A 144,179-nucleotide genomic window follows, 5' to 3' on the forward strand; every position below is an offset into this window, starting at 1 on the left:
ACCTCGACGCACAGCTTGGACTCTGGAACCAATCTCCTTGAGAGGGGCTGGACTCTCTACCACTCTGGAGTTGCCCGGTGAGGGCCGAGCAGGTGTGGGCATACTTATTGCCCCCACTGGAGCCTGTGCATTGGGGTTTACCCGGTGGGCGAGAGGGTGGCCTCCCTCCGCCCGGGTGGGGAAGGGTCCTGACTGTTGTTTGTGCGTGCGCGAACAGCAGTTTGGAGTATCCACCCTTTTGGAGTCTCTGGAGGGGTTGCTAGAGGGCATACCTTCTGGGGATTCCCTCGTTTTGCTGGGAGACTTCAATGCTCACGTGGGCAATGACAGTGAGACCTGGAAGGGCGTGATTGGGAGGAATGGCCCCGATCTGAACCCGAGCGGTGTTTTGTTATTGGACTTCTGTGCTCGTCACGGATTGTCCATAACGAACACCATGTTCAAGCATAAGGGTGTTCATATGTGCACTTGGCACCAGGACACCCTAGGCCTCAGGTCGATGATCGACTTTGTGGTCGTGTCGTCGGACTTGCGGCCATATGTCTTGGACACTCGGGTGAAGAGAGGGGCGGAGCTGTCAACTGATCACCACCTGGTGGTGAGTTGGCTTCGATGGTGGGGAAGATGCGGTCAGACCTGGTAGGCCCAAAGCGTGTTGTGAGGGTCTGCTGGGAACGGCTGGCAGAGTCCCCTGTCAGAAGTAGCTTCAACTCCCACCTCGGCAGAACTTCAACCACGCCCCGAGGGAGGTGGGGACATTGAGTCGAATGGGCCATGTTCCGTGCCTCTATTGTTGAGGCGGCTGACGGAGCTGTGGCCGCAAGGTGGTCGGTGCCTGTCGTGGCGGCAATCCCGAACCCGTTGGTGGACACCGCGTGAGGGATGCCGTCAAGCTGAAGAAGGAGTCCTATAGGACTTTTTGTCCTGTGGGTCTCTGGAGGCAGCTGATAGGTACCGGCAGGCCAAGCGAACGCGGCTTCGGTTGTTGCTGAGGCAAAACTTCGGGCATGGGAGGAGTTTGGAGGCCATGGAGAGCGACTTTGGACGGCGAGGAGATTCTGGTCCACCGTCCGGCGTCTCAGGAGGGAAGCAGTGCAGTGTCAACACCGTATATGGTGGGGATGGTGCGCTGCTGACCTCACTTCGACGTTGTGGGTGGTGGGAGGAGTACTTCAAGACCTCCTCAATCCCACTAACATGCCTTCCAATGAGGAAGCAGAGCCTGGGGACTCTGAGGTGGGCTCTCCCATCTCTGGGACTGAAGTCACCGAGGTGGTAAAAAAACTCCTTGGTGGCAGGGCCCGGGGTGGATGAGATACCGAGTTCCTTAAGGCTCTGGATGTTGTAGGACTGTCTTGGTTGACACGTCTCTGCAACATCGCATGGACATCGGGACAGTGCCTCTGGATTGGCAGACCGGGGTGGTGGTCCCCTCTTTAAAAGGGGACCGGAGGGTGTGTTCCAACTATAGAGGGATCACACTCCTCAGCCTCCCTGGAAAAGTCTATTCGGGGTTCTGGAGAGGAGGGTCCGTCGGATAGTGAACCTCGGATTCAGGAGGAACAGTGTGGTTTTAGTCCTGGTCGGAACAGTGGACCAGCTCTTCACCCTTAGCAGAGTCCTGGAGGGTGCATGGGAGTTTGCCCGACCGGTCTACATGTGTTTTGTGGACTTGGAAAAGGCATTCGACCGTGTCCCTCGGGAATCCTGTGGGGGTGCTCGGGAGTATGGGGTACGGACCCCTGATAAGAGCTGTTCGGTCTCTGTACAACCGGTGTCAGAGCTTGGTCCGCATTGCCGGCAGTAAGTCGAGCCCGTTTCCAGTGAGAGTTGGACTCCGCCAGGGCTGCCCTTTGTCACCGATTCTGTTCATAACTTTTATGGACAGAATTTCTAAGCGCAGCCAGGGTGTTGAAGGGGTCGGTTTGGTGGACTCAGGATTGGGTCACTGCTTTTGCAGATGATGTTGTCCTGTTTGCTTCATCAGGCCGTGATCTTCAGCTCTCTCTGGATCGGTTCGCAGCTGAGTGTGAAGCGGCTGGGATGAGAATCAGCACCTCCAAATCCGAGAGCATGGTCCTCAGCCGGAAAAGGGTGGAGTGCCCTCTCAGGGCTGGGGGAGAGATCCTGCCCCAAGTGGAGGAGTTCAAGTATCTTGGGGTCTTGTTCACGAGTGAGGGAAGAATGGAGCGTGAGATCGACAGGCGGATCGGTGCGGCATCCGCAGTGATGCGGGCTCTGCATCGGTCTGTCGTGGTGAAAAGGAGCTGAGCCGTAAGGCAAAGCTCTCAATTTACCAGTCGATCTACCTCCTACCCTCACCTATGGTCATGAGCTATGGGTAGTGACCGAAAGAACGAGATCGCGAATACAAGCGGCTGAAATGAGTTTCCTCCGCAGGGTGTCTGGGCTTTCCCTTAAAGATAGGGTGAGAAGCTCAGTCATCCGGGAGGGGCTCAGAGTAGAGCCGCTGCTCCTCCGCATCGAGAGGAGTCAGATGAGGTGGCTCGGGCATCTGATCAGGATGCCTCCTGGGACGCCTCCCTGGTGAGGTGTTCCGGGCACGTCCAAACGGGAGGAGGCCCCGGGGAAGACCCAGGACACGCTGGAGGGACTATGTCTCCCGGCTGGCCTGGGAACGCCTTTGGGATTCTCCGGAAGAGCTGGAAGAAGTGGCTGGGGAGAGGGAAGTCTGGGCCTCTCTGCTTAAGCTGCTGCCCCCGCGACCCGACCTCGGATAAGCGGAAGAGAATGGATGGATGGATGGATGGGTCAATATCGTAGGACCCTTGGAACCCTCAGCCCACGGACATAAATATATATTAGTCCTCATGGATTATGCAACCCGGTATCCAGAAGCTGTTCCATTATGCTCAGCTAATTCCAAAGCCATCACACGGGAACTGATAGGGGTCTCTATGCGAGCGGCATTCCTAAGGAAGTCCTCATGGACCAAGGAATGCCGTTTACCTCGGAGACGTTCAGGGAGATGGCCAAGTTACTTAAAATAAAGCATCTAAAAGACCGCGGTATATCATCCTCAAACCGATGGTCTAGTTGAGAGATTTAATGAGACTCTCAAACTGATGCTTCGCAAGGTGGTCATCGGGGACAGAAGGAGCTGGGATCAACTCCTCTCCCTCATGCTCTTTGCCTACAGGGAAGTCCCTCAAGCCTCGATGGGGTTCTCACCATTTGAATTATTATATGGATGACAACCCCAGGGTATATTGGACATTTTGAAAGAAGGCTGGGAAGGAGAGGCTCTTCCCTCAACTAATATTTTAGAGTATATTGCGCAGTTACGCGACAGATTTGGTAAAATTCGACCTATCCTATAAAGTCACATGGAGGAAGTGCAAGCAGCACAAGCCCACTATTATGACTGTCGCAAGATGCTCCAGGAGTTCCAACCAGGGGAATTGGGTCATGGTGTTGGTTACCACCTCCCATTCTAAACTACTTGCTCATTGGCAGGGGCCATACGAGGTTAAGGAGAGGAAAGGGCTTGTCGACTATTTGGTGAAATAACCCAATGTTCGGCTGAGCGAGCAGATATATCACGTGAATCTGCTGAAACCGTGGAAGGAAAGGGATCCAGATCCTTCCTCCAGCCAGCCCCACTCATTCTTTGCTCAGACCAACACCCTTAACCTTTTCGCTAACTTAAACACGCATGTGTGACAATATTAATAGACTTGGATCCATCTGGTGCTGCTTCATTGACAACGTGCATAGTGAAGTCAGATTACCGTATATACTCGCGTTTTAAGTTCTCCTGCAGATAACTCGTATCATTTTACCGTATAATTTCCTGTATTTTATAATGTCGGTCGTATAAGTCGAATGCGGAAAACTCGTGCTATTGGTCCAAGAGATTATGATATACTCGCGTCCAGCTGAGAGAGTAACCACGGAGCACACAGCCTTTTTAACTCTATGTATTGTGCCTATGCGACCACACGGTAATACCCAAACTATTCCGAAGCGATGTTTGCACTGTTTTGTGTTTTCTGTATGTCACTCCCTCATACACCTTCATCGTAAGAGCATCCCTTATCTGCGATCAGAAGAAAATATGAAGCTGGTTTTAAATGAAAAGTCATCGAAATGGCGAAAGAAATTAGTAACCACGCTGCATCTGAGAAACTGGTGCGAGATTGGACGAGGCAAGAAGATGTAAAAAAAAAAAAAAAAATTTGTGTCATAATTTTGAACGGGCATATAAGTCGGGATCTGATCTTATGATTGATTTTTCGGGTTTCAAGACCCGACTTATACGTGAGCATATACGGCAACCGGATTTTAATTAATGTATTTAGGTGAGGTGTTAAAAACAATGTAACTGCAGAAATGTTCAGCGCATTAACGGCCCTACTTTTTAAATTTGTTTTTTTGGTCATTTTATTTTTATGCCACGTGTTCGATTGCCACCACCTGCCTTAGTCTTAGTTCTTCCTGTGTGACCCTGCAGCGTCGCATTTTGCACGGTGAAGTTCTGTTTGCTCTTGTCTCCGCTGCTTATGTACACTCAGGCTTATTTACTGTCAACTGAAAAAATGATGGGCTTTATTTGTAATGTAGTTATGTATTCATGCCACCTCTCTGAAAATCTAGAGCCCCACTGCTAAATTTGTTAGGGTGCCAACCCCATTGTAGCGGAGTATTGTATCACCACAGTCCAAAAGGTATTACGTCCTAGTGAGCTGAATGACTTCCGGCCTGTTGCTCTGACGTCACATGTGATGAAGCGGCTGCTGCTTCACCACCTGAGGCCACAGGTCCACCATGCCCTCGACCATCTGCAGTTCACATACCAGGAGAAGGTGGGAGCGGAGGATGCCATCATCTATATGCTTCATCGATCCCTCTCTCACCTGGACAGAGGCAGTGGTGCTGTAAGAATTATGTTTCTGGCCTTCTCTAGCGCCTTCAACACCATCCAACCTCTGCTCCTTAGAGACAAGCTGACAGAGATGGGAGTAGATTCACACCTGGTGCCATGGATCGTGGACTATCTTACAGACAGACCTCAGTATGTGCGTCTCGGGAACTGCAGGTCTGACATTGTGGTCAGCAGCACAGGAGCGCCGCAGGGGACTGGACTTTCTCTGGTCCTGTTCAGCCAACATACATCAGACTTCCATTACAACTCGGAGTCCTGCCACGTGCAAAAGTTCGCTGACGACACTGCTATGGTGGGCTGTATCAGAAGTGGGCAGAAGGAGGACTATAGGAACCTAATCAAGGACTTTGTTAAATGGTGCAACTCAAACCACCTACACCTGAACACCAGCAAGACCAAGGAAATGGTGGTGGATTTTAGGAGGACCAGACCCCTCATGGACTCCGTGATCATCAGAGGTGACTGTGCAGAGAGTACAGACCTATAAATACCTGGGAGTGCAGCTGGATGATAAATTGGACTGGACTGCCAATACTGATGCTCTGTGCAAGAGAGGACAGAGCCGACTATACTTCATTAGAAGGCTGGCGTCCTTCAACATCTGCAATAAGATGCTGCAGATGTTCTATCAGACGGTTGTGACGAGCACCCTCTTCTACGCGGTGGTGTGCTGGGAAGACAGCATAAAGATGAAGGACGCCTCACACCTGGACAAACTGGTGAGGAAGGCAGGCTCTATTGTAGGCACAGAGTTGGACAGTTTGACATCCGTGGCAGAGCGACGGGCGCTGAGCAGACTCCTGTCAATCATGGAGAATCCACTGCATCCACTGAACAGGATCATCTCCAGACAGAGGAGCAGCTTCAGCCCCAGACTGCTGTCACCATCCTGCTCCACTGACAGACTGAGGAGACCCCACACTATGAGACTCTTTAATTCCACCCAGGGAGATAAACGCTAACATTATACAAAGTTATTGTCTGTTATACCTGCATTGTTATCACTCTTTAATTTAATATTGTTTTTTATCAGTATGCTGCTGCTGGAGTATGTGAGTTTCCCTTTGGGATTAATAAAGTATCTATCTATCTATCTATCTATCTATCTATCTATCTAATAATAATAATTATTTGTTTTTTAGTCTGTGCTGAGTGCGTCTTGTTTTCATCGTCACATTTGCTATGCTGTATGTTGTGTATAAGTAAATGTTGTCCCCGTAAGATAAAAGGGGAAGGATGATGAAGGGAGACCGCAACCTCGAGACGGAAATGACATGTTGTTTTCCATCAATTACATCCAGGAATGTCATTATTTAAACTAGAGGAGCATAAAGGACAGAGGAGCGAGGAGAGAGTAAGAGAGAGGGAGAACGTGAACGAAGAGCGTGATGGAAAGAGCCATTATTTACAGTCATTTCCACCCATCATCCCGTTTATTGTGCCATTCCATTACTTGCTTTTTTTAAGATCCTGATCAACATTTACAGCAACCTGTGCAGAGAAGCCCTGGGTTTTGGATTCACACCAACCATTCCTGAGGACACATACGGTGAGGTTGTTTTTGTATTGTCGGGAGGAAGCAAGGTATCACATCAGCCAGTCGTCAATATCCGCCGGACTTTTACAGCTTTGGGACTCACTTATCATATACATTTCATCTGCTGTTTATTATCAATCTGTGATCGTGTTTATCAAGTTCAAGTTGGGGAGCATGAACTGGTACAGCGTGTCGCCGCACCCACTACATGTCGAAACAGCTCGGGATCCCGGTTGGCAACCCCCCAGGCAGACATGCGGTCCAGTCGTACCCTCAGGAGATGACCCTCTATCTGCCGCAGCCAGGTGTTACGTGGGTGACGTCTTGGCTTGGTCCAGCCACTTGGGTCCCCAACAATGAGGATCTTATGAGCCGGATCACCCTCGGGGGAAACACGCCACATGGCCGTAGTGTCGTATCTGAGGCTCCCTCACCCACTACATGTCGAAACAGCTCGTGATCCCGGTTGGCAACCCCCCAGGCAGACATGCGGTCCAGTCGTACCCTCAGGAGATGACCCTCTATCTGCCGCAGCCAGGTGTTACGTGGGTGACGTCTTGGCTTGGTCCAGCCACTTGGGTCCCCAACAATGAGGATCTTATGAGCCGGATCACCCTCGGGGGAAACACGCCACATGGCCGTAGTGTCGTATCTGAGGCTCCCTCACAATGCAAGTAATGTGCCCCATTCGGGACTCCATGAACAACACAAAGTCACACCAATGATACCCAAGGATTTTCCGGAGAGACACACACAGTACCAAAGTAGTCCAGTCTTCTTCTCAGGTCACTGGACAGCGTCCATGTCTCACAAACAGGAAGCACCACAACTCTAAAGACTTGGACCTTCGTCCTTTTGGGGGCACCACACACCCCTTTCCAGCGACCTCATGACCACCCCCATGCTCTCTCAATCCGTCTACTGACTTCATAGGAAGAGTCACCAGAGTCACATGAATGTCACTGCCGAGGTCAGTAAACCTCTCAATGACGAGGTCGACACTGTCTCTCCGCAGACAGACACACTACTGATGGCCGTGCCCAACAGGTCATTAAAGGCCTGGCTGTTTGGTTTTTATCAGGACACTTGCAAGCCCAGACACTCAGACCCCTCACTCAGTCTCTCGAGAGCCCCGATCATTCACTCCATTGACTCCACGAAGATCACAGCATCGTCAGCAAAGTCAAGATCCGTTAAACTTTCTTCACCAACAGATGCCCCCAGCCGCTGGACCCCACGACCGTGCCCAACACCCAGTCCATACAAACATTGAACAGAGTAGGAGCAGAACACCCCCCTGTGTTTATGTGCTGTGATAATTCATTTACTGTTTAGGGGCAAGGGAGCGTTTTTGTAAATAGTATTATTGTTGAATATCTGTATGCTCATGTATTAAATATATATATATATATATATATATATATATATATATATATAGTCGCAGTAGGGGCAGTAGTGCTCCCTTGAACCCTCAGGTACCACGCCAAACACCTGGTAAAAGTGCCACAATAATTCATTTTATTATAATAATTACGTGCATTAAGCACCCTCCACTCCACACTATTCATAAATCAATACTCAATAACCAATCAATAATCACAATCCTCCACTCCCAGACGCGTTGCCCTTCTACCACCCAACTCAGCTCGCCGTCTGGGAGTTCCCTCAGTCCTTTTATATTCCCTGACCCGGAAGTGTTCCCAGTCCCCAGTCCATGTGATCTTGTATCACTTCCGGGTCAGGTAAAAAGTACTTTTCTTCATCCCGGAAGTCCGTCGCTCTTCCTATGACGAACTTCCGGGTCATAGTGTACAAATAAGTCTTTGGTCCTCCCTGCAGCTCCCTCTTGCAGCCCCTGTGGTATCCAGCATGGCTGAGGATAAAAACTACATAGTCCATGACTCCCTGCTGGTCTTAGGGGCACCTCCATACTGCAGGGAGGGCTCCATCTGGCGGCTTGGGGGACTTGGCCAGGATAAACTGCCGGGCACAGTCCACAATATATATATAAAAATATTCACGGGTGTTACTGGGATAGTGGTGGTTTGTGTGCATTTACATATTATGAAGTGTTCGTCTGTACTTGTGTGTATATACAGTACTAGCTGTACCCCTTGGCTTTGCCCACATAGTAATGAAGCAGGACAAACTTTAAAAATCAACAGACGCTGGCATTATATTTGATCGTGTTCAGTTTTGATGGGAAAGCACATGGCCATGATATCTCTGGCAATCAGCAGCTACCCTCTAAAACACATGGAACTCTGATCTCCATCTCTCAAAAACGTCAAACGTCACTCCTTAACAGTCTGTAGATGATAATGTCTGCTGAACAAACAGGTATCACTAGCTAAGCATTGGCAAGGTGCCCTCCAACACGTGGTGAGATGTTCGAACAGAGGCTGGTGAGGGAATGAGGAAGGCTGCTCTTGGCCCACAGCCTCTCTCTTGGATTTGCATAAATCAGTGGTTCTCAACCTGTAGGGTGGGACCCCCTAGGGGGGCGCGAAGTAACAAAAAAGGGGGACGCGAAGATGTGAAAAAAAGAAAACAAGAATCAAAAATATGAAAAAAACATCTGTTGGAACCAAAACAAATGAACTTAAACTACATTCTGATACTAGAACAATAAATACAGAGTTAGATAAATGTTGATAAAAGTTAAGTAGGTATAATAAAATATGCATCTACATTTTGTCACGCACGCGTGAGTAGGAGACCGCGGACGGACCTTAACACGCTTCGGAAGACATTCGCCGGCAGGGAGTGGCGGGGTACTAACTTTTCTCCTTTGCTTTCTTGCAGAAAAAAAGACGCTCCGCCACCATAAGCCTCATTTTCCCACAGCACGTTACTTCCGCCCTTCCTCCTCCATTGTTCCTGACGTCATCTATTCCGGCACCTGGAAGGAGCATCTATTGCAGGTCTCTGCTGTCCTCGCAACACTAGCTAAAGCCGGCCTCCACATTAACCCTTGTCTTTTTTTGGCTTGAAGGAGGCCAAGTATTTAGGCTACCTGGTGGGACAAGGACAGGTGAGACCACAATGTTCAAAAATCAAGGACATCTTGGAATGGCCCCGTCCAAATACCAAGAGACAGGTGCAGGCTTTCTTGGGGTTGGCGGGGTACTACCGCTGGTTCGTACCCTGTTTCTCCGAAAGGGCAGCACCCTTGACCGATTTAACAAAGAAGGGCACTCCCTTATACGTGGTATGGAACGACAAGGTGGAACACGCATTCAGTGACCTGAAAAAGGCCCTAACGTCGGCACCTGTATTAAGGACACCTGATTTTGGGCTCCCTTTTATTCTCCAGACCGACGCTTCGGACACAGGCCTGGGTGCCGTGTTGAGCCAAAGCGTCGAGGGTGTCGAACACTCTGTGATGTACTTAAGCCGGAAACTGCTGGACTGAGAGAGCAGGTATGCGGCAGTGGAGAGGGAAGCCTTGGCCATTAAGTGGGCAGTGACCCATCTCCGTTACTACCTGTTGGGTCGCGAATTCACTCTGGTGACTGATCACGCTGCGCTTCAGTGGATGACCCTACACAAGGAGTCGAATCCACAGGTCACCAGGTGGTTTCTGGACTTGCAACCGTATAAGTTCACTGTCACTTATCGTCGCGGCAACCTTCAAGCCAATGCCGATGCCCTCTCTCGTATCCATGACCTCTCGGTTAGGTCCGCCCGACCTGACGGTCTTGGGCTGATAGGGGGGTCGTGTCACGCACGTGCGAGTAGGAGACCGTGGACGGACCGTAACATGCTTCGGAAGACATTCGCCGGCAGGGAGTGGCGGGGTACTAACTTTTCTCCTTTGCTTTCTTGCAGAAAAAAAAGACGCTCCGCCACCATAAGCCTCATTTTCCCGCAGCACGTTACTTCCGCCCTTCCTCCTCCATTGTTCCTGACATCATCGATCCCATCTTCCCTCACGGTTCCTTCCCAGCATTCCTCCACTTCCAGCTCCTCCTTCATAAAATGGCCGCCAATGCCATTTTCGCCGTCGTGCATATGTGAACTTTTGTTTATGTATTTTTGACCAATTGATTATCTTTTGTTGTGGATAATTCTACAGTATACGGGGCTGGAAACCCCAAACCTTTATGCTGTCTCCTTATTCGTCTTTTACAATTTCAAAAAAATGTTAGGGGGGGGGCGCAATTAAAACTGTTATGAAAACTAGGGTCGCAAATACTTAAAGGTTGAGAAACACTGGCATAAATACATCGGTACCACAAGCAAACTCTGGTGCTTAGCGTGATGAGAGAAGTTGCAAAATCAACTGGAAAGTTCAAGCAAATTATAGATAACAACCAGATCTAAATCCATTAAGTAATTCTCTCGTGAAAAGCGGACAGACATACAGACAGAACACACTTGGACCACGAAATTTTTAAAACCATTTCCTGGCAAGCACCTGTGGGCCAAGGGTAACCTACATTCCAGATTTCAAGTCCAAAGTCCTCATGGTTCGGGAGATTTCGTGATGGGTGAGTCAGTGGTATTTGGCTTTTATATATATAGATTTATATATATATACAGTGGAACCTCAGGTCACGAACGTCTCTGAACACGTACGAATCGGGTTATGGCCAAAAGTTCGCCAAAGTTTTGCATCTGTTCACGACTACACACTCGGGTGATGAACAAGCCAGTTTCCCTTCCGGTTTGTACGCGCCGATGATTTCCGCACGTGTTCAGTCTCTCCATGTGTATTCCCTGCGAGCGAGCGAGAGAGCAAGAAGGCAGTTAAAGAATGCACCGGGCATGTTTTTAAAGAGACTGCAAGGTTAGTTTTCTCTGTTGTTCAAGATTTTACATTTAGTTTACTATTACAACTGTTTTACATTTAGTTTACTATTACACTGTGCATTCTGTGGTATAATTAACTATTTTTGTGCTTACAAATCTTTAAAAAAAAAATTATTTACATACAGTTTGTACCGTCCGGAATGGATTAATTGTATTTACATACAATCCTATGGGGGAAATGACTTTGGGTCACGACCAAATCGGGTTGCGACTACAGTTTTCCACTGTATGTAGATATATATACCATATTTACTCGTGTACCATGCACCCTTGTGTAAGACGCGCACCCTAATTTTGTACAACGCGTGTTGTGATTGTATAGGAAGCATTTAGAGAGAGAGAGAGAGAGAGAGAGAGAGAGAGAGAGAGAGAGCGTGTGAGTGCCCGAGCAAGCAAGCGAGCGAGAGAGAGAGAGCGCAAGCGAGCGAGAGAGAGAGAGAGAGAGAGAGAGCGTGTGAGTGCCCGAGCAAGCGAGCGAGCAAGAGAGAGAGAGAGAGCAAGTGAGCGAGAGAGAGAGAGAGAGCGCAAGAGCGAGCCCAAGCAGAAGTAAATATTACAGAATTACATTTCCTCGTGTATGACGCGCACCTGATTTTCTAATGCTAATTTTCAGGAAAAAATGTGTGCGTGGTATACATGTAAATACGATATATACAGCCTCTTGCCACAATATATATATTATTCCTAGAAAGTCAGAACTACTCTGGCCATTTCTCTCCTAGGAGGATTTGTGTTGCCGACGTGCTCACCTTGTTTGTGCATTAGCAGCTATGCGGCCTCGCTTCCGTATCCTCTGAGCTGGAGCCCTTACCTCTACCTCTCACTTCCGGGCTGGACAGACACACACACACGCGTAGACGTTTATATATATATAAGATATATATATATGGCTGTTCGAGTCGCAAAGACAGAATGACTCCCAAAAATAGTTGGGATGCCAGCTCAGCCAACTCTACTTAATTTCAAAAGCATCAGGAGTGCGGTGGCAGCGCTCATACATAAAGAATGCTGGCAGTCACCTCCAGGTCGCCCTCTGGTGGTCGTTCCGAGTGTCAACTGGATGATAATATGCATACAAGACCACGAGATTACCCCTCACCTGACCCAGAAGGGCGTGGGTTACGGCTGATTTCACCCTTACGGTATTTTTAGTCGACCAATGAGAAACATGTGTACCGAGTTTCATGAAAGTCGCTCCAGTCATTTGGAAGTGATGCTGGAGCATACACACATACACACATTGACTTTTATATATATAAATAATCACTTACAATATATCCGTAATTGTTTTTACATTTCTGTCTATTATTTGCTTGTTATTTAGTCGTATCGGAGGAAAAATGGGACAATCTGTAAGGAGTACGGCTTGTTATCATCTTGAGAGTCTTCAGGCTAGATAAAGCAAAAGTCTTGGTAGTGTAGTGGCCGGTGTGGGAAAATGGGGTCTGTCGTTACACTGTAATGAACAAAAAAACAAAAAAAGAACGAAGAGATTTTATTTCTACTTCAATGCCTGTGCCTGGTTTATTGCTGACATAACGTGATGTTCTTAATGTCTGAGTACATGCTTGTACCTGGTGGGCTTTATGAGGTCAGCGCTTTTGGATTCTGGCCCCCTGGGGCTCATCAGAGTCTTAATCCATCTTTGGTTGTTGCCCACCTATGTTTCTGCATTTGGACATGAAACGTTGTTTAGCAGTGGCCATTGATGTGAAGCCCAAAGTCATTCTGTACCTGAAACATCAAGACGTAACCCGATTGAGCTTATGCAGCACTGACCACCCTCACAGTTCAAAAGCCTTGCTTTGCCAGTGCCTGGCAAGTAAATTGATGCGAGCCCCCCAGAGGCATTCAGTGAATGGAACCAAAGCCAGATTTTCATGTATTGCCTTCCAAAACTGAGAGAATGTCACGGTTATTGAAGAACAATTCTAAAGTTGTAGAACCTGACCAATGTTTAATTAGTTACTAACGCAGGGGGTGAAAAAAATCTACAAGTCTACGGTGTGTCTTTCAGATGTAAAAGATGCAACAACAAGCAGCATAAAGGTTTGGGGTTTTCCGGCGCCGTATATTGTAGACGATCCACAATAGCAAAAAAAATGCAGGTCAAAAGACATAAACTAAACAGTTCATATGCGCGACGCCATATTGGCCGTCGGCGGCCATTTTATAAGGGAGGAGCCGGAAGTGGAGGAATGCTGGGAAGGAGGCGTGAGGGATGATGGGACTGCTGATGTCATCGAAGATGGCGGAGGAAGGGCGGAAGTAGACGTACTGCGGGAAAGAGTTATGGCGGAGCATCTTTGGTCCTGGAAAACAAAGGAGAAAGGTTAGTATCCCGCCACTCCCTGCCGGCGAACGTCCTCCGATGTGGTTTAAGATCCATCCGCGGTCTCCTACTCGTGCATGCGTGACACAGAGCAAACGTATTCTGAAGTGCAGAACAATTCTCGGAGAGTAGACTGACAGACGGGACGATCATCTAACAGTAAGAAGTCAACGGCAGCAGCTGAAGTGACTGTCCCGGCCCAAGCAGGGTGACCAAATGAGTGCACAGCCAAGGCAGGTGACGGGCATGACCTAGTTAGGGCCGGGTTATACTTCACGCTCAGAACGTTTACATGCATGTGTCATGGCTGCCACACGTTCCCAGCGTTCTTTTGAGCACATCATCAGAAATTAACTCAACGCATAAGTGAGTTGCAGAGCCAGCAAAAATGTGGGTGGCTTGCGTGTTCAGGTTTTAGTAGGTGACGTCAGCATCGCTGTTTACTATCAACATGTGACGCCAAGCTGCATTGCAGCTTCAACAGGATGAATGTCCGTGTTTCGACCTTTGATGAATCAAATCATCAAACTTAAATGATGACATGCCAAAGTATCTGTTGTGCTTTTCGTCATCCATTTCTTGCATAGGCAATACAAACATGACATATTCCCCATCGTAATGACACGGTGCATTTAAAGGTCTCACATACCATCTTCTGTATCGTTGTCTGCACCTTCGCAACGGCATCAGAATGCAAAGAATTGTTATCTTTAACATCTTTCTTCCCTCAACTCAGAACACAGCGAAACCGGGTGTTGTTTTGTCACCGTGATGATTTCTCGCACTGCCACCTGGTGGAATCCTCCAGATTTACATAAAGGATGCGTGCGAGTATTACAGCAGCATCCTCAAGCTCACATGTCACAAAGCATTAAGTTTATCCCTGGCCTTTAGATGCTTGTGTGTTGTGACATCGATTCGGATGGACGTGCAGAACTTGGCACTTCAGTGTCTGCGCACACATTGGTTGCATGTGACTTTTAGAGGCGAATTTATACTTCTGCATCGAGCCTACACCATACCCTGTGTAGATTACAGCGTACAACTACTGAGCTGCAGGACCAAACGTCACTGGAAGTCTACACCAGCAGTTTCATGGCGGATAGGGTTAGAGGTCAGTATGGATAGCATGTAGTAGAAGCGGTAAAGATTAGGGGCAATTTAAGGTTTGGGGTCACTGTTGTTAGTCTAATATCCTCTCAGAACTTGAATCTGAAGCTCTGGGGAGCTTTTACACTGTTTTAAGTTTTATTTGGAATTAACACCAACATGCGTCTTTCCAACAAAACCCCTTGATCAGTCCCTTCTGGATTGTGTCCTTCCCTTCTTCCTCAGCTTGTTTCTCATACCTCCCTTTTTGGTTGTCCCACCCAAATGTCAGTACCAAATGGTTCCGTCCATCCATCCATTATCCAATCCGCTATATCCTAACTACAGTGTCACGGGGGTCTGCTGGAGCCAATCCCAGCCAACACAGGGCACAAGGCAGGAAACAAACCCCGGGCTGGGCGCCAACCCACCACAGCAAATGGTTCCACTTAAACCTTATAAGAGTGGTGACGTCCATGAAACTGCTGATGTAGACTGGCGGATAGACGCTTCTCACGACTCCTCCAAAAAACGAGACTATGCATCACGTCGATACGAAGCCCACTCAGACCCCTTCAACTCTAACTGAGAAGGTTGGTGTCTACGTACTTCCTGAAATGCATTTGCATTCGTCTTCCGCTATTTTGAAGTAAATGAGAAAAAGTAATGATTATCAGAAAAAAAATTAAATTTCGGATCATAGCACTTCAAGAGCTTATGGAAACTTCATCCATCCATCCATCCATCCATTATCCAACCCGCTATATCCAAACACAGGGCCACGGGGATCTGCTGGAGCCAATCTCAGCCAACACAGGGCGCAAGGCAGGAAATAAACCCCAGGCAGGGCGCACACACACACACACACACACACACACACACACACACATCCACACCAAGCACACACTAGGGACAATTTAGAACCTAACCTGCATGTCTTTGGACTGTGGGAGGAAACCCACGCAGACACGGGCAGAACCCGGGAAGCGAACCTGGGTCTCCTAACTGTGAGGCAGCAGTGCTCCTATGGAAATTTTTATACCCCCAAATCACACTTGAGTAATATGTGGATGGTCTCAAATAAATTTCTTATACCCAGCAAAGTCAAAGAAGTTCATTTTGAAATCCTTTACTGTTATTATCCTTTGTCATATGTGGGTGCCTGGGGAAAAAACCTACATGAGTGTGTGGTGTTATGGGTCCACAGCTCGTTGAGAAAAGGCCATTCATTTTAAATAAATAATCACCGCACCCGAGGCGGCTTCGTGAGGGGGGCGTTGTTGTAGCGAGCCGCGGGGCAGTCGTCGATGTGGGCGTTTCTCACCGTGTGCACAGGTGAGGAACTGCCCACATTCGTGATTGCTCCCGTGGCTAATGCTGCAGCTGTGATGGCCCCTCACGATTTTAAAAGAAGCGCAAGTCGGTTGGGGGGAAAGAGAGGGAGAATCGATCGGAGAGAGAAAAGAAAGAAACGATCGGAGAGAAAAAGGAAAGGAAAAAAAATGGAGAGGAAAAGAAACGATCGGTAAAAAAAAGAGATGAGGAAAGAGGACGGAGGTAACAGGGAGCGAGGAAGCAGGCGGTGCGTGAGTGTGGTGAGCGCGCGATCGAGCGCTCGTGGGCAGCTGCGAGAAAGCTGGGTGTTAGGCCGACACCCATACGTTTGAGTTGAGGTTGCTCCCGCTGAGTGACCAGGTAGCGGGAGTGCCTAGAGGAAAGCGACGAGCCGCAGAAGGCCGTGGAAAGGCAGCGGAAGTCGGGAGGCTTGGTGGTGGAGTCCCCAATATGTGCGTCCTGGCTATTGGGGTAATCAAGTCTTAGGGACTGGGATGAGTGCCATACCGGAGCCAGGGATCGGGAGGTCTCCAGTCTCCTGAAAGTGTTGTAGGAGGGCAGCTGCAGAGAGCGTCTTGCCTGCTGCTAAGCCCGTACGGGATAAGCAGGTGAGACGCTAACAGAGACGCATACAGAAAAGAAGCACCAAGCTTATTTGTTGTTGTTTTTAAAGACAGCTTCCTGATCATTTTAACCTCTCGATTTTAAGGATTGTTTTTTTCTATTGAGTTTTAACCCCCACGTGTTTTTTTTATGGATTATTTATTTAATGAATATGAAGAACTGCACTATTTATTTGAACACTGTTTTTGTTTTGTTGACTGCTTTTAATAAAAGCACTATTGCACTTTTTGTATACCACCCCTTGCTCAATTGTTTATTTGCCTCCACTGACTAGCTCACACGGTAACATTATCGACGGTGTTGGGTTCATGTGCTTCCAATATCAAAGGGAGTGTGGAGCCTGAACCCACATCGTCACAGAGTGCAATTTACTGCCAAGACATGATGGGGCACCCCTCCTGCAAAAAGGAAGATTGACACCTCACCCACTGTGACATCACTTCCAGGGACCAGACCACGTAGACCCACCTCTTCCTCCCAGAATGCATCATAACAGGAAACAACACCATTTTCGACAGACTGAGTGATCTCAAGGACTTGTCAGTTTTGTGTATTAGTATGTATTGTGTTGCCCAGAGGGGACTGGACGGTCTCATGGCCTGGAATCCCTGCAGATTTTATTTTTTCTCCGGCCGTCTGGAGTTTTTTTTTGTTTTTTCTGTCCCCCCGGCCATCGGACCTTACTCTTATTCTATGTTAATTAATGTTGACTTGTTTTATTTTCTTACTGTGTCTCTTATTTTTCTATTCTTCATTGTGTAAAGCACTTCGAGCTACATTCTTTTGTATGAAGATGTGCTATATAAATAAATGTTGTTGTTGTTGTTGTATTACCACGCGCTTGCGTAACTTGAATATAGGGGGGCGCCCCAGACCCTTTACCTTGTGCTCTTGTCTCCTTTACACCTTGTAACAGATGGATAAGTAAATTCTGTAATGATGCGTCTCCTTCCTGTTCACTTTGCAAAGAAGAAGATGAAAGAAGAAGAATTTTTTTTTATTTTTTTCTCCGGCCGTCTGGAGTTTTTTTGTTTTTTCTGTCCCCCCTGGCCATTGAACCTTACTCTTATTGGATGTGAATGTTGATTTATTTTGTTTTATAATTATGTCTTTCATTTTTCTATTCTTTAATATGTAAAGCACTTTGAGCTACTGTTTGTATGAAAATGTGCTATAGAAATAAATGTTGTTGTATTACCACGCGCTTGCGTAACTTGAATATAGGGGGGCGCCCCAGACCCTTTACCTTGTGCTCTTGTCTCCTTTACACCTTGTAACAGGTGGATAAGTAAATTCTGTAATGATGCGTCTCCTTCCTGTTCACTTTGCAAAGAAGAAGATGAAAGTGCTAATCTTTTACTTTCTAGCTGTGCCCACTCAAAAGTATTTCGGTCAGAGTTTGCTGCTCTGTGGCTTATTGGTTTCTATAAACTTATATATACTCAGCAAAAAAAGAAACGTCCTCTGACTTTCAACTGTTTTTACTTTCAGTAAACTTAATGTGTAAATATTTGTATGAACACTAAAAGAGTCAACACCATAAGACATGAACTAAAAATGTTTCACAATGTGTCCCTGAATGAAGGGAGGCTCAAAATCAAAAGTACCAGTCAGTATGTGGTGTGGCCACCAGCTGCTTGAAGTACTGCAGTGCATCTCCTCCTCATGGACTGGACCAGATTTGTCAGTTCTTGCTGTGAGATGTTACCCCACTCTTCCACCAAGGCACCTGCAAGTTCCTGGACATTACTGGGGGGATTGGCCCTAGCCCTCACCCTGCGATCCAACAGGTCCCAGACGTGCTCAATTCCTTCGACGATAAACACGAATCCGTCCATCACCCCTGGTGAGACAAAACCGTGACTCATCAGTGAAGAGCACTTTTTGCCACTCCTGTCTGGTCCAGCGAAGGTGGGTTTGTGCCCATAGGCGGCGTTGTTGCTGGTGATGTCTGGTAAGGACCTGCCTTACAACAGGCCTACAAGCCCTCAGTCCAGCCTCTCTCAGCCTATTGCGGACAGTCTGAGCACTGATGGAGGGATTGTGTGTTCCTGGTGTGACTCGGGCAGTCGTTATGGCCATCCTGTACCTGTCACGCAGGTGTGATATTCGGATGTACCGATCCTGTGCAGGTGTTGTTACACTTGGTCTTCCGCTGCGAGGATGATCAGCTGTCCTTCCTGTCTCCCTGTAGTGCTGTCTTAGGCGTCTCACAGTGCGGACATGGCAATTTATTGCCCTAGCCACATCAGCAGTCCTCATGCCTCCCTGCAGCATGCCTAATGCACATTCACGCAGATAGATGAGCAGGGACCCTGGGCATCTTTCTTTGGGTGTTTTTCACAGTTGGTAGACAAGTCTCTTTAGTGTCCTGCGTTTTTAGAACTGTGACCTTAAATGCCTACTTTCTGTAAGCTGTTAAGGTCTTAACGACCATTCCACAGGTGCAAGTTAATTAAATGATTATGGTTAATTGAACACTCATGGAAAACATTGTTTAAACCCTTTACAATGAAGATCTGTAAAGTTATTTGGATTTTTAAAACATGATTGTTGAAATACACAGTCCTGAAAAAGGGACGTTTCTTTTTTTGCGGAGTATAGATTTGTGAAAAATATGCTGTTTTATTTCGGATACTCAAAGAAATGAGATTGATTTGGACAACACCATAAAACGTCTTTGTCTAAATCTTAAAATGCATAAAGCCAGAGCCATAAACACAAAACCAAACTTTAGATTGTTCTCTTATGATGCAGAATCCTTCTTTATGGCTATAAAAAAAGTAAAGCAAAGCTGTTAAAACATATTCTTTACTTCAGATCATTGTTAATAAGTTCATTATGTGAACTCCTACTAATCTATGTTATTATTATTATTTCTAACCCAAAGACCCCAGTTTGTCAGGTTAAACAAAACACACATCCTCTACCCTGATCCTGAATACCGGTGGCTCCGCGGGGCAGTGTGCTCAGCCCACTCCTCTACTCCCTCTTCACCGATGACTGTGTCCCTTTATGCGGCTCCAACTCCATTATAAAATGGGCAGACAACACCACGGTAACAGGACTGATCAATGACACTGACCAGTTAGCCAACAGAGAGGAGGATCAGCACCTGGCAACATGGTCTGCTGACAACAACCTCACCCTCAACATCAAGAACACCAAAGAGCTCATTGTGGAATACTAGAAAAACTAAAGGCAGCAGACACACTCCCATCCATATAAAGGGGGCTGAGGTGGAGTTTGTTTCCAGCTTCAAACTATTTGGTGTCCACATCTCCGAGGACCTTTCTGGGACAATAAACACTTCAAGTTATGTGTAAAAAAGAGCAGCAGTGACTTTACTTTCTGCAGATGCTAAAGAAAGCCTGTTGGAATTTTGCATATTTGGCTAGCTGCAATACTGTGTGGTATGGCAACTTCTCCATAGCTGACAGGAAGGCCTTGCAACAAACATGGTGTCTGTGAGGGGCTCGCTGCATCATCAAGGATGCCTCACACCCCAACCATGGACTGTTCATCCTTCTCCCATCAGGGAGGCGCTACAGGAGCCTTCGGTCCCGCACCAGCAGGCTCAGGTACAGTAAGACTCATAACACCATCACCATTCTGAACTCTCAACCCTTGTCACTCAATAGCTAACCTTTCCAAATATCAATAACTTCTGACTGTACTCTATGTGTATTTTCACCTGTTCTGTACATAAAACTATTTCACATATTTATTCATATCTTGTATCTGTACTTACTGATCAGTATTCATATCTATTTCCATGTATATCGTACTACCTGTAAATTCAAATATTATATCATTAGACATATATAAATGAAAAGACCTGTGTGTGTGTGTGTGTGTGTATGCAGCAGTCCGTGCTGTTCACTCTCATCCGCAGCCACTAGATGGCGCATGCACACACTTTTGCATTTGTTTCAGCCCTTGCATGCACCGCACTTCTCATTACGAAACACCTGTATGCTAGTCATGTGCAAAATGATTCTCTTTAATGATTCGATTAATTTCATTCAGTTCACTAAAATGATTTGAATCTCTGAATCACTGATTTGTTCACTTCAAAAACAACAATGAGCTAAATTCTAGTTTATAATCTAGAATAGTAGAATAACTGTGCAACAACTATAACCACCAAATAACACAAACAATATAAAAAGCAAGCAACAAAATAAGTAATTCACACATAATAATAATAAACATCCATCCATCCATCCATTTTCTAACCCGCTGAATCCGAATAGGGTCACGGGGGTCTGCTGGAGCCAATCCCAGCCAACACAGGGCAGGAACCAATCCTGGGCAGGGTGCCAACCCACCGCAGGACACACACACACACACCAAGCACACACTAGGGCCAATGTTTAATCGCCAATCCACCGAACCTGAATGTCTTTGGATCGCGGGAGGAAACCGGAGCGCCCGGAGGAAACCCACGCAGACACGGGGAGAACCACTACCACTGCGCCACCGTGCCGCCCATAATAATAAACATGTTAAATGCAATGCTTAAATGCCAATATATAATGACTATTGCCACAGAAGGGAAGAAACCACCTAAACTTGGCCATACAAAAATTGTAATTCTCAATAAAAACATATGGACAAAATTGAAAAAAAAAAAAAACGTATGCTGAAGTGTTGGGCATAAAAATTCAAAACAGAAAAAAAATGCAAAATACTTGCCATAATTCAGAGTCAGAAATATAAAGGAAATGTTGTGAGGCCTCCAAAAGACCCATAAAGCAGGGGAGCCCTGATGAGGCTCACCCAAGTCAGCCGGCCTCAAATATCATCTGTAGGCTTCAGCGTACACAGGGCCCAAAATGGGGAAGAAGGTGAAATAATAATAATAATGATAATAAACATGTTAAATGCAATGTTTAAATGCCAATATATAATTACTTTTGCCGCAGAAGGGAAGAAACCCAACTAAACGTGGACACACAAAAATTATAATTATCAAAGAAAACATATGAAAAAACTGAAAAAGGGTATGCTCAAATGTCGAGCATAAAAAAACGAAAAAAGGAAAAAAATGCTAAATACTTTTCTTAATTCAAAGTCAGAAATATAAAGGAAAGATTACAAGGCCTCCAAAAGATCCATAAAGCAGGGTATACCTGATGAGGCTCACCCAAGTCAGCCAGCCCCCAACTATCACCTGTAGGCTTCAGTGTACACAGGGCCCAAAATGAGGAAGAACGTGCAAAAATAAAAATAAAACTACTAATAATAATTATATTGATTCTTTATTGAATTTTTGATAAATAAAATTTCAACAATAAGCAGAATCAACAATTGTATAAATCAAACCTTAGAATTGTACACACATCACGATAAAACTGTGAGAAAATTGAAATTTGACTAGATAAAATTACTTTCAGTTTTGGATGAATCTCCCACAATTTCCTCCTTTTATTTCTCGTCCTTTCGGATGCCGTCTGCCATACACATCTGTCATCAGTGAGCTGAACCGAGTCTCTCGTCTGCAGTTCGTTCCTCCGTTCAGCACATGAACTGATTTTTTCGGTGAACGACTTCACTGTGCTGTACTGCAAGTCTCTTGTCTGCAGTTAGTGAACGAACAGAACTCTGGTCCATGTTCAGTGTGGGACACATGATGACACCAAACAGCACAACAACAACTTTTCTCCATTTAAATCATCTGAATGTCTGATTGCACGACTGGAGACGTGTGTGATACAAATTGAAGAGAACAACAAGTTTGAAGAAAAAAAAAAAAAAAATCACTTAAATCCAGTTATTTAGGATTTTTTTTTTCAAGGGGTCTCAACAAACATCCCCGGTCCGTTTTAAGAAGATGTTTGAAAGATAACTGACACTTGATCTCTTGTCACACTTGCTTTGCTTTACTCGATGACATCTCAAAGGCATGCAGGTCCACAGGGGGCAGTGGCGTTTCATGTCATCACTTATCAGGGGGCAGACAGCACTTTTTCATTGAGCTAGCAAGGAGACCAACATGTTGGCCCCCCTCTGTATATAAAGGTGAATGTCAAACCTTGAGTTTATGGATCCCACTACTGACACCAATGTGTGACCCCGAGCAAGTCACTTCACCTGCCTGTACTCCAATCAGAAAAACCAAAAGAAATGTAACTAATTGTTGTTGTGACCATGCAGGTCTGCTCCATGCTCCCCCTTCACGTTTGGGAGTCTTTCAAACTCAACACCATCGATAGTTATGACCAAATGAGCAGACTGATGGGGACAAATCACACATGGAGCAAAGGGATGGTGTAAAAAGTGTTCTGCGCTTTTATTAAAAAGAATCAAAACCAATCTAAAAACAGTGTCCACCGTGCTTCAAAAAACATCCATAAATAAATAATCCATAAAAATGAGTGGATAGTGTGGAATAAACACACAATAAATAAATCCAATAAAAGCAGAGGATAGAAATGCAGTCACGGGCTCCTTCAACAACATTTATTTCTATAGCACACTTTCATACAAAAAAAAAAGGTAGCTCAAAGTGCTTTACATAATGAAGAATAGAAAAATAAAAGACACAGTAAGATATTAATTAACATAGAATAAGAGTAAGGTCCGATGGCCATCTCATCTCATATCTAAGCCCACCTCCTTCTTTGCCATCCTGACTCAGCAGCCACGGTCTTCATCCCCCTGACCCCCATCTTGGCTGCCTCCTCACAGTGCAGCCAGGCCGTCTGAGGCGATCACTCCTCCCATCATCCTTCACGCACCCTCAGTTGTACTTCGGATCCCTGGGAAGGTCATCAGCCATGTTCACACCCCTCCAAGGCACTGCTCAGTGGGGCGAAGCAGCCTCTAGCAGCGCGGTCTTAACAGCATTATAGACCCCCTGGCAAAGCAGTGCACTGGCGCCCCTACCTACACAACCAGTCACAGGAATTAAAATGTAAATGGTCGATAAAATGAAACCTATATTTATTATATTGGTACTTCCAACAAAAATCAGTGTTTAAACATTAAAAAACATGCTGCACAGTAAAAATTAATCAACACAAGCGTCTGAACGATATAACATTAGCCTTGAAAAACACAAAAATGTCAACATATTCAATTGGTAAACCATACAGACGGAGATGACAGAGTGTGAAATTACTATGAATTATTTATTATTAATCAAGTGTTCAACACAAATATTTGCCACATTTCTTTGCAGAGAACGGAGTTGAAGTGACATTAACAGATACGCTTTGACGTTTTGTAGTGCGTGAAATCCTTACACATAAAGGTAAGGGAGGCTGCAGAGGTGACCGCGATACTAAATCAGAGGCGAATGCCAATGTCCACTTGTAACACAATTACAAATATGTATAGTTTAGTATAGTATTTTTTTATTTATTTATTGACAGCAAGTCACAACATACATAGATTAGCATGGGGCAACTGGCCAGCGTGCCCATGCGTTAAGACGGCCCAGGCCCCTATAGAGTATGGCAAGCCGTTTTAACATTTAATCCGTTTAATTTGAGATGTGCTTTTAAAACTTTGATATCATGAGTTTTAAATTTGATATCAGCACTTTGAAATTTGATATCTGACTTATAAAATTTGATATCACACTTTTAAAATTTGATATCAGTATTTTAAAATTTGATATTGTCCATCCATCCATTTTCCAACCTACTGAATCCGAACACAGGGTCGCGGAGGTCTGCTGGAGCCAATCCCAGCCAACACAGGGCACAAGGCAGGAACCAATCCCGGGCAGGGTGCCAACCCACCGCAGAACACACACAAAACACACTAGGGCCAATTTAGAATCGCCAGTCCACCTAACCTGCATGTCTTTGGACTTCGGGAGGAAATCCATGCAGACACGAGGAGAACGTGCAAACTCCACGCAGGGAGGACCCGGGAAGCGAACCCGGGTCTCCGAACTGTGAGGCAGCAGCGCTGCGCCACCAAATTTGATATTTTGCTTTTGAAAATTGATATCATGTTTTTGAAATTTGATGTCAAGTTTGAGGCTATTGATATCAAATTTCAGAAGCTCAATATCAAATTTTAAAAGTGCAATAACAAATTTCATAAAAACACAAATAGATTAAATGTTAAAGTGGCCCGTCATCCCTGTGACCCTCTAGTTAGGATATAGTGGGTTGGTTAAAGGATGGATGGCCTGCCATACTATAGAAGTCTTTTTTGAAATGAAGTTTCAAAAGTGTGATATCAAATTTTAAAAGCTCAATATCAAAGTTAAAAATCTTGATATCAAATTTCAAAAGCGTGATATCAAATTTAAAAGCAACGATATCACCATTGTAACTGCTGATATCATGTAAAACAGATTAAATGTTAAAATGGCCTGCCATAATAGAGCGCCACAGCCAACGCTCTTTCGCGGGGCCCCTGTTCATGCGGTTATTCCCCTCTAGGTGGTCAGATCGTCCTCTCCGAGACTGCTCTTCAGCCGTCTTTTAATCGCAGTTCCCTTTCTTTCTTCTTTCCTTCCCCTCTCGTACTCTCACTTCTCATCTTATACATGAGGACGTGGCACAGACGTCGGCGATTTGCAGCTCTTGGCATCAATTGCGGACACGGACGATTCCCCCTCATCTGTGCACTTAAATGAGGAAACGCCTGCGCCGAATCGCGCCCAGAAACCGCTCCAGCCACATGACCACGCCCCCTCCTTAAGTCGCGAGTGCCGCGATCATTTATTTTAAACGGCAATGAGCCGCAGACCTCACCTTACCACAATTGTATCTGAAATGTTGGAAGTCACCTTGAGTAAAGACTTCAGCCTTGTAATATTAATTTGCAGTTAAAGATAACGGCGTCACACTTCAGAAGTGGAGATAACGCAAGGAAGTAAAAATGATATTTCTTTTAAATAGTGCATCGTTTTTTTTTCTTCAGTGTCACACAGCGGAGCTTCTAAATTCAGCCCTCATTTCCCACACATCTTCAGGACTGTCTTGACCCTTCCAGGGTCCCAGCATGAAGCCCGTCCTGGAGGAGTGAGCAGCCTGACTCAGGGCACACACCGACAATACAGAGAGGTGCCAATCAGGCTGGCGGCCCGACTACAATCCGGGCAGGAAGTGTGCAGCGGCAGGTCTGCAATTCTTTTAGTTTCCTGCCATTTTCTCCAGACTGACAGGAACAAGGCGGACTTCTGGCCCGGTGACCTAGGAGGTCTGATTGGGTCCCAAAACCTGTGCTTTCAAAGATCTGCTCCACATGCAGGTGTCTAAACACATAAAGACGGTGCTAGGAGAATATTACTGACTGGCACGTGTTCACACTCCCTGGCAAAAGTGTACGTTTCTTAAATGATATGAAATAAAAACATTACTAATAAAAATACCAGCAAGAAGAGCATACATATAGTGGATTCATAAAGTATTCCGACTCCTTCACGTCCTGAACACTTAGTCGTCTTATAAAGTTAACTTAAAATGGATCAATTTGCCATTTCTTACCCATCAATCTACACCCACTAACCCAGGGGTGTTGAACTTTGGCCCTGGAGGGCCGCAGTGGCTGCAGGTTTTCATTCTAACCCAGTTTTCTCTGCTAATTTCCCTTCGTTTTAATAGCCCTGTTTTTTAAGGATTTGTTTCTTCATTAAATGGCAGCCAAACAAAATGAGACATGAAACGAGCTGACAGATGACCTGCTAAACTGGGATTTCAAACTCCAACCAATCTCTCAATGAGAAGCCAATTCTTGTTGTTAATCAAAGCCGTTGTTTAATTCCACAGCCCGTTGCTGCTCTCGTTCAGCCACAGCAGACTTTTCCAAAACGGTTGATTTTTCTGTTTTTTTCTAAGAACACCGTCAAAATGTTTTGGTGAGCTGAGAGATCAACCTCACCGAGACCTTCACCTTTCTTTATTTTCAGATATTGTGTGACGGGCACTGTGGTGATCTTGTTAGGGTCGTAGTTTAATCATTAAACAGGATTGAAAGAGATAATAACTTTTTAATAGACCGTACTTAGAGGCATTACTTTTACTACTGGTTCTTTAGTCCACCTCCAATCTATATAATGAATCCACTTCCACACACACCCATCCGTAGGCATCACTAATCGTATTGTAAGTATTCCTTAATACACAGGTGTCAAACTCCAGGCCTGGAGGGCCGTAATGGGTGCAGGTTTTCTTTCTAACCCTTTTCCTAATCAGAGACCAGTTTTCACTGCTAATTAACTTCTTTTCCCTCTATTTTAATAGCCCTGTCTTAATGGATTAAGTCTTTTGAATTGATTCTTTGCTTCATTAAATGACAGCCAAACAGAAATAAGACATGAAACGAGCCAACAGATGACCAGCTAAATTGGGGCTTCAAACTCCAACCAGTTCCTTAATGAGAAGCCGATTCCTGTTGTTAATTAAACCCGTTATTCAATTCCATGGCTTGTTGCTGCTCTCTTTTTGCCACAGCAGACATTTCCAAAACTGTTGACATTCTGTTTTTTTTTTTTTCCAAGAACTCCTAAAATGTTTTGGTAACCTAAGGGATCAACCTTACTGAGACCTTCATCTTTATTTTCAGATTTTGTTCGATGAGTACAGGTGAGCTGGTCATGTCCTGCTTGTTTTATGTCTCATCACTGTTCTGCTGCTAATTAAGGAAAAAAACAACTAAGGGGCCTGAGTCAAGCTTATTAAAGCTAAGGCTAAAGAAGTTAATTAGCATCAAAAACTGGTCACTAATTAAGAAGATGGTTAGAATGAAAACCTGCAGCCACTGCGGCCCTCCAGGACTGGAGTTTGACACCACTGCCTTAATAGACCTTATGAATAAACTATCATTACAGGCACAGGTGAGCTGGTCATGTGGCAGCTCGTTGTCTCATTATTGTCTGGCTGCTAATTAAGGAAAAAGAGACAACTAAGGGGTCTGAGACAAGTTCATTTTTAAAACTAAGGCAAAAGAAGTGAATTAGCAACAAAAAACTGGTCACTAATTAAGAAGATGGTTAGAATGAAAACCTGCAGCCACTGCGGCCCTCCAGGACCGGAGTTCGACACCCGTGCACTAACCCATAATGACAAAGTGAAAACGTGTTGGCAAATAAAGTTGGAAAATGTATTAAAAATCAAAAGCTGAAATCTCTCTTTCATAACAATATTCTGATCCCTAATTGAGTACTTTAGGTTGACTTTATTATCCCAAAGGGAAATTTGTTTGCAACAGAAAAGTAACCAAAAAACAAAACAACAGAAGACATTATTACAGAGAGCCACTAGAGACAACAAAGACAACAATACAGTTGACAAGCCGTGTTTTTGCATAAACGCAAACTCAAGATAAGTACAAAGAACAACAATTACTATCAACAGTACACAAAATAATAATACAGAATTTAACATTGAGCAGCAGCCCTACAAGTGACAGAATTTCAAATGCTTACAGCTCTAGGAATACACGAAGTTCTTAAACTTGTTGCTCTTTAGCTTTGGAAACCGAAATCTGCAGGTTGATGGCAAGGGGTTGGAATTTCGAGCAAAGTGGATGGCGTCTCTCTGACAAATGTAGTGTGCCTGGCCGGGACAGCTCCACACTGGGAGGACCAGGGAAGCAAGTGTATCCAGAGCGTTATCTCCCCTGGGTTGCAGTGCTGCCTCGGACTCCCGCAGGGCTCCATAGGAGTTGGAGTTTGGTGTAGCCGTGTTGAGATCCATGGGCATTGCCAGGGGGTGCTGTAGCTGGTGCTGAGCCCTATTGGGCAGTTCTTCCACCACACCCAGAAGTGCTGCCGGACATTAGGTCATAAAGCACCTGGAGTACTTCTGGGTGCGTTATAAAAGGAACCAGCAGCCACTACTGAAGGAGCCAGAGTCGAGAGGAGGAGGAAGATGAAGCTTGATCAGAGGAGTGGATGAGAAAGAAAAGGAAGGGAAGGAAGAGTTGTGCAACATGAGGTAAAAAGAAGAAATAAAACCCATGTGTGTCATGAACTTGTGTCCCATTCTTGTCTGTGTCGGGTTGAGGAGGCAGTGCCAACCTGGTGGTCCACAAGTTCAAGACAAACCAACAGATAAAAGCAAATGTGACAATTGATTCAAGACATCCATGGCAGAGCGACGGGGGCTAAGCAGGCTCCTGTCAATCATGGAGAATCCACTGCATCCACTGAACAGGATCATCTCCAGACAGAGGAGCAGCTTCAGCGACAGACTGCGGTCACCATCCTGCTCCACTGACAGACTGAGGAGACCCCACACTATGTGACTCTTCAGTTCCACCGGGGTAAACGCGTTAACATCATACAAAGTTATTGTCTGTCTGGTATACCTTCATTGTTATCACTCTTTAAGTTAATATTGTTTTTTATCAGTATGCTGCTGCTGGAGTATGGGAATCTATCTATTATATAGCATCTCTATCTATCTATCTATCTATCTATCTATCTATCTATCTATCTATCTATCTATCTATCTATCTATCTATCTATCTATCTATTATATAGTGCCTTTCCCTACATATCTATCTATCTATCTATCTATCTATCTATCTATCTATCTATCTATCTATCTATCTATCTATCTACTGTATATGTCTACTAGCATGGCACCCCTGGATTACTGCACTTGATCCCATTCTTCCTGGCAGGTCCTCTCCCGCTACAGGAGATTACAGTTGAATTCTCAAGTTTCCATACACTGAGGTTGAATTCTTTCAAACTCGCTTTATAAGCCCTTCACAGATTTTATACTAACAAGTGATAAATTTGGCATTTCATTTAAGACATCTACTTTGTGAGGGCAAAAGTGATTTTCTCCAACAATGTTCACCGACCTTTGAATATTTCACTTTTTAAAGTTGGAATTTTAGTGCAATTCCTGGAGGGACAGTATGATTGATAAGGAGAAGGGCAATAGTGAGAATAGTGGAAAGAATAGAGGGATAAAGCTGATGTTGCAAACAATGAAAATTTGGGGTAAGGGTTCATAGAGAGAAGGTTTAGGGAAGAGACCACCATAACTGAAGAGCAGTTTGGTTTTATGCCAGGAAGAAGAATAGCTGATGCAGTCTTTGCAATAATAAAGCTGATATGGAAGCATAAAGAAAAACAGAAAGGATTGCATACGGTGGTCAGTGATTTGGACAAGGTGCCATGTCAGGAGGTCTGGAGGTGCATGAGAGAGAAAGGACGGTCACAGAAATATGTGAGGATTGTCCAGGATATGTATGAAGGGGTAAGGACTTGGCTTAAAAGCAGGGTTGGGGTGACAGACAAGATCCCAGTTAGAGGAGGTCTGCACCAGGGGTCTTCTTGAAGTCCTTACCTCTTTGATCTGATTATGGATATTTTGAGTCATGGCATAAAAGACCAATCCCCCCAGTGTAGCTTTGATGATATTGTGTTATATAACACCAAAAGAGAGGAAGAATGGAGAAGGGCTTTGCAAGATAGAGGATTGAAGATAAATAAGAAGACAGAATATCTAAGGTTTAATGATGATCAGGATTCAGAGGTTAGCCTGCAGGAACAGCTACAGAAAAGAGTGGAGATGTTTAAATATTGAAGATCAGTGGTGGACAAAGATGGAAAATTAGATGCAGAGATAAACCTCAGAGTGCTGTGCAGATGGAACAATTGGAAGAATGTATCAGGAGTATTGTGTGACCTAAAAATTAAGGTGAAGGTAAAATGTGAGGTTTTTAAAACCAGCAATGGAGTTGAGACATGGGCAGTGAAGGGAGAAGGCAGGATAATTGAGAATGTGGAGATGGAGGTGTGGAGTTACAAAGAAGGACAGAATAAGATATAATAATTCTAATTCTTTATTTATTAGTCATATACATAGTTATACAGGACACCACGCAGTGAAATGCATCTTTTTGCATACCCCTTGGGGTCAGAGCGCAGGGTCAGCCATTGTGCAGCGCCCCTGGAGCAATTCAAGATTAAGGACCTTGCTCAAGGGCCCAGCAGAGTAGCATCTCTTTTGGCAGTAATGGGGATTTATCCCGACAACCTTCGGGATGCCAGCGCAGATCCTTAGCCTCGGAGCCACCAGTCCACCCATGAGACCATCAGAAGTTCAACAAAAGTGGCAGAGATATCTAAGAAAGTACACGAACGCCAATCCAAGTGATATGGACATGTGATGAGGAGTGACAAGGAATATGTGGGCAAAAGAGTGATGGGAGTAGAAGTCCAGGGGAAGCGAAAGCAAGGGCAGGCCAAAGCAGAGGTGAATGGGTAAAGTAAGGGAAGTACTAACTGGTGAAGAGGTGCAGGACGGAGCTTTATGGAGAACACATCGATTGAACACAGAAGATGAAAAGATGAAGAGGAAGAAGAAGAATTTTGCGATGCTTGGTAACTATGGGCACAGGCCTCCTCTCTGGAGGAGAAGACAGTTGTCCAGGATTTTAGTTATCTGCAGGTCTTTCTTGTCACCTCTCTGTAAGGTATTTGTCACCTGGTGCCTCCATATGTACGTTTGTCGGTAGCCGGCCTCTAGTTTTCATTGTGGACCCTGATGTGGACCCTGTGATAAACACATCTTCTTGGGGGAATGCTGTGATTATTCAGGCATTGTTTTCAGTTTGAAGATAAAATTTGTGCAGCAAGACGCCGTTGACTTGGCCCATGTGCTTAAAGCTAAAGCCAGCTTGACGGCCAACATGGTGACATTTCTTCCTCACTAAAGATATGTGTTGCTTATGCAGCCATTTCGATGAGCAACACACAGCATGTCACTCCATCTGGAACCTTAGTCATCAGTAGGAAACTAAAAAGTGATAAACAGAGGAATAAAGTGAGGTGGGCTTTTGCCTCCATGTAGCACTTTGGACTTTTCTACTGTAAACATTTTTAAGCAGTTTCTGGACACAGCTGGATGGCCTTGATCTTGAAGATGACCTGACCCTCCTCTCTCCCACCTAACAAACAGATTCAGGACAAATCAACTCAGCATGCCTGAGACTGAACGTCAATAGAGGGAAGAACAAGTTCCGCATTGGACGCCCTATAAGGCTGAAAGGCGAAGTGCTTGAAGAGGAGAAAGGCTTCACCTCCCTTGACAAGCAGGAATGGACAGACGTTGATGATAGGGCCAGGGGCGGCAAGGTACGGGCAGCTTTCCTCCAAGTGAAGAATGTCTGGGGATCCTGGGACCTATCCATTGCCATCAAGATCAGACTCTTCAATTCCAACGTGACGTCAGTCCTACTCTATGGAGCCGGGATATGGAGGACCAGTGCAACCACTTCCAAAAAGGATCAGACATTCATTAACAACTGGCTTAGAAGGATCCCCCAGATTTGCTGGCCTGATACCATCAGTCACCAAAAAAACTGTGAAACAACCAGTGAAGGAAGAGATTCTCCAGCAATTCTCCTTTAGGACCTGAACAGCCTGAAGTGTCATCAGTAAAGCCACTAAATGGAATTCCCAGGGAAAGAAGAGAAGATGCTGGTGAGGAAACACCTGGCACTGGGACCTGGAAGCAGATGCCACACCTGGGGACAATTGAAGAGACTGACCCAAGACAGAGATGTCTAGAGAGCTCTTTGTCAGCGGGTTGTGACCGAATTGGGTCAACAGGCATAAGTGAGTAAAGTGTGTACAGTTAGCTGCAGTCATTGACTTCTAATGAAAAAAAGTGTCTGGACCTTCAGGCACCAACTTTGAGTCCTCTGGTTTAAAGGAAGCAAACTAAAAAGATGTTTTGTTAAATGTGTTTGCGTGTCTGCTGGACAAAATGGCAAGTATAAAACGAATGTGGCAGATGTTCAGGTTGAATGGCAAATGTCTCACTTGTGTGTCAAATGGCCAACTTAAATGAAAAATCATTAGCAGTGAATGGCCCAAATCCTGTTTAAATGTTAAATACCATGAGTACATCTTAAATGCGGTGCTTAAACACAAATATTGAATGACTATTGCCACAGAGGGGAGGAAAAGCACCTAAACCTGTCTACACAATTATTTCCCACACAATTAATTATCAAAGAAATCATATGGAAAAATTTAATAAAGGAGATGCTCAAACTTTGGGCATGAAAAAAAATTCCAAAATAGAAAAACTTGAAAAATTCAAAAACAGAAACATGAAGAAAAGGGTGTGAGGCCTGCCAAAGACCCATAAAGTAGGGCAACACTGAAGAGACTCACCCAAGTCAGCCAGCCCCAACTATCACCTGTAGGCTTCAGCCAATGCAAAGGTGAAAAAAATAAATAAAGAAACAACAACAACAACAACAACAACAACAACAACAACAACAAAATAATAATAATAATAATAATAATAATAATAATAATAATAATAATAATAATAATAATAAACATGTTAAATGCCAATATATAATGACTATTGCCATAGATAATAATAATAATAATAACAATAAACATGTTAAATGCCAATATATAATGACTATTGCCATAGATAATAATAATAATAATAACAATAATAATAATAATAATAATAAACATGTTAAATGCAATGTTTAAATGCCAATATATAATGACTATTGCCATAGATAACAACAATAATAATAGTAATAATAATAGAGTTCCAAAATATATTTCAGAAATACCTCACAAGGGAGAGATTATTATATCTCATCTGGAGTTCCACCCTGACTGGGGCTCAAATTTGTTTTTTTATGTCTATTTTGTTCATTCTTATACAGTATCTTTTATTTATGTTGATTATGTACATCATTCTTTGCTTTTGATTTTGTGTGCATATTGTAGGAGAAGAATGGGCATTCTGACCTGATTGGGGGATGTTTCATTACCCGGGCAGGAGGCCAGCGCGAAGATGTAAGCAGATTGGCCTGCAGGGCAAGGAAATAAATCTGTACCCGGCTGGTATGTTTTAATGGACAGACTGAGAAGACCCAAGGTTCAGGATTGGTTCCATCCCCCATACACTAGGTGGCAGTTGTCCTTGTATGGTAACCCAATTGGGACACCCACAGGGGTGCTTGGGACTTGTGACCCTGTCAGCGTCCCTAAGGATCAATAGAGAGCGCTGTCAGGGGAGGACCTTCCCTAATTTTTCAATGGCCCAGAAATGCTTCCTCAAGGGCACAGCGTGACATCAGAAGCCACCACCAGGTCCGACATAAAAGGAGTCCGCTGACTCACATTGTGGAGTCAGAGTCGGGAGGCAGCAGGCAAAGCTTAGTGGAGGTAGAGAAGGAGGAAGAATGGCTTGATTTGTGTATAATTGTTGGATTTATTGTACTTGTACAGCTGATCCTGAAGAGGTGTTTGTGAAAACGTGCTCTGGGAAGTACAAAAATTCTTTATTTTATTCCTAAAACGTGTGCTGCATTGCTGTGTCTTGGGTTTGGGGCTCAGTGGAGCCCCCTTGTGGTCACAGTATGTTAGCTGCCTGGGTTATAGGTGGTCGCTCAAGAGGTGGCCAGTGACCGCCAGGAACTGCACTGAGCCATGTAAATATGGAGGGTCTACCACAGTTCCTAGCGGTTCATTTTCTTATGTTTATTGTGAATTCTGTTAATTATTGAATCTCTAAAATTTTAACCTTCCCTTTGGAATCTGTTTTGGAACCTGTCTGAACTGGATTGCCTTTGTGTTTCAGGGAATTCCATTTTGCCTTTGTGCTCCACAGAGCTTCATTGTAATTGGGATACTTTTTGCAAAGGAATCAGGGTCGTCTTAATGTATGGGCACAACGGGCACTTGTCGGGGGCCCATAATGTTTCTGATGCCTGTATATGTTTCTGTTTTGCTATCAAAACAGGGGCCCCAGCACACTACTTTGCTCGGGGCCTATGATGCTGGTAAAACTTGCCCTGCAGAGAATAAACCTTTTTATATTATAAAGATTTGTTGCTTGTTCTTATTACTAGCCAGGGCTTGATTGTGATATCCCCCTCTAGTGGGCATTATTGGCAGTGCTTTGGAACTCTTTAGTGCTTATGAATTTTTGTTCATGACACCTTCATTATGTTTCATGTGTTTTGTAGGTGGTCCCTCAAGAAGCAGGGCCACCTTCCAGTCACCTCCAGGAACTGCCCTCTGCCCACCACCTTATAAATCCAGCTGGTCTTCCACAGTTTCTGGTGGTTCATTTCGAATGCATTTTGGAATGGTGAGGTCTTGTGCTTTATGTGACTTCAAAGTGCTTTGTGGCTACTGGATTTTTTACATTTCACTCTGTATTTTGACTTATTACCTTTGCTATTACTGAAGAATAATTTTTTTTTAAAGATTCTACAAGGCTCTTTTTATATCTAGCCTGGGTTTTTGATGAGATTTCTCCCTCTAGTGGCCATTATTGGAAGTACTTTTGGGACTCCCATCCACAAATGAGATACCATCAATGTCTGGGTTACAGAGACAAGTCCCACAAAGGTTTGCAGCAGTAGCAGCAGTCACTGGGCAGGTGTCATGTATGAGTTTAAATTATATGTATTTCATAATTGTTTACTGTTTTTGTTTAGAGTCATTATTTTTCATGTCTTTACATTCTTTTTATTAGCTTCACATGTCATTATGAAATGGTGTACTGTCTGTTTAACTCTGAATATGGTCCATGCTCCTTGTGGGTGGAACTCCAAGAGGCGGGGCCGCACCTGTCAATCTCAGTTTGAGACCCGCCCCACTGTCCTATAAAGGTTGTGGAAACAGGCAGTTCACTGGGAGCCACTGTCTTTGTTTAAGGAACTATTTTATTATTGGATTTTTCTGCTGTGTTTAAGGGATATGGATTACTGGACTGTGTTTGGGGACTTTCCTTGCTTTAGGACTGCCTCTTAGGTAACTCCTTTGTGTCTCTTTTGCTCATTGTAGTTTTTTTATAAAGATTCTTTGCTGGCCCATCTTTGCACAAGCTGGGGTTTACGGTTACCCTCCTCTTGTGGGTCTTTTGATTTACATTGTGGGACATTTAAGTTCATTATTAAGGCTCGTAATATTTTACTCTACTTTTGCCTTTGTATTATTAATATGTAGCCTTTGTCAGAATGCCTCAGATCTCCCAGACTTACCACTGTTTATAAGGTATTATAGTATATAACTTCTCCCCACCTTCCATCCTACATCTATAACCTCAGGCAATTAGGTGTAGTAAAAGACAAGCAGGCGTTAAGTTACAATTTAAACAATGTATTATTGATAATATTTATAAATAGGGCAGCACATTGGTGCAGTAGGTAGCGCTCCTGCCTCGCAGTTAGGAGACCCAGGTTCGCTTCCCAGGTCCTCCCTGCATGGAGTTTGCATGGTCTTCCCGTGTCTTCATGGGTTTCCTCCCACAGTCCAAAGACATGCAGGTTAGGTGCACTGGCGATTCTAAATTGTCCCTAGTGCGTGCTTGGTGTGTGTGTGTGTGTGTGTGTGCCCTGCCCGGGGTTTGTTTCCTGCCTTGTGCCCTGTGTTGGCTGCGATTGGCTCCAGCGGACCCCTGTGGCCCTGTTGTTAGGATATAGAGGGTTGGATAATGGATGGATGGATGGATATTCATAAATAATAACAATATTCAAAGTACATTTGAATATTGGCAACCATACAACCTGATTAAATGGTGATGTGTAGTTTCAGGCGGCACACAGACTTGTTAGTTACTTAAAAATCTCTCTACTTAAGGCATCATTTGTAATCAGCTTTCTTCAGAACAGGCCGCATGCCTGTTTCAATATGGGGAGAGTGAGGTTAAGCAAGGACATTTATAGATTCTCTGTCCAACCCCTAGAGCCAATAGGTTGTCATGGTACTTAACTCTTTTAGGGCTAATTTTTTTTTTGTTTCTTATCTCCCAGGGCTGAATATTTTTCCAAAAACTAACATTTTTTAAAAAAGAACACAAAGCAATTGTTTAACATATCAAATCAACAAAAAATATTTACTTTTGACAAATGTTACTGTCTTGCATGTTGTATGAGCCTGCATACTCTATGATTTCACATACATATCACATACATTTTACACAGCAAAGTCTGATGTCGCTCAAAGCAGCCAATTTCAGTCATTGCCACATTGCACTGCTCACAATACGTGTTGCTTTGGTGCCTACTTGTCAATTGTCTGTTGCTGCACTTTCTCACACATATTGTTAGTGTGTACTGTAGAGAGACAAGTCACCCTTTTGCCATTGTGCCATTCCACTGCCACCAAGTTTTCTGCCCGCTTGAAAACCGTATTGTCACCTCTTTTCATCTTCTGAAACTTTCTGAACTTTATGCATGGCATTATAGCCTGGCTCACCCCATGGGATTTGCTTCTGTTTATTACAGAAGTGAATAAAACTTTGCAGCAGCACGTACCTATCACCATGCTGCATAACCTGTCCAAAGCCACCAGGGGACAAAGCACGTTTGGACCAATGCTCCCTGAAGTTATATCACCAGTTCTGTCCCATCTCTATTTGCAAAACCACAGCACGCTTCATCTCGTCTTTTGTTGTGGGTTTACACTTTGAAAAACGAGAATGCGATGCAAACGCAGCCCGCGATTCAAAACACTTCTCTGCCTACCTGTTTGTCTCGTCTGACGGTAGCTGAAAAGCAGCATCAGGAGAGAGCAGCCTGAAGTACAGCAGCTGGTGATCTGTCGTGTCCAACAGCGAGCCATGCCGTCTTGTGAAGTCCAGCAGCCAGATCGGCTCTCAACAGATCAATGTCTGTGTATTTATCCCACGCGAACCTTGCCGTAGATGCATCGGCTGCGCGAAGCGCTCAACTGGCAGCAGATCCGCTGCCGCGGCATCGACTGGTGTTTGATCAGCTGATGCCGGCTTCTCACTCTCTTGCTCGATCTCCTGATCACCGTCAATAAAATCCGATTCTGAAAAATCAGAGTCCGACTCCGCGATAATGCGCAAAATGTTGTCTGCCGAGTGTTTTCTTTTCTGCACTCACTTCACTCCCTTGTCACATGTCGATGCCATCTTGCCATTGTTTACATTTCCCAACTCACACACACGCTAGAATTAGTGGCCGAGTCAACGAGTCTAGCATTCCTCCAAGCACAGAGGGAATGCCTGTGACGTGATAGTGAGATTTGTCGCCATTAACAGCTGATTATCGCCCTCTATCCCAGGATGTCGACTTCAGTTGACATTCGCCCTCAATCCCTCCTGTTGACAAAAGTCGACATCCGCCCTAAAAGACTTAAAGGCTTCTAATACAAGCCAATTCCAAACAGCCATACTTCAGACCAATGGGGGAACAGAAAACATTTTAACGCCTGCCATCCCCCAAAACCATATGTTAAGGTAGAGTTTGGCAGTTAGGCAGCCTGGCTTTCCTATGGGGGCTGAAAGACTTTAGCAGAGAAACACTTGCCAAACTGGTGGCACTTCCCCCAAATCCTGTCATAAAATTCGAAGAGACTCAGTCCTGGTGGAGGGAAGGGGTTCTTAAACCACTGCTGTTATTATCAATAATGTGACACATTTGCTTTGCCTAAGTTACAAATAAAGACATACAAAATATTTATTAAGTTATATGCAAAATCTCACATCACAACAAGGCTAAAATCCCTTTTTGGCCCGAGGCAAGCAAGTAAGGTGGGATAAAGCCCACTGGGGTGAGATTCTTTCTAGGCAGGTTAAAGAGACCTGGCTTGGTTTTACTCAGGAAGAAACTCTAATTCATAACTAATTAAAAATGCAAACCAGAAGAATATAAATAACCAAATAGGATGAGCCTAAAAAGGCCCAAAACATATATACAACGGGAAATCCTAGAACTGAACAAGAAAAAACAAAAACAGAAATAAGAAAAGCAAAACTCAGAAGTGAGTCCTCTAACATACAGTGATCCACTGTTAGGTCTCTTCACCAGACACAAGACAGGTGTCATGTGTGAGATTAAGTTATTTGTATTTTATGTTTGTTTACTGTTTTTGTTTATTATTTTATTATTATATTTATCCTAAATCCAAAGAGGACTGTTTCATTTATGTTAGGTAGAATGTCCAGAGGGGACTGGGCGGTCTCATGGTCTGGAATCCCTACAGATTTTATTTTTTCTCCAGCCGTCTGGAGTTTTTTTGTTTTTTCTGTCCCCCCTGGCCATTGAACCTTACTCTTATTCGATGTTAATTAATGTTGATTTATTTTGTTTTATAATTGTGTCTTTCATTTTTTTATTCTTTAATATGTAAAGCACTTTGAGCTACTGTTTGTATGAAAATGTGCTATAGAAATAAATGTTGTTGTTGTTGTTGTATTAGTTTCATGTGTGATTTTGCATTGGTGTACAGTCTCTTTAACTGTCAGTATGTTCCATGATCCTTGTGTGTGGAACTCCAAGAGGTGGGACCACACCTGTCAATCTCACATTCAGTGATCCATTGTTAGGTCTCCTCTGACTGACCTAAGTAGCCAGCGGAGGGGCGGAGCCAGTCACAGTGATGTCACAGTGGGCCCGCCTCTTGGGACTGCAAACACAGAACATGTAGAATGGGCACCACTTGGAAGAAACAGTACATGATAAACACACTTATGGGAATGTAGCAATAAGGTTATTGTATGCCATTGTAATCTGTGAAGATTATTTCAAATGCATTATTTTATAGCTCATAAACTAACAAAGACGGAAAGTGCCAGAGGAGATAGACAGAGGCATGTGAAGGACACACAGGCCGGCTGTTTTAAAAGAGCTGATGTCTGTTTGACCAATATGGTTAAAACTACAGTCTATCACAAACGATGAGAACAGGTAAAGGTATTATTTAGGCACAGTGCAAGAATAACCTAACCAGAGAGCCCATCCGGCAGTTCCCATTTATATATATATGTAAATGCCTGAGTGGTTTTAATGATGAGGATCCAGCACCAAGTCAGAAGCCATCTCCATGTCGCAGAACATTCCTACTGGATGAGCGTATAGTCTCAGCATTCCCCCACCTGAAGAACTGGTCCGGATATCTTCTTACTGTATGTAATACCCTACCGTGGCTGTCCGTTTGTCTGTCCAAGATTTTAAATCACCTGTAGCTTGCAAACCGTTTGACCTGAAATTTGGTACACATATAATACGTGACGCCCACTATCCACTTTTGGCGTGATGATTGACCTCCAAGTTTATTCCTCTTTTTATTTTTATTTTATTTTATTGTAGAATCAACTCTCGGCAGCGGGCAACAGGGCAGCCGTGCTGCGCATCTGTATGAGCACCGTTCTCATCCCTACCACCTTCGCTGTCACTTCCTCTACCTCTTCGTATCTTAAATCATTCTTGAAGGCAGATTGAAGACTTAAGTGCCACCTTAAGTGAAAAATTAACGAAAACGTACTAAGTAATTGCAACACAAATGCTGACTTAATCAGTTTTAATGAGAAAAGATGCCGACAAAAGAAGACAAGATGTGGGCCGCTAGGGTGGAGAAAAGAAGAGCTGCTCAGGAAGCAGCAAGCGCATCAACCTCTGAGCAAACGAATGCTAACAGCACAGAGAAAGAGGAGGAAAACTAGGAATGCTCAAGTCAAGTGTATTCACTGCAAGTTATCATGCAGTACGCTGTTACTGGTATACGTATAAATGAATTATACATTCTTTAATTATGGGAATGGAAGTTATCTTTTAAATCAAGTTAAATACATATATCTCTTTTTGTATAATATTTCTCTCATCTGATTATTTACGCCATGGTTACAAAGGGATAGGTATTGCCCGTAGTCTGTTCTGCATCAAGAAAGGACACATCCCTAGGGGAGAAAGAGCACTCCCTGCTGGATACAAGGATGTAAATGTAAAAAGATATAAATGTTAAAACTTGAGAAATATTAACTCGTACGTAAAAAATACAACAATAAATCAGAAAAAAAATGTAAGCCGTGGAAAATGTCCTGTCTGGAACATAAAGTGACTAAATTCCAAATAACAATCAAAATTACAAAATAACAAACTACAACTTTTAAACCTCATTAGTGTTAGTCCCGAGCATCACCTGGGCAACTGTGCAGACACGTCTCGGGTAAGTGTTAGACCTGAGGATTACTCGGGCTGTAAAAGTGTGAACAGCGTTAGTGCCAAGCATTGCTAGGGAGACGGTATAGGCGTGTCTTGCGTACACGTCAAGCTTGAGTGTTACCCGGGAAACGGTGCAGACATGTTTTGTCCTAACCTCATAATAGCGTCTCATAAGACACATTTTTCAGCAGCCCAGGTGTTTCCTGCTCTTGTCAGTGATACAAGCAGTGATGACGAAGTGAATCTGTCTTCAGGCAGTGGAACTGAAACAGACAGTGAAATCGAAAGTGATTCGGATGAATCAGAAAGTGACGCACATGTGCAGTGTGCTGTTCAATGATCAGTCTGGAAATCCACAAGGAATCGCATTACTATTGTCTCGACTGTGATGTTGGATTGTGTATTTCACCGACCTTCAAGATATATCACACAAATGACACATTTTGACAGTATATATGATATTAGCATCATTTTTATTATTATTATTATTCCATCCCTGAATGCCGTGTTAGTGTGGCTTCTCTCCTAAAACCCAGATCGTACCGAGTGTGCGTTACCCCGCTGGATGTAGTGAACATGGACAGATAGCTTTACTCAACAAGAAATTCAAAGGTTGACAATCAATATACTTTAATGTCGGTTTCTGGCAAGAAGTCATACAAAGTATCAAGATGTGATTACCATTGACAACTTGAAGGTAAAAAGACGATAATCTCTTTAACCTAAAATACAATATGGTGGATGTTTTATCATTATATTCCCCTCTACTTACCCTTTACAGTACCTAGGGGTAAGTGTACTCATCAGATTCGTTACCGGTGTAGTCTACTATTGCACTTTAAGATTATCACATGCATACATACATATATATACGCATACACACAGAAACTCAACAGTGCCCTATGAACAACACACACAGCTGGTTAATCACAAACACTTTAAACCACACAAGTGACTTATGAATAACACAGCCTGTCACTCTCTTAGCACTTCAAGAGACTTACTTATTATCAGCACGAACAACATACAATGTTTTAATGATATTTCAGACCTAAATATTACTTTCAGTCTACAAGAATACATTTAAACACTCAAAGGTTCAGCATCCTTGACTATAGACCATTTATCAGCCAAGAATGCCTTACTTTACGTACTGTTCCCTACTATTGGGTGGAGCTCTTACCCTCAGCCTTAATAAACCTCACAGCATGAAGCGTATGGCAAACCTCCAACTGCACCAGGTGCTCAAAGAAATCTACCTTATTACTTCAATCACTCTAGACATTAAGACAAAGCATTGAAAGTTAAAAGCAGGATGGTATTTATTATCTGAATAATAATACCAGTATAACGAGGAATAATAGAAAATATGACTGATAGTAAAGTCTGGAAATATTTAGTCTTTAGAAAAAGCTTATGAAAAAGTAAAGATGAGAAGGATGAATGTCGCAGGCGGCTTGTGATTCAGTACTCGTAGTTGTTCATGAGATGCTTTTCTGACGATCAGATGGAAATGGCTGCACGTTGCCTATGCCCTCTTCTGACACTGCTCTGTTCTCTTCTCCTGACGCCTTCATCCCTTCTTCTTCCTCCCTCCTATGTTGCTCTTCAGACAAGACATAATTATTATAAAATTCTACTGGGGGGTTTTGCAAGATGTGATTGTTAGATATTCTGATTGGCTGCCTGTCAATATGATGAAAGAATTAACTGTCCATTTTCCCAAACAATTAAACATGTTTGATGTTGCCTGAGGTATCGGCATGTCTTCCTTTCCCAGGCTGTAAAATCATTTAACTACTTGTTGTCCCAGATGCCCAGGTTATAAACTAATCAATAGCCTTAGGCCCCAGCATGTCTTCCTCTTTCTGCCTGAACAGCTGTTTTAAAAGGGGTTGATTTTAACTGGGAAGAGGATATGCTTTGATTTGTCCTAAAGTTAGTTCATCTGTTGTTATTTTCAACAAAATATAACAAAAATACAGAACAAAATCTACACACAGTGGGAGGCAAAGCTAAGACTAAAGTAGCACCAGTAGCAAAAGGGGAGCTTGGGACATACTAATATGTATAGAATTTAAAGGGGGGGCGGGATAGGAACATACCAAAACTGGCTAATGCAGTGGTTCTCAACCTGTGGGGTGGGCCCCCCTAGGGAGGTGTAAAGTAACAAAAAGGAGATGCAAAGATGTGAAAAAAAGAAAACAAGAATCAAAAATATGAAATATACATCTATTGAAACCAAAACAAATGAACTTAAACTACATTCTGATACTAGAAAAATAGAGTTAGGTAAATGTCGATAAAAGTTAAGTAGGTATAATAAAATATGCATCAATGATATATCATTAATTAAAAAAGAACAAATTGGTATTAGTGGGCTCCTTTCAAAAAAACCTTAGGGGGGCACATTTAAAACTGTTATGAAAACTTAAAGGTTCAGAAACGCTGGGCTAATCACAATATTAATACAGGCTGCAGTACAATTATGATTTTTCGTTATTATTATTATTTGTATCATTATTATACTTTGTAAACTTTTAGTATTTTCAACGTTTTACAGTAGAAAAATCAGATTTAATAAATATGTAATTTTTCAAGGCAAAAAAAACAACACTTTTTACATTTTTTCGAGAAAAAATGTAATGTTAAAGAGGTTAATGGATTATTATAAAAATTATTATATAGTGCCTTTCATTTTAATCATCTATTAAATGGTGCCTTTCCTATCTCTCTCTCTCTCTCTGCCCTTTTTCTTCCTTCAGCCTTTAGTAATTTGGCATATTGCAGCCATAGGTTTGAAGCAGGGCTGTCTTAACGCATGGGCACGCTGAGCAGTTTCCCAGGGGCCCCATGCTGATCTATGTATGTTGTAACTTGTGGTTAATAAATAAATACTATACTAAACTATAATTATTTGTCATTGTGTTACAAGTGGACATTGGCATTCATCTCTGATTTAGTATCACGGTCACCTCTGCCACCTCCCGTGCCTGTCTGTGTACAGATCTCATGCACTACAAAATGTCAAAGCCTATCTGTTAACTTCACTTCAACTCAATTTTCTGCAAAGAAATTTCGCAAATATTTGTGTTGAACGCTTGATTAATAGTAAATAATTCATAGTCATTTCATACTGTGCCATGTATGGTTTACCAATTGAGTATCATTTATATGTTGAAATGTTTCTATTTTTCATGGCTCATGTTTTATCGTTCAAACGTTTGTGTTGATTAATCTTTGCTGTACAGCATGTTTTTTAATGTTTAAACACTAATTTTGTTGGAAGTACCAATACAATAAATATATGTTCCATTTTATCGACCATTAACATTTTTATTCCAGTGAGTGGTTGTGTATGTAGAGGCTCTCAGTGCACTGCTCAGCCCGGGGGGCCTATAAAGCTGTTAAGACCACCCTGGTTTGAAGTGTGTCACAATGATGTGTGCAGTTTATTCCAAATGCATTACTGTATGTTATCAGGCAATAAAGCTGAAATTGCACAAGGCAGCTGACAGGGTGAAACAACAGAGAGAGACACGTGAAGGACACACAGGTAGGCTATTTAAAAAAAAATGCTGATGTGTATTGTTTGCTGATCAATATATATGGCCAGGGCCACAGCCTGCAGAAGCCATGAGTGAAGAGAGCTGGTGCTGTGTTGGTCTGAGAGGAGCACAGCTCAGGTGGCAGTTTCCCAAACTTGGCAAGTTTTATAAAAAGTTTAATAAAAATGCAAAATATAGGAGGAGAAGGAGGAGGTTGGGAGCATCGAGCACATTGCTGCACCCAACACATGACAAACGACCTCAGGAACATTAGAACAATCAGACGAGAACAGGCCATTCAGCCCAACAAAACGCACCAGTCCAGTTCACATGATTCTTCTAAAATAACAGCAAGCTGAGTTTTGAAGGTCCCTAAACTCCTACTGTCCACCATGCTACTTGGTAGATTATTCCAAGTTTCTATGGTTCTCTGTGTAATGAAAAATTTCCCAATGATAGCGTGGAATTTCCCCTAAATAAGTTTGAAACTGTGTTCCCATGTTGTCAATGAACTCATTTTAAAATAACAGTCTCGATCCAGTGGACTAATTCCCTTCATAATTTTTAAACACTTCACTCAGGTCTCCTCTTCATCTCCTGTGAAGGCTCAGCTCTATTAATCTTTCCTTATCACTCACCCCTTCCAGCCCCTGAATCATCCTAGTCGCTCTTCTCTGGACCTTCTCTTGTGCTGTTATGTCCTTTTTGTAGTCTGGAGACCCAAAACTGCACACAGGACTCCAGATGAGGCCTCACCAGTGTGTTATGAAGATGGAGCAGAACCTCCCGTGACTTGTACTCCACACATCAAGGCGCTATACTCCTGACATTCTGTTAGCCTTCTTCATGGCTTCTGAACATTGTCTGGCATACAATATGACTCCTAAATCCTTTTCATAAGGTGGACCCTCGATTTTCCGACCGCCCATTGTGTATTCAAACCTCACATTTTTACTTCCTAAATATAATACTGACATTAAATCTCATTGTCCACAAATCTGCCCAAGATTGAATGCTGTCTAAGTCCTTCTGTGATGATATAACGAATTCCAAATTATCTGCTAATCCACCTATCTTGGTATCATCTGCAACCTTAACCAGCTTGCTACTTATATTCCTATCTAAATCATTTATATATAATAAAAATTGAAGGGGGCCCAGCACTGACCCCTGTGGAACACCACTCAGAACATCAGCCAGTTCTGATAAGGTTTCTCACTCCATCACCCTCTAATCCCAAATTAGGACCCGAGTGTAGCCATGCAACATGTGACACCTCAGCATATGTGGGTATTTATATTGGAAAAGAAACACCGAGAAACCAGAAGCCACCCCAATGCCGCCTTACATTCTGCCGGACTGGATGATGTACATTCATCAAGCATTCCCCACTGAAGAACTGGAGGATGATTGTACTATCCCATTGGCTTCTCTCTGGCCTGGATATGTATGTAGAAATGTTTATGCTACATTATAATTTGGAAGGGGAAACAGCATTTTAAGGCAAGTTAAATACATCTGTCTTTTTTTGTATCATATTTCTCTCATCTGATTATTTCCGCCACGGTTACTAGATGGATGTGTGTAAGGCTGGAGTCTGTGCTGCATTTAACAAAGAACACAATCCCAAGGCGCGTGCGCCCCCTTCTGGATACACATGTTATCATTTTTGTTTCCTCTGTATATTCATTTTTTTTTTATTTGACATTTTGATACATAGAAAATCATTTTTTCGATGTGCTGATGGAGTGGTGTCTCTGAAGCTAGGGATCTGTGCCAGTAATCGGGAGTTTGCCATTTTGAATCCCGTAAACGCCAGAAGTGATTCCACTCCACCGAGCAAGACACTTAAGACAAGGCAAGAGGATCCTCCGAACTGCAGGAAAAACTTGGGGGTTGGTAGTAGGACTGTCACTTTAGCCACCGTAAGAAAACCTCAGACTCTTCCATTCCATTCAACTAGTGTGGTGTGGAGGTGTCATGCCTCAAGTCCTTTTTTGGGATCCTGAGGTTGTTTGTCATGTAGTGGGTGCGGCAAAGTTCTGTATCAGTGCAGGCTCCTGTTTTTAAATTATTATTTTTCATATTTTTATGTAATTTGTTATGCTTATCTATGTTTTTGTAATTGTGTCCTGTAACTTTACATGTTCTAATCTCCTTGGTGTTTCTTGGGTGGAGCCACAGGAGGCGGGGCTACCCCAATGTCACCATTCCTTAGCCCTCCCTCTTTTTGGCAATTTACATCAGATGACAGGCCTCAGGAGGTCAGAGGTCATTGCCCTTTGCATGAAGTTTTTGTAGGTATTGCTAGTTTTGGTGGAGTCTCTTGTATTTGATTTCTTTCTACTCTTATTCTTGGATTTTGATATTGTGGCATACGGCCAGGGTCAATGACCGGCCAGGGCCGCCCCTTCGTTATATGCTCAGGGGGAGCAGCCATGAACAGTGCAATACCTCCCCCTTGACGCTAGATGGACGCCCCCCTGGGTTGGAGCAGTGCCTCGGTTTCATGCATGGCTCCATGGGAATTGGAGTTGGGTGCAGCCCTGTTGGGTCCTGCTGGCACTGCTGGGGGTGCTGTAGCTGGGACTCCTGAGCCCGTATGGGCAGCGTATTCGCCACACCCGGAAGTGCAGCCGGAACTTGGCGATCAACCACCTGGAGCACTTCCAGGTGGAGTATAAAAAGGCCCAGCTACCACCACTCAAGGAGCCAGAATCGGCAGGAGGAGGATGAGCCTGGGAGGCATGGTGGAGGAAGAAAAAGTATTTGCTTTATGTTACTTTGTGTGTTGTGCTTGGGACTGTGTTGTGGCTTGGGGATACGGAGAAGGCGTGCCCTCCAGCTGAAGAAAAATAAACAGTTTATTTATTTTATAAGTGTCTCCGTGTCCAGTCTGTGTTGGGTCAGGCACCTATATAGCACCCTTTCACAATATTGAATTGCGTTTTGTTTTAGATAGATACTGTAGATAGACATGCACCTCCAGACCTCCTGACATGGCACCTTGTCCAAATCACTGACCACCGTATGCAATCCTTTCTGTTTTTCTTTATGCTTCCATATTAGCTTTATTATTGCAAAGACTGCATCAGCTATTCTTCTTCCTGGCATAAAACCAAACTGCTCTTCATTTATGGTGGTCTCTTCCCTAAACCTTCTCTCTATGAACCCATACCCCAAATTTTCATTGTTTGCAACATCAGCTTTATCCCTCTATACTTTCCACTATTCTCACTATTGCCCTTCTCCTTATCAATCATACTGTCCCTCCAGGAATTGCACTAAAATTCCAACTTTAAAAAGTGAAATATTCTAAGGTCGGTAAACATTGTTGGAGAAAATCACTTTTGCCCTCACAAAGTAGATGTCTTAAATGAAATGCCAAATTTATCGCTTGTTAGTATAAAATCTGTGAAGGGCTTATAAAGCGAGTTTGAAAGAATTCAACCTCAGTGTATGGAAACTTGAGACTTCAACTGTAATCTCCTGTAGCAGGAGAGGACCTGCCAGGAAGAATGGGATCAAGTGCAGTAATCCAGGGGTGCCATGCTAGTAGACATAAACAGTAGATAGATAGATAGATAGGGAAAGGCACTATATAATAGATAGTTAGATAGATAGATAGATAGATAGATAGATAGATAGATAGATAGATAGATACTTTATTAATCCCAAGAGGAAATTCACATACTCCAGCAGCAGCATACTGATAATAAACAATATTAAAGAGTGATAACAATGCAGGTTTAACAGACAATAACTTTGTATGATGTTAACGTTTACCCCCCCCCGGTGGAACTGAAGAGTCACATAGTGTGGGGTCTCCTCAGTCTGTCAGTGGAGCAGGATGGTGACAGCAGTCTGTCGCTGAAGCTGCTCCTCTGTCTGGAGATGATCCTGTTCAGTTAATGCTGTGGATTCTCCATGATTGACAGGAGTCTGCTCAGCGCCCGTCGCTCTGCCACGGATGTCAAACTGTCCAGCTCTGTGCCTACAATAGAGCCTGCCTTCCTCACTATTTTGTCCAGGCGTGAGGCGTCCTTCTTCTTTATGCTGCCTCCCCAGCACACCACTGCGTAGAACAGAGTTTCTCAACCTTTAAGTATTTGCGACCCGAGTTTTCATAACAGTTTTAATCGCCCCCCCCTAATGTTTTTTTGAAAGAAGCCCATTAATTCCAATTTGTTCTTTTTTAATTAATGATATATCATAGATGCATATTTTATTATACCTACTTAACTTTAATCGACATTTATCTAACTCTATATTTATTTTTCTAGTATCAGAATGTAGTTAAAGTTAATTTGTTTTGGTTTCAACAGATGTATTTTCATATTTTTGATTCTTGTTTTCTTTTTTCACATCTTCGTGCCCCCTTTTTGTTACTTTGTACCCCCCCAGGGAGCCCACCCTCCAGTTTGAGAACCACTAGCATAGAAGAGGGCACTTTCCACAACCGTCTGGTAGAACATCTGCAGCATCTTATTGAAGATGTTGAAGGACGCCAGCCTTCTAATGAAGTATAGTCGGCTCTGTCCTCTGTTTTCGGTATTTAGTCACTTAGGATTGCCTTGTAGGCACCGTTTTTCTTTTTTTTTTATCTTTTGGGCAATTTTAATTTTGTTAAATAAATCCAGGAACTGTGGGAGACCCCATAGTTCTTGGTGGTGATTAGTAGGTGGCCCCACACACAAAACACATGGAGCATAACAGAGGCAATTTAAATATTGAAACAAAACCAAAAGTAAAGAAAGTGCACATAAACATAAATAAAGAACAATGAACATAAATAACATAAATCAATTTTTCAAAAAATGAACAAAAGGGACAAACAACATAACAGAGTCTTTATGTTACAGGGGGTGAGTGATGAAGAAAGATTAAAAGTTTAAGCAAAAGGAGATTAAGAGAAGACCTGATTGAAGTGTTTAAAATTATGAAGGGAATCACTCCAGTGGAGCGAGACAGTGACTTTAAAATGAGGTCTTCTGGGACACCATTGGGCACTTGTTCAGGGTAAATTTCACACAAACATTAGGAAGTTTTTCTTCACACAGAGAACCACAGACACTTGAAACTTTGTGGGATTTTCAAAACTCATCTTGATGTTATTATGGAAGAATTAAGTGGATAGGACTGGTGAGCTTTATTGAGCTGAATGGCCTGTTCTTCTCTGGTTCTTCCCTCTCTATACACGTTTCTGTACTTCTCTTCACCATCTCCCTCTCTTGGGCGCATTTCCATGAAGCCTGGTTCTGAGACTCTGTCGCTATTTTCGGGACACCTTTCTTACCTCCTGTCCAGTTTAACACTTCCCATCTTAGAATAATACTCTCTCAGGGCGCCTTCCTCAAGTCATGAGGTCGCTGTAATGGGGTGTGTGGTGCTCCTGATATCTCTGCAAAAGGATGAAGGTCCAAGTCTTTAGAGTCCTGGGGCCTCATGCGTAACGCCGTGCGTAGAATTCACACTATAACATGGCGTAAGGACAAAAGCAGAAATGTGCTTACGCACAAAAAAATCCAGATGCGTAAATCTGTGCAAACGCCAGCTTCCATGTTCTTCCACTCCATAAATCCCGGTCAGTGTGAAAAGTAACGCTCGTGCACACACCTACTGTCCCGCCCCAACTCCTCCCAGAATTATGCCTCTTTGAATATGCAAATCAATTTAAATAGCCCTTAAGCTCAGTGTTCTGTGAAAAGGCAATGACAAAAGCACGGGCGAAAAATAGAAGAATTTCAGCGAATGCCAAGTGGAGGCAAAGAAAAACGTACTATGTGTTGGTTTAAACAGTGGAATAAACAAACAAAAGGAAGTCGATCGAGTGACATAGAGTGTCGGAGAAACTCAAAAGCTCAAGTTCACAAAGTTGCACAGTGCCCGAAATAAAAAAGAAGTTGTCAGATATCAAAGTCGCAGTGAAAAGGCGAGTCGTAGCCCACCGTCTGAGTGTCATATGAAAGCTTATTATGGTACAGAGAAAAAAAAAGGCACACAGTGGGAAAAAAGCACGAAATGTCAACTTTAATCTTGAAATTTCCACTTTAATTATCCATCCATTTTCTAACCCACTGAATCCGAATACAGGGTCACGGGGGTCTGCTGGAGCCAATCCCAGCCAACACAGGAACCAATCCCGGGCAGGGTGCCAACCCACCGCAGGACACACACAAACACCAAGCACACACTAGGGCCAATTTAGAATTGCCAATCCACCTAACCTGCATGTCTTTGGATTGTGGGAGGAAACCGGAGTGCCCGGAGGAAACCCACGCAGACACGGGGAGAACATGCAAACTCCACGCAGGGAGGACCCGGGAAGCGAACCCAGGTCTTCTAACTGCGAGGCAGCAGCGCTACCACTGCGCCACCGTGCCGCCCCACTTTAATTACGTAGTTTATTTTGTCATTAAAGTAGAACATCATAAACTTCATCTTAAAATCGTTTAATTTACTAGTTTCTCAAATCCCATCATAACTAAAGTAGCACGTTAAATGCTTTGTTTTATATTTGATCTTCTATGTGCTCTGTGTGTGTGAATCACTACGTGCTTTTTAAATGGGCTTTCTCTTCCTCCAGCAGGACACAGAATCCATTACATTCGTGATATTACAGCTCTCTGAATAATTAAAATACTGAGATGTATATGTGATATCATTTTCATGATGATAGGAGTTGAAGCATGTTATTAAACATGAGAACACGGTGACGCAGTGATTGTTCACGTCTCACGCAAGATGCTTGCTGTGCCATGCGCGACCTTCGATGAAATACTTTATGGCAGCAGTACTGTCTCCTTCAAAAGTACTAACCTCCAATTCCTGTCCTTGCTTTTCTTTCTCCAAATACCCAATCGTCACACATTCAGCTCTGTAATAGACGTTAAGCCATCTGTAAGCTTAGAACGCCGATTCTTCTCAACTTTTAAGGAACATTGAAATATCTTCGTAGTACGTGTTTAATTATTCTATCCATCTGTCCTTCCAGTGTCACGTCAGTCCCAGCAAGAATACAGAGCGAGGCAGGAACAATACGTGAACAGAGCGGCAGTAGCTCGCTAGCGCTGCGACACCGTGTCCTCACATGTTTAATTATTAACAATATAGATTATTTAAATGAAGTTAAAGTTTTATCTGTATAATGTAATAAACATATTTTGCTGCATTTCATCTTAAAAATGATATCGTCATCATATGTAAATACGCGCTTTATAAAGTGGCTCAGGTTGTGTAATATTATAACTGTAGTGCAAGTTTACAGTGAGGTGATTGTACTTATAGGTACTAACAGTTCTACAAGAAGCACTTGATGGACTGATTGAGTGCCTTTAGAGTTCTTGGGATGAAACTGTTTCTGAACCACCTGGTCCGTACAGGAAAGACTCGAAGCGTTTGTCGTATGAGAGCAGCTCAATAGACAGCATGGCTGAGGCAGCGTGTGGTTGATGCTGTATACCGATAATTCTCTTTCTGATTAGCTGCTGCACAGCTGTGATTCACACTCAGATACAGTGATATAAATACTCTGAGTTGTGCAGTGAGAGTCATATGGAGAAAGATGATCCACTGTGTCGACCCCTAACAGGAGCAGCTGAAAGAAGAAGAAGGTGCAGTGAGAGTAACAACGCTAAAGCAGTTATGGTATTTAGAATAGTTTGGCCATTCTGCGGACCATTATATTGTTACTGGTTAATTACAATCAGTTGCCTTAAACTAATAAACAATTTGCGGTTAATTTCAGTGTATTTATAAAGCCGCGTCAGGGATGTGCTTCTAAAAAAAGAAAGGGTAACCACACAGGAACAGTAGCACTGCTTTCACGCTGGGAGCCACCAGTTTGCAAAACCGAGCGCAGAACTTGCGTACGCCAGGGTATGAGCTACTGTGGAAATATGCGTGGCTTTACGCCACGTTTTGGTTTTATACATCGCAATTTGAACATGGAAACGGGAGTACGCAACATTTTTGTGCATACACACTATTTATACATGAGGCCCCTGGTGCTTCCTGTTTCGCTATATGGATGCGAGACATGGACGCTATCCAGTGACATGAGGTGAAGACTGGACTCCTTCAGTACTGCATCTCTTCGGAGAATCCCTGGGTACTGCGGATTCGACTTTGTGTTGCTCATGGAGTCCCAAATGAGGCACATTACCTGTATTGCGAGGGAGCAACAATTATGGCTCTACAGCCATGGGGTGCGATCCCCCAAAGGTGGTTCAGGATCGTCATTGTTGAGGACCAGGCCAAGGGGACGGCCACGTAACACCTGGCTGTAGCAGTTAGATGGTCATTTCCGGGGTGGGGGGACTGGACTGCGTGTCTGCCTGGGGGGGTTGCCTGTTTCATCGTGTGGTGGGTGCAGCAACGTGCTGTACCAGTGCATGCTCCCCAATCTCTGACTGGTTATTATTCCTCCTTAGAAAATGCCAACTTATTTAATTTTTATGATTAAGAAATTGAGGCACTAGTAAAACTATTAGTTAATAAAAAACAAAGACAGGATTCTTAATATTGTATTATGCTTTAGAACTATTTTTAGATTTTTTTTTTCTATAATTTGCTTGAACGTTCCGGTTGATTCGCTGTGTTTCATACTTTGCTTGCGGTACCGATTTTTTTGCGCATATCCGAGAAACAATGCCGGGGGTGGGTGCTTGTGGGTGGGTGCTCTCCTCACTCACTCGCCAGCTTCGGGGAGTGTTCCTTAATTCCGCTTAGCTGGCGAACGAGAGAACAATTTAATTCAAGTTTGTTTGATATTTTCAATAAAGTGTTACTTAGGTCTTGATGAGTTTTAGCCCGGATATTCTCTTACGTGTATGCCACATTGAAAAGATAGATTGCAATTCAGATTGTGGATCGTGATATGATGTTTTGGAAACACCGCCCACCCCTAATTTGACTAATCAAGTTTTCAAATGTATGTAGGATTCATCAAAACTACGAGCGACGTGTTGGAGACCCCTGCACTGGAGGAATAAAGGCTGAACGCCACGGGTGTGTAATACACAATATTTTTCACAATGTGTGGATGATACGATAATAAAGCCATTTAATATGACCTGATTTAAACCAACTTCATTAAAATAGGGGGCCTGGGGGTCTAGGCCTATGTCAGCAGCATCGAGTAGAAGTCAAAAAGTAACCCTAGTGTTCAGGGGCCACTCATGTACAATGCAGTCGATTAAGTATACAGTACGATAAAATAAAGCAATTCCCGCTGCCATTATATGAAAGGTAAATAAACTTGTATAAATACAAAGCACCGCTGCGAAATGAAACTCCTGCAAAAAAAGAAAACTCAAGGTGACCTAGGACGAGTGGGCATTCAGATCCCTCATCGGAGGCTGCTATGCAGGTGAACGTCCAGCACAATGTGACTGTATGAAAGGACGCCCGCGGCGCGCTCGTTTTATTTCCGCTCACCCACTCGGAATTTTCGCGCCAAGTCGATAACTCATTCAAATTAGCAACCGCGCCAAACACCGCAGCGGGTCCCGCGGAAATCGGGCATATAGCACCTCCTAACACCCTTCCCGGCTTCCTATGTACTTTAAGAACTTGTGGAATATGACACCATTTAGGTCAAACCCACAGAAAGAAAAAAGCCAATTGAAATGGAATTCTACAGCGACCCTAGAAGAGAGACTTTTATTTTGACAAGATCTGCCTGACTAGATTACAGGAAGTAGATGCAAGCCGAGACCTTTGAGTGGCAGCCTTCAAGCCGCACCCCCACAATTGTTGGTGACAACGTAGCAGCGGAATCTCTCACTTAGCGCCACTCTCTAAGCCAGCTAATCGATCTCTGCTCAGCACTGAATTAGATAGCGGAACTTGCATCCTTTTCTGCTTATCCTGGTGGTGTATGCTCTACCGACTGTTCAGCTCGCTGTCCCGTAAAACCCCGGCGTCTCTGTTTCGCTGCATTTCCCACACCATGAAGCCGCAGGTGCTGTTCGTCCTCGGCGGCCCCGGGGCTGGGAAAGGTACCCAGTGCGAAAAGATTGTGGAGGTAAGAAGGGCGGATTGGGAACGCGATAATTTTAGCTTTAAAATAAAGTGATGGCCCCACGCGACCCGGAAAGCCGATGCAATGAACGTGGTGGATGTTTGAGGCGCGGTCTTTGTGTTAGGGCCCTGTACACAGAAAAAGAGCGATCTTCTAGGGCTCCGTGGGGATCTGACGTTTCCTCTGATGCCGGACTTAGCTGCTTTTATATGAAAACGGAAGTATTATGGAAAAATAATATACACTTTTTTTCACCATTGCACCAAAATATATACCTCTTTTCTATAGCACCACACTATCAGAAGTCCTTTAACACACGGTACATTTACTTAAAATTATATTTTTTTATATTTGTAACGTGGTCAACTGAAGAAACTTACAAGAGATCACACTGCAAATCCAAGCAGAATCTGAACCGATGACTCTGTGGTACAGTATGTAGTCTGGTTGCTTTAAATTAAAGTCATACTCTCTGTTAGTCCAGTCCCCCTCCACAACTAAAAAGGAGAAAATGTGTGGCAATCCGCAGAGGATATCAAAAGTTTTTTTTTTTTACATTTGGGAAATTTAAGATTTTGTTTATTTAACAGGAGACTCGCAACATTTCTGAGTGCTAACTCAATGGCGTGACTTCTAGGTCTTATTTGACCCGATTCTGACGCCCCTTTATACAGTGGTGTGAAAAACTATTTGCCCCCTTCCTGATTTCTTATTCTTTTGCCTGTTTGTCACACAAAATGTTTCTGATCATCAAACACATTTAACCATTAATCAAATATAACACAAGTAAACACAAAATGCAGTTTTTAAATGATGGTTTTATTATTTAGGGAGAAAAAATCCAAACCTACATGGCCCTGTGTGAAAAGTAATTGCCCCCTGAACCTAATAACTGGTTGGGCCACCCTTAGCAGCAATAACTGCAATCAAGCGTTTGCGATAACTTGCAATGAGTCTTTTACAGCGCTCTGGAGGAATTTTGGCCCACTCGTCTTTGCAGAATTGTTATAATTCAGCTTTATTTGAGGGTTTTCTAGAATGAACCGCCTTTTTAAGGTCATGCCATAGCATCTCAATTGGATTCAGGTCAGGACTTTGACTAGGCCACTCCAAAGTCTTCATTTTGTTTTTCTTCAGCCATTCAGAGGTGGATTTGCTGGTGTGTTTTGGGTCATTGTCCTGTTGCAGCACCCAAGATTGCTTCAGCTTGAGTTGACGAACAGATGGCTGGACATTCTCCTTCAGGATTTTTTGGTAGACAGTAGAATTCATGGTTCCATCTATCACAGCAAGCCTTCCAGGTCCTGAAGCAGCAAAACAACCCCAGACCATCACACTACCACCACCATATTTTACTGTTGGTATGATCTTCTTTTTCTGAAATGTGTTCCTTTTACGCCAGATGTAACAGGACATTTGCCTTCCAAAAAGTTCAACTTTTGTCTCATCAGTCCACAAGGTATTTTCCCAAAAGTCTTGGCAATCATTGAGATGTTTCTTAGCAAAATTGAGACGAGCCCTAATGTTCTTTTGCTTAACAGTGGTTTGCGTCTTGGAAATCTGCCATGCAGGCCGTTTTTGCCCAGTCTCTTTCTTATGGTGGAGTCGTGAACACTGACCTTAATTGAGGCATGTGAGGCCTGCAGTTCTGTAGACGTTGTCCTGGGGTCTTTTGTGACCTCTCGGATGAGTCGTCTCTGCGCTCTTGGGGTAATTTTGGTCGGCCGGCCACTCCTGGGAAGGTTCACCACTGTTCCATGTTTTTGCCATTTGTGGATAATGGCTCTCACTGTAGTTCGCTGGAGTCCCAAAGCTTTAGAAATGGCTTTATAACCTTTACCAGACTGATAGATCTCAATTACTTCTGTTCTCATTTGTTCCTGAATTTCTTTGGATCTTGGCATGATGTCGAGCTTTTGAGGTGCTTTTGGTCTACTTCTCTGTGTCAGGCAGCTCCTATTGAAGTGATTTCTTGATTGAAACAGGTGTGGCAGTAATCAGGAAATTGAACTCAGGTGTGATACACCACAGTTAGGTGATTTTTGAACAAGGGGGCAATTTCTTTTTCACACAGGGCCATGTAGGTTTGGATTTATTTTCTCCCTAAATAATAAAAACCACCATTTAAAAACTGCATTTTTTGTTTACTTGTGTTATATTTGACTAATGGTTAAATGTGTTTGATGATCAGAAACATTTTGTGTGACAAACATGCAAAAGAATAAGAAATCAGGAAGGGGGCAAATAGTTTTTCACACCACTGTAGGTACTCTGAATGGCAGATATTTGATTGACCATCTTAACCTGTGACTGTGTCTGTCTTTAATTTTCTCTTTTACAATTGACCGTGGATTCCAGATCCCCAGAGGTTTATTTTCTAAAAGGATGCTGCTCGCTGCTGCTGTCAACTGACAATAGTTCAACGAATTATTAATAGGACCGATATTGTTTGTTTCTGCTTATGTTGATCAGTTTCAGACTCCTTTGTTCTCCTGCGTGTTTTACTGTATTTAGTAATTTTGTAAAATTGATATTTGTAGACAGAAATAAACTGAGAAGACCTGCTCACTAGACAAAAATTGAATTGATTAGAAAAAAATAAAAATAGTTTGGAATAAACCATAAAAAACATTTTCAGGAAAATTACACTTTAGTTATACCTCAGAAAGGCACTCGATGGATGATTTTACAATATAATCTAATCACATTAACCTTTGGTGCCCTGGATGTCGTATTTGTCAGATGTCCCCCACACCATAGCTAAAAAACAGAAAATGCGGGGTGATCTACGGAGATCAGAATTTTTTACATTTTAGGGTCATGTGTATTTAATTGGAGATTAATTTTGATTTAACACTCTTGAGAATCTTTGAGTGCCTGCTCAAAGCTATGGCTTCTGGGTCTTGTTTGACCCAATTCTGATAGACCTTTTTAGGTGACCTGAATATCTGTTAATTCACTCCAAACCCTTTTTTATATTGATTAACCATCTTTACCTGAGACTGTGTCTGACTTTGTTTTTGACTCTCGCCTCATTTTCATAAAATATGTCCATGCACTTTAGTGATACTGCACAAAATCACACAACAAAACATTTTACAATGAAATGTAATTGAGTGTACTATACAATGTAATTTACCATAAAGTACACTCACTTGTAATTATTATGTGCACAAATTGACCAGAAGGTGTTTTGAAATGAACAACTTTAATAACATTTCATTCAGTGATTCTTAACCTTTTTGGAGTCACAAACAACCCCCTTTAAGAATCTGATGAAAGCTGATCTGCGCTAAGAATCATAGTTCACTTACAGGAACGATATATTCGCACTAATCCGAGACAGAGGCTGCAGGCCGAGGGGATGGGGGAAGCGTGATGTCTGGAGTGGGGAGTCAGTCTACTTCTGCGTTTTGGAGTGTTCCTTGCCTCCGCTTAGCTGGCGGTACATGTTTCTTTATTGATTTTTAAAGTTTGTCCTGTTTCACTACTACGTGGGGGATGGCCAGTAGTATCTTATACAAAGAATGATTGACCCTTTTGGGAAATGGGCAGTAAATCATTATTGTTATGCAAAAGTTTGAAGGTATCATTTTAGTAAAGAAGGTTTAGAACATACGTTCCTGCTATAGTAATGGTGCAGTTTTGAAAGGTAATGTTAGTTTGTAATGTGAGTTTAGTTAAAGGATAGAATCGCTTAAACATCAAATCTGAAAGGAAGACAGATTCACATTGGGTTATGACTGGCAATAAGAAAAAACATGTCTGCTTGGTTAACCCAATGTTCATAGTTAGGACTCTTTATGATTGCTCCCTAATTATATGCCTGCCTTAGTACTGCAAACTTCTGCAAATGATTATAAGTCAATGGCCAAGCCCTAAATCTAACCTTAACCTCATTTGAAGATGGAGAAGAAACCCTTTTAGTGGTTAGGATTAAAGAGCTGGGTTAAAGTTAGCTAAATGAAGTCATAATCTCCTTTAAAGGCAAATACCACCATAGTGGCTGTATGATTGAAAGGCATAATACAAATTACACATTTAAAGTCCTGTTTAGGACCTGGAATGTACAAGTAAAATGTTTCCAGGCTCGGTCTCAGCCACTGACTTCCTATGTGACTGTGATTCATTTACTTAATTTGTCAGTCTTCTTAATTTAGAAGAACTGAAGTCTATCAGTCAAGTATTTTTTAGTATATTTATGCAAGGTACTATTAAAAAATGCAGAGTAAGGGATTCCGTCTCCTCCACTGACTCACCCTGTGACTTATTCTGCCAGCATGCTAATCACAGAAACGAAGATTTATATCATGTTGGGGCATATTTGCGGCGGATAACAAAAGGATGCAAGATGTAAGCTCAGCGGGGCTTGTGATCAGAGAAGAATATTTTTTTGTACCATCTTGAATATTTGACAATAAGGAGGAATGCGATTTCGGGAACAACCAGTCAACTTTGTTAAATTCAAACCATGCTAGTTAAACTGGTGTGTTTCATTTTTTTGTTATGTTTATAAAAGCATCATGTAAAATGTCTCTCTGTTATTAAAGAAAATCTTCAGATGAGACTGTTTCCAAGAGATTTTTTCAAGTCCCACCCTCTCTCAACCATTTCCGGTTAACACTTCTCTCGCTTCTCATTCGTGTGAATGCTTTTGTCAGACACAGTTCCTGCACTCTCAGCTCATAAATTTTTACGTTTTTAAGTTTTTCCCAATAAAAGAAGACTTATTATGTCCAAATCCTATTGAAGAATTTCATCCCGAAGGGTTATCAACAGAAGAAATGAATACATGGGCAATCCTAGCACCGGAAAACGATGAAGTCAAACAAATTAATGCGAAAATTGTCGATCGGTTACACCAGGGGTCCTCAATCACGGTCCTGGAGAGCCGCAGTGGCTGCAGGTTTTTGCTCCAACCCAGTTGCTTAATAAAAAGCACTTATTGCTAAAGTAACACTTCTGCTTCACTTTAGTGATTTTGAGCCCTTATTGCTTCATTTTGTCTTAAACAGCCATTTTAATTGCTCCTTATTATCAATAACATAAAAATGACAAGAGAGAGCAGCATTTATCCATTTAGCTTCTTTACATGTACACCTGTGTGTATTTATCTGCACTATTGGGTTTAATTAAATACTTGGAAGAAAAATGAAGAGAAAAAAGTGAAGGACTGAGAATTACTCGTCCATTTTAGCCTTCAAATCATTTGCATGATAGAAAGGGAAAGAAAATCTAGGATATGAAAATGACCTGACATAGCAGAGTTAATTTAATTGCATAGCTTGTTAGTGCTTTATTGGCAAGAATTGCTTTCTAATTAAGGAACCAGGTCAGAACAAAAACCTGCTGCCACTGCGGCTCTCCAGGACTGGGATTGAGGACTCCTGGGTTACACGGCAAATTGGTTAAACGTGTATCAATAGCCTATAGTGGAACTTTGGGTCACGACTGTAATTCGTTCCAAAACTCTGGTCGCAACCCGATTTGGTCGTGACCCGAAGTAATTTCCCACATAGGATTGTATGTAAATACAATTAATCCGTTCCGGACCGTACAAACTGTATGTTAATATATTTTTTTTTAAAGATTTCTAAGCACAAAAATAGTTAATTATACCATAGAATGCACAGTGTAATAATAAACTAAATGCAAAAACATTGAATAACACTGAGAAAACCTTGAAAAGAGAAAACTAACATTGCAAGAGTTCACGCTTCAGCCTTGCGAACTGCTCGCTGTAAACACTCTTTCTTTAATGAGTTTTAAGCACAGGGAAAAAAATGAAAATGTGAAAAATCCTTAATTTATACATTTTGTGTTTTTTCACGTAAATTTGAATTGATTGTTGAAAAGTATTAAGGTGGCATGCGTATCCGGGACTTGGCTGCTGCATACCGTATGCCGAGAACGACGATATCTACGATTGTGAAAAACAAAGATGTTATTAAAGTAAAATAAGGTTAAATTTTCATTTATTTAATCTAATTGCTTTTGTATTTATGTATTTTAGTAAAAGCAGTGTTTATATTATTTTATACAACCCCATCAATGTATAATATGCCAATAACAATAGGATTGTTTTTCATGGAAACGGATCAATCATTTTCCCTTTATTTCTTATGGGAAAAATCTGTTTAGTATACGTTATGTTTGGTATAAGTCAAAGGATCTGGAAAGGATTAACGATGTATACCGAGGTACCACTGTGTGCATGTGTGTGTATATGTATATATATATATATATATATATATATATATATATATATATATATATATATATAGTGGTACCTCGCTATACGTCTGCTTTGGAATAAGTCCAACTTGGTATATGTCCTGTTTAGAGGCGAAATATTTTGCTTGGTATACGACCTTTGTTTGGAGTTCGACTCGTGTGCTAGAACAACACGTGTGGTATACCGGGTGCGCGCCTTCAAAAAAAAGGGCCAAGTTTTAACCTGTACAGTAATCCTCGCTATATCGCGCCGACTTTCGCAGCTTCACTCTATCGTGGATTTTATATGAAAGCATAACTAAATATATAACGCGGATTTTTCACTGCTTCGCGGGTTCTGTGGACAATGTGTCTTTTTACTTCCTGTACATGCTTCCTCAGTTGGTTTGCCCAGTTGATTTCATACAAGGGACGCTATTGGCGGATGACTGAGACTGAGTTAAGTTCTCCTGATTGAGAAGCTAACCAATCCGAGCACGCAGTTAAGTTCCTGCGTGCTGAATGCAGTGTTAACCAGGAAGTCTCGTCTCACTCATTCAGCATTAACGTGTTTCGCTGTGTAAACAGTTAACTTTTGTGCTCTTTTGTGTTTATCTTTGTGCATAGTCAAGCCCTTCATTATGGCTCCAAAACGATCTGCTGCTGCTTCAGGGGCCGTGCCTAAGTGCAAACGGAAGATGTTAATGATTGCCGAAAAGGTAAACGTTTTGGATTTGTTGAAGGCTACGATTCTTTTTATTTAAAAAGTAGGAAAGGAATATAAGATCTACGGCCGCAGTGTCCTTTTAACCAGGGTGCAAAACGAGTTGTAAGTGGATGTAATAAGGCAGTAGTCTGGATGGAATCTGCTTTAGGGATTTGGATTGAAGAAGAACAACGGCAGTGCTTCACAATCGCCTGAAGAGGCTCCTTTAGAAGAGCTGTAACGCTCTCCTTTGTTGTGCAGTAAAATTAAACTCATTGTTATCGGACAAGTCATTTTCATTTATTTCATCTAATTGCTTTTGTATTTATGTATTTTAGTATTAAGCAGTGTTTAAATTATTTTATACAACCCCATCAATGTATAATATGCCAATAACAATAGGATTTTTTTTTTCCATGGGAACGAATTAATTATTTTCCCATTATTTCTTATGGGAAAAATTTGTTTGGTATAAGTCCAAGGATCTGGAACGGATTAAGGATGTATACCAAGGTACCACTGTATGTATGTATATATATATATATATATATATATATTTATATATATATATATATATATATATATTTTATATATTATATATATAATCCAATGTCTGTCTGCTTTTCACAAGAGAGCTACTTAATGGATTTAGATCGTGTTTTTTTCTTGAACTTTCCGGTTGATTTTGCAACTTCAGTCATCGAGCTAAGTATCATAGTTCGCTTATGGTACCAGTTTATTTCCGTGAAACTGAGAGAGGCTGTGGAGGGTTGGAACCCTCCGTTTGAGTCACTCTACCTCTCGCCACGTGTTGGGAGTGCACCTCGCCTCCACGTAGATAGCGATACTTGTTTGTTCAGCAGACATTATCACCTACAGATTGTTAAGGAGTAACGTTTGACATCTTTGAGAGAGAGATCAGAGCTCCCTGTGTTTTAGAGGGTAGCTGCTGATTGCCAGAGATATCATGGTCACGTGCTCTTCTCCGCCCGCCAGGAACGCTCTCCCGTCAGAGCTGAACACCATCAGGTACAGTGGTGACGTTTGACGGCGAAGCATACCTCTGTTCCGCTTGGCCACAATTACATTTTTTAAAATTTTTTTAATTGATTTTTAACGTTTGTCTTGTTTGACCACTTACATGGGCTGGGCCGCAACGGTCAGCTAGTAGTAAATAAACACACAAGTGTCCACATGAAAATATTGTATCCATATATACATTGTTCATGGTTAATTTAACAATTTTAAAGTTCATTTAACACTGGACATTTTTGTAATTCATACATTTTTACTACACAGGATTTAATCTTTGACTGCTTCATAAATCGATACCGGAGAATACCCCGAAACATTTTGAAATCTAAGTTTTCTAATTTTCTAGTTAACTTTATTCCAGTACTTAATTGCAGCCATCAGATGAGGTGGCTCGGGCATCTGATCAGGATGCCTCCTGGACGCCTCCCTGGTGAGGTGTTCCGGGCACGTCCAACCGGGAGGAGGCCCCGGGGAAGACCCAGGACACGCTGGAGGGACTATGTCTCCCGGCTGGCCTGGGAAACGCCTTGGGATTCTCCCGGAAGAGCTGGAAGAAGTGGCCGGGGAGAGGGAAGTCTGGGCCTCCCTGCTTAAGCTGCTGCCCCCGCGACCCGACCTCGGATAAGCGGAAGAGGATGGATGGATGGATGGATTAATTGCAGCCCAAAAAGCCAGTCTCTTCAGAATTTGGCATAAGGCAGGAACTAGTTATAGATGGAGTGCCAGTCCTTCACAGGTCACGTCTTATCCGCACTTTCACACAGCCATTTCAGAGTCATTAATGAACTTAACATGTGCATGTGATAGGAAGCTGGAAAACCTGGAAACAATCCACATGTTACACAGGGAGAACGTGTAATGTCTATAGACATTTGGGCTGAATTTAAACCCTGCATTTTGGCGTACAAAGTCAGTCACTTTAACAACTGGTCATTGTCACCCTTTTATTTCTTATTCTTCTTCCTATTTTGGCAAGAGGGAATGAAGTATATTTTCGTTTGATAAAACACAATTTGTATCGGGTCATTGGCTGTTTGGAGTTTGCATGTTTGCCCCATATTTGTGTGCGTTAGGTTAGTCGTTGATTTTTAAATTCACCCTGTGCGAGTGTGGCATACTCAAGTGATTGACTGCGCCTCGGGATGGGCCCTGAACACAAATAAGCAGGTTTGAAAACGTTATGTATGTTAATTGTGACAGTCGTCTCTTGGTGTTTCTACATAATAAAAGACCTGAAACTGGTATGCGATGCAAGTTGCGTAATCTGCCTAGAGGTGCTAGCTAATTGGAGGGGTTAGGTGAGAGTATTCTTCAGCAAAAGAGTCGTTCCTTATGTTGTAGTCTGTAGTTTTAACGGCTGCATTTTTCAGGATACAAAAGTTAGTAAAACTGGAAAGGCCAGTTCTTAGAAAAGCCTTGTAAAGAATTGTTACATTCCAAAGATGTCCCCTAATGTCAAGAAAACTCTTGAAGACCCCGACACATATTAAGCTGGAATGTAATCATCAAGTCAATTTTATTTTTTTACAGTAGCATTTAAAGCAATGTATTATAAATAACATAAAGCTGTTGATAAGTATGGTATAGTGATTAAATTGACAGTTCAGTGTTAGAAGGTAATTAACATTGTCTTTGTAGTATTCCAGGAAGTATTTGTTTTACTAAGAGTAGGTCACCTCATTTTTCTAACCCCTTTAATCCAGAGCAGGGTTGCTGGAGCCTATCCCAGCTTGCAGTGGGCCCAAGGCTGGATCCATCCCTGGACAGGATGCCAGTCCATCACAGCCTGAACACACACACACAACAATTTAGCATCGCCGATTCACCTCACCTGCATGTCTTTGAGCAGTCGGAGGAAACCGAAGCACCAGGAGGAAAGCCACACAGACACGGGGAGCACATGCAAGGTCCACGTAGGGAGGACCCGCGACGGGAGCCTTGGTCACCTTACTGCGTACCACTGTGCCACCCCATGTAAAGCAGATATTAAGCAATAATTAGAAACCTGCCTGGTCACAGTTATAATTAATCACAAAAAGCAGAAATAAAGAAAAGTGAAGCATAACCTGCCTTGTTATCTGCATGGAAAATTTTCATTTTCCTTTGTGGAACATTAAGGATCAGGACAGCCAAGTGTGATGCATACAACTTGGATTTGCCCAACCGCTGAGGAAAACGTTATTTAGCTTGTATGTATATAGAATACGAGGGGGCTTTTCCGCCTGCTTGCTTTGCTCACCAACCCCCAGGCGGGCGCTATGCGCTAGCCACTTTGCGGTTCAGCCGCTCGCGTATGGGGATGCAGATGTTCAATTCAAACAGATTGTTATTTTCATGGGAATTGTTACATATGCACGCAATAGAACTAACTTATTTTACGTTACAGCAAGTAATTAACCATAGTAAAGAATTGCAAAACGTAATACATTGAAAGAAAATGGTTTCATGTTGTGTTAGAGGTATTCATTGCGTTATATGATTTTGTTCTGTTTGGCTTTGAAATTAACATGCAAATACTTTTTAAAGTTACACTTTTACTGTAAAACTTCAGCAAAAACTATTTTTTTTTAATTAAATGTTCGTCAATATTGCATTGAATTTTGATTCTGTGTTTGGACTTTCATCGTAACAACGCAACTGCCCGTGAGTGAATTTCATTTCTTCCTCTCTAATAAATAAAGCAACTTTTTTGAATATTTGTCTCTGTGATTTGTTAATTGTCTTTGCAAAATATATTCTAACGGGGAACTGTAAACTTTTTAATACGAAATGCATATCAAGATCTCCTTTGGTGTCTAATGTTATCCCCTGAAGATGTACTACATTACCTTTCTTGGATACATCCTTCTTTCAACAGTAATTCGGCCGGTGGACAACCAGACGGTGTTAACGCTTGTAGATATTCTTTGTGATATTGTTAGTTGATGTTTTCATCTACTGCACCATCACCACCAACTGTTTCAGCAGAGTCTATCGATACGTATTTAACCAATTTTCACCTTAATTTGTTTGACTTCATCGTTTCTCCGTGCTGGGATTGCCCGTGTACTCATTTCTTCTGTTGATAACCCTTTGGGATGAAAGTCTTCAATAAGATTTGGACATAATACGTCTTCTTTTATTGGGAACTTAAAGTGAGAAAAACATAAAAAATGTATAAGGGGTGAGAGAGCAGGAACTGTTTCTGACAAAAGTATTCACACAAATGAGAGGTGAGAGGACTGTGGGCATGGCTGAAAGTGGCTGAGAGAAGGGCGGACTTGGAAAAAATCTCATGGGATTTGAGAAAATCTCTTTTATAATATATATATATATATTATTTATTATTATTATTTATTTATTTTTTTCTTATTGGTCTTATGTAATATTCGAATTTTCTGAGATACTGAATTTTGAGTTTTCATTACCTGTAAGCCATTGTCAGAAAAATGAAATGAAACACTTTAAATATATCACTCTGTGTGTAATAAATCTATATAATATATGAGTTTCACTTTTTGAATTGAATAACGAAAATATATTAACTTTTCGATGATATTCTAATTTATTGAGGTGCTCCTGTATATGCTGAATGATTTGAGCCTTCTGAGGTAAAAGAGTGCAGAAGACACTTGGACATGCTAACATCTAAGCTAAGTTGCCGGCATTACGACTCCATTTTCTGTGTCATAGTCTTATTGATGTCCATCCATCCAACCTGCTGTATCCTAACTACAGGGTCACGGGGGTCTGCTGGAGCCAATCCCAGCCAACACAGGGCGCAAGGCAGGAAACAAATCCCGGGCAGGGCGCCAGACCAACGCAGGACACTCACTCACCCACACACCAGGCACACACTAGGGACAATTTAGGATCACCAAATGCACCTAACCTGCATGTCGTTGGACTGTGGGAGGAAACCAGAGCACCCGGAGGAAACCCACGCAGACACGAGGAGAACATACAAACTCCACGCAGGGAGGACCTGGGAAGCGAACCCGGGTCTCCTAACGGCGAGGCGGCAGCGCTACCCACTACAACACTGTGCCGCCCTTATTTATGTCTTGTATGCGTAAAGTAAGCTGCAGATTTATTTGCGTTGTAAAAAGCCTTGTAATATCCTACTCTGAATTACGAAGATGGAGTGTGTTTTCACCTGGTCTCGCATTGTTTGACTGGGTGCTGACTGCTTTTTAAATTTTTTTTTTTAAAGAACTGCTTGAACAGAAAGTCTCCAGGATCTCAAATTCTTCAGCTTTCAGGTATCAATGACCGATCCTGACGAAAAGGACAGTGAATGCTTCAGTAGGTGTTGCAAAGCACAGTATGCTTTTGTTTTTTTTTTTTTTTAAAAAACCCTGACAAGTGGCTGGAATTTGCTGTGTCATTTGACCAGCTATGCATTTTGTATAATCCTGGAGTCAGCTCTTGGATGAAGGACACACCCGCAGCAAAAGCAGGTTTTATAATTAAGAGAGATCTCCTTGCCTGTGTTGATCTTGGGTGTTGCCTGCCAAGTACTGTACACATTGCCTTCTTACAAGGAAGTTCTTCAGGACGTAGGGATTAAAAGTTAAAATAAGAGAGCAATCCAGTTCTGAAAAAGAGATATTTTGGGTTTGGATCATTTGGTTATTTATGAAGCAGAAGTATACATTTACATGCAATCTATATATATATGTATGTGTGTGTGTGTGTGTCTTTCCATTTAATATATGGGGAGGAGAGACCCAAAAATAGTGAGAATTAATTTTTTTTTAAATCCTATATTTCTCTGAACATTTCCAAAATTTAATCGCCCCTCAAAATACTCTCCCTGAGACACAATACACTTGTGTCCCACCAGTTTTTCCATTGTTCAAAACTGTTCTGAACCTCTTGCAGTGTTAGCCTTCAGCGCCTACGTCATTTGCTTCTTGACCTCCTCTACATCCTGAAAATGCTTTCCTTTAAGGTCCCTCTTCATTCTTGGAGATACAGTCGCTTATCCGACATAAACGGGCCGGCAGAACGTCAGATAAGCGAAAATGTTGGATAATGGCAGGTGTTAAGAAAAAGCCTATTATACGTCAAACTGTTATAATTTTACTCAATATGAACCTAATAATCATGTTTTACAAGAAAACAACAGAATAAATTAACTGAAAAAATGAACTTACAGTTACAGAATTATCTGAAATTAAATACAGTATATACTGTACTTAAAAAGTTCAGTCCTGTGATGATTTAAAGACATTTTTGATCGTAGTCTGCTTTCCTCACGAGTGCCGTTTCTTCGCTCTCAAGTCTCGCCATCTTTGCAGCATCATTATCTCGATTCCTGTAGCTTCTTCTTGTTGCTCAATGTAATTAATTGCAGTTTCAAGAGCCTTAACTCCGTCACTCATATAGTCAACATCCATACGAGCGTATACTGTTTACTACAGCATTGTGACTGCGTGTGTGTGTGTGTTTGTGCTGTGACGTGCGAGTCCCCGTCTTGCACCCATAAACACGAAGCTGAGTCTCAGTACTTTAGCAACATCAGCTTTATCAAGCTTGAAACAGCAACAGCGCGGTTATTTATTGTAGCGGGATCTGCCACTCTCCTATACACAGACACAGCAGTCAGGCAGGGTCGGGGGGAAAGTAATACTGTGCCCTGCGCATTTATAATGTTCCTTGTTCCTTGTATCACCCATCGACGGCAGGCGCTTATAGCATGTCCGTGATCTTTTCGGATTCACTTTTATTGCAAACTGCTACAGCGCTGGGAGACTGAGATTGCTTTGGGACGCTCTTCCACGTGTCGTCCCGTTGGGTGGAATTCCACAAGAGTTTAGAAACTCACTCACACCAGCCGTGATTTATTTCCAAAGGTAAAGTGCAGGTTAATTTGCTATAATCATTTTTATATGAATGGTTTTGGGTTGTGGAACGAATCATCTGAGTTTCCATTATTTCTTATTGGGAAATTCGCATGGATATACTGTATGAGTGCTTTGGACTGTGAGCACATTTCCAGAACGAATTATACTCGCAAACTGAGGTTCCACTGTAATTAGCTGCGGTAGAGTCGGGAGCAACAAAAAAATAGACTACGCTCACGCTCGCAACTTGCAGTTCTTGTTGGCAATTGTTGCGTTTGTTTTGTTTTTTTTTTTTGCTTTTTTTTTGCGTTTGGACGGTGGATAATATGGAATGTTGGATAAGTGAAGGTAGGATAAGCGAGACTCTACTGTAATAAAAAAAATTTGCAGGGCACAAGGTCCAGGGAGTTAGGGGGGATGGAAAACCGTTGTCATCCCATTTCTTATGAGAAACTGCCACACACTCAGTGCTGCATTGTCGTGATGCAGAAGCCAATCGCCTGATCGCCGCAATTCGGGGTGTTTTCTTCGCACTGCATCACGCCATCGCTTGAGCACTTAAAGGTTAAAAAAAGACCCTTGCCTGGGTCAAAGCTTCTTCTTTGAAAGCCTTTCGAAGCATTGTGACAGCCTCTGCTGCAGTTTTCCCCAAAAGGAAGCAGAACTTGATGCAAACACCTTGTTCTTTGAAGTCTGCTGTCATAAAATCAACGAAGACGGTAACAAGAGGCTCAGACCTTACAGACCTTTCCCCAAGGATGCCGCTTGCCCAAATGATGCAGAGGGCAGTCTGGTACACGCACCTAGCCAGAAAAACGTCCGAACTAACGCCTCTCCTGAAATAAATTCTCATTATTTTTGGGTCCCCCCCCCCGTATGTGTGGCTGTGTATACTGTGAGTGTATATAATAATCCCTGTCACTTTCTGTGCACTTTATTGGGTTGTAGATTTACTTTGAAAAGAATAAATTTGCCACTTGTGTCCATCAATCTACAGTCAGTAATGACAAAGTGAAAACATATTTTCAAAAAGGTTTGCAAATTTATTAAAAATCAAAAACTGAAATCTCCTATTTATAATAAGTATTTAGAGCCTTAATTCAGTACTTTGTAGAAACCCCTTTAGCAAGAATTCTAGCTTGGAGGCATCTTGGGTGAGTCTCTTTTGAGCTTTACACATCTGGATTTGGGCAGCTTATCTAATTCTTCCAGGTAGATCTTCTCAAGTTCCATTTCATTGGTTTACAGTGTCTGTAAACGGCCATCTTTGGGTATGGGGTTTGGCTGGGCCACCTGAGCACACTCAGAGGCTGGTCCCAAAGCTGCTCCTGTGTTCTACTCGGGGGAGCAGGTGTTCTTCAAGAACTGCTTTGTATTTGGCTGCATTCATCTTTCCATCACTTCTGACTTGTCTCCATGTCCCTGCTACTGAGAATTACCCCCATAGTGTGATATTGCCACTACCATGCTTCACTGGTGATGAGCAGTGCTTGGAGTTTCTGCACATGGAGTTCAGTTGTTGCCCAATCAGACCACAGAATCTTTTTCCTCATGCTCTCTAAGTCCTTTAAGTTCTGTCATAAGCCTTTTACTGAAGAGTGTCTTCTGTCGTCGTCAACAACAACGTTTATTTATATAGCACATTTTCATACAAATAATGGAGCTCAAAGTGCTATACATGATGAAGAAAGAGGAAAAAAAAGACAAAGTAAGAATTAAAATAAGAGAACACTAATTAACATGGAATAAAAGTAAGGTCCGATGGCCAGGGAGGACAGAAAAAACAAAAAAACTCCAGACGGCTGGAGAAAAAATAAAATCTGCAGGGGTACCAAGGCCATGAGGGCCGCTTTGCCGTAAATTCCTGATTGTTGGAGAATTGCTGAGATGGTCGTCATCCTGATAGCTTCTCGTATGTCAGCAGAGGACTTCTGAAACTGAAGTTAGAGTGACTGTTGGATTCATGGTCCTTCTTACCTGGTTACTGAGTGTGGACAGGCAACCAATTCTAGGAAGAGTCGTGGTGGTTCCAAACGTCTTCCATTTCATGATTCTGGAGGCCACTGTGTTCCTAGGAACACTCAAAGCTTTACAATAGTTTTACCTTCTTGCCCTGATTTGTGCATCACCACAATTAGATTGAGGAGGTCTATAGTACAAGTATACAATCAATGACAGATTGGACTGGTCTCGGGACACAAAGCTACTAGAGAAGAAAGGGCAGAGCAGGGGCTTTTTTTCTTAGGACGCTGCACTACTTTAAAGTGAGATGTGACATCCTTCACATCTTCTACAACTCTGTGATGGCCAGTGTGGTGTGGTGTGCTGGGCTGGTAACATCACGTCCAGGGAGGACCACTGAATTAACAAGCCAAATAAAAGGGCAGGTTCAGTTATGGGACATGCTCTCTGGACCCCCTGGAGGTCATAGCGAAGGACAGAATTAAAACTGGGTGCCATTATGAGCAAGGCTGAACATCTTCCCTCTGACACAATAACACCGAGAACTTTCAGCAGACATGCATCAAGAAACGTGACTGGGGATCCTTTATGCCAAAAGGCAATGTGTCTGTATAGCGTCTCGTGGGGACTGGGACAGCCGAGTCAGAAGTTTTTCCTATTTTTTTAATTTCCTTCCCTTTTAGACATTGTGGAGTGTGTGTAGACCATAGTGTCTGTGTGTGTGTATATATATATTAAGATCTATCTGCAGGAACCTCCTTGCACTTCCTGATTTTTTTTTTGTCCCGATATTTGTTGAGAATTGTGGGTCTCTGTTATACACAAATACACGCATGTCTTTCTGAGCGATCAAATCGGTTTGCCACATGAAATTAAAAAAAAAAAAAATCCAATTCTAGACACACCTCAAGAAGAATTAAAGCAAATCTCAATTTGGAAATGTGTGAATACTTCTAGGAATGTGAGATTGCAGTTTTTGACTTGTAATAAATTTGTAAACCTTTCTTAAAATAAATTTTCACTTTGTCATTATAGGTTACCAAGTATAGATTAATGGGCAAAAATGGAAAATTTATCGACTTAAAATTATATCTGCAACACAAAGTGTGTTTCACAGTGTTTATGTGTGCATATATACAGTACTAGCTGTACCTTGTGGCTTTGACCACATTATACTGCTCAAAAAAATTAAAGGAACACTTTTTAATCCGAGTATAGCGTCAAGTCAATGAAACTTCTGGGCTATTGAGATGGCCAGTTAAGTAGCACAGGGGGTTGTTAATCAGTTTCAGCTGCTGTGGTGTTAATGAAATTAACAACAGATGCACTAGAGGGGCAACAATGAGATGACCCCCAAAACAGGAATGACTTAACAGGTGGAGGCCACTGACATTTTCCCTCCTCATCTTTTCTGACTGTTTCTTCACTAGTTTTGCATTTGGCTACAGTCAGTGTCACTACTGGTAGCATGAGGCGATACCTGGACCCTACAGAGGTTGACCAGGTAGTCCAACTTCTCCAGGATGGCACATCAATACGTGTCATTGCCAGGAGGTTTGCTGTGTCTCCCAGCACAGTCTCAAGGGCTTAGAGGAGATTCCAGGAGACAGGCAGTTACTCTAGGAGAGTTGGACAGGACCATAGAAGGTCCATAACCCATCAGCAGAACCGCTATCTGCTCTTTTGGGCAAGGAGGAACAGGATGAGCACTGCCAGAGCCTACGAAATGATCTCCAACAGGCCAATGGTGTGAATTTCTCTGACAAAGCAATCAGAAAGTTTGGCCCTAGTGGGCCCTGTGCTCACTGCCCACCTGGCACTGTGGAGCTCGATTGGCATTTGCCATTGAATACCAGAATTGGCAGGTCCACCACTGGCACCCTGTGCTTTTCACAGATTAGAGGAGGTTCACCCTGAGCACATGTGACAGATGTGAAAGGGTCTGGAGAAGCCGTGGAGAACGTTATGCTGCCTGTAACATTGTTCAGCATGACTGGTTCGGTGATGGGTCAGTGATGGTCAAAGTTTTAGAAATGGCTTTATAACCATTACCAGACTGATAGATCTCAATTACTTCTGTTCTCATTTGTTCCTGAATTTCTTTGGATCTTGGCATGATGTCTAGCTTTTGAGGTGCTTTTGGTCTACTTCTCTGTGTCAGGCAGCTCCTATTGAAGTGATTTCTTGATTGAAACAGGTGTGGCAGTAATCAGGCCTGGGGTGGCTACGGAAATTGAACTAAGGTGTGATACACCACAGTTAGGTGATTTTTGAACAAGGGGGCAATTACTTTTTCACACAGGGCCATGTAGGTTTGGTTTTTTTTTCCCTAAATAATAAAACCATCATTTAAAAACTGCATTTTGTGTTTACTTGTGTTATATTTGACTAATGGTTAAATGTGTTTGATGATCAGAAACATTTTGTGTGACAAACATGCAAAAGAATAAGAAATCAGAAAGGGGGCAAATAGTTTTTCACACTGCTGTATAAGATGGGGCGAGATTATTTAAGGCTTTTAATCTGATCGCGTTCAGTTCTGACGGGAAAGCGTTCCCTGCGTAGGGAGAAAAGCACGTGGCCATGATATCTCTGGCAATCGGCAGCTACCCTCTAAAACACATGGAGCTCTGATCTCTCGCTCTTTCTCAAAAATGTCAAAAGTTACTCCTTAACAATCTGTCGATGATAATGTCTGCTGAACAAACGGGCATCGCTAGCTAAGCATCGGCAAGGTGCACTCCCAACATGTGGCGAGACGTAGACTAATGTGAATGAGGAAGGCCTCGCCCCCCTGCTCTCTGCTCACAGCCACTCTGTTGGATTTGCATAAATACATCGGTACCGCAAGCAAACCATGGTACTTAGCGCGATGGGAGAAGTCGCAAAGTCAACCGTAAAGTTCAAGCAAACTATAGAAAGCAACCAGATCTAAATCCGTTAAGTAATTCTCTTGTGAAAAGCGGACAGACGTACAAACAGAATGTGCTCGGACCACGAAATTTTTAAAACTGTTTTGTAGCGAGCACCTATGGGCCAAGGGTAACCTACATTCCAAATTTCAAGTCCCAAGTCCTCATGGTTCGGGAGATTTCGTGATGAGTGTGACCGTGGTATTTGGCTTTTTTGATAGATATAGTCTGTACAGGTTAACTTCCCTGATTCTACCATTTATAATGGCCTTCCAAACAAATAAGAAACCTGAATCTGGCCAGGAAGGGACGTCAGTGTAATTAGTTGTCTGGCAGGGATCTTCCTTTCTTTCTTGCCTTGGCCTCCTGGTCAGGCAATGAACTAGAGCCTAACCTGGCAAGGATCACAGCCGATTTGTGCGGTATATTACAATGTACATCATTCATCCTTCCATTTTTAGAAACTATTTCTTATATTATGCCATTATTGAGAGCGAGAGTCTATCTCTTCAACATTGGGAACAAGGCAGGAAACATACCCTGATGGCGTGCCAGATTTATTCACCCTGACTTGTTCATGCCTGACCAATTCTGATTAAGTATGAGAGAAAAAGTGTAATAAACGGGAAAGCCCACAGAGATGCAGATATATCTGTACATGTATATAAGATGTATGTTAATGTTTGTGTCAGGAATCAAACCCTGACCCAGGGAGGCATGAGGCAGAAGTGTTTTCTACTTTATTGCCCATCTGTTTGAGTGTGAAATTTGTGTGGGCGCAACAAGAATTGCACAGAAGGAAGAGGAGGAGTTTGGGAGCATGCATTGACGACAAGCCACCAGGATTGAGACCTGAGTGCAGCCATGCAATGCAGGACCTAATTTATTTTTTATACTTTCTTCTCCTGGCTCTTCTTTATCCATGGTTTTATACTACTTGTACTTTTGACAGGTCTGATAAGATTAGCCACTCCTTGCTTATCTCTTCCCTCCATATGGAAATGGTTCAAGTCTTTCTTTCCTGTTTGTTCTTCTTTCTTGCAGACAGTGCTGGCTCTAGTATATTTGCTACCCTTGGTGAGGCTGTAAATTGTGCTATTCTTTTTTTATTTGAGATAAATCCTAATTTCACAAGTTTTTCACATTATTATTATTATTATCATGCAATATTTATCATAATACAAATTGTGTGTAATGTACATTTTATTAGCTGTACATTTTACTAGCTTGGCATTTCTTGAATTACATGCTGCCAATCAGTCCAATCTCATCAGTCCAAAGCACTTTGTTCCAAAATGAATCTGGCTTGTCTAAATGAGCATTGGCATACAACAAGCGACTCTGCTTGTGGCGCGAGTGCAGAAAGGGCTTCTTTCTCATCACCCTGCCATACAGATGTTCTTTGTGCAAATTGTGCTGAATTGTAGAACGATGTACAGATACACCATCTGCAGTGAGATGTTCTTGCCGGTCTTTGGAGGTGATCTGTGGGTTGTCTGTCACCATTCTCACAATCCTGCCTCTACTTGTGCCACTCCTGTATTTTTCTTGGCCTGCCAGACCTGCTGGGTTTAACAGCAACTGTGCCTGTGGCCTTCCATTTCCTGATTCCATTCCTTACAATTGAAACCGACAGTTTAAACCTCTGAGATGGCTTTGTGTAGCCTTCCCCTAAACCAGGAGACTCAACAATCTTTGTTTTCAGATCTTTTGAGAGTTGCTTTGAGGATCCCATGCTGTCTGTCACTCTTCAGAGGAGAGTCGAAGGGAAGGAAGCACAACTTGCAATTGACCACCTTAAATACCTTTTACCACTCATGATTGGACACTCCTGTCTATGAAGTTCAAGGCTTAACAAGCTCATCATACCAAGTAATCAGCATTGAGCAGTGACAGGCATTCAAATCAGCAAAATGACAAGGGGGCCCACATTGTTGCACAGCCAGTTTTTCACATTTGATTTAATTTCAAACAACTAAATATGGCATCACTAAAAATCTTTGTTCGGAAAACACCACAGTACTCTAATGTTCCTAGGAAATGAAAGACATACCACGGTTATCTTTATTGTTGAAAGGGGAGTCAGTTATTATGCAAGCTGAGAGGGGGTCCCAAACTTTTTCATATGACTGTATTTATATAGTACATTTTATTACAAATTATGTAGCTCAAAGTGCTTTACAATATGAGGAAAGAAAAGTTTATAAAAAATGGAAATATAAAAATAAGATTAGGCAATGCTAAATAGCAAAGAATAAAATAAGGTCTGATGGCTGGGAGGACAGAAAAAAACAAACAAAAAAAAAAAAACCAGAGGGCTGGAGAAAAAAAAAAAAACAAAATCTACAGGGGTTCCGAGGCCACGAGACCACCCAGCCCCCCCAGGCATTCTACCTAACATTAATGATCAAAATCAGTCTTCATGGTTTTCAGGCTTCACGTAGAAGCATTAGACGATGATGGTCATGTGGATATGTGGCCTTCAGTCTATCAATGTCGGGACTGCATGGTGCCCTGATCAGGTGGTGCTGGCACAGTTCGCCACCACAGAGAACTGGAAAATGAACAGCAGAGAAGGAGGGGTTAGTATGGAGTGCGGAGCCATGATAAAAATGATACATCAATGCATATACAGAACTAGCCGTCCCCCGTGACTCCGCCTATGTAGTAGTGAAACAGGACAGTGAGGAGGGCTCTGCCTGGCTCCCTACTCCCAACGTCACGCTTCCTCCTCCCCACGTCTCGGATTAGCGTCAATATATCGCTCCTGCAAGCGAACTATGATTCTTAGCACGATGAGAGAAGTCGCAAAATCAACTGAAATGTTCAAGCAAATTATAGAAAAAAAAAAAACGATCTAAATCCGTTAAATTGTTCTCTTGTTCACTAGCTTAGCAGAAGTAAGGTGAACGCCCCGAGACTGGTGCGTCAGTAAGTAGGTCACCGCCCCCATCCAATTGGAATGCTGCATGTCTCTCGGATTCGAGTAAATAAATCGGTACTGCGAGCGAACTATGATACATAGCGCAATAAGAGAAGATGCAAAATCAACCGGAATTTTCAAGTAAATTATAGAAAAAAACCCGGATGTGAAAAGCAGACAGACAGACAGGTGTTGAATTTTATACATATAGAGATATCAGGGTTACACTAAAATGAAGCTATGAGAAAGCCATGTTAAAGTAATGGGTTTTTATCTGTTTTGTTTAAGTGCTCCACCGTATTAGCCTGGCGAGTTCCTATCAGTGAACTCGTATTACAGACTTTAGGTGCATAACCGCAGAAGTCCGCCTCAATACTTCTTTTAAGTCTCTTATCACACATTTATTTTATAAGATTTAGAACTCCCAATTAGGGCTGTTCGATATAACGATATATATCGGATGACAATATGAAAACGTCTATCGCTGCACATTACGCTATCGTTTGTTTCGTGGTGTCGCAAAATAAACTGTTTACGGCAATATTTTTTTCATTGTTTTGATGGCCACCACGTGGATGCAGACACACTAGCATGGCTGATGAAGACGAGGCAACACCAGGTAGCTCCACACAGAAGGACCTTGTTCCTAAACGAGGGGCTACCTCTGTAGTATGGAGATGGTTTGGATTTGAAGAGTCTGACACGGACCAGAAAACGGTACTGTGCAAATTATGCTGCAAACCGATCGCTACCACAGACTCCAACACGACAAACCTCTTCTACCACCTCCGCAAAAAGCACGTGAGCGAGCATGCAGAGAGTTTACAACTGGGAGGCAGGCCACGTAGGATATTACAGTTGTAAAGGTACTATTTAAACGAGCATGTTAAAAGCTTGGAAGATTAATTGCTACCAAAACAATTTGCTTAAGGCATAATTTTCCCTGCAGCGTTTGCTGTCAGTGTTAATCTTGTTAAAATTACGTTTATGCCACAACTGCATTAACACGGCAAATCTCCGTTAACGAGTTACCGCGGATCGCCCCGTGCTTGGGGCTGGACGGCATCAACACGTTAGCGCCGTCCAGTCCCACGCACGGGGCGATCAGCTGTAACTCATTAACGGAGATTTGCCACACTACGATGTGCAAATTAACATTTTACTAGAATGTAAACCTAAAAAATATTATATTTAATATATTTTTGTCGTAAGCCTTATTGCTGCTACAGTTTGAAGTACAATGTTTACATTTGGTTTTGACAGTTAATGTTAGACTTGTATTTATTTTGTTTAAAGGGTTTATTGGCCTTATATAGTTTAGTTGTTAGTGCTTTGATCCTTTTATATTTAATATATGTTGGGAGAGTTATTGCTGCTACAGTTCACATTTTGTTTATGTCAGGCATTTTATATAGCAGTATTTTATATTGGGCCTTTTAGTAATTTGTTTTTGAAAAGTGTTTAATATTTGATACATTAACATTTTATGTTTACATTCTAAGTCAAACATTTGCTCAAATGTTCTAAATAAAAGAACAGAAATAATTACAAGTTGAGTACTTCTCATTTTTGATTTTTTTAATTTAAATGAAAAAAAGGAGTGGTGATTATATAAACTATTCACTGAATACAAAGAAAATGTACTATATCGTGATATCGGGATATGAAATGAAATATCGGGATATAAGATTTTGGTCATATCGCACAGCCCTACGAGTCCCAATTGTTTCTATTTCTTTATCCAGCAGCCAAATGATGATAAGACAGACAGTACTGAGCTTTTGAACTGAAGTCAGGTCTCTTGACCAGTGAATGAGAGGAAGAAGCAGACACTCCACTCAAAAGCGTGATCCCATGTGAACGTGCTTCCTTTTGGAATAAATGCATTGCTCTGATATTTCCGGAACTATTTTATGTGAAGGTATTTCAGCAAAATATACATGCGTTTTGCACATTCTAAGCAAGTGAGGGACTGGCTGACTTGATGTCTGGGTTATGAAACACGAGTAACATGAGATTTTTTTTCCCTGGACATTTCTTTTACTGTTTTCTGTTATCTTGTGTTGGTCTCCACAGATGCCTGTTGTATCAGAAAACTTTTCCATCCCTGTCCTACATGAAAACATGAGATAAAAAGTCTTTCAGCTTTCACTACAAACCGCATGGGGAATGGAATATATAAAAAAAAAAAAAAAACTGCTTTTGGGAAGAGTTATCCTTTGTCACCTTGTATAAAAGCATCGGTCAGATAGTCAGATGGATAAAATAGAGACAGCTGGGAAAATAAGTATTGAATGCATCAATGTTTTTCTCAGTAAATATATTTCTAATGGGGCTATTGACATGAAATTTTCAGCAGATGTCAGTAACAACCCAAGTAATCGACACATACAAGGAAATCAAAACAAATAAGTCCAGAAATTAAGTTATGTGTATTAACTCTTTGAGGGCTGAATATTTTTTCCAAAAAAAACATAGTTTCTGAAAAGCAATGGTTTCACACAGAAATCGGCATAAAAACGTCTATTTCTGCATGCCGTGGCTGCCATTTTGCCAAGAATGTGCGGCAGTCTTGCTGCCAGGCTCTCGTTGCATGGCTGGGACACGGTCACAGTGCATTGCAGTCTGGTTTCTACCTTTTATCATTATTAAGTGGCGGTCCTTCCTGGCGAACATTGTCAGTACAACGATTAGCTGAAGACCAATCAGCTAAAGCTGGAACCTCACATTCGTTTTCAATTACATGTATCAAAATCTGAGTACAAGTTATAGTCCAGTTCAGAGATAATAGGCAAAACATCGTCCACAGAGTATTTTGCTTTATTCTTTTGCCAGATGTCAGTGCCATTTTTGCTGTTTGTGCCTTGCTACTCACGTGAGTGCAGGAAATCTCGGTCAAAACCAATGATGCTAACTTTCTTTCTAGCAACAAGACTCCAAGTAAAACATAACGGTTCGTTTTGTCACAGTTTACAGTCGATTACCATCGTCAACTCTTCCTTTTTGACGAAAGTCAACATCAGCCCTGAAAGAGTTAAAGTGAAATGACACAGGGAATAAGTATTGAACACTCTTACTGAAATTTATTCCATACTTCGTAGAAAAGCCTTTGTTGGTAATGACAGCTTCAAGACGCCTCCTGTATGGAGAAACAAGTCACATGCAGTGCTCAGGTGGGATTTTTGACCCATTCTTCCACACCAACTGTCTTCAAATCTTGAAGGTTCTGAGGGCCACTTCTATGAACTCTGATCTTCAGTTCTTTCCATAGATTTTCAATTGGATTCAAGTTGGGTGATTGACTGGGCCTTTCTAGCAGCTTCATTTTCTTTCTTTGACACCAACTGAGAGTTTCCACGGCTGTGTGTTTGTGACCCTTGTCTTGCTGAAATGTCCCCCCTCGTTTAATCCTCATCATCCTTGTAGATGGCCACATATTCTTATCAAGAATGTCCCCTCTACATTTCTCCATTCATCCTTCCTTCAATTATATGAAGACCATATGCTGAAAAACAGCCCACCCCATGATGTTCCCACCTCCAAACTTCACTGTTGGTATGGTGTTTTTGGGGTGATGTGCAGTGCCATTTCTCCTCCAAACATGGTGTGTGCAATGACAACCAAAGAGTTCAATTTTGGTCTCCTCTGACTGTATTCTCCCAGTATTTCATTGGCTTGACCAAATGTCATGCAGGAACTTGAAACGAGCTTCAACGTGTTTTATTCTTCGGCAGTGGAGTCTTGAGTGGTGTGCGGCAGTGGAGTCTTGAGTGGCGAGCGTGCATAGAGGCCATGGCGGTTGAGTGCATTACTTTACTTTGACTGCTAATTTCAGGTCTTTCTGAAGCTCTCTGCAAGTGGTCCTTGGATGACTCTTCTGATTATTCTTTTGACTCCTCTGTCAGTAATCTTACAAGGAGCCCCTAGTTGTGTCCAGTTTATAATAATAATAAGTTACATTTATTGAATGCCTTTCACAAACCCAAGGTCGCTTTCCATACAGAGTTAAAAAAAAAAAAGTACACAGATGACAAAAGTTCGTAGAAGAGGAAAGTTTTCAGTTGAGATTTAAAACTGCAGAAAGAGGAGCAACCTCGGAGAGATTGAGAAAGAGAGTTCCAGAGTTGAGGGGCTATAGCACTGAAGGACCTTCCTTCCAGGGTGGAGAGTCTTTTGCGTGGGACAGGTAGGAGATGACTGCTCAAGGACCTGAGAGCGCGACAGGGAGTGTGATGAGCTAGTAGCTGAGTGAGGTAGAGGGGGGGCATGGTGATGGAGGGCTTTGAAGGTGAGAAGCAGAATCTTGAATTTTGTCCTTGATGGCACCGGTAACCACTGAAGCTGGGAGAGAACAGGGGAGATGTGAGCAAAACAACAGTTTGTGTGGGTGAGGACTCTGGCGGCGGAGTTCTGAATGTCCTGTAGCTCCTGTGTAGATTTTGCAGGGAGGCCAATGAAGAGGGAATTGCAGTAATCAATACGAGACGTTATGAAACAATGAACCAGAGTTTTGAGCATCATTAAAGGACAGAAATGGACGGAGGCGGGCAACGTTACGGAGATGATAGAATGAAAGTTTGGAAAGAGACCTAATGTATAGCACGAAGTTAAGTGATGAATCAAACAAAACACCAAGATTTCTGACAGCGGCAGCAGGTTTGACATCAACAGAAATAGAGAAAATGGATACCTTAGAAAGTTGGGATTTTGGACCTACCAGCAACACTTCAGTTTTATTAAATGAGAGAACGTTATTTTCCATCCATAGCTTACGATCAGTGATGCAGTCAGTGAGTGTGCTGGGAGGTGAATCTGTAGGGGAGTCTGTACTAAGATATAACTGTTTATTGTCTGCATAACATTGGAAGTTAAGGCCATGTCTGCGAATAATCTGACTCAAAGGAAGGATATACAGTAGAAAGAGTAATGGCCCAAGGACTGAACCCTGAGGAACACCACGCGACACAGGTGAGGTGAAGGATTTATATCGGCCGAGTGTGACAAACTATTACCTATCAGAGAGATATGATGTGAGCCATTAACAGACTAAGCCACAGATGCCCACAGCAGAGAGACGTGACTGGAGGATTTCATGATTAACAGTGTCAAATGCTGCATTTAAGTCAAGAATTAGGAGAATATTAAGTGAACCATAGTCTTCAACCTGACAAGGTCATTGACTACACGGAGAAGAGCTGTCTCAGTGCTGTGCTGTGTACGAAAGCCAGACTGAAAAGGCTCATAGAGTGTATTGTCTAGAAGAAAAGCATGGAGTTGTGTAGCAATCACGTGTCCCCATCACCTTAGCCAAAAAAGGAAGATTAGAGATAGGCCTGTAACTGGAGAGAAAGGAAGGATCCAGGTCAGGATTTTTAAGGATTGGGGTAACTGCAGCAGGGGCAGAACCTGAAATGAAACATGCATTTACCAATGAGCCAACAGGAATACTAATTATGGATGAGCATGTCTTAAGTAGAGAAATGGGGGCAGGATCAAGCAGACAGGAGGAGGAATTAGACTTATTAATAAGTTCAGAGATGGCAAGAGAGTCAACAGGCGAGAAACAAGCGAGTCTTGATGATGGAGATGGCAGATCAGAATGAGTGAGTGAATGAGGTGTGGAGGGGAAACTGTGATAGATTTGATCAATTTTGGTGTTAAGGAAATGTAAGAAAGCCTGACACTGTTCAGCTGTATTGGGTCATGCTAGAGATGAGATATGGTGACATGATGTTCTTTCTACTTGTCGATTATGGCCCCAGCGGTGCTCACTGGAACATTCAGAAGTTTAGAAATACAGTACGTCTGTCACCAGTGCCATCAACAATAAGGTTGTGAAGGTCTTGAGAGAGCTCTGTGCTTTAGCCCATCACGAGATGTTTCTTGTATGACACCTTGGAAATGAGAAACCTTTTTATAGGCCATCAATTAGGGCTAAACCCGCTGATATTCATTTGCACTGATAGGGGGCTATCAGGATGACAGATGTCAGCTGCTTTCTAGGCCTTTCTGCACCTCCATTTCTTCATGTCTTCAATACTTATTCCCTGCGTCATTCCACATAACTTAATTTATGGACTTACTTGTTTTGATTTCTTTGTATGTGTGGATTACTTGAGTTGTTACCGACATCTGTTGTAAATTTCATGCCTATAGCCCCTTTCGAAATTTTTTTTTACTGAGAAAAACGTTGACACGTTCATTTTTTTTTGTCAAAAAACTCCTTGGTGGCAGGGCCCCGGAGGTGGATGAGATACGCCCGGAGTTCCTCAAGGCTCTGGATGTTGTAGGACTGTCCTGGTTGACACACCTCTGCAACATCACATGGACATCGGGGGCAGTGCCTCTGGATTAGCAGACCCGGGTGGTATTCCCCCTCTTTAAGAAGGGGGACTGAAGGATGTGTTCCAACTACAGAGGGCTCACACTCCTCAGCCTCCCTGGAAAAGTCTATTCGGGGGTCCTGGAGAGGAGGGTCCATCAGATAGTTGAACCTCGGATTCAGGAGGAACAGTGTGGTTTTCGTCCTGTCGCGGAACAGTGGACCAGCTATACACCCCTAGCAGAATCCTGGAGGGTGCATGAGAGTTTGCTCAACCAGTCTACATATGTTTTGTGGACTTGGAAAAGGTGTTTCGACGTGTCCCTCAGGGAGTCCTATGGGGGGTACTCCGAGAGTATGCGGTACCGGACCCCCTGATAAGGGCTGTTCGGTCCCTGTACAACCGGTGTCAGCTTGGTCCGCATTGCCGGCAGTAAGTCAAACCCATTTCCGGTGAGAGTTGGACTCCGCCAGGGCTGCCCTTTGTCACTGATTCTGTTCCTAACTTTTATGGACAGAATTTCTAGGTGGAGCCAGGGTGCTGAGGGGGTCTGGTTTGGTGGGCTCAGGATTGGGTCACTGCTTTTTGCAGATGATGTTGTCCTGTTTACTTCATCAGGCCGTGATCTTCAGCTCTCTCTGGATCGGTTCACAGCAAAGTGTGAAGTGGCTGGGATGGGAATCAGCACCTCCAAATCCGAGACCATGGTCCTCAGCCGGAAAAGGGTGGAGTGCCCTCTCGTGGTTGTGAGCGAGATCTTGCCTCAAGTGGAGGAGTTCAAGTATCTTGGGGTCTTGTTCATGAGTGAGGGAGAAATGGATCGACAGGCGGATCGGTGCGGCATCCGCAGTGATGCGGGCTCTGCATCGGTCTGTCGTGGTGAAAAAGCAGCTGAGCTGTAAGGCAAAGCTCTCAGTTTACCACTCGATCTACATTCCTACCCTCATCTATGGTCATGAGCTATGGTTAGTGACTGAAAGAACGAGATCGCGAATACAAGCGGCTGAAATGAGTTTCCTCTGCAGGGTGTCTGGGCTTTCCCTTAAAGATAAGGTGAGAAGCTCAGTCATCCGGGAGGAGCTCAGAGTAGAGCCGCTGCTCCTTCACATAGAGAGGAGTCTGATGAGGTGGCTCGGGCATCTGATCAGGGTGCCTCCTGGACGCCTCTCTGGTGAGGTGTTCCAGGCACGTCCAACCGGGAGGAGGCCCCGGGGAAGACCCAGGACACGCTGGAGGGACTTTGTCTCCCGGCTGGCCTGGGAACGCCTTGGGATTCTCCCGGAAGAGCTAGAAGAAGTGGCTGGGGAGAAGGAAGTCTGGGCATCTCTGCTCAAGCTGCTGCCCCCGTGACCCGACCTCGGATAAGCGGAAGAGGATGTATGGATGGATTTTAATTCTTTTCCCCGCTGTAGGCTTGATATTATTTTTTCTCTTTTAATGGAAGCTTCCAGAAGTTGATGGATTTTTGTTTTGCACAGGGATGAATTAAATAATCTTTGCTCAGAAAATGTTTTCTTTGTATTGCCTACAAGCTGTCCTTGAGTTTTTATAAAAGGATGACAGCACCATAATGATAAAAACTCCTGTCATCCTTTTTATACACACACTTCCTAAATTAATATTTTAAAAGATATCTTGCTAGTCTTGTTGTCTCTCTGACGCTTCTCCATTAGCTCTAGTAATGTTGTGAAGTTATGACTGCTGTGTAGGCGTCATCCTAATGAATTTCTTTCCACTTGTGAATCATAACTGTCATCATTTGGCGGAGATAAGAGAGTGTTCAGTGTATTCAGAAAGTATTCAGACACCTTCTCCTTTCTGTACGCATTATTGTGTTGTAGAATTTGTTTGAAATGGAGAAATTTGCCACGTTTGCCCGTCACTCTACTCTTGGTAAGTAACCCATGATGACAAAGTAAAAATGTGTATTCAGAATGGTCTGCAAATGTATTAAAAATCCAAAACTGAAGTATCCTGACCCTTTGCTTTAACAGTCCAGTTGGTGCTCAGATGTATCCTGTGTGCTTTGAAATGTGTCTAGAACTTGATTGGAGTCCAACTATGGCAAATTGATTGGACATCATTTAGAAAGTCACTATATATATATATATATATATATATATATATATATATATATATATATATATATATATATATATAATACTCGTATATAGAAGGTCCTACAAATTGCATTGCACGTCAGCACAAAAACCAAGCTACAGCTCTCTGTAGACCTCCATGATATAATTTTGGTGGGGCATAGAGCAAAACACAGGGATAATTCCATCTGTAAAACTTTGAATGATCTAAGGGGCACAGTGGCCTCATTAGTTGTCAGTTGGAAGACATCTGGAGCCGCCAGGACTCTTCCTAAAGTTGTCCATCTGGCCAAACTGAGTAACTGGGCAAGAAGCACTTTGGTCAATGTGGGATGTGATTCAGCACCCGATGGGAGAACCTGTTGTAGAGTCAATCATTTCAGCAACACGCCGTCAATGGGGCATTTATGGCCGAATGGCTGGACATAAGCCACTTTGAAATTAAAGGCATACGAGAGACCACTTGGTGTTTTCCAAAATGGCATTTAACGGACTGTGGTCTGATAAGACAAAAAATTTAACTCTTAGAGCAGGACCCTAAGCACTCTGTCTGGCGAAGACCAGGCACTGCTCACCCATGTCCTAATACCATCTCTTTGGTGAGTCATGGTGATCTCCTCTATGGGGGTACTCTGTGACAGAGAGGCTGGTCAGAAAGGATGAAAGGATAAATGCAGCTCATTACAGAGAGGAAAAACTCTTGATGCAGGCCTGCATGCTTTTCCACTGTAAATGAAGATAAATGTATTCTTTCTTTAGTGTATTTTTCTTTCTTCATCTTGGAATCACTGCCATACCAATGGGGAAGAATATAACGTTTCATATTATAATACTAGGGGGCTTTGCCCGCTGCTTGTTTTGCTCGCCAACAGCCAGCCTGCGTTACACGCCAGGCACTTTGCATGTCTCTGCCGCTCACGTTGTGAAGAGGGAGGCTGAACGTGCCCCAAGGAGACGTGGTCACTCCTCCGAAACCCCCTCTTAAACGGTGATACAATGGGAAACAGATGTATATATATATTTTTTTTAACCTCCTCTTTGCTCGATCAGCTGCTGGCTTGCTGCTGCTGCCATGCCACGTGATCTGCATCTCACACTGCACACATGTAAAAGCCTGTACAGCAGCTGTCCTTTTGCCGCTCTTCTCCCCCAGACATCCTCTGCTCCTGTTGGGGGTCCCGCTCCCGAGGCGCGCCCCTATGAAGAGGAAGATTTTCTATTCTTTTGATTGAGAGACGGGACTGTCCCCTCCGACTACACATGGAGCTCGATTCACTCTTGAAAGAGACTTATGTTTGTTTGAAGTGTCTGAATAACGTTTCTGTCTCTAAAATCTCCTGTGTATCTGTGCCACTCTGTGACCCAAGCGTGACAGCGTATGTGGATTTCACTTTTCACCGAACAAAAAATCTTTTAATTCCCCTCGGAAACGCCTCTTCATTGGGAAGAAACGCTACTTTTCTCTGATGGCAACGCAAATTAGACGATCTGCAAGTCTCCCAGTTAAAGTTTAAATCTGAGCATTATACGATGTATTTGATCTCTTTTCGCTGTTCCATTATTTCACAGAGTAATAATTTCTGTTTGTTTGCGCTAATGCGATTTTTACTATAATTTTTTCTCTAACCTGCTCTGCATATATATCGTGCCAATGTTTTTGAATTCTTTACGACGTTCTACTTTGTCATCTACACTTTGTCTTTTATCTCCAGCCCTGGGCGCGGTTGGCACAAAGACTCCTCTTGCGGGACGTGAAAGTGTCTCTCTGAGAAAATCACGTCTCGTCCCAAGATTTTTTTTATATAATAGAGAGATATACACTACTGGTCAAAAGTTTTAGAACACCTCAGTTTTTCTTCACATTTCATCAGCTGAAATGCAGTGAATGACCTAAATTGGTGAAAAGATAAGCATTAAACTGTGAGAGGTTTAAATTTAAAGTTTAAGATAGCAAAAGCTGTAAAAAACGGAAAAAGCAGATTATTACAAATGGGCCTTCTTCAGGGAACAACTAATAGGTTGCAACCTGCAAACGGTCTGCAGCAAAGTAAATTCATCCTTGCAAGGTGAAGCAGACAGATTGAAGAGGAGACTTTGTCCAGTCCACAGCCGGTATTTCAAGGCCCTGTTTTGTCCTCAAAGGAGTGGCTTTCTTATGGCCACTCGTTCTGTCAAACCTGCAGCACCAAATCTCCTCTTCACAGTAGAAGTTGACACTTGCTTTTGTCAACCTGCACTGTTAAGCTGTTGTGCTGTGAGGCGCCTGTGTTCACGCAAGCTGGTGACCCACAGAAACTGGTCTTCTGATTGGCTGGTGACTTTGGGTCTGACAGATCCCCTCCTGTCAGAGTTTCTTCCAGTTGCCTTTGGATTGTGTTGGATACCACTGGAATCGCTGACAGTTTACTTTGTTTTTGCAGTTTCTATAAATGAAAGGCCTATACTTCCATGGGTAATAACACTGTGTCTCATTTCATTTGTTAATTGCCATTTTCTTGCCATTATCACTGGAATATTGTCCAAGTCGTACTTCAGAGGGTGTAGTAACACAGTCTGTTCCAACTCTTCTTTAAGAAACAAAGAGGGTTTTTAAGTAATCAAAACAAGCTGGGACGCCTGTGCAAATTGCTTGCTTCATTTTACAAGGCTTCATGTACTTTAATTGCTGCTGAACATCTAAAGGTTGTAACCTATTACTTGTTCCCTGAAGAAGGCCCATCTCTTATTTATTTATATATATATATATATATATTCTCTTCTGGTTCATCCTGCTTCCTCTTCAAATCTGGTGAACACGCAGCCCACACGGCATTTCTCGATTCCTGTTCCTCCTTCGGACTACCACGTTCCCCACTCCCCTCTCATGACCCCATTGGTGTCACGTCACTGCCCCATATCTAGCCAGGCCGCTTGACCTTTCACTTAGGTCATGTGTGCGCCTGGAAGTCTTCCATAGCCTGCTACAGGAAGGTACTCTCTCGACCATTGGCATTGGTTCCGCTCCTTTCTATTTTTGTTTTACTGCGACGGTTGTTTCCTAAGCATTTTTTATAAAATGAAGGACAGTATCTTCTCTGTCGACGGGTTTTTGTACAACGTCATCTGCATTCCGTGATCTGGCAACTGCCTGTTCCTATCAGTGGTTTATGTCTTGACTCGAATGGTTGACGAAGGCAATACACTCTCACTACGACATAGGGCAGTAGATTTCGTTGCATCACATTGGGACAGATTTGGAGACGTCCCATGGACAAACGTTTGCAAAGATTTGCAGCCGCGGTCAGTTGTACATGGCTTTTTCTAGGGTTAGATCTTTCGACTCATTATCTGTCGTTTCCAGCAAAACACCTATTCACTACTGCATCTTTCAAGAAGTATTTCTTTCTTCTTGATTTATGAATTCCTTTCTCACCGTTTTTCGCTCCTATTGTTACACCGCGGGTGTTGGCTAGTTTGTCATATTCTAACCTTTTTTTTTTCCAGGTTTCGTTATCCTAAACTTTAAATATAAACCTCTGGTCATTCATCACATTTCAACTGATTAAATTTGAAGTGTTGTTCTATAAAACTTTTGACTGGTAGTCTATATAATCTAACTTTTAATTTATTAAACCTGCAATCTCTAATGAGTTTATTCCCAGAGAGTGTGCGCCCCCTGCTGGATGCAAATGTTGCTGTGGTTCACTATACAAAGAATAACCTCAGAACATTTGTGCTGTACTTACCCGTAACCACTTTTAAACCTGTGTTCTTATATAAAGTGTAAGCATACATTTCTTAGTTTTATGTTTTCCACAATATGAGTAATAAAAAAGACATTTTTTCATAAAAAGGGTTTTTTAGAGTCTTACAGTCAGTCAGTCATTATCCATCCCGCTATGTCCTAACACAGGGTCACGGTGTTCTGCTGGAGCCAATCCCTGCCAACACAGGACGCCAGGCAGGAACAAACCCCGGGCAGGGCACACACCCACACACTAGGGACAATTTTGGATTGTTGGAGGAGACCGGAGCACCCAGAGGAAACCAACACAGACACTGGGAGAACATGCACACTCCATGCAGGGAGGACCCGGAAATGAACCCAGGTCTCCTTATTGTGAGACAGCAGCGCTACCACTGCGCCGCCCCTAGAGTCTTACAGTGATTATAAAAAAAAAAAAAGTCTACAAAAGGGTTAAGTCTGTAGTACAAAAGTACAAAATAAATGAAAATGTAAAGGCCTCTAGTTCTATTATTAGTTTCTCTCCAGAGTGACTTATTTAGTCATGGTTTTCTGCATAATAAAATGTGTTAACATTTGTGAAAAATTCAGTCTCTGCCAGCCGCCATCTGTACCTCCCGTGCTCTTGTTGAACTCATTTTCAAGTGACGGCTGATGACATCCATCTTCACTGTGTAATATTACCTTACATACTTTTGTGTCTGGGCGGCATGGTGGCTCGGTGCTAGTGCTGGTGCCTCGCAGTAAGGAGACCAGGGTTTGTGTTACGGATCCTCCATGTGTGGAGTTTGCATGAGCTCTCTGTGTTTGTGTGGGTTTCCGCTGGCTTCTCCAGTTTCCTTCTGTTGTTCAAAGACATTCAGGTGAGGTGGACTGCCAATACTAAATTGGCCCAACAATGCACTGGGCTTTATGCTTATATCAGAGAAGTACTTAGATACTTTATTAATCCCAAGGGGAAATTCACATACTCCAGCAGCAGCATACTGATAAAAAAAACAATATTAAATTAAAGAGTGATAACAATGCAGGTATAACAGACAATATGAAGAGTCTCATAGTGTGGGGTTTCCTCAGTCTGTCAGTGGAGCAGGACGGTGACAGCAGTCTGTCACTGAAGCTGCTCCTCTGTCTGGAGATGATCCTGTTCAGTGGATTCTCCATGATTGACAGGAGTCTGCTCAGCGCCCATCGCTCTGCCACGGATGTTAAACTGTCCAGCTCCGTGCCTACAATAGAGCCTGCCTTCCTCACCAGTTTGTCCAGGCGTGAGGTGTCCGTTCTTCTTTATGCTGCCTCCCCAGCACACCACAGCGTAGAAGAGAGCACTCGCCATAACCATCTGATAGAACATCTGCAGCATCTTATTGCAGATGTTGAAGGACGCCAACCTTCTAATGAAGTATATTCGGCTCTGTCCTCTCTTGCACAGAGCATCAGTGTTGGCAGTCCAGTCCAATTTATCATCCAGCTGCACTCCCAGGTATTTATAAGTCTGCACTCTCAGCACAGTCACCTCTGATGATCATGGGGTCCATGAGGGGCCTGGGCCTCCTAAAATCCACCACCAGCTCCTTGGTTTTGCTAGTGTTCAGGTGTAGGTGGTTTGAGTCGCACCATTTAACAAAGTCCTTGATTAGGTTCCTATAGTCCTATTTGAATACACAATGGGCGGTCGGAAAATCGAGAGTACACCTTATGAGAAGGATTTAGGAGTCATAGTGGACTCCAAGCTATCAACTTCCAAACAGTGTTCAGAAGCCATTAAGAAGGCTAACAGAATGTCAGGTTATATAGCACGATCTGTGGAGTACAAGTCCAAGGAGGTTATGCTCAACCTTTATAATGCACTGGTGAGGCCTCATCTTGAGTACTGTGTGCAGTTTTGGTCTCCAGGCTACAAAAAGGACATAGCAGCACTAGAAAAGGTCCAGAGAAGAACGACTAGGCTGATTCCAGGTCTACAGGGGTTAAATTATGAGGAAAGTTTAAAAGAGCTGAGCCTTTACAGTTTAAGCAAAAGAAGATTAAGAGGTGACATGATTGAAGTGTTTAAAATTATGAAGGGAATTAGTACAGTGGATCGAGACTTGTATTTTAAAATGAGCTCATCAAGAACACAGGGACACAGTTGGAGACTTGTTAAGGGTAAATTTCGCACAAACATTAGGCATTTTTTCTTTACACAAAGAACGATAGACACTTGGAATAAGCTACCTAGTAGTGTGGTAGACAGCAAGACGTTAGGGACTTTCAAAACTCGACTTGATGTTTTCTTGGAGGAAACAAGTGGATAGGACTGGCGAGCTTTGTTGGGCTGAATAGCCTGTTCTCGTCTAGATTGTTCTAATTCTAATTCTAGTCCTCCCCACTCCTGATGCAGCCCACAATAGCAGTGTCGTCAGCGAACTTTTGCACATGGCATGACTCCGAGTTGTATTGGAAGTCTGTACATGTATGTTGGCTGATCAGGACCGGAGAAAGTCCAGTCCCCTGCAGCGCTCCTGTGCTGCTGACCACAATGTCAGACCTGCAGTTCCCGAGACACACATACTGAGGTCTGTCTGTAAGATAGGTCACGATCCATGGCACCAGGTGTGAATCTACTCCCATCTATGTCAACTTGTCCCTAAGGAGCAGAGGTTGGATGTTGTTGAAGGTGCTAGAGAAGTCCAGAAACATAATTCTAACAGCACCACTGCCTGTGCCCAAGTGAGAGAGGGATCGGTGTAGCATATAGATGATGGCATCCTCCGCTCCCACCTTCTCCTGGTATGCAAACTGCAGAGGGTCGGGGGTGGCGGACCTGTGGCCTCAGGTAGTGATGCAGCAGCCGCTCCATGGTCTTCAGATCGACAGGCCAGAAGTCATTCAGCTCACTAGGACGTGATATCTTTGGGACTGGGGTGATGCGAGATGTTTTCCAAAGCTTCGGGACTCTCCCCTGTTCTAGGCTCAGGTTGAAGGTGCGCTGTAGAGGACTCCCCAGCTCCAACACACAGGCCTTCAGCAGTCGTGGTGATACTTCATCTGAACCCACTACTTAATTATGACTATTGTTTGTGAAATGGAACGTTTCAACTTTATCCCCAACTCCAGGTACCCAAAATTGTCTCCGACTCCTCGACGCCAACTCCACACCCCTGTTAAAATGCATATACAGAATAAAAGGGTTACACTAAAATGAAGCTATGAAAAAGCCAGGTTAAAATGATGAGTTTTTAGCAGCTTTTTAAAGTGCTCCACCGTATTAGCCTGGCAAATTTCTATCGGTCAGCTATTCCAGATTTTAGATGCATAACAGCAGAAGGCCATCTCACCACTTCTTTTAAGTTTAGCTCTTGGAATTATAAGCAGACACTCATTGAAAAGATCTAAGGTTACGGTTTGGAGTGTAAGGTGAAAGGCATTCCGAGATATAGGATGGAGCAGATGATTTAAGGCTTTGTAAACCATCAGCAGTATTTTAAAGTCAACTACTTAATATATTTAAATAATAAAGTTATCTAATACCTGTATTGCTTGTGTGAAAAGGTAATTCACTTACTGAAATGGCTCAACAAAGTTCATTGAAAATTTGAACCAGCTTGCTGACTGCAACCAGCCATGCTGAATTTAAATGTCCACGTATATATTGACCCTTCCATTGAGACCAAAGTCTTCACCACAAGGTTTCTAGAAGAACACCAGGGGCCTCATGTATAACACCGTGCATAGAATTCACACTATAACATGGCATAAGCACAAATGCGGAAATATGCTTATGCACAAAAAAAATCCAGATGCATAATCCTGTGCGTTCGACGACTTCCACGTTGTTTCGCTACATAAATCCCGGTCAGCGTGAAAAGAAACGCATGTGCACACGCCTGCTGTCCCGCCCCAACTCCTCCCAGAATTACGCCTCTTTGAATATGCAAATCAATATAAATAGCCCTTAAGCTCAGCGTTTTGTGAAAAGGCAATGGCAAAAGCACGGGGGGGAAATAGAAGTTCAGCGAATACCGAGTGGAGGCAAAGAAAAAAGTACTATTTGGAATTTTCTAGGGGCGCCGCGAAAACTTTTGTAAAATATTTAAAATTGCTAGTGTTTTTGAACTTTTAGTTGATTAAAAAGATAATGTTTAAAAAAATATATTTTATGTTGGAAAAACATAACAGAACACTTACGGAAATGAAGTCTAAGAAACGCGAGAGACTTCAAATGATCGACAAAGAAATGCGCGTCTGTCTTTCGAAAATTAATCCTCGCATCAATCTCATATGTGCTGATAAACAATCTCAACATTCACATTGATTAAAGATTTATCCTTTGATTTCTTTATTAATAAAATGTATTAACTATTAAATTGTAAAATTAACTGTTTTTATTGCCGATTGTCCATAGATTGTGTCGTCACGACTTTATTTATAGGCAGTCCCTCAGGTGCGCGAAAGAAAATTTTTGGACTTAGTGCGCCACAACTCGAAAAAGGTTGCCTTTCACTGGTTTAAACAGTGGTATAAACAACAAAAGGAAGTTGATCGAGTGACATAGCGTGTCGGAGAAACTCGAAAGCTGAAGTTCACAAAGTTTCACAGTGCCCAAAATAAAAAAGAAGTTGTCTATGGCATTATTTCAGTGCCACTATTCTGAGCGCACGTAAAAAAATATTGCAAGTGCAAGTGTTGCATTTTGAGGAGAAATTTATTTTGAGCGTACAAAAGCTGAATTTGAGTGAACAAAATTCATTGCTGCGTGCAAAAAATGTATTTCAGTGTTTGCACTTATCCATATACACACACACAATAGCACCCCCTCTCGCTCAGTTTTTTCATTTGCGCTTGCTCGCAATGTGTTGCTTGCGCTCACAACATTCTCAGCTGCAAGCGCTCAACTCTCTGTACACCGTTATAAGTGTGCCACAAAACCAACCAATCACAGACTTGGTTTCAAAAATTCTGATTGGCTCTTACGGTCTCCAATCAGCTCGCTAGCTGCTGCATTCCGGAAACAGTCCGAAATGTAGCTAAATCCAGCTAAACTCAATTAAACCCCAATTTGCGGATAATATCTTTAATTATTTTATTTTAAAATATATTATTTGTTAAGACTATCGTTGGTGTAGTATAATGTAGTTGCATACTGTGGTGTAGTATTATTGGAGCCATTATTTGATTCTGCCTTCTCTTCTTTGGCTGCAGAGTAAATCAAAACTCCCTCTATCTGCAAGAAGCGAGGCTGAGTGGACAGTGTTTCCGGTGTCCGGAATGCAGCAGCTAGCGAGCTGATTGGAGACCGTAAGAGCCAATCAGAATTTTTGAAACCAAGTCTGTGATTGGTTGGTTTTGTGGCACACTTATAACGGTGTACAGAGAGTTGGCGCTTCGCAGCAGAGAATGTTGTGGCGCAAGCAACACATGCGAGCAAGCGCAAATGAAAAAACTGAGCGAGAGGGGTGCTATTGTGTGTGTGTATATGGATAAGCGCAAACACTGAAATACATTTTTTGCGCGCAGCAATGAATTTTGTTCACTCAAATTCAGCTTTTACGCTCAAAATAAATTTCTCTTCAAAATGCAACACTTGCACTTGCAATCTATTTTTACGTGCGCTCAATATTTTTTTACGTGTGCTCAGAATAGTGGCACTGAAATAACGCCATAGTTGTCAGATATCAAAGTTGCTGTGAAAAGGCGAGTCGTAGCCCACCATCCGAGTTTCATATGAAAGCTTATTAGGGTATTAAGAAAAAAAGAAATAGGGACACAGTGGGGAAAAAAGCACAAAATGTCAACTTTAATCTCGAATTTTCCACTTTAATCACGTAGTTTATTTTGTCATTAAAATAGAACATCATAAACTTCATCTTAAAATCGTTTAATTTACTAGTTTCTCAAATCCCATCTTAACTAAAGTAGCACGTTAAATGCTTTGTATTATATTTGATCTTCTATGTGCTCTGTGTGTGTGAATCACTACATGCTTTTTAAATGGGCTTTCTCTTCCTCCAGCAGGACACAGAATCCATTACATTCGTGATATTACAGCTCTCTGAATAATTAAAATACTGAGATGTATAATTGGTATAATTTTCATGATGATAGGAGTTAAAGCATGTTATTAAACATGGGAACACGGTGGCACAGTGATTGTTTGCGACCTTCAATTAAATAATTTATTGCAGCAGTACTGTCTCTTTCAAACGTACTAACCTCCAATTCCTGTCCTTCCTTTTCTTTCTCCAAATACCCAATCGCCACACAATCGGCTCTGTAATAGACGTTAAGCCATCTGTAAGCTTAGAACGGCCATTCTTCAAAACTTTTAAGGAACATTGAAATATCTTCGTAGTACAGCGTGATAAAATTCGGAATGTGATGTCGGAGTCTCTGTTTACTATCTACATGTGACAGAAAGCCGCTATGCAGATCCTACAGGATTGATGTGCGCTCTTCGATGTTTGATGAATGGTTCGATGTATGATTGGTGCTTTTATATTCAAGCGTCGCATATTCCAAATCATAATGACACGATACATTTTAAAAGTCTCACATACCAACGTTTGTGCCGTCTTTTTTTTTCTGGGGCTTCCTCCTGAACTGACAGCAGCGGCGAACGGCAACAGATCACCACACAACACATTAAATGTATGATATTCCAACTCTCTGCACATTTAGAATCCTTAGATTGATATCACTTTTGTGATGACATGCATTAAAGTATGTAGGTTACATTTTACAGATAAGTCGTTAATTTCATTTAAATAATGAATGCTGTTGTTAATTATATACATGGGGGTAACACGGTGGCGGAATGGGTAGCACTTCTGTCTTGCAGGGAGTCACGTCACTGGTATTCCCTGCCTGGAGTTTACATGTTTTCCAGCTAGGTATCCACAGTTTCCTTCCAAAGATATGCAGATTTGGTGACACTAAAATGACGCCAGTGTATATGAGTGCTTGTATTCACCTTGCAATGATCTGAGGTCCAGTCCAAGGATTGTTTCTGCCTCATGCTCAATGCTAGCTGGAATGGACATATCCCTGGATTGATGGATTTATTCATTAAACATCCTTTTCAGAGATATTGCGGTAAGGTGTCATCGGATTTTAATGGGTGTTCCAGGCAATTCACAACACAGAAGCCAAACCTCTCACCGTGATAATATCTTGCACTGCCACCTGGTGGATTCCTCCAGATTTACGTAAAGTACACGCGCAAGTATAAATAGTAAAACGCTTGGGTAGCAGGAGTGTTCACTTCGCGTGAAGTATAAACCTGGCCTAAAAATTCGTTATGTTTTCTATTGAGAGTTACCCGTGGAAGCATGTAAAGTGAACATGGGTCACAAATACACAAAAACAACTACACAAAGCTGGAAAGTGTCCAGTGCAGTGTAACACAATGTGCAATTTTGCTGTTGTAATAACAGCATAGGTAATCATAAATTAAAAACAGTCCTAATATAAATGTTCCCTGGAGAGATAAGGTAGTCTTTTGATAGCTGAATGTGAGCTTTAATGAACAGTTTGCTTATCTTCGCTCTGGCACACATAATTGAGAAGGTGGACTGCAGAGGAGTAAAAACTGTTCTTCAGCCAAGTGGTAGTAGCTTTTATACTGGCATTTTGTGCCTGCCTCACCACCCTTTGTAGTGATCTGTTCTCCGAGGCTGTGGTGTTCCCATACCAGACTGTGACCCCCTTCCCTCCTGTCCGTACACACTCAATAGTGGTGCGATTAGACGTTCATCAGTGCAGTATTTATTATTGCAACTAAAGGTACTGCAACCAGGTATTGAGACTTTAGGGGCAATAGCCTCTATGCACACTCTCTTTCAAAATGGACGAGCTATGGCGTTTTTCATCTGATCGCTTCAAGATGTGCCCAGACTTCTGGTAAACGGCATAAGTCACATTATTGAAACACTAGCGACTGGGAGCCCGATCGAATCGGCTACAAATTCTACGTTTGTGAAATCCATACTTTCTCTGTAAAGAATTATTTGTTTTTTTAAGTCCTTGAAATGATTTTGTTATCATGGCACTAATTTGTGCTTAAAATAGACCTTTGCGGCCGATGTAATGAAGAGCTTCCTGTTTAAACGGGGCTACGAGACATGAACTCAGCTCTTCGGCGCACCTCATTTGATTTTTTTACGGCAAACAAATTTTCAAGGGCGGCACGGTGGCACAGTGGTAGCGCTGCTGCCTCGCAGTTAGGAGACCCGGGTTCGCTTCCCGCGTCCTCCCTGAGTGGAGTTTGCATGTTCTCCCCGTGTCTGCGTGGGTTTCCTCCCACAGTCCAAAGACATGCCGGTTAGGTGGATTGGCGATTCAAAATTGGCCCTAGTGTGTGCTTGTGTGTGTCCTGCGGTGGGTTGGCATCCTGCCCAGGATTGGTTCCTGCCTTGTGCCCTGTGTTGGCTGGGATTGGCTCCAGCAGACCCCCGTGACCCTGTGTTCGGATTCAGCGGGTTGGAAAATGGATGGATGCACAAATTTTCAAAACAGACCGTATTTTACGACTCTAATCAGAGTCGGAGTAATAATTATGTTGGCGTGGTCATTTTACATCTGAGATCGGCTAAAATTTAAACAATGACTATAGTTAATACCCAGCCGTCATTACTCAGTTTGCCAATAGATGCCAGAAGGACAGATGCCAAAACCGAACTGCCCAAAGGTAGATTTCGACATACCAAGCAAATGGCGATACATTCTAAATTACGTACAGTTCCAAAGCTGTCAAAGGGTTTAAGTCAGTCGACGATGTTAGTCCTGGAAAATACGCCCCACCCAACCAACGTTCCTTAAACCAACCAAACTTACAGTTATCTGCTCGAACCAACACCGACTTACTATACTCGGCCGTCCAGCGGCGTCACTGAAGCATTCGAACATTCTTAGCCAATCATGCAATACTGCGTCCATGCTTGCCACGTTATGTTCTAACTACAGAGGCAGAGTCCCATTGCATGGTTCTAACTTGTATTGTGTCGAGGTATTGACGCGAACACCATACATATGGATAGTATCAAATTATATATAAGGATTATGCCAAATGTCAGGAACTAAAAAAAGAAGGATTTCAAACTACTGTATATGTTTCAAGCTGCATCCACAATTACGGAGATAAGATCTGGACGTATTAAAAACTTGTCTACTATGAACCTATATGGGACAAATATGTGATTACATTAGGCTTCTTTAAAAAAAAATAAATAAATAAAAACACAGTTTCAGTAATTAGTGATTCAACTTAATTCATGGACAGGTGAATATGTATGTCCGCTTAATACATAATAATATAAGTATGCTGGACATCTTACCTTGTAAAAAAGTAAATGTCTGTGTGAGCCAGCAAAACGGTGAATGCCAAACGGCTGCTTCATTGTAAGGGTCTCAATTTGTTTCCTTAGCTGGAGGATCTCCTGCCTGAGAGACATGTTTTCATCAAGCGCTAGCTCAGTGTCTGCTGGATCCACAGCCAAAGCGTACTCGTGGTCCTCGAGGATTTTATTGTCCTCCTCCTTACCTGGTGTGTCATCCTTCATTGGTTGCTTTCTCCTCTCCCAAAACTCTGGTCTTGATAGTGGAACGGAGAAATTGTTACCCTCAAACAACACAGGAACCACTCACTTCTTTAATAGTCGCCACCCTGTCTCAGACCCTGGCTGATGAAAATCCTTTTTTTTTTTTTTAAAAAAAGTGCTGGCTACCAACTCAGGTATGGGGACTAACCGTAAAGCTCTCTCCCTGGATAACAACGATCCATTTGAATATGAGGTTCCTGCATCGGAGGGAAATGTATGAAAATTTAGTACCTTGTAGTTCTTGCTGGAAACTGAATGTAAAGGTGCACAACAATGTTCAGCTGTAGAGCTATCTGTACGCTAAACTTGAAAACTTTTTTTTTCTCTGACGTTCTCACCACTAAACAAAATTGACATCTGCAGATCGGACAATGGAAGTGACTGAGATTTCACTGAAAGTATGTCGGCACTGCAGTGCCCATGTAGCCTATTACATGTTCATATGGCCATAAGGGGTGTTGGATAACGTTGTCTTTTGACTAAAGTTAAAATTATTCAATGGTGTATTGACAAAATGTCTGGAGTGAAACAATGAAGTTAATTATTTTCCATTTTTATTTCTCTGATCTAGAAATATGGCTACACCCATTTGTCTGCTGGTGACCTGCTGAGAGCAGAACGCGGGAGGCCTGGCTCGCAGTATGGAGAGATGATTGAGTCCTTCATTCGAGATGGGAAAATTGTACCAGTTAAGATTACTATCAGCCTACTGGAGAGGGTGAGAGGAAACGGGGGTGTTGAGTGGAGTCGTTAAACTATAGCAGTCTTGCTTGTTGCAGAGCTTCTTGTTTCTATTCTATGTTTGCTTTTAGCCCTTTTTCATTCTGTCCCTCCCAAAGTAAAGTTATATCTTTTTTTTTTTTTCTGATATTATAATTAATACCATAAAATTAATTATTAATAATAAATGAATGGACGATGGTTATGTTAATGCGTCCAGTGGAGACCTTGTGAATGCTAAGTCCATCGTGTATACACCTGTGACGTACGGGGCCCATGCCGGGCAACTTCTTGGTGTGGGTTGCTATTTGCTACAGTGCTCTTTTCCAGCTGGTGTTTCCGGACAGGACATCATCTGGTTGTTCCTAAACCCGTTCCTGTGTGAAATGTGAGATGAGGCCTTCCAGTAAGACCACGCTTGCCCACATTGTGGTCATTCAAATCTGACGGGGGCTTTTCATCAACACACTGAACATCTCTCCAATTTAAGGACATGTGGGACTGGATTGAATGGCATATCTTCTTTGCTCAGTTTATATCCTCTTTAATAAAACCCCTGTGTGCGTCAAGGTGTCGGGGTGTGTGTGTGTCTTCTGGTGAAGTGCGCATGCACTGTTGACGCACACACACTGGAAGCTGGGCACACAGTGAATGGCCTTGCCACGGCCGCACATGATAAGATATAAAGGACACCGTTGCTGGGCAGAGTGCCGATTGGGTAGTCGCTGCCGCGCACATAAAATCCGTTGCTGGGTAGACGCCACACATAAAATAATCAGCTGCACGCCCCCACAGATTAAAATACTTGCTGGGGAACTGCACAGTACTTGCTGGAGAGACGCCACAGGCACGATTATAAGCAGCACGCCACACATTACATCAGTTGCCGGGGACACTGCTGATGGCCCACTGTTGTGACAGAAAATTAAAGTCATATTACGGACATTAAAGCCAGTGTTATTGTCAGAGAAAATGACAGGCATTTTACAGAAATACAAACCAGTATTACTGCGAGAGAAAATTAAAGACACACAATACAGTGACGCATATTACAGTCACATACAAGCCAGTATTACTGTAGGAGAAAATATTATGGACGTATCTACTAACAACATGCCACCCAAAAATAGGACACGTCAAGTTGGACAAAAGACACAGATAATCAAATCCTATATAAGCAACATCTCCTGGAAGAACAGTCAGCTCAACAAGTAAACCGCAACAAAAGAAAGGCTGAAAGACAAAGAAAAATACGAGCAAATAGATTGATTGAAGAAAAAGAAAATGACTGTCAGAAAAACGCTAAAAGAGAAAGACTCAGAAGAGCAAACCTTAGAAAAAGTTGGCATTTACTTGCCAGAACCAGCATTCAGCCACTGTCAGTTATTTGTTGCATTATGAAGAGTTAGAAGTTTTCCAAATGTTGTTGTCAAGGTTGTAGAGATTCATGAACAAGGCAAACTGTTGTCAAACTTAGACAGAATATTTACAAGAAATGTTGTCTATAATGAGATTATACCCGAGTCTCAATTCTGTACTGTGACACCTTCTTTGTTCATTTTCCACTAGTGTCTCTTTAAATGTTATTTATGTTTGGAATTGTTTTATTGTGTTTCTCACAGCATCATTTGAAATGCTATTTTAGAAAATATCTAATCTATCTACTATTTTTAGGTGCAATATAAAATAAATTTAATTCACATGTAAAATGCATTGCAATGTTGTTGTACAGGCGAAGGCCTTTCATTTCCCTCAGCTGCTTCCCTCTCTACCTGTTAATCATTTTTCATCTTATTTCAGTACTAAATATCACACAGACTTCATGCCTTCTGTGCATAGGAACAGTTAACCTAAGGTTGTAATTTTAAGTAGTTGTGTCTTTTTCAGGAAGGCTTTCTATTTTTATTTTTGCAATAGAACAGAGCATCTGTAAGATGAAACCTCTAATCTGGCTGTCTCCTGCAGGCTATGGATGAAACAATGAAGGAGAACAGTGAGAAGAACAAGTTCCTCATTGATGGATTTCCTAGAAATGAGGACAACTTGGAAGGCTGGAAAACAAACATGGACGGCAAGGCCGAAGTGAAGTTTGTCCTGTTCTTTGACTGCAGCAATGAGGTATAAATGATCTTTTGACGTTGTGTATTGTCATTTGTCTTAAATTCATTTGTATAGGTAATCAGATAATGGGCTTGGTTGGGTTATACAGTGGTATTTTTGATACCACACAAAAAGACAAAGAGATCCAGGTTCAACATGTAGCAGTGTCTCAGTCTGCGTACATCACGTGTCTCCGTGAGTCTTCTCTAAAAGTTGTACACTCAACTCCAGAAACATTGGCACCCTTCCTGAAAATGAGCTTAAATTAATATATGAAAAGAAGCAGTGAGTGATATTTTCCGTCTTACACAAATGAATATGCCTTATGTTTTCATTGTCAGACAGGATTTTGAAATCTAAACAAAGTTTTCCTTTTGTAACATATATTTTCATAAAAACACAGATTCCAAAAATATTGGCACCTCCAAATTTAAGTATTTGGTACAACCTTCCCTCGTGAGAAGAGGAGCACTCAGCCTCTTTCTGTAGTGTTTAGCGAGGTTGGAGAATACTTGTGAAGGGATCTTGGACCACTCTTCCATGCAAAACATTTCCAACTCATTTAGGCTTTCTCTTGTGGCTTGCCCTCTTCGGTTGAAACAACAGATTTTCAGTTGGGTTCAAGTCTGGAGACTGAGAGGGCCATTTCAAAACCTTGATTTTATGTTGCTGCAATTATTTCTATATGGTTTATTGCAGGGATGCCCACACTTTTTCGTTATGCGAGCTACTTTTAAAATGACCAGGTCGAAATGATCTACCTACATTAAAAATTATATATATATATATATATATATATATATATATATAGCATTTTAATGTAGGTAGATCATATATATATATATATATATATATATATATATAATACACACACACGTATATATGTACAGTGGTGTGAAAAACTGTTTGCCCCCTTCCTGATTTCTTATTCTTTTGCATGTTTGTCACACACAATGTTTCTGATCATCAAACACATTTAACCATTAGTCAAATATAACACAAGTAAACACAAAATGCAGTTTTTAAATGATGGTTTTTATTATTTAGGGAGCAAAAAAAAACCCAAACCTACATGGCACTGTGTGAAAAAGTAATTGCCCCCTTGTTCAAAAATCACCTAACTGTGGTGTATCACACCTGAGTTCAATTTCCTGATTACTGCCACACCTGTTTCAATCAAGAAATCACTTCAATAGGAGCTGCCTGACACAGAGAAGTAGACCAAAAGCACCTCAAAAGCTAGACATCATGCCAAGATCCAAAGAAATTCAGGAACAAATGAGAACAGAAGTCATTGAGATCTATCAGTCTGGTAAAGGTTATAAAGCCATTTCTAAAGCTTTGGGACTCCAGCGAACCACAGTGAGAGCCATTATCCACAAATGGCAAAAACATGGAACAGTGGTGAACCTTCCCAGGAGTGGCCGGCCGACCAAAATTACCCCAAGTGCGCAGAGACGACTCATCCGAGAGGTCACAAAAGACCCCAGGACAACGTCTAAAGAACTGCAGGCCTCACTTGCCTCAATTAAGGTCAGTGTTCACGACTCCACCATAAGAAAGAGACTGGGCAAAAACGGCCTGCATGGCAGATTTCCAAGACGCAAACCACTGTTAAGCAAAAAGAACATTAGGGCTCGTCTCGTTTCCATTTGTTTGTGCTAATGCGATCTTTCCTATCCTTTTTTTGTGACTTTCAAATTTTGGTAATTCCATTATCTCTAACTTGCTGTGTATGTGTACCGCGCCAACATTTTTTAATTTTTTACGACGTTCTACTTTGTCAACTACTTCCGTCCTCGGGCCTGGTTAAATGTCTTTCTCATGGGATCTATAACGCTGCTCGTGTTGTGAAGGGGGGAGGGGCTGAACGCATGCTAAAGAGATGCGGTCAGATCAGCTGCTGGCTTGATGCTGCTGTTGGCGAGCTTTGTGTTCTGCTTGTCGCGCTGCTCGTCGATCATTTAAAAGCCTGTACAGCAGCAGTCCTTTTGTCTCACTGCCTTGTCCCACAGAATGTCAAAGTGTCTTCCGAGAAGATCATGTCTTGTCTCCCTCCCAAGATGTTTTTTTTATAATAGAGAGATGTGCTTACATATTGAAGTGTTTTTATTATTTAATGTATACTAGACACCTTTTACATGATCTTTTCCTACATTTAAATCTGTTTTAAATTGCTTATGCAGTCCTCATCAGGGATTTGTTTTTTTTTTATTTTTACTGTTTTAGTTTGCTATTTTGATCTGTACTGCTTTTCAGGCAAATGGCTTCTTAATGAATATCATTAAAGTGTTGGGAAAATCATTAAGGGTCAGGAATCTGTGATTCGCTGTTCTGTTGCTGACCGCTTGACTGATAATAGAGGAGGAAAAAGCGCAGATGTCTGAACAGCCAATTACAGATTTGGTATCTTGTTATTACATGTGGTTTAAAATAGATGAAATTAGAGTTGGTCGAAGTAGTAAACTAGTGCTGATCTGCGGTGGCTGCAACATAACCCAGATGGTATTATATCTGTAAACTGTAAATCAGTGGCATTGTGGTGTGGATCCAGCCTGTGCCTTGTTTTTTTGTTACCTTCTTTTTGCATCATACACAAAACTGTGCAAAAGAATAAAGCCCTACAGTCATGGCCGAAATTATCGGCACTCCTGGAATATTCCCAGAAAATGCACCATTTCTCCCAGAAAATTGTTGCAGTTACAAATGTCTTGGTATACACATGTTTATTTCCTTTATGTGCATTGGAACAACACAAAAAAACAGAGAAAAAAAGCCAAATCTAACTTCATGTCACAAAGAACTCCAAAAATGGGCCGGACAAAATTATTGGCACCTTTTCAAAATTGTGGGTAAATCGTTTTACTTCAAGCATATGATGCTCGTTTCAACTCACCTCTGCTGGCAATATAGCAATCACACCTGAAGCCAGTTAAAATGAAGAAAAGTTGACAGCCTTTGTGTTGTGTGTCTGAGTGTGCCACACTAAGCATGGAGAACAGAAAGAAGAGCAGAGAATTGTCTGAGGACTTGAGAACAAAAATTGTGGAAAATATCAACAATCTCAAGGCTACAAGTCCATCACCAGAGATCTTCATGTTCCTTTGTCCACTGTGCGCAACATAATCAAGAAGTTCACAACACATGGCACTGTAGCTAATCTCCCTGGACGTGGACGGAAGAGAAAAATTGATAAAAGACTGCAACAAAGGATAGTCCGAATGGTGGATAAACAGCCCCAATCAACTTCAAAACATATTCAAGCTGTTCTGCAGACTCAGGGTGCAACAGTGTCAGCTCGAACTATCCGTCGACATCTGAACGAAATGAAACGCTATGGCAGGAGAGCCAGGAGGACCCCACTGCTGACACAGAAACATAAAAAAGCCAGACTGGAGTTTGCCAAAATGTACTTGAGGAAGCCAAAATCCTTCTGGGAACGTCTTGTGGACAGATGAGACCAAGGTAGAGCTTTTTGGTAAAGCTCATCATTCTACTGTTTACAGAAAACGGAATGAGGCCTACGAAGAAAAGAACACAGTACCTCCAGTCAAACATGGTGGAGGTTCTAAGATGTTTTGCTGCCTCTGGCACTGGATGGCTTGACTGTGTGCAAGGCATCATGAAATCTGAAGACTACCAAAAGATATTAGGGTGCAATGTAAGGCCCAGTGTCAGAAAGCTGGGTCTGCGTCAGAGGTCAATGGGTGTTCCAGCAGTACAATGACCCCAAACATACCTCTAAAAGCACCCAGAAATGGTTGAAGACAAAGCGCTGGAGAGTTCTGAAGTGGCCAGCAATGAGTCCGGATCGAAATCCAATTAAACACTTATGGTGAGATCTCAAAATTGCTGTTGGAAGAAGGCATCCTTCAAATCTGAGAGACCTTGAGCAGTTTGCAAAAGAAGAGTGGTCGGAAATTGCAGTTGAGAGGTGTAAACAAGCTTGGTGATGGGTATAGAAAGGGCATGCAACCAAATATTAAGTTGAGGGTGCCAATAATTTTGTCCAGCCCGGTTTTTGAGTTTTGTGTGAAATGATACCAGATTTGGCTTTTTTTTTCTCTGTTTTTTTGTGTTGTTCCACTGTACATAAAGGAAATAAACGTGTATACCAAAACATTTGTAATTGCAGCAATTTTCTGGGAGAAATGGTGCATTTTCTGGGAAAATTCTAGGGTGTGCCGATAATTTCGGCCATGACTGTATGTCTCTGACTGACTGACAAGTAATGTTTGAATATTTCCAAACAGCTCTAGAGCTCTGAGACACAGAGAAATGCAACCTCACCAAAGAGTTCATTTACTGGTGAAAATATTGCCTAAAAATACAAGGACGTTTAGCATTCAATAGTCAGTCATTGTTTTTATAACTCTTGCATTGTTCTTTATCAGTTCACATTTGACTTGCTCCTTCACAATTGTTTAGCTGGGAGTTTAAATTTATCTTTCCAGTTCATGAGTACCTTATTAGTCTCTCTATTATAAAAAAAAAAAAATCTTGGAAGGAGACGAGACGTGATTTTCTCAGAGAGACACTTGTACATCCTGTGAGAATGTTGCCTTTGTACACATGCAGAGCAGGTTAGAGATAATGGAAGTACGAAAATTTGAAAGTCTCAGAAAAAATGATAGTAAAATTGCATTAGCGCAAACAAACGGAAATTATTACTCGGTGAAATAACGGAACAGCGAAAAGAGATTGAATATATTGTTCGGATTTAAACTTTAAGTCAGAGACTTGTAGATCGTCTAATTTGTGTTGCCAGCGAGGATTAAAAGATTCCAGAAATGTTGGCATGGTATGAAGTCCCGTGAGACGGAGACTTTTAACACGAGATTCTTTCAAGTCACGCCCTACTCGCAACTATTTTCAAACAAGACTACTGTCATCTAACCTCAGTCATGTAAATGCTTTTGGCAGCCACACTTCCTGCGCTCTCATACCTTATAAATTTTGTCAAGAGAATAATTTTATACGTTCTAGATCACACGGCAACGACTAAGCGAAGAAGAAAGAGCATGGACAAACCTTCGAAAAAGTTATTTTATTTATTAGAGAGAAAGAAATGATATTCACTCATAGGCGGTTATATGTTGCGTTGTTACGATGCAAATCCAAACACAGAATCAGAATTCAATGCGCTCTTGAAGAAAAGTTAATTCCAAATATTTTTTTTTTTTACTAGTTTTAAAGTAAAAGTGAAAATAATGCATATGTAACAATTCCCATGAAAATAACAATCTCTTTAAATTGTATATCCGGTTAACCAAACCCGGGTGTGGGCGGAGCCCCCTAGTATTTTAAAATAAATTTCTCTGTTCCTGTTTGTAACATCATGATAACTGTTATCTATTCCTGTACAAAAACAAATTGCCTTGCAGAGTGCAAACATTAATTATTACTAGTATTTATCAATATCTGTATCTATATGCGTGTGTGTCTCTGTGTGCGAACCTAACACCTAAAAAGGGGCCAAAGATTGGCTTTGGTGTACTAAAACATTTAAATTACAACTTTCAAGATTTTGTACTTTATAATTAGAGTAATCTAAATGAGAACAGGCCATTCAGCCCAACAAAGCTTGTCAGTCCTATCCACTTAATTCTTCAAAAATGTTATTTTAGTCAGGTTTTAAAGGTCCCTAAATTCCTACCATCTACCACACTACTTGGCGTCTCTTATTCCATGTGTCTGTGGTTCTCTGCGTAAAGTAAAAACTTACTAATGTTTTTATGTGAAATATACCCTTAACAAGTTTCCAACGGTGTCCCCCTTGTTCTTGATGAACTCATTTTATAGTCACCATCTCGATCCAGTGCACTAATTCCCTTCATCATCCTAAACTCTTCAATCAGGTCTCCTCTTCATCTTCTGTATATGTTCAGCTCTTTTAATCTTTCCTTATCACTCATCCCCTGTAGCCCCCGAATCAGCCTAGTTGCTCTTCTCTGGACTTTTTCCAGTGCTGCTTTGTCCTTTTTGTAGCCTGAAGACCAAAACAGCACCCAGGACTCCAGATGAGGCCTCACCAGTGAGTTATAAAGATTCAGAATAACTTCCTTGGACGTGTTATTTGTTTCTTGTTGACATTAATAAATTTGTTACACTAGAGAATAATGTTCTGTCACAGATTAATTCCTGTCTAGTCAACATTTTACATTATTTTACAAATCCAATCGGTGTATGTGTGAGGATGTGTGTGCGAGTGATGAAAGCATCTCTCGGAGAGCTGTTTTAAATTTTGTTTTTTGTTCTCAATGCAATGACAATAAAAGATATTCTATTCTATCCCTAAACCAGTCCATTTCATTACCCACAATCCAGATATGGGCTGTAGGATTCCATCATTACAGGATGTGTCTAATACAGGGTTTCTCAACGTCAGTCCTGGGGACCCCCTGTGGCTGCAGGTTTTTGTTCCAACCAGATTTCTAATCAGTCACAACACCTGATAGCACTGATCTCATTTAATTAGCTGTTTTTTTTTCTTTTATTCAACATTCAGAAAAGCATAGCAGCATGATTTTTTACATTTATAAGACATTTATAAATATTTCTGCTTTTGCTCTAGATTTAAATGCTTAACTCTCTTTTGTTGATTTCATTTTACTTTGCCCTTTCTCTGTGCAGTTTTTCCCCCTTCACTGTATCTTAATAATGACAACTTAAAACGAGCAGAGCAGACACCCAGGCAAACAACATTGAATAATCGAACGCTGCAGCTACTTTAGAGTCAGGCCCCCTAATTAGTAAATAATGGATTAATTAAACAATTAGAACACCTAGAAAAGTAGAATGAAAATCAAGATGAAAATACTGTTAAAAAGAAAAAAATACATTATTTCTATATAACTGCTTGGTACATTTTAATATATATATATATATATATATTTTTTAGCAAACTTAGTTTTCTAATTAATATATTGTTCCTTAAACACGGAACTTGGGAAATATCAGTTCACTTAACTCTTTTAGGGCTGATGTTGACTTTTATCACAATTCAGGGGTAGAGGATGGTAATCAACTGTAAATTGCGACAAAACTCGCCCTTTTTAGTTTGACTGTCTTGGCTTGAAGGAAGGCTTTGCTGATTTGACCTTGATTCCCTGCGCGTGCATGAGAAGTGAAGAGCAAATATCTGGAGATACTAAAGCATATGTGCAAAGCAAAATACTCCATGGACGTTTTACGTATTATCGCTGAATCGCACTCTGACTTTTCAGAGTCTGAGTTAGATACAAGTGATCTGGATATATATATATATCGAAAATGAAAGTGAGGTACCAGCATCAGCCTATTGGACACCAGCTGATCGTTGTGGTGAACATGTAGATGATACGCTTACAGCAGCGTTCACCTAGGAGGACCACTACTTGTGATGATGAGAGGTTCACACTGCGACTGCGAGGACAGAGAGGTAGCTGGCGCGCCCTGCATTCCTGCTGGCCATTAAGCTGCCCCTGTGCAGACACTGCTGAAGGGGATGCCAAACAGGTGCCAACAGCAGCCACAGCACATAGCAACAGACGTTTTATGTTGATTTATGTGTGAAACTAGTGCATTGTGTGCTTTTCAAAACACTTAGTTTTTTGGAAAAAATATTCAGCCCTCAAAGAGTTAATTAGCGTAGGAGTTCAATTAAAAACAGAAGCTGGTTGGAACAAAAACCTGCAGCAACAGGGGTTCCCCAGGACCGACGTTGAGAACCCCTGGTCTAATAGGTGACGCATGGCCAGTCCAAACTTTTGACATCAACAACGGTAGAGTTTGATGCCATTGTTGATTGAATTGCAATGTCAACTCAAAATGCGACAATGCTTGAAATAGCGCACACAAAAGGCAGTAGCCACAGGTCAGCTGAATCCTTCATGAACAAATAAACACAACCAATGTACACTTTGGGTGGGGGTCACTCCTAAATATGAAGCATCATCAGATACAGTATCCAAAGGAAAACCTTGCGTTCGTAAGTTTGGACTGTGAGAAACTTAGGAAGTGTTTCATATATGGGAGTGAAATTTTACACTGCATCACCATTGCCCAGAGTTCAAGTAAACAAGGCAGCATGGTGATTTTTTTTTTCCAACACAAAAAATAGAAGGTCAATGCCAATGTCTGCAAGATTACTGTGAACCCTCGTTTATCGCGGTTAATCCGTTCCAGACTCTACCGTGATAAATGAATTTTCGCAAAGTAGGATTCTTTATTTATAAATCAAATATTTTCGCAGTTAGAGTATAGAAAACCTGTTTACGACCTTCTAAATACGTTTTTTAACATTATTAGAGCCCGCTAGACATGAAACACCCTTTAGTCACCATTACACTCGTATTACTCAATATATTAGACAAAATAAGAGAAAATAAGATATATTAGACGTTACAAATATCATAATACTAGGCGCACTCGCCTTTTAAGGCAACCGACTTTTATCTTCAATTATTGTGCGCTCCATGTGTACATCAGGCATGTAAGTGTAGAGAATGAGAACATCAAAGTGTCCATTCATAACATCTTTTTTTTTTTTATCCCATCAAGTGCCTGTCCAAAGTCGTACAATGTCAGCCCGAATCTGTACCGCTAAAGACGGAGTTTCATGCACTAAATAAGCTATAGATGAGAATAAGCAAGCACCATCTCCCTGATATTTACTACGCGGTGAGGCATTTGTACTCCATCAACATTAATTATTTCCAGAGACATAATTTTTTCTATTTTTCCAGCGCATCGCGCACAAAAGCAAGGGAATGATGAGAGCACCAGAACTCTGTTCACATCGCGTCGCTTCGTACCTCAAGCCGCAAGTAGTAAGTCTGTAATAAGCGGAATACCACTACGCTTTGCACTCATGGGACGGAAGGACAATCCCGAACTCTTTTCTATAGTAGATTATTGTACTGTACATTTAATTGCACACAACCACTAACCTATGAAGGCATGACCTCAGTAGGAGAGTCTTCAGAGGTGGTGCAGTATCTTCAGCAGGTGCGTTGTTGTCTTCTTCCGCTAAAGAAGTACTAGGAGTAGGCAGTGGGTGTCTGGGTGCGTGGCTGAAGAACATCTTGATAGGCAGTTGCTGGCGCTGTCTTTTCACATGAGTGAGGAGGCTTTTGTAGGGTATTGCCATCTTTAATCATATACAAGAGTTTCACCTTCTTCTGGATAGTAAGCATCTTCCTCCGGCGCTTAGTTTTATTGTCAGAAGGCTTAGAAAAAGCAGCCGTTTAGGAGCCATCGTAGGGCTTAGATAAAAATTCTCAGAAAGCGCATGCGTAGTGACGTAAGCGTGTATGAGAAAAAAATCGCGATAGAGTGAAGTCGTGAAAGTCGAAGCGTGATATAGCGAGGGATCACTGTATATGCACTATTTTCTCATGTTCAGGATCTAGTCCATTAGATGCCTGAAAATACCTGCAAAACTGACCAGCAGTATGCTGAATAGCTTTTAATTTGCAGCAGTCTGTCAGGAGAGAGCCTTGAGGGAAGGCTATCACCCATCCAGTTTCTGCTACTGCGTGGGTTGCAATGGCTGCTCTGTGAAACTCTGATTTGAATAAAGTCCACACTCCCCATTCTCCTGATCCATCCATCCCTGTGTGAATGCCACCAGTTCTGAGCCTTGAAGTGCGACCCCTATGGGAGGCACTTTGCCATTGTCTGAGATGTCAAATCATCTGCAGAAGCATAAAAAAAAAATTAATTTGAGTGGTGTATAAAAGCTTTTTGAATGGGATAGCAAGTGCATTAGATAGATAGATCATCAATGTTCATTATTTTCAAAAATAAAACGTGTTTTGTTTTAATGATGTCTGGTGCAAAGGTTTTTGACCCACCCTTATTTATTACATATAACTACAGTAGAGTCTCGCTTATCCTACCTTTGCTTATCCAACATTCCGTATTATCCGACGTCCCACCACAGAAAAAAAACAAAACGCATTAATCGGCAACAAGAACTGCAAGTTGCGAGCGTGAGCGTAGACTATTTTTTGTTACTCCCAACTCTACCGCAGCTAATTATAGTGGAACCTCGGTTTGCGAGCATAATTTGTTCTGGAAATGTGCTCGCAGTCCAGAGCACTCATACAGTATATACATGCGAATTTCCCCATAAGAAATAATGGAAACTCAGATGATTCATTCCACAACCCCAAACTATTCATATAAAAATGATTAACACCAAAACTTCATAAAGCAAATTAACCTGCACTTTACCTTTGAAAAGAATCATGGCTGGTGTGAGTGAGTTTCTAAACTCTTGTGGGATTCCACCCAACGGGAATACATGCGGAAGAGCGTCCAAAAGCAATCGCAGTCTCCCAGCGCTGTAGCAGTTCGCCATTAAAGCGAATACGAAAAGATCACGGACATGCTATAAGCGCCTGCCGTCGATGGGTGATACAAGGAACATTATTAATGCGTAGGGCACACTATTACTTTCCCCCCGACCCTGCCTGACTGCTGTGTCTGTGTATAGGAGAGTGGCAGATCCCGCTACAATAAATAACTGCGCTGTTGCCGTTTCAAGCTTAATAAAGCTGGTGTTGTTAAAAGAACTGAGACTCAGCTTTGAGTTTTTCGGGTGCAAGACGGGGACTCGCACGTCACAGCACACACACACACACACGCAGTCACAATGCTGTAGTAAACAGTATATGCTCATACGGATGTTGATTATATGAGTGACGGAGTTAAGGCTCTTAATTACATGCAAACTGCAATTAATTACATTGAGCAACAAGAAGAAGCTACAGGAATCGACATAATGATGCTGCAGAGATGGCGAGACTTGACAGCGAAGAAACGGCACTCGTCAGGAAAGCAGACTGTGATCAAAAATGTCTTTAAATCTTTTTAAATGTCTTTAAAACTTTTTAAGTACAGTACATACTGTATTTAACTTCAGACAATTCTGTAACTAAGTTTGTTTTTTCAGTTAATTTATTCTGTTGTTTTGTTGTAAAATATGATTATTAGGTTCGTAATGAGTAAAATTTTAACATAGTTTGACGTTTAGTAGGCTTTTTCTTAACACCTGCCATTATCCAACATTTTCGCTTATCCAACGTTCTGCTGGCCCGTTTATGTCGGATAAGCGAGACTCTACTGTATATGATTTGTGTGTGTACTGTTCCCAACACAGCAGTAATTCATGATGCAAAGATTTACAGATTTTTTGTTTCTTCTACTCTGAAGGTTTGCATTAATCGATGCTTGGAAAGAGGAAAGAGCAGTGGCCGTAGTGATGACAACAAGGAGAGCCTTGAAAAAAGGTAATGTGATAAATAAATACTACAAATCTTGGAAACTCTTTCTTTCAAGTGTTTATAAAATTTGTTTTGTTTTTGTTACAGGATTAGAACCTATCTTGAGTCCACTAGGCCAATAATTGAGCAATATCAAAAGCAGGGCAAGGTTCACACCGTTGATGCCTCCAAGTCAGTAGATGAAGTAAGTTTTAATTTTGTGAAGATTTTTTTTTTTTTTAACGTTTCAGAATTTAAATACTTTTTGAATGGTGTTTACAGATCATTTCCAAACTCCAGCGACCAACGATCTGGTGCTTTAAGTCTTGATATACAAAATACTGTTGGGGGAAAATTAAGTATTTGATCCACTGCTGAATTTTTAAGTTTGCATACTTACAAAGAAACGAACAGTCTTTTAACTTTTAAGGTAGTTTAATTTTGGAGGAAAGAGACAAAATATCAACCAAAAATCCAGAAAAAACACATTACGTAAAAGTAATTAATCGATTTCCAGGTCATTGAGTGAAATAAGGATTTGATCCCCCTACAGCCCAGACAGAATTCTGGCTCCCTCAAATTGGCTGTGTGCCACATATTACAATCAATCAATAATAATAATAATACATTTTATTTAAAAAGTGCCTTTCTTAACACTTAATGTCACCTTACAATGAAATTAAAAAATAGCAATAAATTATAAAAACAAAAAGGATGATAAAATCAAATTGCAATATGGGTACAGAGGTAGTAACAAACATCAAAGATAACAGGCAGTGACAGGGTTAAATTCATAATTGGTATGCCAGTTTGAAAAGTTTTGAGGGCAGTTTTAAAATGTGTTATTGAGTCTTGTTGACAGATATGTGAGGGAAGAGAATTCCCGAGTTGAGGAGCACCATGAGAGAATGCTCGAGCTCCCGTAGGTTAGAGTTTGATGTGTGGTACAGAAAGTAGAGCTGCAGATGAGGATCAGAGTGAGCGAGAGGAGTGTCAGTCTGTAGGAGATCAGTGAGGTAGGGAGGAGTGAGGCTGCGGAGAGCTTTAAAGGTTAAGAGTGGTATTTCGTATTGTTTGGTTTTAAACAGGGAGGCAGTGAAGTTGAGAGAGAACAGGTGTAATATGTGGTTATTATTCTAGTAGCAGATTTTGAAATAAGTTGTAAGCAAAGAATACATTTTTGTGGGGTGCCAAATAGAAAAGCATTACAGTAATCTATATGTGAAGTAACTAAGGAATTAACCGATACTTCAGTATTGTGTTGTGCAAGAAAAGGGCGAAGTCTAGAAATATTTCAGAGATGGAAGAAGGCAGTCCAAGAAACATCACTTATATGGGAAGAAAAAGAGAGGATACTGGGAAGAGATGTTTCTGTTAATGTTGTTAATTAAAATGAAAGAACGGTTAACCTCAGCGAGTGTGGTTTTAGAACCAATGAGGAGCACCTCAGTTTTATTGCTATTTAATTGGAGAAAATTGTGAGTCATCCATGAGTTTATTCTCAATAAATCAATTACAGATACTCCTGATCTCAACTCGTTATGCATATAAAGTACACTTGTCCACAGAATCAATCTCTTCCATTCCAACCTCTCTACTACTTTGGGTGAGACCAAAGAGCCCGGATGTTCACTGGCAAACTTATGACAGGCCTGTACATGTCCCTTCTTTAGCAGGGGGACCTTGTGGGCGCTGCAAGATTTCAATCCATTATGGCGTAGTGTGTTACAAATGGTGTTCTGATATGTTAAAATATATATATATATATATATATATATATATATATATATATATATACACACACATACACATGTATTTATGTGTGTGTGTGTGCGTATATAATTAATATATATACCCCCGGACCAGCACTACATGCAAGCCACTTTGCGGCTCTGCTGTTCGCGTATGGGGATGCAGATGTACAATTTAAACAGATTGTTACATATGCATAATGGAACTAACTGTTTTACATTACAGCGACTAATTGACCATATTGCAAAATAGTAAAATGTAATAATTTGAAAGTAAATTGTTTCTTATTGCGATCGAGTTTTTCGTTGTTTTATACGATTTTGTTCTGTTTGGCCTTGAAATTAACATTCATATATTTTTTAAACTGACACTTTTACTATAAAACTTCAGTAAAAACAATTTTTTTAATTAAATTTTCGTCAATATCGCATTGAATTTTAATTCTGTGTTTGGACATTGTGAACGCAATGTATAACCGCCCATGAGAGAATTTTGTTTCTTTCCCTCTAATAAATAAACCGACTTTTTCGAATATTTGTCTCTGTGATTTGTTAATTGTCTTTGCAAAATCTATTCTAATGGGAAACGATTAACGTTTTAATACGAATGGCATATCAAGATCTCCTTTGTTGTCTAATGTTATCTGAGGAAGATGGTACTGCATTACCTTTCTTGGATACATCCTTCTTTCAACAGTAATTTGGGCGTTGGAAGACCGAACAGTGTTAATGGTTGTAGTTATTGTTCGGAATAATATAAGTTGATGTTTTCATCTTCCGCACGATCACCAGCACCGTTTCAGCATAGACTATTGATATTCATTTAACCAATTTGCATTGTAACCGATCGATAATTTTCGCATTAAATCATTTGACTTCGTTTCTCGGTGCTAGGATTGTTCGTGTACTCATTTCTTTTGTTGATATCTCTTCGGGATGAACTTCAGCAGTACGATTTGGATATTATACGTCTTCTTTATTTGGGAACTTAAAGTGAGGAAAATGTAAAAATTTATAAGAGCTGAGAGAGCAGCAAATGTGTCTGTCAAAAGCATTCACACCAATGAGAGGTGAGAGGACCGTGTGCGTGGTTGAATATGGTTGAGAGGAGGGCGTGACTTGAAACAATCTCATGTGAAAAGTCTCATCTTGCGGGATTTGAAAAAGTCTTTCAAAAAAGTCTCATCTCGTCGCAGGTTTTATATATATATATATATATTTATATATATATATATATATATATATATATATATATATATATATATATATATATATATATATATATATATATATATATATATATATATATATATATATATATATATATATATATATATATATATATTTATATATATATATATATATATTTATATATATATATATATATATTTATATATATATATATATATATTTTATATATATATATATATTTATATATATATATATATATATATATATATATATATATATATATATATTTAAATATATTTATTTATTCTGTAGAAAGCCAAATTTTCCCCAGGGAATGACCAAAGTTCTATCTGATTTCATAAATAAGTAGTTTGCAGAACAGTTACTGTAATGAAATGAACAATTTGTATGTATAAATGTAAATAATTTACTTTTGTATCTTCCAGGTCTTTGCAGAAGTACAGAAAATTTTTGACAAGGAAGGATAAAGCCTGGATATGAACTGTTGCCTTCAGACATAGTTAGCCATTCTTGAATATTTTTTCAGAGATTCCTACGCATTCTTTTAATTTTTTTTTTATTTTTACTTGAAAACATTTTGGTTTTAAAAAAAAAAACATAACAAAAGAAAATGCATAATTCAATTAAGAAGAAGAAAATAATGTTTACTTTTGGGTAGAGGATGAAGTTGGCTGAAAAAAATGAAAATTTTGTGATCCTGTAACATTTCGCGGGTGCAGAGTGTTAGAGATCCCCTCCAAAATTCACAGGTAGATTATTTCCTGGTGCATACGTGTGTTAGAGCTGTCAAAAGGGCTGGACCCTCCTCGAGATAGTCAGTCAGTGAGTTGTTGAAAGGTTTTATGCAGTCGGTGAGACAACACTAAATAATGCTGTTGGCCTGACCCAGAAGGACCAAACTACATAACATTCAGTCTCAGGATAAAAAAATTCAGTCATAGGTTTATCTGTACAATTTCTTGAGGACTGCAACATTCTGCTTTCAGTGTGATGTACTGAAACTTTACCTTATCATGTCTTTAATTTGGCTACTGCCTTGCCGTAGCGTCCATTATATGCAGCAATTCAGACGAAGAGCTAAAAAGCTTTTCTTTCATCATGCAACTCCCTTTATGTGCCAGTTATGTAGATTAGCTGGGATTTTCTTACTCTACCTGATATGTTCTCTATGAAAATATAATCAAGTTTACCTGCTCTTATGACAGATTACCATTTTAATGCAATGATTTGGGAAGATTGATACCAATTTTGTTTGTTTTTCTCTGTATTTTTATCTTTTGGACTTTTTTCAGATTAGTCAGCTTTCAGTGGGCTTTTATGCATCTCAGTCTCTCTAAAAGTTTCCATATGGCAGGGTGAAGTCCGGATTGCTTACTCTTTTATATATGCCAACATGTGTTTGGCACCTTTTTGGTCATTTTACATTTTGAGAGTTTATGATTTAAAGACTCCTGGTGTCTGCAATTCAAGTGATGCAGCGAGCAAAAGAGGAATAGCGGATATGCAGCCTTGGCAAATGGTAAAGTATATAGGACAAATGACGGACAGAAATGCAATAATGAGATCTTTTTAGGTCTGACTCTGTGGTTTATTTTTGCAGTCTCAAAATCTGAAATCATCAGTTGCCTTAATTTCTATTTAATAACGCTGAGGTAAAATAGATGATGTGCACCATCTTATTTTTTACTTCATTGGTTGCTCTTACAGTATGGATTTCAGATTTTTGTATATATATGTGTGTGTATATTATATATTCGTATAGTATACACACATACAGTACAAACATGCAATTATATACACATACCGTATGCTTATATATATATATATATATATATATACACTGAAGTGTTAGGTGTGTGTGTGTGTGTATGTATATAATATAGGCTGTACATCTCAGATTTTGACTTGAACATTACTTAATTCCTTCCCATTAGCCCCATTTTCAACAACAGAAAGGATGAATGAAAAATTGTCTCTTTATGGTAATTGTGATGTGTACAAAAGTGTCCTAGGAATTAATTATATTAAGAGAGCTGTTATTTTTTTTAATGCATATTTTAAATGTTTTATGTCAATTTTTTTTTTTCTTTTTTGCCAACAAGTTTTTTTTTTTTTGCTCTGAAATGTTAACTTTCATAAATATTAAGGTAGCCCAAGCTAAAGGTTGGTTCAGGTTTTAAACTTTACAGGAACTTATCAGGCTAATAAATCCTTCAGTTTTATTCACTTGTCAACTAGCACAGCACTCTTGTAGATTTCTTTGTCCAAATCCTTTAGTTTTATTTTTAACCTCCAGCTCATTTTCTGCTCTTTTAGCCTTCATTTCCCTCCCCTTTTGTGTAAACTGTGGTTTAATTTCTTGAATTGTTCAAATATTATCGTTGTTAAACTCACAGTGAAAGGACCATTACATGTTTAAATCAGGCGTTCTTTTAATCTACATAGGACAAAACAAATCATGATGTGCTGAAAAGGAAATATCTCACAAAATATACCATTCTTGAAACCTCTCTTTGTCTTGTTATTTTAAGGTATTAAATTCTATTTTGGAACTGTGTTCTTTTTTTATATATATAATGAAGACGTTTTTTTTTTTTTTTGAAGTGTGTGTGTGTATATATATATATATGTATATATATATATATATATATATATATATACATATATGTATATATGTGTGTGTGTGTGTGTGTGTGTGAGTGAGTGAGTGTATATGTGTTTTATGTGTGCATATATGTATATTGTAAAATGATCAGATTCAACACACCTGAAAAGGTTTGGGGCAGCCACCTGTCTATTATCCCTGGATGCAGGGTTCATTTTTGAACAAGAGATGTTTCTCTGTTGGACTCCAGAATTGAACTGCTGAAGGTTTGCAAGGATGGCGGCTTTGAGGGATCAAACCAAAAGTGACATTCTTCTGACATCAGTCTGTGCGCCGGAACCGGAAGTGACCCCATCAACACTGATTCAGATAGGCTTTCCCACAGCTGGCCTGCAGAGATAACAGAAGAAGGTTTAGTGCACCTCGCCACCCCCTGGCCTGGTGTGGAATTACCTTCGCCTTGTCCATACAACGGCCTCCTACTCGCACGTGCGTGACAATGTATATGTATGTTTGTGTGTCTATGTATAAATGTGTGTATATTTTTAGCTAGAAATCCATAAAGGGAGAAAATGGTTCACATATCTTAAAATTGTTTTTTATTCTTAAGCTTTTGTAAAGGTGGTTGGATAAACAAGGTGAGGTTTGGAGGATGTTGGTCATAGATATACACACGTACCAATTCAACCTGGGACACGTTGCAAGTAAGGTTCAAAGCTAATACTAAAAGTGCCAGAGAGCTGGGTGGATTATAGCTATCCAATGGAAAAACCATTAACTGACACTTGGACATGAACCCAGGCATATACAGGCTAAAAAAAAAAAACCATCCAAATGATAAAAAAAAAAGAACTTTACAACCAACATCCTCTGCTCCCCACCTTTATTAATCCTACCCTCCCTTACAAATTTTTTCTTGTGTTTTTGAAACCTGTATGTCTAATCATTTTCCTATGTTGTTAACACCTGGTAAGTTGTCAAAAGTTTAGGAATTAAAACTATTTTAAGATATGTGACTCATTTTCTCCCCTTGTGGATTTCTAGCTACAAATATGCAAACTGTATCACAGACCTTCACTTCTATATATACACAGTGTGTATTTCCCCTTGGGATTAATAAAGTATCTATCTCTCTCTCTCTCTCTCTCTCTCTCTCTCTCTCTATTCTCTTCACCTTTGGGTTTACTTCATGGTACCCTCAACACCCCCTTAACAATTTGCTTTTCTTTTTACCTCCTGCTTGGGAGCAGGGGCTGTGCGCTAAAACTGACCCCACCTTATTTGATCGACAGGTCAAAGAAAGCACCACAGAATGTGAATTTCATGGAAGTTTTTAAAATTCTTCTTCCAAAATGCAGATCACAAAGATGGCAAAAGTCACAGGTCTTTACAAATCAAGAGAAATTGTCACGTTTACCCTTAGCCTGTGTTGGCCGGTGGCTTGAAAATTTCACGGCGTTTTTTTTTTTTTGTTTGTTTTGTTTTTCGCTAAGACCTGTCAAAAAGTAAACCACTAGAGGGCGCTCGAGTATCGTTAAATGGCAAAATACATCGTGAAACAAGCAGCGTGCATTGCAGGAAACACACGGAGCTGGACATGAAGCGAGCCACACGGTGGCGCTGTGGTTAGAGCAGTCTGGATAGAGAGATAAAGAGATAGCATAGTGGATATCCTATAGTGCTGCCTTTCTTTATTTATCTAACTATTATAAAGAGCCTTCCATTTTTATCTATCCATCTATCTAGTATATTTTGCCTTTCACTTCTATCTCTGTATTATATAGCGCCTTTCAGGTCTATCTATCTATTATATACTGCCTTTCACATCTATCTATCTATTGTAAAGAGCCTTCCATTTTTATCTATCTAGTATATGCTGCCTTTCACATCTACAGTGGTGTGAAAAACTATTTGCCCCCTTCCTGATTTCTTATTCTTTTGCATGTTTGTCACTCAAAATGTTTCTGATCATCAAACACATTTAACCATTAGTCAAATATAACACAAGTAAACACAAAATGCAGTTTTTAAATGATGGTTTTTATTATTTAGGGAGAAAAAATCCAAACCTACATGGCCCTGTGTGAAAAAGTAATTGCCCCCTTGTTAAAAATAACCTAACTGTGGTGTATCACACCTGAGTTCAATTTCCGTAGCCACCCCCAGGCCTGATTACTGCCACACCTGTTTCAATCAAGAAATCACTTAAATAGGAGCTGCCTGACACAGAGAAGTAGACCAAAAGCACCTCAAAAGCTAGACATCATGCCAAGATCCAAAGAAATTCAGGAACAAATGAGAACAGAAGTAATTGAGATCTATCAGTCTGGTAAAGGTTATAAAGCCATTTCTAAAGCTTTGGGACTCCAGCGAACCACAGTGAGAGCCATTATCCACAAATGGCAAAAACATGGAACAGTGGTGAACCTTCCCAGGAGTGGCGGCCGACCAAAATTACCCCAAGAGCGCAGAGGCGACTCATCCGAGAGGTCACAAAAGACCCCAGGACAACGTCTAAAGAACTGCAGGCCTCACTTGCCTCAATTAAGGTCAGTGTTCACGACTCCACCATAAGAAAGAGACTGGCAAAACGGCCTGCATGGCAGATTTCCAAGACGCAAACCACTGTTAAGCAAAAGAACATTAGGGCTCGTCTCAATTTTGCTAAGAAACATCTCAATGATTGCCAAGACTTTTGGGAAAATACCTTGTGGACTGATGAGACAAAAGTTGAACTTTTGGAAGGCAAATGTCCCGTTACATCTGGCGTAAAAGGAACACAGCATTTCAGAAAAAGAACATCATACCAACAGTAAAATATGGTGGTGGTAGTGTGATGGTCTGGGGTTGTTTTGCTGCTTCAGGACCTGGAAGGCTTGCTGTGATAGATGGAACCATGAATTCTACTGTCTACCAAAAAATCCTGAAGGAGAATGTCTGGCCATCTGTTCGTCAACTCAAGCTGAAGCGATCTTGGGTGCTGCAACAGGACAATGACCCAAAACACACCAGCTAATCCACCTCTGAATGGCTGAAGAAAAACAAAATGAAGACTTTGGAGTGGCCTAGTCAAAGTCCTGACCTGAATCCAATTGAGATGCTATGGCATGACCTTAAAAAGGCGGTTCATGCTAGAAAACCCTCAAATAAAGCTGAATTACAACAATTCTGCAAAGATGAGTGGGCCAAAATTCCTCCAGAGCGCTGTAAAAGACTCATTGCAAGTTATCGCAAACGCTTGATTGCAGTTATTGCTGCTAAGGGTGGCCCAACCAGTTATTAGGTTCAGGGGGCAATTACTTTTTCACACAGGGCCATGTAGGTTTGGATTTTTTCTCCCTAAATAATAAAAACCATCATTTAAAAACTGCATTTTGTGTTTACTTGTGTTATATTTGACTAATGGTTAAATGTGTTTGATGATCAGAAACATTTTGTGTGACAAACATGCAAAAGAATAAGAAATCAGGAAGGGGGCAAATAGTTTTTCACACCACTGTATCTATTCTTTATTATATAGTGCCTTTCAGGTCTATCTATCTATTATATACTGCTTTTCACAGCTATTATAAAGAGCCTTCCATTTTTATCAATCTGTCTAGTATATTGTGCCTTTCACTTCTATCTCTGTATTATATAGCGCCTTTCAGGTATATCTATCTTTTATATAATGCCGTTCACATCTATCTATCTATTATAAAGAGCCTTCCATTTTTATGTCTATCTAGTAAATGTACTGTACAGATGAACACGTATGAACAGATGCTAATATATTTGTGGAGCACTGGGGGATCCCTGATTTTAGAAGGTCCCACGTGTTAAATTCAGGTTTTCTTGACATCTTAGTATCCTGCCTATTAAGTGCTAAGCAAAGGGTCTGAATATCCGAGTCAATTCGAGACTTCAGTTTTTTTGTTTTTTTTTATTTAAAAATGTTTTATTTTGTCCAAATGTTAAGTACCAGTTCATAGCCCAAAGAGCCCTCCCCACAATGAAATGGCTTTTTGTCAAGTGATGGTGTTACCAAGAACGTGCACACAACCCAGTAAAGTGTCATTACAGAAACACTATTTTAAGAAAGTACTTGTGATTTAATTTTAAACACTGAAAAGGACGGACATACAATCCTAAAACTTCATTTCCATTTTATTGCCTGTTATTTTTTGAAATTGCAGAACATTTCGGCTCATAAGCTTTTTATTAAAACCAACATCAGGTTGAAGCCCCATTAGGCAGGCAGCGTGCCACAGAGGTTAAGGCTTTGCACTTCACATCATGAGGTTGTGGGTTCAGATTCCACCACTGACACTGTGTGAGCCTGGGCAAGTCACCTGTGCTCCAACTGGAAAAACAAGAAATGTAACCGATTTTATCTCAAATGTTGTACGTCACTTTGGATAAAATCATCTGCCAAATAAATAAATGTAAATGTAGTTCGCGAGCTCCAGCGTGACAGACGGACACACCTTAGCGGCCTCTATTGACAGATTTTAGAGCGACGAGCCTCATTTGTCTCAAAGTTCACTTGCGCTTCTGCGCATGCGTGTCCCTGTGGTTCCTTAGTCTGGTCCAGTTTAGTCTAACAAAAGTCCAGCTGTTTGTTGTTTTTTTTTTGGTCCCCCGAGTGTTGTCAGTCCATTTCGGACCGAACAGGTTTGTAGGTTGCGCTTTTGCTCTTATTGCCATGGTGCATTGTTTTTTGACTCATCACGTTGTACTTAATTGCTTGGTGACAGAGAAGGTCAATCCGTTAAGCGACGCTGGCGGCCGCCTAGGGTGCCGTCATCGCATGGACACCGAAGGGACCTCTCCCCCTCACTACCATTACACCCCCAAAATACTGATACTGAGTGGCCGCAATATATCAAAGTAACGTAAAGTAAAAGCGCGCATGCTTTATACATCCTTTTTGGGGTGGCGCGCACTCCTTAAAGTCCGAGATATATTGTACACAAAGGCTCGCGCGCTCCGGAAACCTACGGGGAAACACCCACCGGGTCGTCGAAGTCTAATAATAACTACTACCCGCTAAGGACAAAAAGGGGGGCATCAGTCCACCCCAACTTGGGATCCCAAGGAGCTTCGTCCGGCGGAGTGCGATTGCGTTCACCATGAAAGGTGCTATATACACTTATTGGGATGCGTGATTGACTTGTTTGATCTAATTGTTTTAAAACTGTGGGACCGAGTGGAGAAAGTCTAGGTCATTAAATGTTACAACCATTACGCAACATTCTCCTTTCTCTGTGTTTTTATTCTTTGTGTATATTTGTATGAGCATGGTGCCTGGAGACCGTCGGCTTATGTAAAGAAAGCTGGCATCTTAAAGCCATAAACGATGTGAACTTTGTAAACGGTGCGTGCAGCTGATAACCGTGTCGGGTGTTGTTAATGCGCGAACTAAGATCTGGCAGGCTGTAAGTGCGAAACCGCAGTCACGTAGCCACTAGAGGGCGCCCGCACATCGGGAATTCAAAAGCGGCGTACGCTGTGACAACTCGAGGGTCACTGAAGTGGTAAAAAGGGAACAGCGCAGACTCCTTATTGTCACGTAGGCAGAGGCCAGTAAAATTCTTACCTGCGCATGTGATAATCGACATGACACCCTCTAGTAACTTACTTCATCTGAGCTCGTGACTTCACTTGATTCCGACCAGACTGATATAGTGCACGACCTCTGAGATTAAACAAGGCGAATTCACTAAACGTCACTGCCTTCTGGCTGCCCACGCGTTATCAGAAATCGGAGTATTCACCACCTTGGCATCAGTATAAAAAACGTAAATAATGTAAAGGTATACACTCAATGTCAAGGGTTGGTTTTTGCATTGTGCCCGAGCTCCTCCATGTCTGTGCGCTGCACGAAATGGGGTTGAAAATAAATGTATGGAGAGTTTTAGGAGTGTGCAAAATCACCTAATGGTGTTGTGTGCTCATCGTAGGCGTTTTGCTCTCTTGACACATTTCTGAAAACATTTTCTCAAAAGTTTGTTTTAAGGGTGGCACATTAATAAAGTGGTAACACTGCAATAAAGGGACCAGGGTTCAAGTCCCAGGTGCTTCCTGTATGGAGTGTGCATGTTCTCCCTGTGCTATCTAATCTATCTAATCTATCTAATCTATCTATCTATCTATCTATCTATCTATCTATCTATCTATCTATCTATCTATCTATCTATCTATCTATCTATCTATTATATACAGTAGTGCCTTTGTGCCATTCATGTTTGTGAGTGAATGAGAGATGATGAAGACCCCCGATGTGACCCAGTCCTCTCCCAACTAAGTAACCAAAGCAGTGGGATCAGGTTTACTGCCACTGATGGCTGCTGACTAATAATGGAGACACGATGTGACACGCTGGCCCCAATGCCCATCGCCGATAACAGCAGGTCACCACACTTATATTATGAGTCAAAGCGCCAATGATATTGAAAACCAAATCGACGCATATGTGGACATCACACAAACACAAGACAAATATGATACAAACTATAATAATCAGTGTCTGAACGCAATGAATTCATACTCCATAAGCTGCTGAAGAACCATTGTTAGCAATCTAGGAGATGGAGTGGCGTCAAAAATGAAAACAGAGTTTTTGTCCTATAGTCCACTCCTCTAGGATGTTCTTTTCAGCTCCTCTCCAGCAACACTGATTAAATAATCTCAAACCTGCAGAAAGCACAGCACTGGATTCCATCCCAGTAAGCTGGACTTCTTCTGGCACCGAAATGGTTCCTCCACTCCAACGCCGTCACTAAATCCTCTGATTTCAAAATTCCTCTTATTCTTGGAACGTCCTGTTTACTTTTGAATCTTTTCCTGCTCCTCTTCGTTGGCCAGTCCTCAATGTGTCCCACCCTAAAAGGTGCAGTTCTCACCTCAACTTTGGGGAGTCCAAACAATGAGACACACAATAACTGGAGATGACAAATGTCGCGGCATTCCTACACGTAGATGCCGGTAATCTCATTAAGGATACTGGATTTATCCCGCTGATGGAGTTGGGGAAAGTGAGGGCAGATGGACCATAAATAAGTGGTTTGAAGTGGGGTTGGCATCACAAAAGTTGCGGCAAATAATTGGAGTTTCATGGAAGGAGCCATAGAGGGTCAGAGTGGCACAGGATGGTAGCCAAGGAGAGAGATGATATCCCGTGAACTTTGCCATTTTTCAGAAATGCTGCTTGAGACCACAGTGAAAACATGCAGTTCTCTGGCACAGGTCAGCAGGTTTCTCTTAAGCTTCCACATACGGGACCTTTTGGCTTTTGAGAAGCAGAATCCCACAGGGAAACCTCAGGATGAGGATTCTGGCTTGCCGGATTCAGAGTTCTGGACTAGTCCACAATGTTTGAACCTCCAGAAGTTGAAGTCTGAAGACATCTGAAGCCACAACATGAAGAAACTGAGGCTTTGGAGGCAGAGTCCTGCTTTACCAGCCTATTCGGTCTGTGATTTGTTCGCCGATCAACAACAAACAATTTGAGTAAGGCGGGTGCTGTCATACACTTACACATGGGAGGCAGCTAGGAGGACCAAAAGAAGGTAATTCCACACCAGGCCAGGAGGTGGCGGGGTGCATTAAACCTTTCTCTTTAATCTCTGCAGACCAGACATGGGAAATGTTGCCTCATTCTTGTTCCAGTCCTGAAGACGTCACTTCTGGTTCCGCTAACAAAGACATCGCTTCCTTTCACAAAGACTCCTCTTCCGGTTCCGAAGACGTCACTTCCATTTCTGGTCAAGAAGACATCACTTCTGGTTCTGAAGACGTCACTTCCGGTCCCGCTAACGAAGTCGTCATTTCCGGTCAGAAAGACATCTCTTCCGGTTCCGAAGACGTCACTTCCGGTCACGAAGACGTCACTTCCGGTTCTGCTCATAGACCTAGAATTACTAGACGCCGAATGACAAGCAGCATCATATGTCAACGTCGCCGCCATATTGTGAGTGGCACTGCTGTGGAGTGCAGTAATGAATAATGTGCTGCTTGCGATTGTGCAAACCACTGTATGCTCTAAACCAGATTCCAGGGGATTACATTTCATAGGTAAGGCTGAACAATTGTGCTGGTTATATTTGGCCATTAGAAAATCCCGTTTTATAATCTTAAATTTAGCTATGCCAGGCTAAGCTAGCAAAGCTATGCATTCATGTGCTCAAGTGAGCCTCCAAACAACGCTTCGGCTAAACGTATTTAGTCACTAACTATGTAGATTGTTGTTAGCTGTTAACAGCTAAAAAGCTGTCCTGTGATGTGTGCCATGCTAGTTTGGTAACAGACGCTGTACCAGCATCATATGATCAAAGCTACCACTCGCTCACATTAAAAAACAAAGGAGGTTTGATGATTCCTTCTGAGGGTCCAGTCAAGGTGGTCAAAGTAGCTGAGCGTGTTATACGACAGTCGACATTAGGACAAGCTGTCAGTGGATCTTTGATCAATCAGTTTGTTCGGGCTGACTTTGGTTCAGATGATGTGTTTTTTCTCAAGGAGCACATCGAGGAAACACAGTTTGAGATTGACGACCATCATTTGATGCTCATGTCTTTAGTTGTGTCTGTCTTCCTCAAACTAAGGCTGCACAATATTGACAGACTGAATACTCTGAAATTACAGGATCTGAGTGAGCGAGAGGAGTGTCAGTCGGTAGGAGATCAGTGAGGTTGTGGAGAGCCTTAAATGTTAAGAGCGGGATTGTGTGTTGTATTCTGTAGTTAACAGGGAGCCAGTGACGTCAAAAGAGAGTTGGTGTGATGTGTTCAGTGGATTTAGAACAGCAGGTTATTATCCTGGCAGCAGAACTTTGAAGAAGTTGTAAGCGATGGATACGTTTTTTGTGGGATGCCAGATAGAATAGCATTACAGTAATCTACACGTGAGGTGACTCGGGCATTAACTGATACTTAAGTGCTGTGTTGTGTAAGAACTGGACCAAGTCTAGAAATGTTTTGGAGATGGAAGAAGGCAGTCCAAGAAACGTTACTTATATGGGAGGAATTATTTAATAATAATCATAATTATTATTAAATAATTGCCATTATTAGTGTATAAATGGATATAAATAATTGCATTTAAACGATTCACCAAAATCTGTTGCATATAAACGATACTGTTTAAAACATTATTGTTTTTTCATCAGAAAACCCGGTTTCCACGTCTGCCTGTATTAGTTTAAATGGCACTTTTGCCACTCGCAATATGGCGGACGTGCTGACGTATCGTGTCGACTGGGCAACACAGTGAATACAGCGTCTATTTAAATATGTCTGTGGTTCTGCTAACAAAGACGTCACTTCCGGTCACAAAGATGTCTCTACCGGTTCCGAAAACATCACTTCCATTTCTGTTTATACGAAGGACACAGCTGCTCGTTACTGCGTGTCTACTAAATTTTACTGTTTATTCAAAGAATTTTACTGAGGTGCTTTATGTTATCTTTTATCTCGTTGAATGCTAGGGGGCTAAAAAACACTGTGAAACGCAAGGCAATTTTTCTTTTCTGTAAGGAGCAAAAGGCTAACTGTGTTTTCTTGCAAGAGACCCATTCAGTGGAGGCAGACACTAAGTTCTGGAAAATACTGTGGGGAGACTCTGCTTACTTTAGTCATGGAACATCTCATTTAGCTGGAGTGATGATTTAATTTAATAGGTTTCTGGGAAGTATAAAAGTGACTCTGATTGACATTGGCTAATGGTGGTGTCAGAAATTCATGGTCAAAACGATAGCCTGTTATGTGTGTATGGATACAACAATAGAGTGCAGAACAAAAAACTTCTTACTGTCTTATGCGAAAGGTTACAGCACTGGAAGTTACGTTACTCAGTTGACAAGATTACAATGGGAGGAGACTTTAATGTGCTTCTTGATCCTTCCTTAGACAGTTTTCCATCTGGGGCATCTTGTCACATTTTTCATGATAATATTCTTAACTTGGTCACCAAATTCAGCCTGTGTGACTACTGGAGACAGAAAAATCTCACTGCAACTTAATACACTTGGTTTAATTCCTCAAACAATGGTCAATGTTCGATACATAGATAGATAGATAGATATGAAAGGCACTATATAATAGATAGATAGATAGATAGAAAGGCACTATATAATAGATTGATAGACAGATAGATAGAAAGGCACTATATAATAGATAGATAGATAGATATGAAAGGCACTATATAATAGATAGACAGATAGATATGAAAGGCACTATATAATAGATTGATAGACAGATAGATGTGAAAGGCACTATGTAATAGATTGATAGATAGATATGAAAGGCACTATATAATAGATAGATAGACAGATAGATGTGAAAGGCACTATATAATAGATAGATAGGAGTTCGCTTCCCGGGTCCTCCCTCCGTGGAGTTTGCATGTTCTCCCCGTGTCTGCGAGGATTTCCTCCCACAGTCCAAAGACCTGCTGGTTGGGTGCAGTGGCGATTTTAAATTGTCCGTAGTGTGTGCTTGGTGTATGTGTGTGTGTGTGTGCCCTGTGGTGGGCTGGCACCCTGCCCGGGATTTGTTTCCTGCCTTGCGCCCTGTGTTGGCTGGGATTGGCACCAGCAGACCCCCGTGACCCAGTAGTTAGGATATAGCGGGTTGGATGATGGATGGATGAACATTTTTTTTTTGCTTGAAACCTTACATCACCTGGGTTTTGGGGGAAAAAAACATTTCCAACATAATCAAAATGTTTTACACTAACATCTTTAGCTCGGTTCCCCTTTGTCTTGGAATGACCCCTAGGTTTGAGGTGAAGCGAGGTGTTCGACAGGGGTGCCCAATTTCCCTTAAGCTGTTCATACTGACCACTCCATTACTGGTGCTAATCCTCCTACAAGGCATAACCATTTTTGACAAAGAATATAAAATCTGTCAATTTGTGGGCGATACAGCTCAGTTTTTGAAAGACAAATCCACGTTAGTTAAAGCTCTCGATATTATTACTTTATTCTCCCAGGCCTCAGGACTACGTCTGAATATTAAAAAATGTGAATTATTACCTATCCACACATGTTCTGATTCTAATATTGCTTCAACAAGAGTAAAACCAGAAGTGAAACATTTAGGAATGGTGTCTTCCCATCTGATCATGTTTTTAGATACCACTAACATCTGTAATCGTATTTTCGACATGAAGAGATGTCTTAGTCATTGGCTGACCAGAGGTATTACTAGATTTGGTAGAGTCATCCTTTCCAAAGCTGAAGGTCTATCCAGATTAATGTACCCTTGTCATTCTCTGTATGTCTCTCCCATAAACATAAAGAAAGCCAACTCAGTATTTTTTCAATTCCTATGGAAAAATAAAACCCACTATATTAAAAGATCACAGTTTGTAAAAGATTATGATGAGGGTGGTGTTAAAGCGGGCGGCACGGTGGCGCAGTGGTAGCGCTGCTGCCTCGCAGTTAGGAGACCCGGGTTCGCTTCCCAGGTCCTCCCTGCGTGGAGTTTGCATGGTCTCCCCGTGTCTACGTGGGTTTCCTCCCACAATCCAAAGACATGCAGGTTAGGTGGATTGGTGATTCTAGTTGGCACCCTGCCCAGGATAGGTTCCTGCCTTGTGCCCTGTGCTGGCTGGGATTGGCTCCAGCAGACCCCCGTGACCCTGTGTTCGGATTCAGCGGGTTAGAAAATGGATGGATGGATGGATGGTCTTAAAGCCTTAGACTTTGAATCAATGGTTGGAACTTTTAAGATGAACTGGCCCTGAGCTTGTTTGTCACAATCTGATTCCATGTGGTTTCATATACCCAGATCTATTTTTAAAAAATTAGGAGTAATTGAGTTTCTATTAAAATGCGAATTTGAGATTAGCAAAATTCCTCTTAAATTATCTAATTTCCACAAAACTGATCCTTTCTTTCTGGAAAATGACATTTACACACAACAACAACAACAACGTTTATTTCTATAGCACATTTTCATACAAACAGTAGCTCAAAGTGCTTTACATATTAAAGAATAGAAAAATGAAAGACACAATTATAAAACAAAATAAATCAACATTAACATCGAATAAGAGTAAGGTTCAATGGCCAGGGGGGACAGAAAAACAAAAACTCCAGACGGCTGGAGAAAAAATAAAATCTGTAGGGATTCCAGACCACGAGACCACCTGACCAGTCCCCTCTGGGCATTCTACCTAACATAAATGAAACAGTCCTCTTTGGATTTAGGATTCTCACAGAAGGGCTTGATGATGATGATGATGATGATGGTCACGTAGACTTCTTCCTTTTAATCCGTCCATCATTGTTGGTGCATCATGAAGCTTTGAGTAGGTGGAGGTGGCGCAGGCACACAACTTTTCTCCCCACATGTCTACCCTATGGAACAACAGAGTGATAACAGTTAATAGACAGAAGTCATTATTTAATAGAAACTGGTCTGAGAGGGATACAGTGGCACCTCAGTATATGTCCGCTTTGGAATAAGTCCAACTTGATATACGTCCTGTTTGAATGCGAAAAAGTTTGCTTGGTATACGACCTTTGTTTGGAATACGACTCGCGTGCTACAACACCGCACTACCCTTGTGCTGTGCCAGTGCAGGCTCCCCAACCTGACCTGACCTGACTTGCTCTTGAAGATTCGGATCCCTTAATTGTTTCTTTTTTCCTTAATTAGCAACCAAACAATCATGAGATACAAAAATGAGCCAAAACTTGACCAGCAAACTGTGTCCATCATACAATATCTGAAAATAAAGAAAGATGAAGGTCTGCTCAGGTCCCCAGTGCTCTGAGAAAGGAGAGAATCCACAATTTCAGAAATGTCTGCTGTTGAACAATGAGAGCCGCAACAAGCCATGGAATTAAAGAACGGGTTTAATTACCAATAAGAATCGGCGCCTAATGAAGCGACTGGTTGGAGTTTGAGGCCCTGACTTAGTTGGTCTTCTGTCGGCTCCCTCACTTCACATTGAAGCCTTTCAGAGGAACGTTAAAGAAATTCAGGGGAACAAATCTTAACAAACAAGTCAATTAAAATGAAAGGAAAAGGAGTTAATTAGCAGCACAAACTGGTCACCAATTAAGAAAAGGGTCTGAGACAGATGGATGGTCATTTCTGGAGGGTGGGACTGGACCGCGTGTCTGCCTGGGGGTTTCGTCATGTGGTGGGTGCTGTGCCAGTGCAGGCTCCCCAACCTGACCTGACCTCACCTTTTAAGAGAAATGCCAGTAAAAGCAAAACCATTTTATCTTTTATAATCGCTTTAAACGCTAATACAGTAATAAAAGGTTTGCAGATCTCTTCTGTGGTACTCGCGTAAAACATTTTCTCTTGCTTTTGCCAACCCTCTTGGGTGGCTGACTTGACCTCTTCATCATCGGCTCAGTACGTTCTGTGAAATTGGATGATGGATTGTTGGCACACGGGGCCAGGTGTAGAGAATCGGGTTGGGTGGCATCTCTGTGAATTCAGTTGGTGGGTGAGTAGTACACAGACTTAAAGCACATAAACGTTCCCTGACAGGATCTCAACGCGGTTCTTCTTTTGTTCACGTTATGAATTTCAGTGGAAGTGAAATTCAATTTCTTTGGCAAATTCTTTTTTGCTGTGAATTCCGTTTTTCCGTGAATCACTCATCACTACTATGCTGACAGGACAAGGAAGTTGAAAAAGTCTGCTAAACGTGAAGGCAGAGGGATCTTTCATCGAAAAACCAAACTCAAGTCAAAAGTCGTAGCTGATGTTTTTGGCAAAGAGAACTAAGCGTGAAGCGCACACCTAGTGATGGAAGGGATTTATCCGCAATCTCGAATAGAAAGAAGACACAAGTGCCGACCTTTCTATTCCTGACAAACAGATGTCACACATCGCTCATTTGCAATAAATCAGCACAGCAGTGCAACAACTAAAATACCGGCGCCCATAAAAATCAAAAATATACACTCACCTAAAGGATTATTAGGACCACCATACTAATACGGTGTTTGACCCCCTTTCGCCTTCAGAAGTGCCTTAATTCTACGTGGCATTGATTCAACAAGGTGCTGAAAGCATTCTTTAGAAATGTTGGCCCATATTGATAGGATAGCATCTTGCAGTTGATGGAGATTTGTGGGATGCACATCCAGGGCACGAAGCTCCCGTTCCACCACATCCCAAAGATGCTCTATTGGGTTGAGATCTGGTGACTGTGGGGGCCATTTTAGTACAGTGAACTCATTGTCATATTCAAGAAGCCAATTTGAAATGATTCGAGCTTTGTGACATGGTGCATTATCCTGCTGGAAGTAGCCATCAGAGGATGGGTCCATGGTGGTCATGAAGGGATGGACATGGTCAGAAACAATGCTCAGGTAGCCCGTGGCATTTAAACGATGCCCAATTGGCACTAAGGGGCCTAAAGTGTGCCCAGAAAACATCCCCCACACCATTACACCACCACCAGCAGCCTGCACAGTGGTAACAAAGCATGATGGATCCATGTTCTCATTCTGTTTATGCCAAATTCTGACTCTACCATTTGAATGTCTCAACAGAAATCGAGACTCGTCAGACCAGGCAACATTTTTCCAGTCTTCAGCTGTCCAATTTTGGTGAGCTTGTGCAAATTATAGCCTCTTTTTCCTATTTGTAGTGGAGATGAGTGGTACCCGGTGGGGTCTTCTGCTGTTGTAGCCCATCTGCCTCAAGGTTGTGCGTGTTGTGGCTTCACAAATACTTTGCTGCATACCTCGGTTGTAACGAGTGGTTATTTCAGTCAAAGTTGCTCTTCTATCAGCTTGAATCAGTCGGCCCATTCATTCTCCTCTGACCTCTAGCATCAACAAGGCATTTTCGCCCACAGGACTGCCGCATACTGAAAGTTTTTCCCTTTTCACACCATTCTTTGTAAACCCTAGAAATGGTTGTGCGTGAAAATCCCAGTAACTGAGCAGATTGTGAAATACTCAGACCGGCCCGTCTGGCACCAACAACCATGCCACGCTCAAAATTGCTTAAATCACATTTCTTTGCCATTCTGACATTCAGTTTGGAGTTCAGGAGATTGTCTTGACCAGGACCACACCCCTAAATGCATTGAAGCAACTGCCATGTGATTGGTTAATTAGATAATTGCATTAATGAGAAATTGAACAGGTGTTCCTAATAATCCTTTAGGTGAGTGTATATATAAAATAGACATAATTAGATTTATCAGAAGCAAAACCCCCAATGATGAAGGGAAAATTGTTAGGCAAACATTTTGTACGAATTGGTGAGAGTTCCTCAGTTTGTCCTTTCCTGAACTTTCTGTACCATTTGATCCCAGCGCATTCAGAAAGGAAATTCGGTCTTTTCCTTTTGCTCGCTATTTGAATTTACAGACCCTTCAGGGCATATTGAGATCCATTTACTTTTTATACATTTTGTTATGTTGCTGCCTTGTGCTAAAAGTCATTAAGTTTGTTTTATTCCCTCATCAAACGACACTCAATAGTCCAGAATGACAAAATGGAAACAGAATTTTAGGAATCTTAGCAAATTTCTTGAAAATGAAAAACCGAAACCGCACACTGACACAAGTATTCAGATCCTTTATTGTGACGCTTAAAGTCTGGCTCAGGCGAATCCCACTCTGCTGATCATCATGTGAGATGCATGTGACACCTTCTTTGGAGTCAATTGAGATGATTGGGCTGATTAAGATGGTGCACCCTGGTCTACAGAAGGTCCACCGTGGACAGAAACCAAGCCAGGAGGTCTAAGGAACTGCCTGTATAGCTTCGAGATGGGATTGTGTCACGGCACATTGGAACACAAGAACATTCTAGACGAGAAGAGGCCAGGGTCGAAGGAAAAGCAAATTTAGCAAAATGCTGAGATATCCTTGATGAAGACCTTCTCAGAGCACCTTGGATCTCCGACTAGACCAAAGGTTCACAAAGCAAAGACATCACAGGAGGGGCTTAGGGACAATTCTGGGAACATTTAGACATCCCTAGGGAGGACCTGAAAATAGCTGTCCACTGAAGTGTCCATCCTGCAGAGGATCTCCAGAGAAGAATAGATAGATAGATAGATAGATAGATAGATGAAAGGTGCTATATAACAGATAGATGGATAGATAGATATGAAAGGCACTATATAATAGATAGATATATATGAAAGGCACTATATAATATTTAGATAGATATGAGACTATATAGTAGATAGATAGATATGAAAGGCACTATATGATGGATAGATAGATAGATAGATATGAAAGGCACTATATGATGGATAGATAGATCGCTAGCTAGATATGAAAGGCACTATATAATAGATAGATAGATAGATATGAAAGGCACTATATGATGGATAGATAGATCATTAGCTAGATATGAAAGGCGCTATATAATAGATAGATAGATAGATATGAAAGGCACTATATGATGGACAGATAGATAGATATGAAAGGCACTATATGATAGATGTAAAATGAAATATATAAAAGAAGTAGACTTGAAAGGCACTATATGATAAACGGATCGATAGCTGATTGTATGATGAATTGATCACTTGGTCCATTGATTGATTAATAATTACACACCTGCCAAAGCTACTGACTCGGGGGTCTATCTGAATCTGACCACCTTCTTTAGGGTCAGTTCAGCCCAGTCTGACCACCAGGCTGGACCCAGGACCCCGGTGGTCTCATTTACTTCACTGACTGACAGATGTTTCTCTCGGCCATCACACGTTCACTGCCACCACTTGCTGGTAGCCTCTGGACACGAGTGACACCACAGTCCATGTCCTAAATTGTCTTGGCTCGGAGGCATCACAGGCTTAATGAAAGTGGGCCAAGCTTTATTCAAACACCTGAACGATTTCCCTGTTGCCTTATTCCTCTATGCAAGACCCCCCTCTCCCCCTAGTTGTGCGTGTGTGTGAGCCCCTTAATGACTGGCCTGGTTGCCAGGAGACAATGGTCTGGTGTAAAGAGCAAGTTTAAAAAACAAACAGCCTGACACCAGCCCCCCCAAGTCCCCCACCCACCTTCGGAGATCCCCCTTTGCACACTGTTTGCTTTTGTTAAAATACCATTTTGCCACAGCATTTGGGGGCCTTGTTTGACAAAGTGGGGGTCCTGACACGGTTCAAAGCAGGCCGACTAGAAGAGCCAAGGGGCTGCATATAAATAGAAACATTAGAGCGACAATCAATTTCTGGCAAACTCATTAGGAATGCATCATCTCGGTAAATGATCCCCCCTCGGCCCCCTCCCTCCCCTCGCAGCGCCCGTAATTACTTGCACAAGGCGCTTTTGCCCTTTGGTTCATACGTTTCATAAATGAAGGTTAAGTTTGCTTAACCGCTCCGGATTTGCCATCCATGTTAAGGCATAAAATTGGCCCACCCTTGGGCACGGCGCTTCTGGGCTGAGCGCTGTTGATTTTGGGACTTCAAGGTTAAGTGGTGACTCAGGGGAGCCGTGGTAGGAGCGCCAGGTGGAGCGCAGCGCAAGTTGAAGGATAACAACAGGGCAGCTTCGGATTATTAGAAGGAAATAATGTCAGAAAAGGAGAAAATCGCGTTAAAGTCACCAGAGCAGTGGACCTTCACACTTACGACAATCGAATGTGATGGGGAAGAACTTAACTGGGATATCAGGGTCTGTGATCTCAGAATCATGGACTATAAGAGGGTAATCCCCTTCAGCAAAATTCAAACTCTCTGTGGAGTGGATTTAAAGCGTATTCGGAGCCCTTTTCACTTTCTGTACTCTTTCTTGTGCTGTACATTTAATTTTAAACGGGATACATTTGCCATTTTTGCATATCAATCTACCCATCATGACAAAATGCAAACACATTTATGGAAAGGTTTGCACCTTTATATAAAATAAAAAAAGTGAAATCTCTCCTTCATGGGCGGCACAGTGGCGCAGTGGGTAGCGTTGCTGCAGTTAGGAGACCTGGGTTCGCTTCCGGGACCTCCCTGCGTGGAGTTTGCATATTCTCCCCATGTTTACATGGGTTTCCTCCTTCCTCCTCCCACAAGACATGCAGGTTAGGTGCATTGGCAATCCTGAATTGTCCCGTGTGTGTGCCCTGTGGTGGGCTGGCACCCTGCCCGGGGTTTGTTTCCTGCCTTGTGCCCTGTGTTGGCTGGGACTGGCTCCAGCAGACCCCTGTGACCCTGTGGTTAGGATATAGCAGGTTAGATAATGGATGGATGGATGAATCTCTCCTTTATAGAATTATTCAGACCCCTAACTGACTATCTTGCAGAAGCCCCTTTAGCAGCACTACCAGCTTCGAGTCTTCTTGGGTATGTCTCTACGAGCTTTGTGCACCTGGATTTGGCAGGTTTATCCTGTTCTTCCTGACAGATCCTCTCAGGCTCCACTATACTGGATGGGCTGTCATCTTCAGGTGTCCCCTCACATGTTCAATGGGGTTACCCAAAGACCCTCTCAGACGTGTCCTGAAGCCACTTTAGTATCATCTTGGTTGTATGCTTTGGGTCATTGTCATGCAAAAAGGTGAACCGTTGACCCAATCTGAGGTGGTGTGCACTCTGGAGACTCTTTGGATTTTGCTGCATTCATCCTTCTCTCGATCTTGACCAGTCTCCCTGTCCCTGCACCACCATAGCATGACATTGCCACCACCATGCTTCACTGTAGGGATGGTATTAGACAAGTGACGAGCGCTGCCTGGTCTTCAGACATAGTGCTTGGTTTTTGGCTCAAAGAGTTCCATTTTTGTTTCATCAGCTCACATTCCCTTAGAGAAGAGATCGCAAGGACAGGAGTTATTCTGAACAGTCAGCATGGGGTCAGAAGAGGGAGGTCGTGTTTTGCTAACATTCTGGAATTCTATGAGGAGGCAACAAAAGGATACGAGCAGAGTGGAGGTTATGATGTTATTTATCTGGACTTTCAGAAAGCATTTGATAAGGTGCCACATGAGAGGTTGGGCATCAAACTAAAAGAAGTGGGAGTTCAGGGTGATGTTTTTAGATGGGTGCAGAATTGGCTGAAACACAGGAAGCAGAGGGTGATGGTTTGAGGAACCTCCTCAGAACTGGCTGATGTTAAGAGTGGTGACCAGCAAGGGGCAGTGTGGAGGCTGCCACTATTTTTAATATATATAAATGATTTAGATAGGAATATAAGGAACAAGCTGGTTAAGTTTGCAGATGATACCAAGATAGGTGGATTAGCAGATAATTTGGAATCCGTTATATATCATCACAGAAGGACTTGGATAGCAGACAGGCTTGGGCAGATTTGTGGCCCATTAAATTTAATGACAGTAAATGTAAAGAATTACACATGAAGTAAAAATGTGAGGTTTGAAAACACAATGGGCGGTCGGAAAATCGAGAGTCCACCTTATGAGAAGGATTTAGGAGTCATAGTGGACTCTAAGCTACCGACTTCCCGACAGTGTTCAGAAGTCATTTAGAAGACTAACAGAATGTCAGGTTATATAGCGCCTTGATGTGTGGAGTACAAGTCACAGGAGGTTCTGCTCAAGTCTTTATAACACACTGATGAGGCCTCATCTTGAGTACTGTGTGCAGTTGTGGTCTCCAGGCTACAAAAAGGACATAACAGCACTAGAGGGGGTCCAGAGAAGAGCAACGAGGCTGATTCAGGGCTACAGGGGGTGAGTGATGAGGAAAGATTAAAAGAGCTGAGCCTTTATAGGAGATGAAGAGGAGACCTGAGTGAAGTGTTTAAAATTATGAAGGGAATTAGTTCAGTGGATCGAGACGGCGACTCTAAAATCAGATCATCAAGAACACGGGGACACAGTTGGAAACTTGTTAAGGGTAAATTTCACACAAACATCAGGAAGTTTTTCTTTACACAAAGAACGATAGACATGTAAAATAAGAGACCAAGTAGTGTGGTGGACAGCAAGACGTTAGGGACTTTCAAAACTCGACTTGATGTTTTCTTGGAAGAAATAAGTGGATAGGACTGGCGAGCTTTGTTGGGCTGAATGGCCTGTTCTCGTCCAGAGTGTTCTAATGTGCTAATGTTCAGAGTCATTGAAATTCCTTTAACTCAAGAGTGGCTTCTGTCTACCATAAAAACCTGCTGAGATGGTCGTCCTTATGATACTCACCCATCTTACCGCTGCTCTTTTAGAGCAACCATTGGGTTCCTGGTCACTTTCGTGTCCAAGGTCCTTCTTTCCTGGTTATTCAGTTTGGCCAGACGGTCCACTCCAGAAGGAGTCTAGGTGGTCCCAAACATTTTTCATGTCAAACTTTTTGAGGCTATTATACTCCTGGGAACATTCAAAGCTTTAGAAATGGTTTTACCCCTTTGCCCTGAACTATGACACAATTTGATCGTGGAGGTTCTCACACACTTGTGCATGGGAGGCAGCTAAAGAAGGTAATTCCCAATCAGACCAGGGGGTGGCAGAGTGCATTAATTCTTTCTCTTGTCTCCCCCCAGACCAAATGCGGGACAATCCGCCTGGCTCCACCTTAGAAGATGTCACTTCCAGCTCCACCCCAGAAGATATCACTTTTGGCTTTCGTCCCAGAAGACGTCACTTCTGCTTCCACCAGCTCCCAAGAAGTCGCAGCCCAGTGACCTCATTTCCGTTTCCAATCCCAAGATCCATCCTCTTCCTGCCGTCCAACTATACTGTATATCTGTGCAGTTCTGTTTTGGACTCTTGTCTGTAAAGATCCTTTTTCTTAACCTTTTCTTGTATTTTTCAGCCAGTTGTCAAGTATACGGGAGGCTGCCCCAAACCTCTTTGTGCATTAAGGCTTGATTATCTCCCACAAGGTCTACAGAGAGTCCCTCGGACTTCATGGCTTGGTTTTTGTGTAGACTGAATTGTGGGACCTTCGATACACCGGTCCACGTGTGTCTTTTCCAAACCATGTCCAGTTAGTTCAGTTTGCCACAGCTGGACTCCAGTCAAGTTCTGGACACATCTCAAGGAGAATGAATGTAGACTGGGCCACCTCAGTATAATTTGGAAGGCCATGGCAAAGGGTCTGAACACTTATAGGAATGAGAGATTTCAGTTTTTCATTTTTAAGGAATTTGCAGACGCTTATAAAAACATGTCCTACCTGTCAGGATGGGTTATTGAGTGTTTGCTGGGCAAACATCCATCCATCATCCAACCCACTGTATCCTAACTACAGGGTCACGGGGGTCTGCTGGAGACAATCCCAGCCAGCACAGGGCGCAAGGCAGGAAATAAACCCCGGGCAGGGCGCCAGCCCACCGCAGGCTGGGCAAACATGTCAACTGTAACAATTCAAATAAAATCTACAATACAGTGAAATGTGGAGGAAGTAAAGGGGGCCGAATACTTTCTCAATCCACTTCAGAGCCATTTAACGGGGTATGGTGGGGTAGTACCGGGTTCAAGTCGTTTCTATGAAGTTACCTCAATGAATGATATAATGCAGCACTTCCCTCCATCAAGCAGTGTACTAAACCCAAAAACGTTCAATGGTGCCACTCTATGCTTCTAACCCTTGCCCATGCCCCACATCTTCCTCAATGAACATTCTTTTAATATAGCCACTTTCCTTCTCATACTGTATCTACCGTATATATTTGTGGATAAGTTCTCCCACAGATTAGTCGTGACCGTATAATTTCTGGTATTTTATAATGTCGGTCATATAAGTCGAATGCGGAAAACTCGCGCTATTGGTCCAAGAGATTATGATATGCTAACACCCCCCTGAGAGAGTAACCACGGAGCACACAGCCTTTTTTTCTATGTGGGTGTGGCAATGCGCTGTATCATCGTGTGCTCCTAACGTCTTTCTCTCGGTCTCTCTCTATTGTGCCTCGTTAACCACACGGTGATACCCGAACTATTCTGAGGCAACGTTTGCACTGATTTGTAGTTTTTTTGTATCTCGCGCCATCATACACCTTTATCATAATAGCATCCCTTATCTACGATGGAGCGTTCGATCAGAAAAAAATATGAAGCTGGTTTTAAATTAAACATCATTGAAGTGGCGAAAGAAATTGGTAACTGCACCGCTGCAACAAAATTCAATGCGTCTGAGAAACTGGTGCGTGATTGGAGGAGGCAAGAAGATGTTAAAAAACAAAATTAAGTGTCGCATTTTTGAACGGGCGTATACGTTGGGGTCTGATTTTATGACCAATTTTTCGGGTTTCAAGACCTAACTTATATGGGAGTATATACGGTACTTTTCTTAAGATATCTCAACTTTAACCCTTTCTGCTGCTGGGAAGTTCATTTTGTTCTGGGTGTGTTCTGTCTCTTGGCATGTCAGAGGATAGGGACTTCACTTGTCACTTGGAGAGACAAAATGGGAGTGGCAGGGGTTGGAGGTGGAGAAAGAGAGGAATGCTGTTTCTCATTTTATCCTTCCAACCCTAATAACCACAAGTGCCAACATAACAGTAGGCTACATAGCCATAATCCTGGCAAAAACATGAAATCTGGGTCAAAGCTATTATATCTAACAACATACTACCTTCATTTAAATGTTCAGAATATCAAAAAATGTTCAGAAGCAATGTCTTTATGACCAGATAGTGAATTTTGTGTGCTGGAATGTCAAAGGTTTCAATCATGAGTTAAAGAGAAAGAAAGTATTCTCTCACTTAGCAGGTCTAAATGCCAAGATCGTATTTTTACAGGATACTCACTTAATAAGTAAAGACCAGTTTCGGTTGCAAAGGGAGTGGATTGGCCAAATTTTCATTCTAACTATGCAAAGAAAACTAGGGGTGTGGGAATTTTAATACGCAGAACTATTCCATTTGTAATGTCAGACATAATATGTGATCCTGAAGGGCGATATGTCATGGTGACTGGCACTCTGTTTAATACTAAAGTGATTCTGATAATGTTTTTTTTATAGATGGATTCCGAGTAGACTAATGGGCTCACTCTGAGTCTCATGGGTGGGACTGAACCCACAGTCCTGGGGATTTGACAGCACTGCCTTAGTCTCAATGACATCAGGGTAGAGCAAGGCATTCTGAAACAGAAAATGTTGGGGCAGATTTTTAATGCTGGAGAATCAGGAAATAACACGAGTCTAAAGCCGTGCAAAGGTCCTTCGGCCATTCTGCATTGCAAGCTGGCTGACAATGTACACACACTGAAGTCTTGATAAGTTCAAAACCAAGAAAGTCCAACAGATCCATCATCAAAATTCATCAAAACATCACAGATCAAACTTGAAGAAAGTCATAACCAGAAGGTCGATAAAGAAGATGCACTCGCCACCACAACTCGGATAACCTGTGTTTGTGCCACGAAGGAAGGACGGGCATCCAGGCTATGATAAACAAAAGCATTCATACCCAGTCGGGGGGCCACAACGGAAGGAGCAGGCATACATGGCCACCGGGAGCAGCTCATTTCCCTGTAAAACAGGTGTCAGTGTTCCTCAGGGCTGGATCACTTTAAGACACCTGCAAGGAGGCATGGGAATTGGAGTCTGGAGACGCAGCCCTGTTGGGATCTTTGTGAACCACCAGAGGGCGCTGCTGAGGGAGGACTGCCCTGCTTCGTGTACAACGCAGAAATGCTCCAGAGGACTAAAACAAGAAGCCAGAAACAGTTTCTGGCTGCCTTCCAACTCTGACTTGTCCAACATTCAATTTGAGGACAGAAGGAGAAAGAATTTGATTACTTTGGTTGTATTGTGGCTGATCTTTGCATGGTTGATTACTGGAAGGGTGTGTTGGTTAAATAAATATCTTTTAATTAAATAAAAAAATTGTGCTGGGTATTGGTATGTCTGAGGTTTGGGTCTGAGTGGCACCCCCTGGTGGTTCCACCTGGAAATCCTTGAGTTGACCTTTACACCCTCTAACCCACAGGTGATGTCACAGGTCATGACCCCCAGCAACGGGGTTAGCAACAGCACACCAAACTCAACATGAAAAATGGAAAACCAATTGGTGACTTTAAAATATTCTAACGTCATTAAATACAACAAAATAAGATTCAGCAGCTGTCCAGACTCTTGAATGAACTTGAATGTCCCAAAAAAGAAAAAAAAAAATAAACAAAAATTACAACAAAATTAAATTATACGGGATGAGCCAAATAGAATATACCACATTTCAAACTTTTATTCTACAGAAACGTTATAAGATAAAATACATTTCTTTATGACACAAGAGAGGATATACAAAGTAGACTGTGTTTTAAAAATGATGTCTTCAGGGTGGTGGCCACCATTAGCGATACACTCCTCGAGACGATTTCTGAACGCCCGCATGACTCGTTCACTTCAGTACAGTACAGTAAACTCATCATTAGATATGGGGACCTTCCCAGACTGTCTAAAGCCTGCTGTAGTTAAACCCTGCTGAAGAAAAATAATCTCGACTCCTCTGCTTATGAAAATGTTAGACCAATTTCTAACCTGCCTTTCTTAAGGAAAATCCTAGAGAAGGCCTTCAGTATGCAGCTTAATGATCACCTCAATAAACATTCTGTTCATGATAAGTTTCAGTCGGGTTTGAGAACAAATCACAGCACAGAAACGGCACCCATTAAAGTAGTAGATGACTTGCGGGTAAATGCAGACAGAGGCCATTTATCTGTTCTCATCCTCTGAGATCAGAGTGCCACATTTAATACCGCTGATCACAATATTCTTATTAGTCAATGGGTGGGCCTCTCTGACAGGGTCTTAAATTGGTTTGAGTCCTACCTGGCAGGTAGAAAATTCTTTGTTAGTTGTGGTAATTATACTTTAAAGACACGTGATATTCTATATGGTGTTCCACAAGGGTTTATCCTGGGTCTGCTGCTCTTTTCGATTTACATGCTTCCGTTAGGTCAGATTATCTCGGGGCACAACGTGAGCTACCAGAGCTATGCTGATGACACGCAACTCTATTTATCAGTAGCACCTGATGACCTCGACTCTCATGATTCACTGACCCCAATATCTTACTTGTGTTTCTGAGTGGATGAGTAGTAATTTTCTCAAACTAAATAAGGAGAAATCAGAAATCTTAGTGATTGGCAAAAATGGATATTTAGAGGTTATTAGAAATGAACTTGATCCATTAGGGTTAAAAGTTAAAATGCAGGTAAAGAATTTAGGGGTAATTATTGACTCTGACCTGAATTTTAAATCACATACAGGTGCTGGTCATAAAATTAGAATATCATGACAAAGTTGATTTATTTCAGTAATTCCATTCAAAAAGTAAAAAGTGTATATTAGATTCATTCATTACACACAGACTGATGTATTTCAAATGTTTATTTCTTTTAATTTTGATGATTATAACTGACAACTAATGAAAGACACAAATTCAGTATCTCGGAAAATTAGAATATCAATTAAGACCAATGCAAAAAAAGGATTTTTAGAAATGTTGGCCAACTGAAAGGTATGAACATGAAAAGTATGAGCCTGTAGAGCACTCAATATTTAGTTGGGGCTCCTTTGGCCTGGATTACTGCAGCAATGCGGCGTGGCATGGAGTCGATCAGTCTGTGGCACTGCTCAGGTGTTAGGAGAGCCCATGTTGCTCTGATAGTGGCCTTCAGCTCTTCTGAATTGTTGGGCCTGGCGTATTGCATCTTCCTCTTCACAATACCCCATTGATTTTCTATGGGGTTAAGGTCAGGCGAGTTTGCTGGCCAATCAAGAACAGGGATACCATGGTCCTTAAACCAGGTACTGGTAGCTTTAGCACTGTGTTGCAGGTGCCAGGTCTTGTTGGAAAATTAAATTTGCATCTCCATAAAGTTTGTCAGCAACAGGAAGCATGAAGTGCTCTAAAACTTCCTGGTAGATGGCTGCGTTGACCTTGGACCTCAGAAAACACAATGGACCAACACCTGCAGATGACATGGCACCCCAAACCATCACTGACTGTGGAAAGTTTACACTGGACCTCAAGCAATGTGGATTCTGTGCCTCTCCTCTCTTCCTCCAGACTCTGGGACCTTGACTTTCAAAGGAAATGCAAAATTTACTTTCATCAATCAATCAATCAATCAATCAATCAACATTTATTTGTATAGCACATATTCATACAAAAAAAATATAGCTCAAAGTGCTTTGCAAAATGAATAGAAAAAAGAAGACACAATAAAAAATAAACATTAGTCAACATTAATTAACATAGAATAAGTAAGGTCCGATGGCCAGGGTGGACAGAAAAAACAAAAAAACTCCAAAGGCTGGAGAAAAAAATAAAATCTGTAGGGGTTCCAGACCAAGAGACCACCCAGTACCCTCTGGGCAATCTACCTAACATAAGTCAAACAGTCCTCTTTGTATTTAGGGTTTTCATGGAAGGACCTGATGATGATGGTCACGTAGACTTCTGGCTTTCAGTCCATCAATGTTGGTGCATCAGGATGCTTTGAGTAGGTGGTGGTGGCGCAGATCACCACCACAAAGAAACTGGAAAAAGAAACAGAAAAGAGAGTTGGGGTCAGTACGGATTTTAGAGCCACCATGAATAGTTATTATGATGAATTGAACATACAGAGTATCAGGATTAAATTAAAGTGAAGTTATAAAAAGGCCATGTTACAGTAATGTGTTGTCAGCAGTGTTTTAAAGTGCTCCACCGTATCAGCCTGGTGAATTCCTATTGGCAGGCTATTCCAGATTTGAGGTGCATAACAGCAGAAGGCCGCCCGCCTCACCACTTCTTTTAAGTTTTGTTCTTGGAATTCTAAGGAGACACTCATTTGAAGATCTGAGGTTACGATTTGGAATATAAAATGTCAGACATTCTGATATATAAGATGGAGCAGATTATTTAAGGCTTTATAAACCATAAGCAGTATTTTAAAGTCAATCCTGAATGACACAGGTAACCAGTGTAGTGACATCAAAACTGGAGAAATGTGTTCGGATTTTTTTTTCCCAGTTAGGATTCTAGCAGCTCCATTCTGCACTCGTTGCAAGTGATTTATGTCTTTTTTGGGTGGTCCTGAGAGGAGTGCGTCACAGTAATCTAGTCGACTGAAAACAAACGCGTGAATTAATTTCTCAGCATCTTTCAATGATATAAGAGGTCTAACTTTACTTATGTTTCTTAAGTGAAAAAATGCTGTCCTAGTGGTCTGATGAATATGCGATTTAAAATTCAGATTACAGTCAACAGTTACCCCTAAATTTTTTACTTCCGTCTTAACTTTTAATCCTAGTGCATCAAGTTTATTT

At 41.8% G+C, this 144,179-nt stretch overlaps 1 protein-coding gene across 1 annotated transcript; it reads left to right on the forward strand.

Moving 5' to 3' along the window:
* Nucleotides 1–53,781: 53,781 nt before the first annotated feature.
* cmpk (cytidylate kinase) lies at nt 53,782–116,947 on the forward strand. Its single transcript, XM_039734821.1, has 6 exons — nt 53,782–54,105; nt 97,977–98,123; nt 100,091–100,243; nt 111,425–111,501; nt 111,583–111,679; nt 114,863–116,947. Exons 1-6 carry the CDS (start codon nt 53,959–53,961, stop codon nt 114,902–114,904), a joined length of 663 nt encoding a protein of 220 aa, XP_039590755.1. The 5' UTR covers nt 53,782–53,958; the 3' UTR covers nt 114,905–116,947.
* The last annotated feature ends 27,232 nt before the right edge of the window (nt 116,948–144,179 follow it).

This window comes from Polypterus senegalus, chromosome 14 (assembly GCF_016835505.1).
Source record: "Polypterus senegalus isolate Bchr_013 chromosome 14, ASM1683550v1, whole genome shotgun sequence".
Classification (NCBI taxonomy): domain Eukaryota; kingdom Metazoa; phylum Chordata; class Cladistia; order Polypteriformes; family Polypteridae; genus Polypterus; species Polypterus senegalus.

What these genes read in the sequence shown, in the direction of transcription:
- cmpk (XM_039734821.1), top strand. Translation starts at nt 53,959, where the DNA reads ATGCTCTACCGACTGTTCAGCTCGCTGTCCCGTAAAACCCCGGCGTCT. An exon ending in AGTGCGAAAAGATTGTGGAG is followed by an intron (nt 54,106 to 97,976) that starts GTAAGAAGGGCG and finishes TCTCTGATCTAG; the next exon opens with AAATATGGCTACACCCATTT. An exon ending in CCTCCAAGTCAGTAGATGAA is followed by an intron (nt 111,680 to 114,862) that starts GTAAGTTTTAAT and finishes TGTATCTTCCAG; the next exon opens with GTCTTTGCAGAAGTACAGAA.